At 36.7% G+C, this 144,179-nt stretch overlaps 3 protein-coding genes across 10 annotated transcripts; 1 reads left to right on the top strand and 2 right to left on the bottom strand.

Annotated features, from left to right (window-relative positions):
• Window positions 1–32,701: 32,701 nt before the first annotated feature.
• Window positions 32,702–131,751, bottom strand: TNFSF13B (TNF superfamily member 13b). Of its 3 annotated transcripts, none has more exons than XM_054529215.2 (8): window positions 131,591–131,751; window positions 98,931–99,007; window positions 71,948–75,525; window positions 71,758–71,842; window positions 54,127–54,183; window positions 37,545–37,657; window positions 37,306–37,456; window positions 32,702–34,218 (listed from the first exon to the last, which is right to left on the bottom strand). In XM_054529215.2, the coding sequence occupies exons 3-8, from the start codon at window positions 72,284–72,286 to the stop codon at window positions 34,106–34,108; spliced, it is 858 nt and encodes a 285-aa protein (XP_054385190.2). In that variant the 5' UTR covers window positions 72,287–75,525; window positions 98,931–99,007; window positions 131,591–131,751; the 3' UTR covers window positions 32,702–34,105. The 3 variants fall into 3 exon arrangements, with proteins under 3 accessions (XP_054385190.2, XP_054385189.2, XP_054385191.2); XM_054529214.2 differs by lacking the exon at window positions 131,591–131,751 and adding an exon at window positions 106,120–114,656; XM_054529216.2 differs by lacking the exons at window positions 54,127–54,183; window positions 131,591–131,751 and adding an exon at window positions 106,120–114,656.
• ABHD13 (abhydrolase domain containing 13) lies at window positions 115,974–121,019 on the bottom strand. Its single transcript, XM_024230901.3, has one exon. The coding sequence runs from the start codon at window positions 121,017–121,019 to the stop codon at window positions 120,006–120,008; it is 1,014 nt and encodes a 337-aa protein (XP_024086669.1). The 3' UTR covers window positions 115,974–120,005.
• A 2,496-nt stretch (window positions 131,752–134,247) lies between the features above and the next one.
• LIG4 (DNA ligase 4) lies at window positions 134,248–142,802 on the top strand. Of its 6 annotated transcripts, none has more exons than XM_024257631.3 (3): window positions 134,248–134,789; window positions 135,643–135,691; window positions 138,941–142,802. In XM_024257631.3, exon 3 carries the CDS (start codon window positions 138,969–138,971, stop codon window positions 141,702–141,704), a length of 2,736 nt encoding a protein of 911 aa, XP_024113399.2. In that variant the 5' UTR covers window positions 134,248–134,789; window positions 135,643–135,691; window positions 138,941–138,968; the 3' UTR covers window positions 141,705–142,802.
• Window positions 142,803–144,179: the final 1,377 nt, after the last annotated feature.

Here is a 144,179-nt window from a genome sequence, read left to right as displayed (position 1 = left end):
CTGGTGATGCATGGCTACTCCAGTTCAAACAAGAGTAAGTGAAATTTAAAAAGGCTGCCTCTAGGGCTCAGGGCCTATTAAACTTAATTCATTATTAAACTCAAAATCTAATTAGAAATGGAAAGAAAGAAAAAGAAATGTAGATGCATTTTCCACTCTGAGTTAAAGCAATTGGTTTAGGAAACAATGTGAAGGCCATAATAATTTAAGCTTAAACGGAGCTTCTCATCCAAAAACTTCAATGAGATGAGGCTCGCAAGTATTCAATTTAAAGAAAATGCTTTTTCGCCATTCAAAGGGCAGAAAATGAGGCTCTGAAAATCTATCTCTCAAACTCTCGTACTGGCTCACAGGCAACAGAGTGAGGGTTTTCAAGTGGTGGGGCGGGGGTGTTGGAGAGAGGTAGGGAAGGACCAACCTACCATTTCATAATTTCTGCAGCTCATGTTCAATAGTACGGCAAACAGTTCACTAAATCATTAATTACCTGCAATCTCATTCATTGTGGTCTTTATTAAACTGCTTAAAATATAGAACTACCAAGGGCTTTACCGAAGAAGGCCACTGGGACTCTGTGGATTTCCACATTGATTTGATGGGAGAAGAGGATTGACCGACAAAGCAAAAGAATCCAAATCCTCCGTTTGCTCAGCACACATTAGCTCACATAACCATCTTCACATTATACCAACCAAAAGAGGACTAATCACGCCCATTTTCTTGGCCAGTCTGTATCTGGCAACCAGACTATTTCCTGAGGCACAACCAACATTCAGTGATGGATAAACGAGTGTGGGCTTCTCCACTGAGCCCTGGCCAGACTGCACATCACAGTGTAACTGACTGGTGTTTTCTGGAGGCTGTGAGCCACTCACTTGTGACAGGAGAGTTTGCAGACAGGGATGGATCAGGTAGGAGGACCTGCTCAGCCCCTGGGCTGCCTGTGATGCTGGAAAATGGGTGGAGAGAGAGGGGAGAAGGGACTCACTGCTGGCAACAGAAATCAAACTGCACATGGCATAAGTTATTCCTGGACAGCAACACAGAGATCTGAGGCAAATTTCCATGAGGAGGAAGAAGCTGAAAGAGGATGAAAGCATTTAGCCCTGAATCCAGCACACTCTGTGCAGTCAGTAAACTTATCTAGCACACCTTACAAAGGAAATAGTCTCAGGCATCATTGCACTTTTCTTCACTACATTTGACCTCTGCGCCATCTTGAGATTTTTCCAGCCTGCCTCAGCTAGAGCAGTCCTCACACTGCCTGTCCACACCCTTCCAGCCCTCCAGGACCCCACGTTGCCTCCCTCTTCTCCATCTTCAAACCCCTTCTCAGGCTCCTGATTTCAGCCTGTTAATGTGCCAGAGATGCCCCTTCAGCTAATGCTCCCGCTTCCTTCATCATCAAATCAGTTGAAAAATGTTACCTTCTGCCATCAAACCACTTGAAATCATGTGCCTTACCTCTGTTTTCTCCAGCTCTCACCCATGACTCAGCCCATCACAGGGAAAAATCTTCTAAATCCACATTCACAAATGTCTACTTCCCACAAACGTCCTCCTTCAAGCTTTGTGCACTTGATGGTGGCTGTCTTCCCCAGGCCTCACTCCTCTCCTCATTGCTGGGTGTTAATGTTGAGAAGGTAGATAGGGCTCTGCAGCATATTTAGTGAGGGAAATGCTGATGTCACCAGAATGCTCTGACTAATGGTAAGGTAGCCAGTTACACTTCATCTATACTTCCTAGAAAAACATCCCCTTTGTGAAAAAAAAAAAAAAAAAAAAAATGCCTCAACTTGAGCTTGGTAGATACAGAACAGAAAAAGCTAATGCTGCTTCTTAAAGACAGCACTTCAAATATTCAAGATAACTCCCATGCCTCCTCCACCAACCACCAAACCCATTTCCCAAGGCTTTTCTCTCTCTTTCCTTCTTTGTTGGTGGCGATTCCTTAAATTAGTGAGCATCTAAGTCCAGCATCAAGGTCTATATCCTCCAATGTTAAGCTTATCATGTTTGGAAGAAAACAACCTGTCAAACGTATTTTTTTCTCTAAATAAAACATAGTTTATTTTATTTTTTATTTCCGTAGGTTTTTGGGTGGTGTTTGTTCACATGAATAAGTTCTTCAGTGCTGACTTCTGAAATTTTGGTGCACGCATCACCCGAGCAGTATACACTGTACCCAATTTGTACTTTTATATCCCTCACTCTCCCTCCCACCCTTTTCCTCAAGTCCTCAAAGTTCATTGTATCATTCTATGCCTTTGCATCCTCACAGCTTAGCTCCCACTTATGAGTGAGAACATATAATGTTTGGTTTTCCATGCCTGAGTTACTTCACTTAGAATAATGGTCTCCAATTCCATTCAGGTTTCTGTGAATGTCATTATTTTATTTTCATGGCTAAGTAGTATTCCATGGTATATATATACCACAATTTCTTTATCCACTCATCGATTGATGGGCATTTGAGCTGGTTCTGTATTTTTGCAGTTGTGAATTGTGCTGCTATAAACATGCCTGTGCCAGTATCTTTCTCATATAATGACTTCTTTTCCTCTGGATGCTCGTGGTGGGATGGCTGGATCAAATAGTTCTACTTTTAGTTCTTTAAGGAATCTCCACATTCTTTTCTATAGTGGTTGTCCCACCAACAGTGTAAAAGTGTTCCCTTTTCACCACATCTATGCCAACATCTATTTATTTTTATTTTTATTTTTGGATTATGGCTATTCTTGTAGGAATAAAGTGGCATCATATTGTGGTTTGATTTGCATTTCCCTGATCATTAGTTATGTTGCACATTTTTTCAAATGTTTGTTGGCTGTTTTTATATCTTCTTTTGAGAACTGTCTATTCATGTCCTTAGCCCACTTTTTGATGGGATTGTTTGTTTTTTTCTTGCTTATTCCTTTTAGTTCATTGTAGATTCTGGATATTATTCCTTTTTCAGATATATAGATTGCAAAGATTTTCTCCCCCTCTGTAGGTTTTCTGTTTACTCTGCTGATTGTTTCTTTTGCTGTGCAGAAGCTTTTTAGTTTAAGTCCCAGCTATTTATCTTTGTTTTTGTTGCATTTGCTTTTTGGATTCTTGGTCATGAAGTATTTGCCTAAGCCAATGTCTGGAAGGATTTTTCTGATGTTATATTCTAAAATTTTTATGGTTTCAGGTCTTAGGTTTAAGACCATCCATCTTGAGTTGATTTTTGTATAAGGTGAGCTATGAGGATCCAGTTTCATTCTTCCACATGTGGCTTGCCAGTTATCCCAGTACCATTTGTTGAAGGTGTCTTCTCCTCACTTTATGTTTTTGTTTGCTTTGTCGAAGATCAGTTAGCTGTAAGTATTTGGCTCTATTTCTGAGTTCTCTATTGTGTTCCATTGGTCTATGTGCCTATTTTTATACTAGTACTATGCTGTTTTGGTGACCATGGCCGTATAGTATAGTTTGAAGACAGGTAGTGTGATGCTTCCAGATTTGTTCTTTTTGCTTAGTCTTGCTTTGGCTATGTGGGCTCTTTTTTGGTTCCATATGAATTTTAGGATTGTTTTTTCTAGTTCTGTGAAGAATGCTTGTGGTATTTTGATGGAAATTGCATTGAATTTGTAGATTGCTTTTGGCAGTACGGTCTTTTTCACAATATTGATTCTATCCATCCATGAGCATGGAAAGTATTTCCATTTATTTGTGTCATCTACAATTTCTTTCTGCAGTGTTTTGTAGTTTTCCTTGTAGAGGCCTTTCACCTCCTTGGTTAGTTATACTACTAAGTATTTTATTTTATTTTATTACTCTTTTTTTGCAGCCATTGTAAAAGGAGTTGAGTTCTTGATTTGATTCTCAGCTTGGTCACTGTTGATGCATAGTAGAGCTATTGATTGTCGTACATTTTGTTTTATTGAAAATTTGCTGAATTCACTTATCAGTTCTAGAAGCTTTTTGGATGAGTCTTTAGGGTTTTCTAGGTACACAATCACATCATCAGCAAACAGCAACAGTTTGACTTCCTCTTTCTCTTGTCTGATTTTTCTGGCTAGGACTTCCAGTGCTGTGTTGAATAGAAGTTGTGACAGTGGGCATCCTTGTCTTGTTCCAGTTCTCAGGGGGAATGCTTTCAACTTTTCCCTGTTCAGTATGATGTTGGCTGGGGTTTGTCATAGATGGCTTTTATTACATTAAGCTATGTCGCTTCTATGCCAATTTTGCTGAGGGTTTTAATCATAAAGTGATGCTGGATCTTGTCAGATGCTTTGCATCTACTGAGATAATCATGTGATTTGAGTTTTTAATTATGTTTATGTGGTGTATCACATTTATTGAGTTGTGTATGTTAAACCATCCCTGCATCCCTTGTATGAAACCCATTTGATCATAGTGGATTATCTTTTTGATATACTGTTGGATTCAGTTAGCTAGTAATTTGTTAAGGATTTTTACATCTATTTTCATCAGGGATGTTGGTCTGTAGTTTTCTTTTTTTATTATATCCTCTCCTGGTTTTGGTATTGGGGTGATACTGGCTTCATAGAATGATTTAGGGAGGATTTCCTCTTTTTCTATCTTGGGAATAGTGTCAATAGAATTGGCACCAATTAATCTTTGAATGTCTGATAGAATTCAGCTGTGAATCTATCTGGCCTTGGACATTTTTTGTTGGCAATTTTTAAAATTACCATTTCAATCTCGCTGCTTGCTGTTGGTCTGTTCAGACTTTTGTTTCTTCCTGGTTTAATCTAGGAGGGTAGTATATGTCCAGGAATTTATTCATCTCCTCTAGGTTTCCTAGTTTATGCACACAAAGGTGTTCATAATAGCCCTGAATAATCTTTTGTATTTCTGTGGTATTGGTTGCAGTATCTCCCATTTCATTTCTAATCGAGCTTATTTGGATTTCCTCTCTTCTTTACTTGTTAATCTCACTAATGGTCTATCAATTTCATTCACAAAGAGAACCAGCCTTTTGTTTCATGTATCTTTGGTATTTTTTGTTTTGTTTTGTTTTAATTTCATTCAGTTCTGCTCTGATCTTTGTTATCTATTTTCTTCTGCTGGGTTTGGGTTTGGTTTGTTCTTATTTCTCTAGTTCCTCAGGGTGTGACCTTATATTGTCTATTTGTGCTTTTTTTGATGTAGGCATTTAAGGCTATAAGCTTTACTCTTAACACCATTTTTGCTGTATCCCACGGGTTTTACTAGGTTGTGTTACTATTATCATTTAGTTCAAAGAATTTTTTAATCTTTATCTTGATTTTATTTTCGACCCAATGGTCATTCAGGAGCAGGTTAATTTCCATTTATTTGCATGGTTTTGAAGGTTACTTTGGGAGTTATTTCCAATTTTATTCCACTGTGTTCTGAGAGAGTACTTGATGCAGTTTTAATTTTCTTAAATGTATTGAGACTTATTTTGTGGCCTATTTTATGATCTGTCTTGGAGAATGTTCCATGTGCTGATGAACAGAATGTATATTCTGTAGTTGTTGAATAGAATGTTCTGTAAATATCTGTTAAGTCCATTTGTTCTTGGGTATGGTATAAATACATTGTTTCTTTGTTGACTTTCTGTCTTGATGGCCTGTGTAGTTCTGTCAGTGGAGTATTGGAGTCCCCCACTATTATTGCATTGTTGTCTATCTCATTTCTTAGGTCTAGTAGTAATTGTTTTATAAATTTGGGAGCTCCAGTGTTAGGTGCATATATTTAGGATTGTGATATTTTCCTGTTGGACTAGTTCTTTTATCATTGTATTATCTCCCTCTTTGTCTTTTTTAAATGCTGTTGCTTTAAAGTTTGTTTTTTTGTGATACAAGAGTGGCTACTCCTGCTCGCTTTTGGTGTCCATTTGCATGGAATATCGTTTTTCACCCCTTTACCTTAAGTTTATATGAGTTCATATGTGTCAGGTGACAGCAGATACTGAAGACAGCGGATACTTGGTGAGTTCTTATCCATTCTGCTATTCTGTATCTCTTAAATGGAGCATTTAGACCATTTACATTCAATGTTGGTATTGAGATGTGAGGTACTATTCTATTCATTGTGCTATTTGTTGCCTGAACACCTTGGGGTATTTTTATTATTTTTTATTGTGTTTTTTTAATAGGTCCTGTGAGATTAATGCTTTAAGGAGGTTCTATTTTCATGTATTTTGAGGATTTGCTTCAAGATTTAGAACTCCTTTTAGTAGTTCTTGATGTGTTGGCTTGGTAGTGGTGAATTCTCTCAGCATTTTTTTGTCTGAAAAAGACTATCTTTCCTTAATCTATGAAGTTTAGTTTTCCTGGATACAAAATTCTTGGCTGATAATTGTTTTGTTTGAGGAGGCTGAAGATAGGGCCCCAATCCCTTCTAACCTGTAAGGTTACTGCTGATAAATCCACTGTTAATCTGATAGGTTTTCCTTTATAGGTTACCTGGTGCTTTTGTCTCACAGCTCTTAACATTCTTTCCTTCATCTTGACTTTAGATAACCTGACGAATATGTACCTAGGCAGTGATCTTTTTGCAATAAATTTACCAGGTATTCTTTGAGCTTATTGTATTTGGATGTCTAGATCTCTATCCAAGCTGACAAAGTTTTCCTCGATTATTCAAGGAAAATACGTTTTTCAAACTTTTACATTTCTCTTCTTCCTCAGGAACACCAATTATTCTTAGGTCTGGTTGTTTTACATAATCTCAAACTTCTTGGAGGCTTTGTTAATGTTTTAAAATTCTTTTTTGTCTTTGTCGGATTGGGTTAATTTGAAAACCTTGTCTTCGAGTTCTGCAGTTCTTTATTCTGTTTGTTTGATTCTATTGCTGAGTGCTTCCAGTGCATTTTGCATTTCTCTAAGCATGCCCTTTATTCCCAGAAGTTGTGATTCCTTTTATTTATGCTCTCAATTTCACTGAAGAGTTTTCCCTTCACATCTTGTATCCTTTCTTTGATTTCATTAAGTTGGACTTCACCTTTCTCTGGTGCCTTTTTGATTAGCTTAATACTCGATCTTCTGAATTCTTTTCCTGACAATTCAGCGATTTCTTCTTGGTTTGGATCCAATGCTGATGAGCTAGTGTGATCTTTTGGGGGTGGTAAAGAACTTGTTTCATCATATTCCCAGAATTGTTTTTCTGGTTTCGTCTCATTTGGGTAGACTACGTCAGAGGGAAGATCTGGAGCTCAAGAGCTACTGTTCAGATTTCTTTCTCCAACAGGGTGCTCCCTTCTTCTCTTTTTTTTTCCTTTTTTTTTTTTTTTTTTTTTTTTTTGAGATAGAGTCTTGCTCCATCACCCAGGCTGGAGTGCAGTGGCGTGATCTTGCTCACTGCCAGCTCCACCTCCCAGGTTCATGCCATTCTCCTGCCTCAGCCTCCTGAGTAGCTGGGACTACAGGTGCCCCCCACCACACCCGGCTAATTTTTTGTATTTTTTTTTTTTTTTAGTAGAGACGGGGTTTCACCGTGTTAGCCAGGATGGTCTTGATCTCCTGACCTCATGATCCACCCACCTCAGCCTCCCAAAGTGCTGGGATTACAGGCATGAGCCACCATGCTCAGCCAGGGTGCTCCCTTGATGTAGTGCTCTCCCCCTTTCCTAGGGATGTGGCTTCCTGCGTGTTGAACTGTAGTAATTGATATGCTTCTTTTTGGTCTAACCACCCAGAGGAGCTATCGGGCTCTAGGCTGGTACTAGGGGGTGTCTGCACAGAGTCCTGTAATGTGAACTGTCTTCATGTCTCTCAGCTGGGAATAGCAGTGCCTGCTCTGGTGGAGGTGGCAGGGGAATGAAATGGACACTGTGAGTTGTAGATTTGTTTATTGCACTATTTTTATGCTGGTTGGCCTCTTGCCAGGAGGTGTTGCCTTCAAGAGAGCATCAGCTGTGATAGTATAGGGTGGATCAGGCAGTGGGTGGGACCCTAGAGCTCCCAAGAGAATAAGTCTTTTGTCTTTGGTTACCAGGGCAGGTAGAGAAAGACCAACAGGTGGGAGCAGGGTTAGGCCTGCCTGAGCTCAGACTCTCCTTGCTGTGGCTGCTGTGGGGGATGGGGGCGTGGTTCCTCAGGCCAATGGAGTTATGCTCCCAGGGGGATTCTGCCTGCCTCTTCTATGTCACGCAGGTTGTCGGGGAACTGGGGAAAGTTGGCAATTACACCCTTCACCCAGCTCCCCATGCAGCTCAAAAGGCCAGTCTCATTTCTACTGTGCTCCCCTCAGCAGCACGGAGTTTGTTTCCAGACAGTGGGTGAGCGGGGCTAAGAACTTGCCTCAGGCTACCAGCCTCCTGGCTGTGAAAGCAAGCATGGCTTTCAGGTCTTGTGCCTCCCCACCTACCTCAGCTTCTGTGCTTTGTCTGCACTCCTGATTCACCCCCTTCCCTGAGTTCTGTCCAGGAAACTTTGCGTTCCATCGAAATTGTTACAAAATTCAGCTGGAAATTTCCTTCTCCTTGTGGTCTTTTCCCAGTTCTTCTTGCAGCCCTCCCCAAAGACCTCTGTGAGAAAAAGTCAGAAATGGCTTCCCTGGGGACCGAGAGAGCCCACAGGGTGCTTTCTGCTGATTCTTCTACCTTTGTATTTCACTCAGCTCTCTAAATTGTCTCAGCTTTAGGTAAGGTCAAATCCTTCTTCCGTGATCTGTACCATCAGGATCCCCAGTGAGGGGCATGTTTGGGGATGGACGGGCCCCCTTGTATACTTTCACACTTTGGGTACTCACAGTTTGGGGGCTGCCTCCTGGAGCCTGCGGGAGCAATCTGCTTCCTTCAAAGGGTCTGTGGATTCTCTCGGCTTTCTTGCTATTTTCCTGTGGTAGTTCTTGGAGCAAAAGTTCGCGATGTGAGAATCCACATGCTGCTTTTTCCATCCAAGTGGAAGTTTCAATTTAGTCCTGCCTCCTAGCCACCATTTTCCTCTAGAAAAAAACAACATGTCAAACTTATTACCCAAGAGGAAACACTAGTTGACAGTATAAAGAGCTTCAAAGAATTTAAGAATTAATGGATAGTAGATCCATAATAGATCACTAAATAAAACCACAGTGGTGGCTGCAAACTCCTGATATTCAAGGTTGACATCAGGAGCCAGGAAATAAATCCCTGGAGGTTGTAAGCAGAAGCAGAACCCCGGAGTATATGCAGCAGGAACCTGCATGGATGGATATATTGCTGTGGGCTAAATCGTGCCCCCATCCGTATTTGAAGCTGTAAACCTCAATATGATAATATTTGGTGCCACAACCTTTAAAGAGGTAATTTAGGTTAAAGGTGAAAAGATTGGGCACTAAGCTAATAGGATTAATGTCGAGAAAGAGACAGCAGAGACGCAGCACAGAGAAAAAGCCTTTTGTGGACACAGCAGGAGGAGAGCAATCTGCAAGCCAAGGAGAGAGGTCTCAGAAAAAACAAACCCTGGTGACTCCTTGCGTTCAGATATCTGGCTTCCAGAACCACGAGAAAATAAGTCTCTGGCTGAGCATGTGGCTCACACCTGTAATCCCAGCACTTTGGGAGGCTGAGGCAGGTGGATCACTTGAGGCTAAGAGTTTGAGACAAGGCTGGCCAACACGGTGAAACCCCGTCTCTACTAAAAATACAAAACTCAGCCAGGCGTGGTGGCAGGTGCCTATAATTCCAGCTACTCAGGAGGCTGAGGCATGAGAATTGCTTGAACCTGGGAGATGGAGGTTGCATTGAACCAAGATCTTGCCACTGCACTCCAGCCTGGGAAACAGAGTGAGACTCTGTTTCAAGAAAAAGAAAAAAAAGAAAAGAAAAAGAAAATAGGTCTCTTTTAGTTAAGCCATCCAGTTTGTGGTATTTTGTTATGGCAGTCTTAGCAGATGAATACATATACCATTCAATACAGTATAAACACAACACACTCTTATTAGCTGATTTTACAAGCAACACGACAATGAGGGCAATCAAGAAAACAAGGAGTGGCATTAAGGCAAGCATTTTTTCTTCCTATTTAAATTATTGTGAATGCTATCGTTGATGTAAAACATAGGTAATTCCCTATAATGGAGCTCACAAAGCCAATTCGCCAGCAAGCTGCCAATGAATGAATATTTCTGCAGTTAAAGGATCATCAGTTTCTGGCCCCAAATTTCTCCTAATTGGTGTGAATAATAATAGGAGGATAAAGACAGCAGGGTATGGCCTGCACTTCCAAAGAGGTGAGAAGAGAGGTGATGGACTTGAAGTGAGAAAGACTCAGTTCAAATTGCCTGGAAGTGGGGACCTTGTCCTCACCATCTTTGTATCCCCAACTCAAAGACTTTACTGAACATAGCTATTCTAAAATTAATTTGATGAGTGGCTAAGGAATTAGATTAACTGGTACTAAGTGTTAATCTTCAGAGCACACTGTGAAACTTGGCAGAGTGGTGAGGGCCCACCACCAAGATCCAGTCAGGAGGCTCACCAAAGGCCGACACACAGAGGCTGCCACTGCAGTGTCCTTGTTTTGTCTTCTTAGGTAAATATGTATTTGCTTCTCACCCTCCACCCCCTTGCTATAGCCCTATGCGGAAAATACTTCCTGTTTTAAATAACTCACAGCCACAGCAGAACAAAAATGATTAACAATCTCTGAGTGCCTAGAAGTGTTTCATATGGTATAATATGTGAAAGTGAAAAATTTTAAAGCACTTTTAGAATTGGGAGCTGTTTTCTTCATTTGAATATGTTATATAATCATAATTTCATATATTTAATTCATTTTTGAGAACAAATATAAGAATTTATGTTTGCTTAGCATTTGACAGTTTTAAAACACTGCAGACTTTTTTTTGGATCTCTATGTAGTTCTGTAAGGAACAAAGATAGGAATTTCATTCAGATTTATGGATAAGAAAACTCAGGGGGAAAAGAATAAGGGAAGAGCAGCCCAAGGCCACTTAGCGAGATTTGCACCCAGAGCTTCAGCACAGACTCCTGGGCAAGACCAGGAAACTATTTAAGGAAAGCAAAGCTTATTTAGATGTCAATTTACATATTTTCTGTTTTTCTTCCTGTAAGAGAAATAATAGCTCTCAGGATGTAAATGTCCCACTTCAAGGCAAAATAGGGTAGCCATAAGTGATAAACTCTCTAATACATCAAATTCATGGTGAGGTGAAAGTGTGAACAATGATATTTGCTTACTGGAGTGTGTGTGTGTGTGTTTGTGTAAGTATGAATATTTTCCTCCCAGAACTACTGCTAGAAACACAAAAATATTTTGGTGGGAAAAAAAATTTAAGTAAATGTTGGCTGGTGAGACTCAGAGAGGGCAGGATATGGTGAAAAGCATGTCCTGCAAAGCAGAAGACCAGTGATTGCCTTGATACCCTGGAGACTACGGAGGCAATGGGAAAAGAAGAGAGGTAAAGTGAGGAAAGAAGCCAGGGAGATGTGGGCCACAAGTCTGTACAGGTGATTGTCATCTGGGAATGTCATGAACCCTCATGATACTCTGAATTTTCAAAAAAAAAAAAAAAAACAAGAAATCACAAAATGCTTAAGAATGGTGGATTTGAAATATAACTTGATGAGTGAGATTAAGCCCTGCATCTAGGCTACAATAGGAGAAGGAGAGAGTGTTACGACAAGGAAAAATAGAAGCAAAAGGAAGCATGATCAGGAAGAGCGCTGGGATGTTAGGGACCATGGAATTAGATTCCGGAAAAGCTACGCAATTTCTGAAAGGCAGGGAGGCTCCAGATGGCATACAGATGGATGGATTGGTTGGTGGACAGATGGAAAGATGAGTTGATGAGAGGCAGACAGATCAATAGTTAAATGGTTATCACTATATTAGACCTAGATGTATTGGAAATTAATGTATACCTAAGAATAGTAAGAAGATTCTGAACATCATGAAAAGTTTCAGAATTTAAGCTAGGGAAGGCCTGAAAGAAGTCATTCAGTTTGATAGTTTGATAATAGAAGGTGTTGGTGATCTCAGCACATTTTGAGAAAGATTGGCTCCGTTGGTAAGGCACCCACAATGTCACCCATACACCTTTTCTTCTGTGGGTGTCCTTTGATTAAGCATACCACAAAACACTATTTCTCCTTGAAACGTATCTAGGCCAAAGTGATTAAAATGAGGATAGTTGCACACTAGATCTCACTCCTGAAGTTTCATTTTCCCTTCCACAAAAGAAAAGGCTAAAATTCTTTTCTATGTGAAAGTTACAGCAGATTTTAAAATGTGATTCTTTAAGAAACCATCTCATTATTCACTGACAGTAAAAAATCACCTCCTGTTGGTCTCAATCAAACATTTTAAAGGTTATATCTGAGTTTACAGTATTTAAAATCTGTTCTTAAGTATTTACTATTGCTAGCCCATGGCCCTTCTTTTTCCTTGCATTTCTAAGTAAGCATTAGTGTCCAGAGTAACACAAATGGAAAATAGACCAATATCAGGGGCTCATGATCATAATTGGTCCCAGCTGAGTATGAGCGGCCTGTGATGCAAAGCTAATGAGTGCTTAGGACAAGGGTGATGAAGCAGAAAGCTTAACAAACTGCACTCAGATTGCCTGGCTCTGCATTCTAGATACACTTCACACTAGTTTTTGAGACTTTGGGCAAGATATATAACTTCTCTATGGCACTATGTCCTCATCTGTAAAATACAGTTAATAATAGCATCTGCCCCATGAGTTGTTACAAAAATCAAATTAGATTTAAACAATAAAAAGTCATGGATGAGGAGAAAATGTCTGCAAAACTCATATCTGACAAAGAACTTGCCTCCAAAATATACGAAGAATTCTTAAAACTTAACAACAAGAAAACAACTCAATGAAAAAGTGGGTAAAAGATCTAAACCGGTATCTCACCAAAGAAGATATACAGATGGCAAAAAAGCATATGAAAGATGCTAACATCATATGTCATTAGAGAATTGCAAATTAAAACAACAATAAAACACTTCTCTTCACCTGTTAGAATGTCTTATATCTGAAACACCAAAATTAAAGGCCGGTGAACATGTGGAGCAATGGGAACTCTCATTCCTTGCTTGTGGGAAAGCAAAATGATACAGCTACTTTAGAAGGCAAGTTGGCAGTTTCTTGCAAAGCTAACCGTAGTCTGGCCATCTGATCCAGCAGTCATGCTACACAGTATGAGGTATTTGTCCAAATAAGTCAAAAACTTACATCCACACAAAATCCTACCTTTACAGCAGCTTTATTCATAATTGCTGAAAATTACAAGCAACCAAGATGTCCTTCAACAGGTGAATGGATAAACAAATTGTGGATTATCCACACAATGGAATACTACTTGGCAATAAAAAGAAATGAGATATCAAACCATGAAAAGACATGGAGGAACATTAAGTGAAGATTGCTAAGTGAAAGAAGACAATCTGAAAAGGCTACATATGATTATTGCAACTGTATGACATCCTGAAAAAAGCACAATGATGGAGGCGGTAACGTATCAGCGATTGCCGTGGGTTTGAATGCGAGGAGAGAGGATGATAAGGTGGAGCTCAGGGGTTATCTAGGGCAGCGATAATATTCTGTATTACTGTAATGGTGGATGCAGAAACTTATGCACTTGTCAAATCTCATAGAACTGTACAACACAAAGTGATTCTTAATGCAAACTATGGACTTGAGTTAACACATCAATGTTTTTCAATAAACATAAAAATGTTCATTTATTGTAGCAAATGTACCAAACTAATGCAAGATTTCATCAATAGGGGAAATGGTGGGGTTAGGAAACAGGGAGTATGTGGGAACCCTGTGCTTTCTGCTCAATTTTTCTATAAACCCCAAACTTCTCTAAAAAACTAAAGTTGACTTATTTTAAGAAATTAATTTTTAAAAATTAAATTAGATAATAGATGAAATTGTGTTAGAGCAGTGACTGACACATAAATAGCCCGAAAACATAAACAGAAGGAGACAAGTATGTGCTAGGTGTAGGTGTCAGGATATATCAATAAAAACAATAGTCAAAGGGCAGGTATGTATCTCATTGTACATCAGTCAAGGATGTGCATATTTTGGGCTGAAGATAAAAAAAGTGTTCATAATCTAGAAAAGGATTAGGAAGTCAAGACATTGAAGAACCAGAAAAAATTATGTCAGACCAAGGAAAAATCCCAGTAACCGTTTCCTGGGAAATCCAGGCTAATTTGAGGAGGAGCTGTTTAAAGTCAAAAATGGTAAGAAATTCTTAGAAAGACTGAACCAATTTAGGGTAGGCCTTTTCCTCTAACCTCCCTCTCTACAGCCGCTATCTGCCATCATTTCTCCTCTTTGCCCCCAAGGTCTGGAGATTGTAAGTGTGTCAAAGTCCTCAGGTACACAACTGATTTGGAACTGAATTGGAACCATGGGTTCCAACAAATAGGAAAAAAGTAGAAGCTGCCATGTCGTAAACTTTCATTAGGCACGGAATATGGTTTGAAGAAACCCTACAAGTATCTGTTTGGTCACTTAATATTCTTTCAGTTCATGGTTTTATAAATTTTGGTGTTTGTCTATCATCAATTTAATTGCGTTTAAGAATAACCCAGACTGTACACTTTAGTTGTTCAAGTGCTTCCCTCTAGTGGTGATACACATGTATATCAATGTAAAGGAAGTAATAGGCTACATTGTCTAACCTGAACATTTTGTGGGTTTGTTCCCAAATTAATGTAGCATGTACAGTTAAATAGTTTCATGACTAAAGAAAAAAAATCTAAACTTCAAAGTTATCTCTTGGGAATTTTGCAAATACTATCTGGCCAGGTGTTCATGTACCCTGATTTGATGAAATATGTAAGATATTATTTTCCAAAAGACATATAACTCCCTTCTAACCATAAGAAAAACACCAGATAAACCCAAACTGAGAGTCACTCTACAAAACACCCAATACTCCCTAAGGGTGTCAAGGTCATGAAAACAAGGAAAGACTAGAAACTGTCAGAGACCAGGGGATGTTAAGGAGACACGTCAGCTAATGCAATGAGGTACAGGTGACTAGACTCAGGACCAGAAAAAGAACATAAGTGGAAAAACTATTAAAATCCAAATAGAGTATGGAATTTAGTTAATAATAATGTATCATTGTTGGTTTCTTAGCTGTGACAAATATTTTGTGAGTAATGTATTAAAAATAGGAGAAACTCGGTGAGGAATTATAGGTACTATCTCTACAATTTTGTAAATTTGTAAATCTAAATATATTCTAAGATTGAAAAGATATTAAAATTGACATGTTCTCTCAAAGGGCGCATCAAGACTTTTCTCAATCTTCCTTTCTTTCTTTTCTTTTCTTTCTCTCTCCCTCTCTCCCTCTCTCTTTCTCTCTTTCTCTCTTTCTTTATTTCTTTTGTATATTCCTTTAAGTTCTGTCTTCCCAGGATTCTAATTTCAAGTTTCTAATATTTTTAACTAAATTCTGTAACTTCTTGCACAACTTTGTAAACATATTAAAATCATTTAATTTTACATTTAAAATAGGTAAATTTTACAGTATGTGTATTGTATCTCAAGAAAGTCTTAAAATCTGCACGTTCTATCAATTGATTCTAATTTCATCCTCTCATGTTACTGCTCTTTAAATATCAAAGCTATTCCCTTCCTTCTTTTTTCTCTTTTTTTTTGCATTCTTTATTTGAGAGGGGGATGTCCTTCCTTTTGTAGAGAAATTTTTAAGTCTTTACATTTCATTATTTGAACAGTTTCTGTATTTTTCACTGTCAGGTCATTATCTCGTAGACATGTCCCAGAGTCTGAAAACACTTCTACATTTGTGACCCATTCTAAATGCAATATATCAATTGGTTCTAAAGTGAAAGTCTTATTTTCAGTTTCAAATGTTATTTCTAACATAAGAGAACAACATTTTCCCTTCTTAATAATACAGTGCTAGAAATTGAAGGAGAAACATAATACAATAGGTTGAGCCTAACCTTTAGGCTCAAAGTCAAAACATTTACTTGCTATATTCTTTCAGAAAAAGTAAGAGTCTTGATATGGTTTGGATCTGTGTCCTCACCAAATCTTATGTCAAATTTGAACCTCTAATATTGGACGTGGAGCATGGTAGGAGGTGACTGGATCAGGAGATGTTTCTCATAAATGTTTCAGCACCATCCCCTTGATGCTGTGCTCATGATAGTAAGTTTTCAGAAGAGATCTGGTTGTTTAAAAGTGTGTAGCACCACCGCCCCTTCCCACCACTTGCTTCTGCCATGGAAGATGCCTGCTCCTTATTTACCTTCTGCTTTGAGTAAAAGTGCCCTGAGGCCCTCTCAGAAGCAGACGCCACCATGCTTCCTGTACAGCCTGCAGAACGATGAGCCAATTAAACCTCTTTTCTTTACAAATTACCTAGTATCACGTATGTCTTTTTTTTTTTTTTTTTTTTTTAATGACAGAGTCTCGCTTTGTCCCCCAGGCTGGAGGGCAGTGGTGCAATCTCAGCTCACTGCAAGCCCCGCCTCCCGGGTTCACACCATTCTCCTGCCTCAGCCTCCTGAGTAGCTGGGACTACAGGCCCCTGCCACCACGCCCAGCTAAGTTTTTGTATTTTTAGTAGAGATGGGGTTTCACCATGTTAGCCAGGATGGTCTCAATCTCCTGACCTTGTGATCCACCTGCCTTGGCCTCCCAAAGTGCTGGGATTACAGGCGTGAGACACTGCGCCCAGCCTCATGTATTTCTCCATAGCAATGCAAGAATGGACTAATACAAGTTTAGATCAAGTTTACCTTTGAAAATAACTTAGAAAAAAAAAGCTGGGTTCTAGGTTTTGAAATCACGTGTTCTTTTTAATCAGAATTTTATATACTACTATCTACTATTGGTCATGTCTTCTATTCATGTACCTTAAATGATTATTTACCTTTTCAGATAAATAAATGCTAAGGGAATTCATTACCACCAGACCTGCCTTACAAGTGGCCCTTGCAGGAGTGCTAACCATGGAAATAAAGACCAATAGGAGCCATCATAAAAACACACTTAAGTACATCGACACTATAAAGCAACTACACAATCAATTCTACATACCAATCAGCTGACAACACAATGACAGGATCAAATGCACACACACCAATATTCACTGTGAATGTAAACATACTAAACACCTCATTTAAAAGGCACAGAGTGGCAATTGGATAAAGAAGCAAGACCTAACTGTATGCTGTCTTCAAGATGCCCATTCCACATGCAATGACACCCATAGGCTCAAAGTATGGGATAGGGAAAGATCTATCAAGCAAATGGAAAACAACAACAGCAGCAACAAAAAAGAGCAGGGGTTGCTATTCTTATTTCAGACCAAAAAGGCTTCAAACCAACAACTATCAAAAAGGACAAAGAGGGGCATTACATAATGATAAAGAGTTCAATTCAAGAAGAAGATTTAACTATCCTAAATATATATGCATCCAACACTGGAGCACCCAGATTCACAAAACAATTCACAGAGACATATGAAGAAACTTAAATTACCACACAATAATAGTGGGAAATTTCAACACCACACTGATAATGTTAGGTGGATGTTCAAGGCAGAAAATTAATAAAAATATTCAGGATCTAAACATTTGAGCAAATTGTCCTAGTGGACATCTACAGAGCACTACACCCAACAAAACAGAATATACATTCTTCTTATCTGCACATGGCACATACTCTAAAGTTGACCTCATGCTCTACCATAAAGCAATCCTCAACAAATTAAAAACAAAAAATCAAATCATACCGGCCACACTTACAAACCACAGTGCAACATAAATAGATACTTCTCAAAAGAAGACATATATGCGGCCAAAAGGCATATGAAAAAAAGCTGGACATCACTGATGGAGAAATACAAATCAAAACAACAATGGGATACCATCTCACACCAGTCAGAATGGCTAACATTAAAAAGTCAAGAAATAACAGATGCTGATGAGGTTGTGGAGAAAAAAAGAAACACTTTTACACTGTTGGTAGGGGTGTAAATTAGTTCAATTACTGTGGAGACAGTGTGACAATTCCTCAAAGGCATAAAGACAGAGTTACCATTTGACCCAGCAGTCCCATTACTGGGTATAGGGTATAACTAAAGGAATACAAACCATTCTATTATAAAGACACATGCATGCATATGTTCCTTGCAACACTATTCACAATAGTAAAGACATGGAACCTAAATGCCCATCAATGATAGACTGGATAAAAAAAAATGTGGTACATACACACCGTGGAATACTATGCAGCCATAAAAAAGAATGAAACCATGTCCTTTGCAGAGATATGAATGCAGCTAGAGGCCATTATCCTTAGCAAACTATCACAGGAACAGAACACCAAATACCATATGTTCTCACTTATAAGTGGGAGCTAAATGATGGGAACACATGGACACATAGAGGGGAACTAGACACACCGGGACCTATTGAAGGGTAGAGGATGGGAGGAAGGAGAGGATCAAGAAAAATAACTAATGGATACTAGACTTAATACCTGGGTGATGAAATAATCTGTACAACAAACCCCCAAAACATACATTCATTTATGTAACAAACACGCACATCCTGCACATGTACCCCTAAACTTAAAATAAAAGTTAAAAAAAGAAATTAATACCAAGAAGATAATTCAAAACCATGAAACTACATAGAAATTTAAACAATCTGCTCTTGAATGACTTTTGGGGAAACAATGAAATTAAGGTAGGAATCAAGAAATTCTTCAAAACTAGTGAAATCAAAGATACAATACACCAGAATCTCTGGGACACAGCTAAAGCAGTGTTAAGAGGGAAGTTTGTAATGCTAAATGCCCACATCAGAAAGTTAGAGAGATTTCAAATTAACAATCTAACATCACACTTAGAGGAGCCAGAAAAATAAGAGTAAGCCAACCCCAAACCTAGTAGAAGAACAGAAATAACCAAAATCAGAGCTAAATTGAATGAAATGGAAACAAGAAAAACCATACAAAAGATCAACAAAATCAAAAGTTGGTTTCTTGAAAGAATAAAGAAGATTAATAGATGGCTAGCTAGACTGCTAAAGAAAAAGAAGATCGAAATGAACATAATCAGAAATGACAAAGGAGACATTACCACCAACCTCCCAGGAATACAAAAAAAAAAAAAAAAAAAAAAAAAAACTTTCACAGACTATTATGAACAACTCTATGCACACAAACTAGGAAATGTATAAGAAATGGATAAATTTCTGGAAACATATGACCTCCCAAGATTCAACCAGGAGAAAATGGAAGCCATAAACAGACCAATATGGAGCTCCAAAATTGAATAAGTTACAAAAAGCCCACCAACTAGAAAAAGCCCAGGACCACAGAGGGTCATACTCAAATTCCACCAGATGTATAAATAAGAACTGGTACCAATCTTACTGAAATTGTTCTAGAAAATCTAGGATGAGGGACTCCTCTCTAACTCATTCTTTTTTTTTTAGACAAAGTCTCGCTCTTGTCGCCCCAGCTGGAGTGCAGTGGCTCGATCTTGGCTCACTGCAACCTCTGCCTCCCAGGTTCAAGCAATTCTCCTGCCTCAGCCTCCCGAGTAGCTGGGATTACAGGCACCTGCCACCATGCCTGGCTAATTTTTGTATTTTTAGTAGAGATGGGGTTTTACCACATTGGCCAGGCTGGTCTTGAACTCCTGACCTCATGATCCGCTCGTCTCGTCCTCCCAAAGTGCTGGGATTACAGGTGCCCACCACCACACCCAGCTAATTTTTGTGTTTTTAGTAGGCTGATCTTGAACTCCTGACCTCGTGATCCACCCACCTCGGCCCCCCAAGGTGCCGGGATTACAAGCATGAGCCACCACTCCTGGCCTCTCTAACTCATACTTTGAGGCCAGCATTATTCTGATACCAAATTCTGGCAGAGTTACAATAAAAAAAAAAAAAAAGAAAACTTCAGGCCAATATCCCTGATGAACATAGATGCAAAAATCCTCAACAAAATACTAGCAATCCATATCCAGCAGCACATCAAAAAGCTAATCTAACATTATCGATTAGGCTTTATCCCTGGGATGCAAGGTTGGTTCAACACATGCAAATAAATAAATGTGATTCATCACATAAGCAAAACTAAAAACAAAATCACAACATTATCTCAATAGAGGCAGAAAAGGCTTTTTTGAAATTCAACATCTCTTCATGTTAAAAACCTTCAGCAAACTAGGCTTCAAAGGAACATACTGCAAAATTACAAGAGCCATCTATGATAAATCCACAGCCTATCCACAGGCAAAAACTGGAAAGATTTTCCTTGTGAATTGGAACAAGAAAAGGATTCCCAGTCTCACCACTACTATTCAATATAGTAATGCAAATGCTAGCCCGAGCAATCAGGCAAGAGAAAGAAATGAAAGGCATCCAAATAGGAAGAGAGGAAGTCACCTATTTCTTTTTGCAGATTTTACAATTCTATACCTAGAAAACCCCATAGTCTCTGCCCAAGGGCTCCTAGATCTGATAAACAACTTCAGCAAAGTTTCAGGATAAAAAATCAATGTACAAAAATCAATAGCATTTCTATACACCAATAACATCCAAGCTAAGAGCCAAATCAAGAATGTCATTCCACTCACAATAGCCAGAGATAAAAAAAACACCTAAGAGTACAGCTAACCAGGTAGGTGAAAGATCTCTATAATGAGAATTATAAAACAATGCTGAAAGAAATCAGAGATTACACAAACAAATTGAAAAACTTATGCTCATGGATAGGAATAATCAGTATTGTTAAAATGGCCATACTAACCAAAGCAATTTACAGATTCAATGCTATTCCTATCAAACTACCAATGACATTTTTCGCAGAATTAGCAGGAACTCTTATGGAATTCATATGGAAGCACAAAAAAAAAAAGCCCAAATAGCCAAAACAATCCTAGGCAAAAAGAACAATTCTGGAGACATCACATTAGCTGACTTCAAAATATACTACAAGGCTACAGTAACCAAAATAACATTGATACTGGTACAAAAACGGACACATAGACCAAAGCAACAAATAAGAGAACCCAGAAATAAAGCCACAGACCTTTAGCCATCGGATCTTTGACAAAGCTGACAACAACAAGCAATGGGAAAAGGAGTTCCTACTCAATAAATGGTGCTGGGTGCTGTGAATATGCAGAAGATTAAAACTGGGCTCCTTTCTTTCACCATACGAAAAAGAAAAAAACTGGGCTCCTTTCTTTCACCAAATACAAGAAGATGAATTAAAGACTTAAATATAAAGCCTAAAACTGTAAAAATCCTAGAAGAAAAACTAAGGAATATCATTCTGGACATGTCCCTGGCATAGATTTCCTGACAAATACTCCAAAAACAATTGCAATGAAAACAAAAGTTGTCAAGTAGGACCTAGTTAAACTATAGATCTTCTGCACAACAAAAGACATCATCAACAGAGTAAACAGACAACCTACAGAATGGGAGAAAATATTTGCAAACTATGCATCTGACAGAGGTCTAATATCCAGAATCTACAAGTAACTTAAACAAGTCCACAATCAAAAAAACAAACAACCCCATTTAAAAGTGGGCAAAGACATAAACAGACACTTCTCAAAAGAAGACATACATGCGCTCAACAAGCAAATGAAAAAATGTGCCTCATCACTAATTATTAGAGAAAAGCAAATCAAAACACAATGAGATACTAAGGGAGGAGACCACCTCTCATATTGTCTTATGCCCAATTTCTGCCTCCAAATAAAGAAGAAGTAAAAACTAAAAGGCAGAAATGAAATCCACAAGCAGACAGCCCGGCATCACACCCTGGGCCTGCTAGTTAAAGATCGACCCCTGACCTAATCAGTTATGTTATCTATAGATTACAGACATCGTATAGAAAAGCACTGTGAAAATCCCTGCCCTGTTCTGTTCTGATCTGATTACCAGTGCATGCAGCTCCCAGTCACGTACCCTCTGCTTGCTCAATTGATCACGACCCTCTCACGTGGATCCCCTTAGAGTTGTGAGCCCTTAAAAGAGACAGGAATTGCTCACTCGGGGAGCTCAGTTGTTGGAGACGTGAGTCTTGCCAAAGCTCCTGGCTGAATAAAGCCCTTCCTTCTTTAACTTGCTGTCTGAGGGGTTTTGTCTGTGGCTTGTCCTGCTACAATACCATCTCATACCAGTCAGAATGGCTATTACTAAAAAGTCAAAAAACAATAGATGCTGGTGAGATTGAGGAGAAAAGGGATGCTTATACACTGCTAGTAAGAATGCAAATTAATTCAGCTACTGTGTATAGCAGTTTGGAGATTTCTCAAAGAACTTAACACAGAACTACCATTCCACCCAGCGATTCCATCACTAGATATACACCCAAAGGAATATAAATCATTCTAACATAAAAGACACATGCATACATATGTTCATTACAGCACTATTCACGATAGCAAAGACATGAAATCAACCTAGATGACCATCCGCAGGAGATTAAATAAAGAAAATATGGGGGCCGGGCATGGTGGCTCATGCATGTAATGCCAACACTTTGGGAAGCTGAGACGGGTGCATCATGAGGTCAGAAGCTTGAGACCAGCCTGGCCAACATGGTGAAACCCCATCTCTACTAAAAATACAAAAAAATAGCCGGGCATGGTGGCAGGCACCTGTAATCCCACCTACTCAGTAGGCTGAGGCAGGTGAATTGCTTGAACCCGGGAGGCAGAAATTGTAGTGAGCCAAGATTGTGCCACTGCACTCCAGCCCTGGCGACAGTGTGAGACTCCATTTCAAAAATAACAAAAAAATAAGAAAAGAGAAAAAAAAGGAAATATGGTGCATATACACCATAGAATACTACACAGCCATAAAAAATGAAATCATGTCCTTTGCAGCAACATAGATGAAGCTTGAGGCCATTATCCTAAGCAAACTAATGCAAGAACAAAAAACTATATATTACATGTTCTCACTTATTTGTGGGAGCTAAACATTGAATACACACGGACACAAAGAAGGGAACAATAGACATTAGGGCTTACTTGAGCATGGATGGAGAGAGGAGGGTAAGGATTGAAAAAATACGTATTGGGTACTATGCTCATTACCTGGGTGATGAAATAATCCATACCCCAAATCTGTGTGACATGAAATTTCCCCATGCAATAAACGTGCATATGTAGCCACTGAACCTAAAAGTCGGAAAGAAAAAAACAGATAACCATTATCTGCAATATATTCAACAAAAGTGCCATAAATTTTTTAAAAGTTAATGATGTAAAAAAAAAACTTCTGAAAAATAGATTATTCTGTCATTCATTAAATTATTTAGATATTGCAGAATTTGTCACTGATTTGATGAAAATTTATAAATTTTTTTTTAAAAAGACCACTTAACAGAAAGTCCGGGACCCTGATCTCAAACATGCAACCTGTTTTCCATCGATGTAATCAATAAACCACTCTGCTCATTGTCTTCTTATAAACTAAAATTTACTGCCTATCTATAAAGAATTGTTTACAACATATTGCCTTAATTTGTAGTTATAATAGGTGGACAAAATTAGCATAAACTATCAATATGTAAAGTCCTTATGCCTGCATTGTTTTTCTAATTCTTTAATTTGTAAAAATAACAAGAACAGTCTACTTTGGAAACACAAGTGGTGGCATTTGCTGAGGCATTTAGTAATGGGCATGAGATTATTTAGGATGGCTTGCAAACATGGCTTAACAAATGGGTGATGCAACTTTTTGAAGGCAAGAGGCTTCTTTTGTTTATCACTGCACCAACTGTGGTTATTGAAATAGAATGTGTTGGCAATGGAGCAGGTAATCAGCAGTGTTTGTTGGCCCCTCTTCCTGCAGAAAAGTCATCAAGTGTAATTCAGGTTAAGAAATGTAGGGTCCCTTTCACCACACTTTTGCAGAGGTGAGCTATCAAGTACGGTCCTGGAGTTAACACTCAAGCAATCACTACAATTCCAATTAGTCAGTGTCATAAATGAAAATGACTACAGCCTCTCAAACTCATGAGTGGTTGGAACTTACCTCTTTGTCTTGCATCCACTCAGATAATGTAGGTTAAATGGAACTTACTTTGAACTAGATTTCCTTTCCTAGAATGTGGTGAGATGGGGCTTTGAGTGTACAAACCACATCTTAGTTATGTACATGAGACACAGATTTTAAACACGAAGATAGGTTGTCACCTCTGGCGATGTCCACTCTGAAACTGGGTGATGACATTCCAGAAGGGTAGAGGGGATTCCTCATTAGGCGGTTTGTTGTTTTAGAAATGTCTTATTCACTTTCACTGTGATTTTTGGACTCTTATCTAGAAGCATTGTCAATTCTGGGGCTTATGCTTGAGAAAAAATTAAAACAATTTATCTTAATTTCCAAGACAGTCAGATTGCCATGTATTATGCAATAGTCTTATCTGAAATGCAAATACAATCGTGGCTGTGTTTTTATTCTCACAAACTCTCCACACCATCCCTCCTTATGCGGTGCTTTCCATACAGCGTCTCCTGTTCCATGGGCAAGCGGGAGCCTCCACCATATACTCCTTCCCTCGGAAAAGCCCCTGTGAGGGTTCACCAGCTTCTTATCATTGTAAAGGGAGGCTGTGGGGTGGGGGTGTGAGCGTCCTGAGGGGTGAATAACAAACAGGCCTGTCTTCCCTACTAGTCCCCAGCTAACACCTCCAGGGTGGTCCCATATGGACATGCCCAGGCCCCAGAAATGATCTTCCTCCTGCACATTTTCTTCCTCATCCATCTCCCTTTTATTCTGTTTTCTTGCTGGTGCCACCCGATTCCTGAATCCTGGCTCCCTTTCACTCCTGCAAGGTTAAATTTAGGGCGGCCTTCTGCTCTCATGCTGAAGTCTTTGCCCCAGTTGTCTACATCCTGGAAATATGTAGCCTCTGGGGTGGGATATAGTCAGAGCTGTTTTGTTTCTCATTCACACTGCTGGGTGTCATTCTGGGACCTGATGGATGGGGCAGAGCAGTGTTCTAAATTCCAGGGTGCTGCTCTGCCTTCTCTCTCTCTCTCATTTTTTTTCCTGTCTACCCAAGATATCTTAAAACAAAACAACAATACAAGATAACAAAACCAGATATTCCTCAGTTTCCGGCCAATTTAGCTTCCACATTGGTTTTCATTGCTAAAATGAAACCAGACAGTACACTTCTCTTTCTTTCTTTGGAATTCAAATTCAAATTCCTCTTGTTATGTCTGTGTATGTGGGTATAGGCATGTGTATCTTTTAAGCAAAAGCATTTAGCACATATAATATGCAAGGTACTATTCTGAGTGTTTTTACATGTGCATTTTTTTCACAAATTCAGTGTTACTAATGTTATAAAATTAGGAAACAAATTAGGATTTGAATGCTAGGCCTCTGGCACAAGACGTGAGGCTCTTAACTTATCCTCTACTCCTTCTCTCTAATATCTTCTAATAGAACTGCTACCTAATTTTCAGGGCCCAGCACTAAATGAAAGTGTAGGTGCCCGTATTAGTCTGTTTTCACACTTCTGATGAAGACATACCTGAGACTGGGCAATTTACAAAAGAAAGAAGTTTAATACACTCACAGTTCCGTGTGGCTGGGGAGGCCTCACAATCATGACGGAAGGTGAAAGGCATGTCTCACATGCGGCAGACAAGAGAAGAGAGCTCATGCGGGGAAACTCCCCTTTTTAAAACCACCAGATCTCATGAGATTCATTAACTATCAGGAGAACATCCTGGGAGAGACCTGCCTCCATAATTCAATCACCTCCCCCTGGGTTCCTCCCACAAAATGTGGGAATTGTGGAAGTTACATTTCAAGATGAAATTTGGGTGGGGACACAGCCAAGCCATATCAGCACCCTTGCTCAAAAATGATTAAGATTTCCAAGATGGCAACAGTGGAGCATTAAAGTAAGCACACAGCCTTTCTGAGTGTGGGTCCTTGGGCACAGGTGGCATGCCAAGAAGCCAGCTGTTTCTTCAAACATTCCTTTCTAATTGTACATTTTGTTTGTATGTGTGTGGCTACAGTGGAAGTCAGGGAATTATTACACCTAAGACAGGATGAGTTTCACTGTAATTTGGCTCATTCAGGCAGCAGGGCATGGGCAGATAAAGCTGTCCCTGAGGAGGAGGGGTATAGTCTGGCCAGAAGAACACAGTGCCCAAGGGCACTGAGAACAAAGCTCAGATCAGCAGTATCTGATATGGAAGATAATGTCAAGGTTGTCAAAGAAGAGCATGGCAATGGGCCATCTAAGGAGAATTTAATACATGGGCTCTATGCCCTGGCTGTGTTTGTTTTATGGGAGTCATAGGAGGTTGAATGAGTATGGCATGATAAAATTAATTCTGGAAAGTATCAGTCAAGATGGGCTCAATTACACTGCAGAAACAAACATGCCTATTATGTCAGTGACTTTGGACAACAGAAATTTATTTGTTGTTCACATTACCTTTCCATCATGAATCTCACAGAGCAAGTGGCCGGGTGAGGGAGTTCTCTGCTCAATATAATTTCTGAGGGATCTAGGCTGATGGAACAACATACACTGTTTTGAAATTTTTTGATCATGGATCAGAGAGAAAGAAGTATTCTATAGGGCTCAATTCACAATGGGTTAGTCAGAAATAGTCACATGGCCACATTCAGTGACAAGGCTGTGCCATTCTACTATGTTCCCAGGAGTGATGAGAACCGGAATGAATTAAATATTCACACGGGGACACAAGTACAAGAATGAGTATAGGAGTATTGATTGTAAAAGGAAAAAAGAAACAATCCCAGTATCCATGGCCAAATACTGTTTGCCCAACATTTCCATCAGATGGCTAACAGGCATCTCCAAATTAAACCTGCTAGAAGAATCTATGTTTTTTTCTTCTCCAATTCTTACCCTCCCTATCTCAGTGAATAATGCCTTTTCAGTTGATGAGTCCAAAAACGTGAGAGTGAATCTCACACCTCATGTTAGAAGATAGCTTCTTTTACCTTCAAAGTGCATACAGAACCTGACCACCTCTCACAACTTATCTCTGTGGCCCTAGTGTAAGGCAGGTCTCTAATGAGGTTGCACTCTCATCCTCAAGTGTATTAGTCTATTCCCAAGCTGCCAGTAAAGACACACCTGAGGCTGGGTAATTTATAAAGGAAAGAGGTTTAATGGATTCAGCATTCAGCATGGCTGAGAAGGCCTCAGGAAACTTATAATCATGGTGGAAGGGGAAGCAAACACATCCTTCTTCACATGGCACCAGCAAGGAGAAGTGCCAAGCAAAAGGGGGAAAGCCCCTTTAAAAACCAACAGATCTCGTGAGAACTCACTCACTATCACGAGAGCAGCATGAGGGTAACCAGCCCCATGATTCAATTACCTCCCACCAAATCTTTCCCATGACACATGGGGATTGTGGGAACTACAGTTCAGGATGAGATTTGGGTGGGGACACAGCCAAATCATGTCACTGAGTATTTGTATATAGGCCACTTTCCCATCTGGGTGTTTCCTGGCCTCATGCAAATTGCAGTCTGCTCCCCGACCACGCCCTCCCCACCATCTTTCACGCAATTTAACAGCACTAACAGGCTGAGTGAAACTTCCCTTATGATTTTTTCTTTTGACTTGGCTTCAGGACTCCTGGTTTTTACTTTCTTAATTGTAATTTATTTTTAGTCTCCCTTGCTTGTTCCTCCTCATCTCATGGACTCCTGAATGATGACATTCAGAATCCATTCTTTCACTGTCTTCTCTGCTCTTTGGACTTATACCCCTGGTGATCTCATACAGGGTTTCTAGTCCTAACTTCGTAGACAGCATCTCCGTTTCGGTGTTCCTTTCAACTAAAATTTAATGTGTTCAAAATTGAACTCCCTTCCTGCCTACTCTGAAGCTGCTTCTTCTAGTCTTCCTCAACCTGTTAGGGGATAGTCATCATTCATGTTGCTCTGGCTAAAACTTGGGAGTTATCCTTCACGCCTCTCTTTTGATCTTCCTGCTCCCATGTTTAGAGAATAAACAAATATTGTGGGCTACACTTTTAAAGATATACAGAATATGACCTTTTTCAATATTCTCATTGTCAACATCTGTGTTAGATCATTAGACCTGCCATAACAAAGTGTCACAAACTGGGTGGTTGAAAACAAGTACTTCTCACTGTTCTGGAAGCTAGAAGTCTGAGGTCAAGGTGTTGGGAGGTCTTTGCTTACTCAGAAAGATCTAGGTGAGAATCTTTCCTTGCCTTTTTTAGCATTTGGTGGTTTCCGGCAGTCCTTGGTGTTTCTTGGCTGGTAAAAGCACCCCTCTCATCTCTGCCTTAATACCCACATGGCCTTCTCCCTGTGTGCATGTCTCTGTTTCTTCTCCTCCTGTTGTGAAGACAACAGCCATTAGATTTAGGGGCCCCCCCTACTCCAGTATGACTTCACTTAAGTTACATCTTAACTACATCTGCAAAGGCCTTATTTCCAAATAAGGTCACCTTTACAGGTATTAGGAGTTGGGACTTGAGCAAATATTTGGGGAAAATGTAGAAGTAGTAATAATCATCCAGTGATAATTGTCTTTTCCTGGTTCCAAATTTTATGAGATTTAAAAAGTTTTCTTTATTCCCGCTTTGTTGAAAGTGTTTACTGTAAGTAAATATTAAATTGTACTTTTTGCCTCCTGGATCTACTGAAGTGATCATGTGATATTATCCTTGAATATTTTATTCAACACAGAACACACAATTTGGCCACCCTAGTCAAAGCTACCATGATTCCTTGCCTGGATTATGGCTACAGACCCCTGTTAGTCTCCTGCTTTCACTCATTCTCCCGTGCAGACTAAACTGTACAGAATCCAAAGTGGTTCTTTTACAAGTAAGTCAGATCACATCACTTCTCTGCTCAGAAATTTCTAGGGTTTCTTTTCTCACTCAGACTAAAAGCAGTTCCCTCCCAATGCACAGCAAGTTCTTGCAGGCTCAGTGCCCTCCCCTCCCTACCTCTCTAGCTTCATCTTCTACTTTCTCCATGGATCTCTGTGGTCCAGGCATCCTGGGACCACTGTCCTCGACAAACACACTGAAGGGATTTTGCTTTCCATTTCCTCTCTCTCAAATACTCTTCCCCATAAATCTTACTGTATTAGTCCGTTTTCACGCTGCTGATAAAGACATACCCATGACTGGGCAATTTACAAAAGAAAGGGATTTAATTAGACTTACAGTACCACATGGCTGAGGAAGCCTCACAATCATGGCAGAAGGCAAAGAGGAGCAAGTTACGTCTTACATGGATGGCAGCAGGCAAAGAGAGAGAGAGTGTGCAGAGGAACTCTTCTTTTTAAAACAATCAGGTCTTGAGAGACTAATTCACTATCACAAGAACAGCATGGGAAAGACCCACCCCCATGATTCAATTATCTCTCATTCAATTATCTACCACAACACATGAGAATTCAAGATGAGATTTGGATGGGGACACAGCAAAACCATATCACTTACATTACCCTCTCCATGCCCTTCTTCAGTGAGGCCTTCCCTGACTGAAGGCTGTATGGCATAGTGCTGAGGTTGAAGGACTTACAAATAAAGGACCTGAGTTCACATCTTGCCTTGCTATTTACAGCAAACAGGCAATTTACGTAGACTCTGAGTTTATGAAATAAGTTTATGAAATAAACTGAGTTTATGAAATAACTCTCATCTATGAAATAAGGAAATTAATAGTGGCTTGATCTTTTGCAGTTGCTGGAAAAATGAAATAAATTAACACCCAGAAGAGTCTCTCACACAATATAAATACCTAATAAATATTCGTGATTGTTATTAAAGTATGCACCACATCTTCTTCCAGTAATGCATGTCTGCTACTTGATTGGACTCCATAGTATTTGTTACCATGTAGCAAACCATATGTTCTGCTTGTTTTTTTGCCCCCTTTCCACTAAATAATTACCAGGAATATTGCCTCATAAATATTAGACATTCAATAAATATTATTTGAATAAATGCTAAAATGTCTAGACCCTTCAGTATAATATAGAAGTGGTAATAATAATCCAGGGATAATTATCTTGTTCTGGTTGCCAAGTTCACAAGATTTTTAAGGTTTTCTTTATTCTCACTTTGCTAAAAGTGTTTACCATAGATAAATATTGAATTGTTCTTTCTTTCTTCGATTTACTGAGGTGATCATATGATATTCTACATCTGTTATTAATATAAATTTTCACATATGGATCAAATCCAACGTGGTTATTATGCATGCTCTTTTTAAATATACTGCTGAGTTCAGTTCGCTAATGTTTTAAGACGTTTGCATCTACATTCATGAGTAAGATTGGCTTGTAATTTTTACTTGTAATTCTGCCCTCAGAATGTTTTGCTATCAAGATTATAGAGGAAAATACAAGTTGAACTTAGGAGTATTCTCTTTTTCTTGTTCTCTAAAATAATTTACGTAATATAGAAGTATTCTGCCCCTTGAATATTTGAGAAAATTTTCCCATCTTGGCCTGACCATTTTTTTGTGTGTAAATTGTAAACTACTTCAACATCTCTAATGGATTCATTTTTGTCTCTTTTATATTGATCAGTTTTGTCAATTTATATTTATCTAGGGATTTGTCTCTCATCTAATTTGCTAAAGTTTATTGACAAAACGTTCTTAGTACTTTTTTTTTCATTTTTCTCTTTGGCATCTATACTTTTGTCCCCATATTCAATTCTAATATTGTTTATGCTGGCTTGCTGTATTTTTGTTTGAAAATATTGGTAATGAAATATTTCAGAAGAAACTTTGAGGTTTAAATATGATAAAATAAAAATACTTTATTTTTATGATAAAAGTATCATTACATTTGTTTATCTCTATATTTATATTTATTTACCTCTATATAAATTTTTTGGTCTTATTGACCTTTTTAATTACCTGTCTTTTCCAGTTTCTGAATTTCTGCTCTTATCTTTAATTGCTTTCTTCTATTCCTTTGGCTTAGGTTTTTTTGTTAATTTTGTTTTTACCTTGCTTTTGTTTTGTCTTCCTTTTGTTTTTTTCTTGCTGTTGGTGCTTAGTTCATAACTTTCAGTCATTTTTCTTATATAATATAAGCATTTAAGTTTATAAACTCTATGTATGCACTGATTTTCCTACATCCCAGGGTTTCTTGTGAAGTATTTTGTCATCTAGTTGTAAACATTTTCTAATTTCCATATGCTTTCTGTTTAAGCCATAAATTATTTAGAAGTAATTTCTCTCCACTTTAATTTCCACGTGCATATTTTCCTTACTTTTTAATCACCAATTTCTTTTACTAATGATGCTGTAGAGGAACCGTAATTGTTATAAAGCCAACTATTTAAAATGTGCTGAATCTTGCTTTATAACTTAGCATGTGGTCAGTCTTCACAGGGTCTGTGCATTAGTTGCTGTATTAATGTTAGTGTCTTGACTTTTACCCTTGTGCTGTAAGATCTTAACACTAGGAATATAAGTGAAGAATATAAGGGGTTTCATTGCACTTTTCTTTCCCATATTTTTAAAAGTCTGAAATTATTTCAAAACAAAAAGTCAAAAAGTTTTTAAAATATGTAAAGTAATTAACTCAATGGTAAAGAGTTTCCTCCCTTCTCTTATATCTATAATCCCACCTGTTGTCTTCATCACCATCATCAAACCTCAAATGGTGAGGATTATGAATTCTCCACTGTACCTTTGATGTGGTTTGGCTGTGTCCCCACCCAAATCCCATCATCTTGAATTGTAGCTCCCATAATTCCCATGTGTTGTGGGAGGGACCTGGTGGGAGATAATTGAATCATGGAGACGGTTTCCCCCATATTGTCCTGTGGTAGTGATAAGTCTCACGAGATCTGATGGTTTTATAAGGGGTTTCCTTCTCCACTTGGCTCTCATTCACTCTTTGCCTGCCACCATGTAAGATGTGCCTTTTGCCTTCTACTGTGATTATGAGGCCTCCCCAGCTATGTGGATCTGTGAGTCCATTAAACCTTTTTTCTTTATAAATTACTCAATCTTGAGTAAGCCTTTATCAGCAGTGTGAAAACAGACTAATACAACCTTCTAATTACAGCAGAGTGGGGGTCGGGCCCAAGATGTAATAAAGGTTGCTGCCAATGAGATTGCCCTCATTGATGCCTTTCGTGATCCCTACAAGATGCTTGTCCTGGTGGAATTTCACCACCTCATAGTCAGCTCCTTAGGAGAAGAATGCTTGGCCTGCTGTTAGCTTTTCTCAGTTATACATCTACTTAATATTATAAGTAATATATAAATACTTGATATTATACCAATAATATATACTTAATATTGTACTAAAAATCTCACAAAATATACTGTACTGTTGGATAAATTCAACTCTAAAGGTAATAACATAACTGATGTCTGCTTTTAAATAGTTTAAAATTAAGTAGTTAGACAGATACAGATGTGAACAGATTCTTTTTCAGATATGGAAAATATTCACATTTCCAAACTATCATATCCTAACACAAATTAATTTATCATGTTTCACCTGATTTTAAAAATAACATTTAATTATACAGCGAGAATTCAAAAGGTGGGTGTTGCTAGACAAACTCAGTCAGACAATGAGGCAAAAGGCAATGAATGTTTTTATTTGTTAATCCACATTAGCAGCAACACCAGAAAAATCATTAACCACCCCGCCTAGCATTGAAGCTCTGACTCCACTTATCGCTTCTTCTTTTTAAATTATAATGTAAAAATGAATTGCAAAATATATTTTATTTGAACTTACTGAAGTCGAAATCACAGGAACCAGATATTTAAATAAAGTTTAAATCTAAAGTTTAGATTTTAAACATAAAATTTAAATCATTTGTTTTGAAAAGTATATCCTTGAAAAGTATTTTGATATAGATGGGAACATTTTCATAGACTGTCATCTATTTTTCCACCTACTGTTTAATGAAGTAAACTGTTGAATGATGTAAACTGTTAAATGAAGTAAACAGTTAAAACTAATGACATAAAAGACAAGCAAAGCAAAGGAAACATGTTATAAAAGATAAGTATTACAGCATTCTTAAGTATGGTACTTTATAAAATGAAAACTGGGATGATGTCTTCTGAGATATCAACATATTTATAAGGAGCACATGGTATGTGACATACTTCAGGATACCAAGAATTTTAATTAAAACTCAACCTCTATAAGGTGAATATAAAGCTAATAGGAGGAATATTTTTAAAGGTTGGGATATGTAAACTACAATAGCAGCAGTTTGAAACAGAAGAGCAAGAAATAAAGGGAAATTACATTACATTAGTATGAATGTATTCAGTAACTTCTGTTGGAGATTATGTGTTATATATGCAAAATTATAGTTATTTTTCAATCAATGCTTTATATGCATAAATTGAAATTACCTGATATTAAAAGTTTCTGAAATTCACTATAGAAAATACACATGAGCATAAACAAATGAGGATATTCTCTCTCTCCTGTGAAAAAATGTGTGGGTAATATATTACATTATAGATAGAAATTGCATACTTGAAATAACCATAAAAGACTTAAATAGTACATGGATACTATTTTCAGCCAAATTGCTTCATATTTAAATTTAAACTTTTAGTTATTTTTTTCATGTCTCTAATGCAAGATTTCTAAAATTTTCATTTCTTACTTTTTATAATGTTAACTGAAAAGCAGGGAGTGCATTTAACATAAAAACAGAAGATGAATCCTGAGATTTCTCATAAATGTCTTAATGTCCTAGAGATGTGGGCACTTGTTCCATAGTAAATTATGGATGCCACATTTTACAAAATCCTTACTGCCCCTTTGAATTGTGTCCTTCCTCCAAGATAAGAAGCTATGACTCAATTGTTCAACATGGAATTATAATGAAAAGCCTTTCTAGTTCTATCTTTCCCTAAATGGGCTCTATTTCTTGTAATTCACATGACACTCTTTGGCTGTGGCTGTCTGTTAAATTTCCTGTTTTGGACTAGTTTCAGCAAACCAAAACAAATAGCTCACAGAAAAGGCAATGGTAACTCCTTTTTTTTTTTTTTTTTCTTTTTTTGGTATTTTCAGTTAGATTCTTTCTTCTTAGAGGTACAGAGAAAGGGAGGAAAATAGCTACAGACATGGTGTAAGTAGGTCACAGCAGTTTCAATGCACCAAAAAATGTGACATCTCCATCCAGTGATATTTGTGCATTTTCTCTTGGTATTGCAAGTTGGAGTTCATCTCCTTCTTCCAGTTTTGCAATGCCTGGGAAAAAATGATTTACAAGAACTATAAGTGGTTATACAACAGAAAAGAAAAGAACCTTAAATAAAACTATTTTGTTCTGTAAAAAAAAAAAAAAATGTCAACATAGGCATTCACACTTCAAAATACAGCAACGGACTAAACTATTACAATTATCTTAGCCTAAAAGAAATTTAGAAGAAATAAGCAAAAGGAGTTACAACTGATACGTATGCATTTATCACCTACTCTTTAAAAAAAGGAGTTCCCCAAAAGAAGCCCAATATCTAACTTTTTAAACAATTAGGTAAATCATGGAACATCCCTTGATAGAATATTAAATGATTAGTGATGAGTTTTGTTTAATTTTGTTGACAAGGAAAGCTTTTATGATAATGTTAAATAAAAATGTGAAAAATTACACACACATATATATACTGGATATTCCTAATTATAGTTTTAAACATAAATATTAAAAACTGAAGAAAACACCATTTCTTAACATACCACATTCATTAATATAGTTTTTCTTGAGAGTCCAGACTATGGATTTAAGCATTATCTGGATTACTTTTCACAACCTCTTATATTTTGTTTTCTTAGATGACCACGTTTGTCTTTATAATCAAAAACAACAATGTAATTAACTCTTCAAAAATGACCAATAAATCTGTGTGCAACTAATTTACAAGGACAAATGCATCTGTGAATTAGCAGTACAAAATACATTCAAGGACTACACTCAATGTATCAGGTAATTCTTTACCCCACTTCAAAAGAAAAATATGAAGGAGAAGAAAGAGGAGGAATAGGGGAAGAGAAGAAATAAAGAAACTAACAAACAACGAAACTGTTATCTGAATCATCAATACTTGTGGCTATTTTTAGAATAGTTGCATTGTTTCAGTAGCATAGTGAAAATGTACCTACATAAACACATGCATGTTCATGTGTATTCTAACGTAAAGCCCAAAGCATGCAAATTTGCTCAGGCAGCAGCAGGGAGACTTTATTTATTGAACATAGTAGTACCAGGCACCCTTCTAGACAAACATACAGTAGTGATCAAGGATGACAAAATTTCCATCCCTACTGGGCATGCTTTTTTGTAATGGGCAAAGACAGAATACAAGCAAAAGAAAGATTTTTAGGACTTATTAAAGGTTATGTGTACACTTTCTAGAATTGACAAAGCATTTGAGGACTACCTTAAGTAGTAAGAATAAAAAGATTGAGATTTATTTGTTGAACAGACTTGTCATTTTCATAGAGATTGGAAATGACCTAACATTTTGACAAAGACCATAGCTCACAAAGCATTAAGTAATACTAACTCTAAAGATTAGGTGGGTGTGAACAACTATAGAGTCCATTTAACATTTTAACACTAAGTTATTGGCTATTTCAATTCTTCCAGATTACAGCAATCAGGTATAATTTTTCTAATAAACATTTTATTAATACAATAAATAATAAGATTCAGCTTTAGGTATATAAGTGGTTCTTTGGTATTATGTTGGGTTTCTTAAGTTGGCCATTTACATCTTTTCAGGTTACTATGGAAACCTTTTATGTACTTATATATACTCTAATGTGTGGTTTTAAATGGCTTTAAATAAATTTGCCCTAAAACAGATTAAAATTGCAAACCTGAAACTTACTAGAGGATGGCACTCATATACAACAGTAAGCTACTAGTAACGAAAAATATTTTTAAAGTCCGGTGAATTATTCTTAAAAAGTAAGACACCTTAAGAAATCTAGCAGAGTCCTCTAATAGCAAGTAAGTGTTAGAGGAGCAGATGATTAGAAAAATGTTTTAAAGAGTTACTTGTAAAATTTTTAGTACTAATAAGTATAAATAAATAACAGATTGGAGTAGTCTCACCATTTATAAATATTTTGCAACTCCAAACTACTAGTCAGCACTGGGTGAAGGGAAACATCTCTTTATGAAAATTAGGGAATTCTAATTTTATAAACTTCCTCATCTCTGCACCAATGCTATCTGTGGCTGCAGATCCAGAATGACATCATTTCCATTATGAGAAACTATTTTCCTTAGTTTCTAACTGACTTATTGGGCATTTGTTTGTAAACACCTTTGAAATACAGTTTTTCAAAATGCATAGCCAGCCTCCGTTCCTGTGTGTCACACGGTCATTCATGGTAACCATCTGGAACTGAAGCCATTCCTCAGGGTTCTGGATTTTTACAAAATCAACAGAGAAAATAAATGTGTTTAAGGTAAATATTTTTCTCCAAAACCGGCCTGGATTAATTTTAAATCACCCTTGAAAAATAAAATGAAGGAAATGTTGACAATTACAGCTGAAACAGACCTAAGGTTTACAAGACCTGCTGTGCTCTCTGCCTCTCACTGCTCCTGGGTGCAAAGGTAGGTTTGCGCCTACACTTTCACATTCTTAAGTCACCTGTCTGGTGTCCATTGACACAAGATGTCACCTGTATTTAGAAAGACACCATTGTACAACTTTCCCTTACCCTCAAACCCAGCCAGGGGCATTTCTTCCACAGCATGCAAGAAGAGTTTTTGTTGCTCCCAGTGTGGAGCCAGACTGGCTGGTTTAAACCAAGTCTAAAAATTAGTAGCTGTGTAACCTGGGACAAGTTATGTTACTTCTCTGTGTCTAGATCCTAACTCCCTTAAATGCAAAGATTAAATAAGCAAGCATATATAACATGCAGAAAAGAGTGCCTGGCAAGTGGTAATCACTCTATCCTTGTCAGATATTATTATTGTTGTTATTAAGTGTTGAAGAAAATACATTAGAATTTTTCTTAATGTAGAAGTTACTATGTAGAAGTACTATGTACCATGTACTATGTACAATGTAGAAGTTGCTATGAAATGACTACCCTTTCTAAATGTATCTAAAAATGGTGAAACTATTAGTAATAATTCCATCTTTCTCAATTAGACTAGTTTATCATTCAAGATTTAAAAAACACAATATATTGAGGAATGTCTTTCTGTCTATTTGTATTTTAGGGCACCATCCTTTCATTTTTGCATTTTGCAGCTCAGATTTTTCGTCAAACTCTCTTCATTTCACAATTAGCAGGGTGTGAGAACTATTTATTTACCAGCTGAATAGCAGGAATTATTGGGTAGTGTTTCAGGCATATTTTGAATACATCGAAACAAAGTCACCAGACTCAATTCATCCCCAAAGACATGGACCTTTTTCCTCTGAATTAGATGTCCCATGGCATAGGTCTTATCAGTATATAAAACCTGAGAAACAAACCAAAAAACATTGTCAGAAATGAACACAAAATGGGAGGCTTTGAACAGTAAAACCAGAATTAGGGTTTGAACCTACCTGACCATATATAAAAAAGTAACCAGTTTCTTTGACCAATATTTTATTCTCTTTTTCTTCTAGGGCACTTCCCCTTTTAAAGCTGAGAAGCCATGGAACAAATGTGTAAGATCCTGCAATGAAGAGAATCATTTATAAGGAAAGAAACCAAGAAAAGCAGTTTTCACCTCCATTTAGTTGTTAAGCTACCTCTGAAACTTAGAAGATAATTCCATCCTTAAAAAAAAAAAAGGAAAAAGGAATACAAGTCACATTACTGCACTGGATTCTTTGCCATCACTTATATGCTAACCTCGGTTAATACATCAGATACAAGAACCTGAGAGCTAACCCTTTATATGAATGTCTGGGTTTTCCCTTTATTGGTCTATATTTCAGCTATTTCATAATAAAGGCTGATCTGGATAAGACAGTTTGAAGCAAAGAGTGGACAAAATTTCTCTGAATAACACACTAGTAGAGATTTTCCTTTGATTCCCAGAGAGGAAAGAGTATCTGAAGAGTTCGGCAAAAGGTTTCCAGAGGAAGAAATGTCTCCATTCCTTGGCCCAAATGTGGCAACAGAAGGGAGCCTACGGAAGAAAGAAGAAAGTGACTAAGACACAACCCTTACTAAGAACAGTCAAGGAACTTTGTAACAACCATCTATGATATTTGAGTTTCAATGGCTTCTGTTCAGTTCAGTGATAATTCTCCTCCATTACCCATCAAAAGTCACTTGGGGAGTGACAAGGGGGCCACTGTGCTCAAGGGTGAGATGAAAGGGACAGAGAGAGCCATCAGTGAGTAGGCACATGGGGGACTACATTGCTGAGCCAGAATCTGTAGGTGCGTTCAGACATCAAAACCCATTAAGAGAGCAGAGACACTCCTTTCCTGTGAATTCATACTTTACATTCCCTGGATTTCTCATGGGTGTGTCGAGTAAAGGGTGAGCCCTAAGGCTGGAGATTGGGAAATTTGGGGAGTATAAATTAAATGATGTAAAATGAATAAAAAGAAGATTGGGGGACTGTAATATAAGGATAAAATAGTAAAATAGAGCTATGGAAGTTAGTCTAAAATCATACTTTAAATGTCCCTATATAATTGCTAATGGTGGACCATACCTGTGTCCAAATTTCATCCTGATCATAGCAAAAATGAAAACAAAATTGATAATAAAATTCAGAGTCCACAACAGACAGTAGGCTAGAAGCCCAAGAAGATAACAATCTTTCTAGAATTGAGATTAAAGAACATTTTTTTCTGTGGGTTTTCATGAGGGGCACAGGATGATGTGGTAGCTAACAATGTGTTCACATTCTGTAAATACAACTGCCAAGTGTACATGCCTTCTTCACATAGTGTTTCCAAGGCAAACCAAACATATTTAAACTTTTTCCAAATAAAATTCTTTTTTGATCTTATGTTTTAACTGACAGATAAAATTGTACATATTTGTCATGTACAACATGATGTCTTGAAATATATAGGCATTGTGCAACGACTGAGTCAAGTAAATTAAAATATATGTTACCTCGTATAGTTGTCATTTTTGTGGTGAGAACACAATATCTACTCATTTAGCATTTTTCAAAAATACATTTTCATTAACTGTAGTCACCATGTTGTACACGAGATCTCTTGAACGTATTCCTCCAGTCTAACTGAAATTTCGTAACCTTTGACCAACATCTTTTCACCCCCACCCCCACCACCCCAGCCACTGGTCAACACCATTCTACTCTCTACTTCTTTGAATTTGACTTTTTTTAGATTCCACGTATATGTCAGATCATGTAGTGTTTGTCTTTCTGTGCTTATTTCACTTGTTATAATGTCCTCCAAGTTCATCCATGTTACTGCAAACAACAGGGTTTCCTTCTTTTTATGCTGAATAGTATTCCACTGTGTATATATCGCACATTTTCCCCATCCATTCATCTGCAGATGGACACTTAGGTTGATTTAATATCTTGGCTATTGTGAATAATTCTGCAATAAACATTGAAGTACAGTTATCTCTTCTATGGTCACACCACTCCGAATGCACCCTATCTTGTCTGACCTCAGGAGCTAAGCAGAGTTGGGCATGGTTAGTACTTGGATGAGAGATATCTCTTTGACACACTGATTTCATTTTCTTTGGATATATACTTGGTAGTGGGATTGCTGGATCATATGGTATTTTATTTTTAATTTTTAAAGAAACTTTTATACTATTTTTCATAATGGCTACACTAATTTATATTCCCATTCCAAATAAGATTATTGAGGGAAGAATATAAAATAAGAACCACATATTTCTGATTGTTTCTAAGGAGTAAGAATCCTAGGTGATAACAAAGCAAATTACATTGTAAATTCAAGTTGAAATAAGTAACATTTCCTTAGTCAGATCCTTGAGTTCCTATTACCATAGACAGAGGGAGGAAAGATGTCAGAGAGAGTGGGGAGGAAGGATGGAGGATCTATGGGTGGATCAAGAAACTTCCCAGGTCTTCTTCAGCACATGTTCTTGTCGGCCTGTGCTTCTTGCTCACTCCCAGGAGCCACCTCTGTCACCGTCTCTCACTAAGGGTGAATGTGCCTTGATATGGGCAGGTCTAATTGGCTTTTCCCAAAGAAGGGAACATTTTCCTTAAAAGAAAAGCCCTCTTGTATAGTAATAGTTAACACAAGATCACCTCAATGACAAATTACAAATGCAAAATCATCATCGCCTCTTTTACGATATAATTTCAGTGAAAAGATTATAATAAAATAGTTGTTAATTTTGTTTAAATGACATAATGTATGCAAAGCACTTTTTGGAGTGCTGAAAAATGAGGAAGAGTTAATACAGTTACTGTCATTATTGTAAAACACAAACTGATGACTTCACCAAGGCAGTTGCTTTCATAGTTTAATGATATTCATTTGATACTTGGAGTGAAGAGAGCTTTTAAAAAAATAATACACTTGAGAGATACTAAATTTTCTGAGCTAAAGGGCCATTTATGTTTGGTTCCCTGTCATTTTCCCAGAGCTTAACATCATGACTGACCCACAGTAGACATGCAGCAAATATTTATTAAATTAATGAATTCAAATTTAAACATAACATAATTCACCATAGCAATGTACTGTAAAAATTAATCACAGATATTCAATTTTTTTTAAAAGCATTTTACTACCAAGTTACTGAAATTCTTGGTAATGAAATGCCCTCCATCATAGAGCTAGTATATTCTCTTAAATTTAAGTAAAATACAAATTTCTAAAACATTGTTTTACATTCTGGCTAGAGATATTTGTTTACTAAAATTTTATGATAATTTAGATTGATTTGTTAGATTTTTTACATTAAATTTATATCTATAAAATTAAAGACCCACTTCTTAGTAAATGTCACTGGTATATTGTCAGCCTAGAAAATAAAACAAATACGTAGTAGGTCTCTATTCTTACTGTCTCTTAATATTTTATTTAGGCATTTTATCATCCCTTTCTGGCAATAATCTTATCAAAGTGATAGAGAACATGTTTACTTATTTTTATATATTGTCTTTATTCCTCCAACATCCACACACACACATATGCACATCCACATACCTACCTGGGCTCTCTGCAAACAGGAGGTAAAGACTAAGTTTAACTGCAGACAGCCTAGTGAAAGGTTGAAGAAATACCCCAGTTCAGAGGCTGTTTGTAAACACCAAGAGAGATTTTTATTTTTATTTTTTGACTTCTAATGTTTAACGAAATCTCTGTCAGGATGAGGATTAGCGATAAAATCATCTGTATCAGGCCAACAAAAGAGATAACAGAAGAAGGACTCCTGTGTCCACACAGGACAAGGAATAGACTCTAGGCAAAAAAACAACAAAAAAAGTATTTTGGAAAAATTACTAAACAAGTGAACAACTGCAGTCCACATCCATTAACAGAAAACCGTGAGGATGAGAGTAGTTTTGATTTCCAGATTTTGCTACATTGTAACATCCTAACTGCCTAACTGTTCACTTTTCAAGAAGAAACTTCAAGGCATACAAAGAAAGAGAAAATTATGAACTACTCAGCGGACCGAAAGAATAAAGTCATTACTACAAGATTAATACTCAATAGCGAATCACTTTTCTACCAGTGATCTAACACTTTTCTACCAGTAATAAACAAGTGGAATTTGAAACTAAAAACATAATGGCGTTGAGATGATTACCTCAAAAAATGAAATACTGAGGAATAATCCAACAAAACATGTAAAAGATTTAAATAACTAAATAAGTGGAGAGCTATTCCATGTTTATGAATAGGAAGACTCAATATTGTCAAGATGTCAGTTCTTCCTGTAGATTCAATGCAATGTTTTGTTTATTTGTTTGTTTTTTGTTTGTTTGTTTGTTTTTCCCAAGTCTTGTTCTGTTGCCCAGGCTGGAGACAGGGGCGCCATCTTGGCTTACTGCAACCTCTGCCTCCTGGGTTCAAGTGATTCTCCTGCCTCAGCCTCCCGAGTAGCTGGGACTACAGGCACGTGCCACTACACCGGGCTAATTTTTGTATTTTTAGTAGAGAGGGGTTTCACCATATTGGCCAGGCTGGTCTCAAATTCCCGACCTCGTGATCCTGCCTTGGCCTCCCAAAGTGCTGGGATTACAGGCATGAGCCACTGTGCCCAGGTGACTCAATGCAATCTTAATCAAAATCAAAGCAAGTTGAATATCAACAAACTGAGTCTAAAGAATATATAGAGAAGCAAAAGACACAGAAATGCCAACATAATATTAAAGGATAAGAACAAAGTGGTAGAACTAACACTACTCTACTTCAAGACTTACTGTAATTGATTTTAATAAGATTTGGAATCTTTTTGTCTTTACCCTCCTTGAAGTTTACTGAACTTTTTAGATGTGTAAATTTATGACTTTCTTCAACATTGGAAAGAGTTTGGCCATTATTTCTCCAAATATTCTTTAATCAGATTTTAACTCTCTTCTCCTTCTGTGACTCTCATAATGCATATGTTCATCAGTTTAATGTATCCTGGGGGGATCTCTTATAATCTGTTCACTTTTTGTTATTCTTTTTTAACTTCATTTTTAGAGTCATTTAGATTCACAGAAAAACTGAGAGGAAGGTACAGTGATATCTGATAGACCTCATACTCCCTACAGATGCATATCCTCTCCCATTATCAAAATCCCCCACCAGAGTGATACATTTGTTACAATTGATAAACCTACACTGATATATCATGGAGGAAACTTAAATTGCTATTACTAAAAAAAAGAAGTGAAAATAAAAATGTTACATACTGTGCAATTCCAACTACATGGCACTCTGGAACAAAGTTAAAACTATAGAGACATTTAAAAAATGCCATTTCCAGGGGATAAGCAGCGGAAAGGGAAAGGTAGTTGGAGTGAAACACACAGAATTTTTAGGACAGTGAAAATACTCTAATACTACAATGGTGGATACATGCCATTATACATTTGTGCTAACCTATAGAAAGTAAAACATTAAGGTGAACCCTAATGTAAACTGTGGACTCTGGATGATAATGATATATTAGTGTAGGTTTATCAGTTGTAACAAATGTATCACTCTGGTGGGGGATAATGGGGGAGGATATGCATCAGTAGGGAATATGAGGTCTATGAGATATCTCTGTACCTTCCTCTCAATTTTTCTGTGAATCTAAAATGGCTCTAAAAATAAAGTTAAAATAAAAAAGAAAAAAGAAAAGTGAACAGATTATAAGAGACCTCCAGGATACATTAAGCAGATGAACATATGCATTATGAGAGTTACAGAAGGAGAAGAGAGAGAAAATTTTGAAAAAAGAATATTTGGAGAAATAATGGCTAAACTCTTTCCAATGTTGAAGAAAGTCATAAACGTACACAACTAAAAAAATTCAGTAAACTCCAAGAAGGGTAAACACAAAAGATTCCTACCAAGACTTATTAAAATCAAGCTATTAAAAGATAATGACAAGGAGGAGACCTTGAAAGCAGAAAGAGAGGCAATTCATCAAATATAAAATATGCTCAATAAGATTAATAGCTGATTTGTCATCAAAAACCATGGAGGCCAGAAGGCAGGGGAATTACATATTTAAAGTACTGAATGAAAAACACTGTCTACCATGTATTCTATACGTGGGAAAATATCCTTAAAATGTGAAGAAAAATCAAGGTGTTCTCAAATAAAGAAAAACTGACGGAGTTCATTGGTAGCAGACTTACCCTGTAAGAAATAAAAAAGGAGATAGAAATAAAAAAAATAACACTAAGTGAGAACTGAAAGACATATGAAGAAATAAAGAATACAAGTAAAGGTACATACATAGGTAAATATAAAAGCCATCGTACGTGTATTTTTAGTTTTTAGCTTCTCTTTTCGTTTCCTATACTATTTAAAAGACAAATACATAAAATAATAATTACTAATTTATGTTAAGGGCTTACAATGTATAAGTGTATATTTTGTGACAATAACAACATAAGAGAGAAGCTAAGTTGTTATCAATTCAAACTACATTGTTATAAATTTAGGATGTTTATTGTAATCACCAGAATAACAACTATGATAATAACTTTTAAAAATGCACAAAAAGAAATTAAGAGAAAAACAAAATGGTGAACTTATAAAAGTCTATTAAAAACAAAATAAAGAGGTAATAAAAGAAATGAGGATCAAAACTTATAAAAGAACAAACAGCAACATAAGTAATTCTTTCCTTATCAGTAATCACTTTAAATATAAATGAGCTAAATTTAAATTTGGCAACTAAAATACAGAGATTGGCAAAATAAATTTTTTAAAAGCCCAAATGCATGATCTAATTATATTCTGCCTACTAGAGACTCACTTCAGATTCAAAAGCACAAACAGGTTTTTGTGTTTCAAGGTTTCAAGATCAAAGGATGACAAATATGCCTCCTTGCAAATAGCAGCCAAAGAGAACAGGGATGGCTAATACTGATATCAGAATAAATACATGTTAAGCCAAAAATTTTTATGAGACAAAGAGAGTATTAAATATTGATAATAGGGTCAATTTATCAAGAATACCTAATAATTATAATCATCACTCAACAGGACCTCAAGATATAAGCAGATATTGGCTGAACTGAAAGGAGAAACAGACATTTCTATAGTAACAGCTGAAGATTTCAGTATCTCACCTGAAATAATAGCTAGACCATCTAGGTAAGAGATCAATAAGGCAATAGTGAACTTGAACAACACTGTAAACTAACTGAACCTAACAGACATATAGAAAACACTCCACCTAAAATCAGGAGAATAAATATTTTCAAATGCACGTGAACATTCACCAAGATAGACCATGTTATGCAACAAAATAATTCTCATTAAATTTTAAAATATTTGAATTCTACAAATATCTTGTATTTTAAAAAGATATGTTTTTCATCCTTTGACCTTGAAACCTGTTTATGTTTTTCAATCTGAAATGAATCTCTAGTAAGCATTCATTCTAGCTACCTTCAATAACATAAGGAAAATTGGAAAACTCACAAATAAGTGAAAATTGAACAAATTCTTAAACAACAAATTGATCTATGAACAAATCCTAGAAGAAAATAGAAAATGCTTTGAGATGATTGAAAATAAAAACACAACATAGCAATATTCATAAGAAGCAGTGAAAGTAGCACTCAGAAAGAAATGTACAACTGTAAATGCCTATGCTAAAAAATATCTCAACTCAATATTCTAAGTTCAGCTTAAGGAAATAGAAATAGAAGAAGAAACTAAGCCCAAAATTGACAGAAGGAAGAAAATAATAAAGATCACATAATACAATAAAGAAGGTAATAATAAAGAAGGTAGATGGAATAAAGAATAGAAAAAGGGCTGGGTGCGGTGGCTCACAGCTGTAATCCCAGCACTTTGAGAGGCCAAGGCGGGTGAATCATTTGAGGTAAGGAGTTGGAGACCAGTCTGACCAACATGGTGAAATCCAGCCTCTACTAAAAATACAAAAAATAATTTAAAAAAATTAGCTAGGCATGGTGGCACATGCCTGTAGTCCCAGCTACTTGGGAGGCTGAGGCAAGAGAATTGCCTGAACCTGGGAGGCAAAGGTTGCAGTGAGCCGAGATTGCACCACTGCACTCCAGCCTGGGTGACAGAGACTCCACCTCAAAAAAAAAAAAGAACAGAAAAAGACGAAATAATAACACTGAAAATTGGTTTTTTGAAAAATATGAACAAAAATGACAATCATTGAGCTACATTGACCAATAAAAGAGAAAATACTCCAATTAATAAAATCATTAAAGAAAATGGAGGTATTATTAATGGTCTATCAGAAATTAAATGTTTATACCTTTTTATTATTTATAATAATTGTACTCCAACAAATTAGATAATGTAGATGAAAGGGACAAATTCCTAGAAACACACAAACTACCAAAACTGACTCAAAAATAAATAAAAAACCTAAACAGACCTATAACCAGTATACAGTTTGAATTAATCCAAGTCTTCCCTCAAAATTCATAACTAGATGGCTTTACTGCTGAATTTTACTAGACACTTAAAGAAAAATTAACATCAATCTTCTCAAACTCTTCCAAAAAACAATAAAAGAGAAGGGAACCATTCCTACCTTGTTCTGTATGTCTAGAATTACACAGATACCAATGCCACATAAAGACACCACAAAAAACTACAGGCCAGAATCAACCATGAATATAAACGTAATAATCCTCAAGATTACCCTAACATCAGAAACAAGACTATGCCTGCATTTACCACTGCTATTCAACATATACTGGAAATTTAAAAAAAAATCCAAATGCAAGGAGAGTAGTAAAACCATCTCTATTTGCAGATATCATAATTCTATATACAGAAAATTTCCAGCCAGGTGTGGTGGCTCACGCCTGTAATACCAACACTTTGGGAGGCTGAGGCAGGCAGATCTCTTGAGGTCAGAAGTTCGAGATCAGTCTGGCCAACATGGTGAAACCCTGTTTCTACTGAAAATACAAAAATTAGCTGGATGTGGTGGCAGGCGCCTGTAATCCCAGCAACTCGGGAGGCTGAGGTGCGAGAATCATTTGAACCCAGGAGGCCGATGTTGCTGTGAGTCGAGATCGTGCCATTACATTCCAGCCTGGGCAACAGAGTGAAACTCTGTCTCAAAAAAAAAAAAAAAAATCCATTAATTTACAAAAAAATCTACTAAAACTAATCAATGAATTCAGTTAAGTTGCAGGGTACAAGATCAACACTCAAAAATCTGTTGTGTTTCAATATACCAGGAATGAATAATCTAAAAATGAAATATTAGAGAAGATTCCCATTTACAGTAGCATCTGTTATGGACTGAATATTTCTGTCACCCAAAATTGATATGTTGAAATTCTAACTTCCAATGTGATGGTATTAGGGGGTGGTGCCTTTGGGAAATAATTAGGTTGTGGCGGCACAGCCTTCATGATGGGTTAATGTCCTTATAAGAAAAGACACAAGAACTTGCTTTTGTCTCTGTTCTCAGCCATGTGAAAACACAATGAAAAGGCCACCATTCACAAACCAAATCTGTTGGCACCTTAATCTTGAATTTTCCAGCCTCCAGAAGTGTGAGAAATACATTTCTATTGTTTAAGCCACTCAGTCTACTGTAATTTGTTATAGCAAACTGAACTGACTAAACAGCATTCAAAATAACACCTAGAAGTAAATTTACCCAAGGACATAAAACACTTTAACACTGAACACTACAAAAGATTGCTATAAGAAATGATAGGACATATAAATAAAAGAGAAGATATCTTGTGTTCATGGATTGATAGATTTAGTTTAAGATGGCAGTAATACTGTGTTATGTACAGATTCAGTCTAATCCATATACAAATTTCAGTGACCTTTTGTTTTCCAAAATGAAAAAGCCAGGCTTACAATTCATTTGTTATTGCAAAAGAGTATCAAATAGCCAAAACAATCTTAAAAATAAATAACAAGATTGAAGGATTCATATCCTAAATTTCAAAATTTACTATAACATAACAGTAATCCAGATAGTATGGTGGTCCAGCATAAGGCGAGGTGTATAAACAAACAAAATAAATTTGAAAGTACAGAAATAAACCCATACATCTATGTCCAACTGATTTTTAAGAAGTGTGCCAAGACCATTCAATGTGGAAGAAATCATCTTCTTCAACAAATGATGTTGGGACAACTAGATATCCTCATGCTAAAAGATGATTTTGGACCTCTGCTTCACACCATATACAAAAATGAATTAAAATAGATCAATTACCCAAATATAAGACATAAAACTACAAGACTCTTAGAAGAAAACATATGGGTGAATCATGATGTTGAATTTGGCAATGAGTTCTTCAATGATGACACTAAAATCACAAGAAACAAAAAAAAAAAGATAAATTTTACTTCATTTATCTGATGCACATTACTCTTGTGCCTCAAATGACATTCTCAAGAAAGTAAAAAGATAATCCACAAAATAGGAGAAAATACTTGCAAATCAGATATTTGATAAGGGTCTTACGTCCATAATATATAAGGAAGTTTTACAACTCAACAACAAAAAGACAAACAACCCAATCAAAAAAAATGGACAAGGTACTTGAATAGACATTTTTCCAAAGAAGACACCAAAAAGGAAATGAAAAGATGCTCAACATCATCAGTCATAAGGAAAATGCAAATAAATAACAGAGATATGGCTTCACACCCAATAGGAAGGCAATAACAATAAAAACATTGAAAATAAGATGTGTCGGTGAGGATGTGGAAAAATTAGAACACTCGTACATTGCTGGGGGGAATGCAAAATTGTGCAGCACTGTAGAGAACAGGCTGACATTTTCTCAGCAATTCTACTCATCGATTCATCGATGTATACTCCAAATAATTGAAAAGAGGAACTCAGGAAGTACTTTATGCAAATGTTCAAAGGATCACTACTCACAATAGCCAAAAGGTGGAAAAAACCCAAATGCCCATTAATGAAATTATGGCTTACTTATAATAGAATGATATACATTCATACAGAGGAATGAAGTATGAATACATGCTAGAATGTGGGTGAACCTCAAAACATTATGCTAAATGAAAGAAGCCAGGCACTAAAAGTCACGTATTGTGTGACTGCATTTATATAAACCATCTAAAATAGGTGAATCCACAGAGACATAAAGCAGATTGCTGGTACAGGGGCATGGGGAGACAGAGAAATGATAACTGATTGCTTAATGGATACAGGATTTTCTCTGGGGCTGAAGAAAATATTTTGGAGTTATAGAGAGTTGGTGGTTGTAAAATATTGTGAATACTACGTTACAATGAATTGTGCATTTCATTTTATGTTATATGAATTTAATTTCAATAAAAAGATATAACTGAAAAGGTAGCTACCCCTAGTATTTAGCATTTAGAAGTCTACGCTAACAGAAAAAGCAAAGCAAATAGCCTACATAGTAAGCAATCTCTTTAAAACTATAAAATAGAAACTCTTTTGTTAATGTAAAAAACAATACACAGTATAGCACAATATGATGAATAAAAGCCAAATACATTTCTGAAATAAGTAAATGTAAATTGATTTATATCACCCAATAAATGAAAATTATTTTAAGATGAGATCAAAAAACAAAGAGCAACTCTGTTTTGCATACATGGGAAACACAGAAAAATTATTTCAGAGAAGTTAAAAGTAAAATTTTGGGCAAAGTCATGCTAGGGAAATGCAATCCAAAAACAAAAGAAAACATTTCAACCTTAATATTGAAAAGATATATCATGGAATTCAAGGCTTTTATACACAAAAAGAACAACCAGCTGGAAAATATAATGAAAGAAAATGTTTCTATTTATCATAGCATTTGAAAAGGTAAAACACCTTGTAATGATATTAATAAGAAAAATGCACGAACTTCTTGAAGAAAATTTCAATACATACTAAAAGAAACAAAAGGAGACTAAACAAATATAAATATATATCATGTTCTTGGATTTGATTTGTACATCTGTTATCATGAGGGTATTTTTCTTAATTTATAAATATGAGATTCAACAAAAATATCAGCAGGTATTTTTCTTTTTCTTTTTAACTAAGTAAGCTGATTCTACAGTTCCTATATTTAATAGAAAAAAAAAGAAAAATTCTAGAGGTAAAAAGAAAGAATGAGTGAATTAAATTTACCAGAAAATAATACAAAGCCCTAGTAACCAAAATGCCATTTTATTGGGGTGCATAAATAGACGTTAAGTCAATAGGGTATAACAGAAAAGTATTTAAAAAGTGAAAAAAACATAGACTAAACACGGGAATTTAATAAAAGTTAAAGTTAATGTCTTCAAGCAGTGTGGAAAAGATGGGCGATTAAAAAAAAATTGTGATGCCCTCACGGGGGTAAATTAAATTGCTTTCATACCTTACATCTTATACCAGGATAAATTGCAAATAGATAAATTATTTAAAGGTAGAAAATAACTATAAAGGTTTCAGAAGGAACACGAGATCTTTCCTTAATACATTTAAGTGTAAAAGGCCTTTCTAATCACAACCCAAATCCAGAATCCGTTAAAAAAATTGACAAATTTGACAGAAAAAAAACTATGCAAAATTAAGACAAATGACAGCATGGGAGGAAATGCTTGCAATTAGTCATAAAAAAAATTAATCTGCTTGAGATATAAGGTACTCACAAAAATCAGTTTAAAAATGACCAAGTCCAATGAAAAAATGGAAAAAAATATGAACAGATGGCTCACAGAAAAAAATAAAAATAGACGTGAAAAATTGGAAGAATGTAAAGACAGAAATACAAATGGTTCTTAAAACATACAAAAGAATGGCTTGAAAGAAAGCAAATTAAGAGATGCTCTTTTTCACCTGATGTTCTCTTGCTGCAAGTGATAGCATAACACTTTACAACCCCTATAGGACCACTTAGCAATAACTGTCAATATTCAAAATCTGTCCCACACATAGGCTGACATATGAGAAGTTACGGATGCACACAATTATTTTTTGAAGCACCTGCATTGCAAAAGATGGACACCAAGAAGTCTATTGGTAGACTGGTTAAATACATTCAATTCGTACAGTGGAATACTATGCTGCTTTTTTTTTTAATATGAGGAACTCTGTACACAGGCATCAAAATGTCTGCAATATACATTGTTAAGTAAAGAATGCAGGTTATAATCTCATTTTCAAATCATATGTATTGAAAATATGGTTTTTAAGTGTTTACTATAAGAAAGGAGGAAAGCAGAGCTACATTTGCATTTGTTTGCGTTAACATAGAGGGAGTCTGAAGTCTATATAGGAAACTAAAAGTGAGGCGACTGTGGGCAGGAACAGATGGGAAAAGGAGCAATCCACACTCTTTGTGCTTTTTTATTTTTTGCAACATGTGAATGCAATACCTATTAAAAATCTAGATTAAAACTCAAAAAAACAAATGAACAGAAAAGACACAAGACTACACTCTGATAAACCCCTCTTGTCTTTTTCTCTTTTGTGAAGTTTACCTCTGCCCTCACTGTCTGGACAAAGGTATGGGGCAGAGTAAGCACAGGAACTCAAAATATCAGATGGACGTAGCCCCGCTCCTTTGAACCTCCATGTCTCCGGAATACATAACATGATTTCATCTCAAGACCTGATGTTATGTATAATACAATAAGATAATATATACAATATGCTAATAATATTATCATCATATTATATATATATCATATCATATTATATATTATATATATAAAATATATATACACAAAATATATATCATATCATATTATATATAAAATATATAAATGATACATATGTCATATCATATTATATATATATTTTCTTTCCCCAGAAGATAATAATACATTATTATATATAATTATTATAATACATTATATATTATATAATACATAATTACATATAATATGCTAATAATATTAATATTATTATATTTTCACAGAAGTATTCTTATGGACCTGTGCAAGTGAAATGCTTCATTGAGTACAATCTTTTTTAACAAAATGCAACCTACCTCTATCTGCCTGCTAAATGCCCATGCACACTAACATTTATATACTGGTCAAGGGTTTGCTGACATCACAAGGGCAACCTGTTCATCCTAAAGGTTGGAGCACTGCAAGCAAGCATCCCAGGTAATCATCCCAGTTCAGCACCCCTGAATCTGTGGGAAGCAGTCACCACTCCAGGAAGATCACAGCACACTCTCCAGTTCACACACACATTGGAGTACAGCAGCTGCATAATTTGGTGCAATTTATAGCATTTTGGGGGGTGGGAGAGAGATGTGTAAAGTAAACCTTTTCCAAGGAATTTTTAAAAACTGTAACTTTGGCCCTTAAGGTCTTCTTCTGGCTTTCTTTTACTTCTTAGGAAACAGTGTGCTGCTTATTAAAAGTTGCAAACATGATTTAGGAAAATGTTGAGCAATAAATAATAGATTTACAAGTAGTTTAGTACTTCTGTTGCATTTAGGACAATTAAAGTCACACAGAAAAAAACAGATGAAAAGAGCATGCCAGGGAATCATTACCACTGCCAACTCACATTCATCATCTGTGCTAGTTTTGTTTTGCCCATTCCTCATCGCCTAGCTTAATCTCCAGATACTCCTGAACTCGTAGTTCGTTCACAACACAAAACTTCCTCCTGCCCCCGCCTGCTTTGCTGCCCTCCACAGCATTTCGTCTCATCTACATTTTACTTGCTCATTTGTGGGTTGTTGGGTCTTTCATCTGTTTTCTCCTCATCAAGAGGTAAGCTCTTTCAAAGTAGAAAACCACCCATATGGACTTGCGACGGTTTGGCTTAGACTCTTCAACTTTACAAAGATGTGAAAGCCACATACATTCAGGAGAAATCATACTTCAGTCCAGTATTCAAAACATAATATGAGCTACTCAATACTTTACTATAAAATGGGCTTCATGTTAGATAATTTTGCCCAATTGTAGACTAAAGTAAGTGTTCTGAGCACATTTATGGTAGGCTAGACTAAGCTATGGTGTTTGGTAAGTTAGATGTCCTAACTGCTTTTTTCAATGTATGTTATTTTCAGCTTAGGATGGGTTTATCAGGACATAACTCCATTGTAAGCCAAGGAGCATTTGTACATATTTTAGTCACTGATACACCCAGTAAACATACAGTAATTAAAATATTGTATATTCTTAATTAATAAATGTAAAATAAATGAATCAACGAATGTGTGAGTGAACGAATGGTTCTTTTAGTACATTTTTGTTCACTAGTTATCTTATACAAACAAACGCTACTATAGAGCAGCAATTCCCATTTGCTTTCAGAGAGAGGTCGATACATGATAAAGCAGCATAGTCACAAAACTTTGTGAAAAACTGGATGAAACAAAGTTAAACAAATATTTTTTAAAGTAGGACTACTTAGATTCAGTAACTTGCTAATGTGCCTTGTGACTCAAACAAAAATATGTAAGATGCTGTGTTTCCAAACTTATTCTACACTGTAACTCTTATTTCAAGGACCATTTCTCTGGACTAATATTCTGGGTGATACATATTGGGAAATGACATTAAAAGTTGTTTCTTTGTGAACCTGGTTTCAGGCCATTATTACAGAAAACACTTACTTGTCTAAAATTAAAACTAAAAAAAGCTTCAAATAACTGAAAAATGTAAAACATTCTACGTCTGTGAGAAAACGGTAAATTATCAAGCAATAATTTGACATTGGAAATTTATTTTAAAAATACAGTTTTTAAATAATCTGTTCAGTTTTATTTTCCTCTATGATTTTTACAATTGAATATAACAGGAGAATTCATATTTGTGAAGATGGTCTTGAGTCATTCTAAAAGATAAAATGCTGTCTAAATGATAAAAATGAAATTTGATTTATTATTGGTTTTTATTTTATTTTAGTTTAATTATTTAACATTTCTAAGTATTAGTGCCTCTAAGGTCATTCTCCTTATTAGATTATTACTTTGGCCTTAATTATTATTTATTCCCAAGTCATTTTGAATAAATGTAAGTTTATTATTTTTTACCTGATTATAAGAAGTTTTGAGATGGATGATTGATTTTAGATGCAATTCAAATACAGTCTTTAGACTTGAAACTTAGAAATATTTGGAGTGGACTGAATTCTAAGTGGAAAAAGTACTGGGGATTTTTTTTTATTATTACACTTCAAGTTTTAGGGTACATGGGCACAAAGTGCAGGTTAGTTACATATGTATACATGTACCATATTGGTGTGCTGCACCCATTAACTCGTCATTTAACAGTAGGTATATCTCCTAATGCTATCCTTCCCCCCTCCCCCAACCCCACAACAGGCCCCGGTGTGTGATGTTCCCCTTCCTGTGTCCATGTGTTCTCATTGTTCAGTTCCCACCTATGAGTGAGAACATGCGATAGTTTGCTAAGAATGATAGTTTCCAGTTTCATCCATGTCCCTACAAAGGACATGAACTCATCATTTTTTATGGCTGCATAGTATTCCATGGTGTATATGTGCCACATTTTCTTAATCCAGTCTATCATTGATGGACATTTGGCTTGGTTCCAAGTCTTTGCTATATTTTATTACCTTTTTGTATAGTTGGTGTTTCACTGTCTGCAATCAGTTGCAAGCAGTCTTGAGTGACTAAAAAGCAAAAATTTATCATTTTAGTTACTTGAGTAGAAATAATAAAGAAACTAACTGAGAACACAAAGCTAGAAACCCACTCTTCCAGAAACACTAAATCAATTATACTTTTTACATTGATTGCATGACATTATTCTTAAAGTTACTTTATATTTGCCCATTGATTTATATATATGATATATATATGAAATTCATGACATTTCAGAAAAGCTCTATGTGCTGTTAAAATATAATATCACCCATACAGTTTAACCTAATTTGCTCTGAGAAATGGCTGAAAAGAAAGCAAGTTTAATCATTTGTTTTGCAAGTCTACCAAATACATGAAACAGCTAACCTTATAAGATCATTCTAAACAATCTTTGGTTTTAAAAAATCTAACACTAAATAATGACTTACTACTACAGAAAATACTATTTCTGAAACTTCTGAAAGTAAAAAAAAAAAAAAAAAATGCTAATACGTATTGAACAGATTTAAGTGCAGACAGTGTACCAAGACAGTATATATCACTTCCTTTTACCCTCACAAGAATCCTAAAAATTAGATATTGGAAACTAAGGCTTGGAAAGTGTAAACAGCTTGTTCAGGAATCAGAGACAGAAAGTGATGGGACCAGAATTTCAATTCCACCTGCTTCACTCTGGATCCAAAGTCAAGCTTTTGGTAAAATATATTGGACCGAAGAGAGAAAGAGAGATAGAACATCTTTTACAAATAAAATGGAAGACTTTCATGAGAGTGCATATAGTCAGTAAAGCTTCTTGAAAACATCAATTCACATCACATATTACATGTAGAATATTCCAGTCAATATTTAAGAAACTAAATAGCATTGCGTTAAATAAGGAGAAATGCCTTTAGGCAAAAGCAAATTAAGTACACCTGCTAGATCTGTAGGGAAGATACAATAAAGCAGTAAATGTCTGTGAAAAATATGAAACATAAATCTAAGCTTGCATGTTTTAGATTAAGAAAATATTAGTTTAGTTTTTTATCTACCAAATATTTTACTCAGAGTTAAAGTAATACTTTATAAAGGTGCTTCTCAATGTATACATTTTATGAACTTGACACAGTAGGGAACTTCTATTGTGATTAGTTGGTGATTGTATGGAGATTAGCTGAAAAATTTCTAATACAGTCATGCACTGCACAATATTTAGGTCAATGAGAAACTGCATATCTGATGGTGGTTCCATAGGATTATTTATAATACCAAATTTTTACTGTACCTTTTCTATGTTTAGATACGTAAATACTTACCATTGCATTATTATACGATTGCCTACAATATTCAATACAGTAACATGCTGTACAAGTTGGTAGCCTAGGAGCAATGGTCTGTACTGCAGAGCCTAGTTGTGTAGAAGGCTACACCACCTAGGTTTGTGTAAGTATGCTCTGATGTTTGCACAATGATGAAATTGCCCAGGGATGCAGAATGTATCCCTGAGACGGTATCCCTGTTATTAAGCAATACATGAATGTATTTAAAACTTGAAATAACATAGTAGTAACTAAATAAGTTTGAGTTTGTATAAATACATACTATTAAAGGGTGTGGTCACATAAGAAAATCTGTTAAGAAATTCCCCTTGGTATTTAAAGATGAAAATATATTGTTAAAAACTATAATTCCTTTATAACTATAAAGCTTTTCTAACACATTTTTATGTTAATTTTCAGATATTTTGATAGGAGCAGAGCATTTTGGTCCACTCTGAGGATTCTTTTATTGATCTTATACAAGAAAGGTAGCCATGCCTGTGCCCCAGGAAAAACATGATTCGTTAGTCACTATGGCAGACTCTCTTCTGCTGGAAGTATGGAAAAGCATCCTAACAGGAAGAATGGTAGTGAAAGAGGACAGAATGAAAGAAAGGAATAACAATGCCTCCGGGACAGCTAAAGCCCCAAGCGCACAGTCTCTACAGTAGTACAGTAGTAGCCACATTCAACCTATTTTAAAAGAGTTTTTATTTTTCCAACAAATCCTTCTGAAGTAATTATTATTCACAAGGCACCCTGACAGGTTTCTGTGAGTAGCACTAGGGTCAATCAGAGCATACAAAGCTCTCATCTTTCCTCCACATCAAAAACAAGGGAAGATGTTGATGAAAGTCAAAGTCAGATTTTTAAACTTTGCATCTTTCCTTTGTTATACGTATGTTGTAAAGAGTAAATGACACAATGCATGGGAAGCACTTTTCGCTATACTCAGTGCATAACACCTGCAAAATAAATAAATCTTGACTATTTGTATCAGTAATGGTGTTAGCATTATTGTTCTTAATAACATCAAGGCAAATAACTTAGAAAACATCATGGAAGGACACCGTGGAAACATGCCGCCCAACTGCAGCTGACAAAGGCTAAAGAAATACCAGAATGTATGACCTCCTATTTCTTTTGTCTTTTATTTATTTATTTATTTATTTGAGGTGGAGTCTTGCTCTGTCGCCCAGGCTGGAGCGCAGTGCCGTGATCTCAGCTCACTGCAAGCTCCGGCTCCCGGGTTCACGCCATTCTCCTGCCTCAGCCTCCCGAGTAGCTGGGACTACAGGCGCCCGCCACCACGCCCGGCTAATTTTTTGTATTTTTAGTAGAGACGGGCTTTCATCGTGTTAGCCAGGATGGTCTGGATCTCCTGACCTCGTGATCCTCCCGCCTCGGCCTCCCAAAGTGCTGGGATTACAGACGTGAGCCACCGCACCTGGCCATGACTTCCTATTTCAAGTCACCCTTTCTCTTTTTCCCAAAAACTTCAGTAGGAGACGGCTATGGTTTGAATGTCTGTGTTGCCCCCAAATTCCTATGTTGAAACCTAACTGCTGAGGTGATGCTATTAGGAAGTAAGGCTTTGGGGAGGTGATTATGCCATGAGGGCAGAGCACTCATGAATGGAATTAGTATCCTTATAAAAGAGATCCCAGAGAGCTAGCTTGCCCTATTTTCCCCACGTGAGAACCCAGTGAGGAGGTATCATCTACAAGCCAGGAAGCAAGTCCTCTTCAGATACCGAAATCTTCAGGCATCTTGGTCTTGGATTTCCGATCCCCTGAACTGGGAGAAATAAATCTCTATTGTTTATAAGCCACTCAGTCTGTGGTATTTTGTTATAACAGCCTTGAATGAACTAAGGCAGAGTTAGATGTTCTATGTAGTCAGAGAGAAGTTTACCTAGTAAGTAATGACTTGACACTATGAATATGTCTCCATTTTAGTCTCCACAGCCCAATTAAAACTTAGTCACAACCTACACATTGAAAAACAGTGGTCTATTCTCTCATGTAGTAGCAGAAATCTAACATTTAGCAGAAAATGTGCTTTAAAGAGAAAAGTTTCTTTCAAGAACTGTTCTTCAGAAAAGAAAATAAGATATAAAATTGAGGTTTCAATAATGAGGTTTAAATTACAGCCACTGAACTTGTGTAAGTATGCTCTGATGTTTGCACAATGGTGAAATTGCCTAGGGATGCAGAATGTATGCAGAATGAACAATTGTCCTTGTTCCAGACAAAGTTACTCGGCTTTTCCAAGACAATTCGCTTTAGGAAATTTGATAGCTATTATCGAATTTCAACTATTTCAGCTATTTCAACTTATCTCCTATTCAGTCTTTTAAGACTTTCTTTCTTATTCAACATAGATCTGGTCTTAGGCTGGAGATTAGTGCTCAGCTAAAGATTTGCCTCACAAAGAGAGGAGCAAAAATGGCAATATTATTTTTAATATCTTCCAGTAACATAGATATCTAACGGCAAGAGTTTTGAAAATGCGTAGTCTAATATAAGAAACACAGTTTGATAGCAATTATCATATTAATTGATTATTGTTTGGTTCTCAAATGCCTTTCACACATCTCTCCCTCTACTACAATTGAAACGAATTACACAAGGGGTTAAGAATAGTTTTTTTTATGTTTGTTATTGTTTTTTCTTTTAACTAAGCAAGGCAATAATATACATTAAAACCTTTCTGAGCCTATGGAGACACATTTCTGAATATACATTTCTGGGGATTATGATGTAATAATGTGTAAAATACATAATCTTATAAAATGCCATTTTACAGCATAAGAGAATTTACTCATCATGATAAACTTCACATAAAATATTTCTAAAAACAAAATGTTATAATGATGACAAAATGTTTACAAAATAAAATTACCAAAATAAGAACTTTAAGGACAAAAATAATTTGCTATTGATCAATATTTCACACAATAAAATTCAATACTTCACAATTAGAGGGTAATTTAAATACTAACCATATGGGAAATATTTTTACAGTTTGAAAGGCCACCTTTTGAAGTATAATGTCTAAATACCATTTAATCAGAAAAAGTGATTTGAAAGTTTAGAGAATTGTTAATATCTGTTATACTATTTTCTGTACTGGAACTGAATCCATTAAAACTTGAAACTGGTTTATTATACATTATTTCAACAAAGCCTAAATCTAATATGAACTACCATAAATAATGCAATTATTGCAGATTATGTGTGTCTCCCATGAAAAACATTACACACAAAGCGTTCCGATTACGTTTATCCCATCCATACCACCTGCACCCACAGATTCTTCATAGTGCTTCTCACTCATCTCATTCAAGAAGCCTCCTCCAGATGAGATGTACGTCCTGCTTCTTCCCTTATCTCTTTGTGTGTTTTTTTTTCCTGTCATCTTATTTATTGCACCGTATGTTTTTAAAGAAGGAGGATCTTAGACGGCAATGCCTCACTTTCATTTCTGCAAAACTTATCATTTGGTAAACGTAAGTTATGACAAACGTAGCTGTTTAATTTTTCTTGAACTAGCTTTGAATAAATAATCAGTGGCAGAAAAATGTTAACTAGAAAAAAAACACTTAAAGATCTCAATATTGACCTAATATTTGACATAGACTTATGAAGAAAATGGGGAAAGCATGGTATTGAATTAACATTTTCACTGAAATTAAAATACATGAATTTAGAGGAGGGAAGCTAGTTTATAAGGTGTTATTTGACCAACGATAAGCAGTTTGCTTTGGTTGCTTACTTAAAAAAGTAATAAAAGTTGAGAACTTTGAATTTTGAGAGAACTAGATTGAGAAGTACATATTGGCCTACTAGAAATTCTTATAAGTAGAGTTCCCAATCTTGGGAGGGGTCTGCCTGACAGACCTTGTGCTTGAGGAAAATCATGCTCCTGTCTGTGTGTGAAGCAAGCTCCTGTGAAGGGAGGGTGGCAGCAAAGGTCTCAGTGATCTACTGGGAAAAGACATAGGATGAGGATGGTTTGGTCTCAAATGCAGTTATGTAAATGCAGCATCTAAGATACATTGTGAAGAAAAATTGAAGTCGTGGCCAATAGTTTTTAATTTTGGAGAATTCAGAAAGATAATAGCACTATAGTGTTCCTGAGAAAGTAAGAAAGGGGTGCTGGGTATTTTTTGGAAGGGGGTGTTGGAAAGGAGTTGATAGAATAGAAATAACCACAGCTGACGGAATGATGACAAATACTTCAAATGATAATTTTCTTTTCTTTCTTTCTTTTTTTTTTTTTTTTGAGACAGAGTTCTACTCTTGTTGCCCAGGCTGGAGTGCAATGGCACAATCTTGGCTCATTGCAAACTCCATCTCCCAGGTTCACATGATTCTCCCAGCCTTCTGAGTAGCTGGGATTACAGGCATGCGCCACCACACCTGGCTAATTTTGTATTTTTAGTAGAGACAGGGTTTCTCTGTGTTGGTCAGGCTGGTCTCGATCTCCTGACCTCAGGTGATCCACCTACCTCAGCCTCCTGAAGTGCTGGCATTAGAGGTGTGAGCTACCACGCCCGGCCTCAAATGATAATTTTCTATAACTTGCGTTTGTGTGTGTGCGTGTGTTTGTATAGACATAATCTTAAGCACTAATTGATTATTGTCACATATCCACTCATATTTTAACTATGTTTTGTGCTTAAAGCAATATTGGAGATGTAAAATTGCAAGGCTTTTGCATTGCCTCATAGGCACTAAGAGTAAAAAAAAAAAAAGCATTATCATCGCTTAATGTTGCTTCAATTTACTATTCATCTAATATTTTAATTTTAAATTGATAATTTTATACTTGAATCATCATCTGTTTCTCCATGACTTCACTGAATTATGTTAGAATATTTCAATTTATTAATAATATATTCTCGGAATGCACTGAATATCAGGAGCTTGCCAGTAGCTTCACGATATCACATGTAAACCAACCTGATGTCAAGGAAGATAAAGCCAAAAATAGAAAAACAGTTGAATGTCTGTATGAAGTTACTAATGAATTGCCCAATCAGCAATTAAATCTTCACCTTCCCCTTGGACCTTTCCATTTGGATGCCTTAGTGATACTCCAAATTCAACATGTCTCAAATATAATGCTTTATCTTTCTCATGCATACTTATTTTCTCTCTGAGTGGATATATAACTTTCCTCCGAGTTGCCCAAGCTACAAACTTTATAAACATTCCTGATTTCTGCCTTCTCAATCTTGGAGTTCAACTAATAATCAAGTTCGAATGGTTTAAATTTTTAACTTTTGTTCAATTTAGATTCCATCTCTCATCCATTTCATTTTAACAAATTTACTAAGGACGTAATCTATGTCAGGTGTTGTGCTAAGTACAGCAAAAAAAAAAAAAAAAAAAAAACAAAAAAAAAGCAGACGCCATCCCTGCCCCCAGGGAGTTTACAATCCAGTGGAAGAAATGGGTATTACTCAACATCACACAGACAGAATTAAAGTTTCAACTTTAATTCTTGGTGCCCAGGCCGGGCATTTGATCCAATCAGGAAGGCTTCTCTGGGAGGTGACACTTCAACTAAAATCAGAAAAAGAGGAGCAATATGAGCGTCACGGACAAAATTAACAGTTCATGAATCTATGCAGATGGTGATATTGGGAGGGACACAGAGAGAGAGGGAGGAAGATGAGGAGCATAGCAGCCTAAATTCGGATCCCTACCTCACCATTCTTGACAATTTCATTAGCCTACCAAGTTGTGTCTCTCTTTTTCACAATAACTAGTCCATCATTTGCATTTCCTCCTGAATTATCTTTCTAAGTGCAAATTTGTTCTTCTCATTCTAATGCTTATAATTCACTCACTGCATCTCCCTGGAATACAAACCAGTTCCTCCATGCCCTGGCCCAGCCAACATTCAGTCTCATGCGTGTCACCCACCCAAACCCAGTTGTACTTAAACACACCTCAGAACGAGAGGTCATCTTCCATGCTTCCATGACTGTATGTCTGCTGTTCCCTCCTACAAAATATACTTTACCTTCTAGCCAGTGGAACTCCATTCATCCTTCAGTACTCAAATCAAATACAAACTTTTTCTACAATCCTTCTAGCAAAATATTTGATCCCACTATACTTTGCATATCATTTATTGAAATACATGTTACTATACACACAGTTGTTTCTGTAACTGTTTCTCTCCCTAGATTGTCAATCACTTGATACTAAGGACAATCATTCACAAATTTTCAGTGTCTGATTTACAGCAGACTTAAAAAAAATCCATGGAATAATATATGAAACAAAATTTACATAAAAAATAGCACTCAACTTTTCCAAACAATTCTTAAAAACCAGTCACTAAATCCAGCTTTATGAAACGTGTTAAATCAAATTAAGTCAATGCTTGAGGGAAAAGGGGTTCCATAAAACAAAACAATTTCCATGAATTGTGGACTCTCTCATAATAGGCTTTGAAACCTCAGTTATATAGGAAACATTTTCCTCAAGAGAAAACCTTAATAATACATTTTTGAATCTCTATCCACAGAAGTGTAGCACTCTATAATATTTTTAAAGTAAGTAGTTGTGCACCATTTTCCTAAAATGTCTTATTTTGTAATTTCCAGAGGCTCCAGTGGGGCAGATAGAAGACAAAAAGGCCTGAAAGTGAGACTTCATAGCTGCTGTCAGGAGCTGTCACAGCACAGTTATTCCCCTTTCTCTTACCCTTCCCTGTCTCAAATAACCTGATCAGGAGGAGGAGGAGGAGGAAGAGAAGGGGAGGAGGAGGAAGAGGAGGAGGAGAGGAGAGGAGGGGAGGAGGAGGAGAAAGAGAAGTGGAGGAGGAGGAAGGGGAGGAGGAGGAAGAGAAGGGGAAGAGGAGGAAGAGAAGGGGAGGAGGAGGAAGAGAAGGGGAGGAGGAGGAAGAGAAGGGGGGAGGAGGAAGAGAAGGGGAGGAGGAGGAAGAGAAGGGGAGGAGGAGGAAGAGAAGGGGAAGAGGAGGAAGAGAAGGGGAAGAGGAGGAAGAGAAGGGGAGGAGGAGGAAGGGGAGGAGGAGGAGAAGGGGAAGAGGAGGAAGAGAAGGGGAAGAGGAGGAAGAGAAAGGGAAGAGGAGGAAGAGAAGGGGAAGAGGAGGAAGAGAAGGGGAAGAGGAGGAAGGGGAGGAGGAGGAAGAGAAGGGGAGGAGGAGGAAGAGAAGGGGAGGAGGAGGAAGGGGAAGAGGAGGAAGAGAAGGGGAGGAGGAGGAAGAGAAGGGGAAGAGGAGGAAGGGGAGGAGGGGGAGGAGGAGGAAGAGAAGGGGAGGAGGAGGAAGAGAAGGGGAAGAGGAGGAAGAGAAGGGGAAGAGGAGGAAGAGAAGGGGAGGAGGAGGAAGAAGAGAAGGGGGAGGAGGAAGAGAAGGGGAGGAGGAGGAAGGGGAGGAGGAGGAAGAGAAGGGGAGGAGGAGGAAGAAAAAGGGAAGAGGAGGAAGAGAAGGGGAGGAGGAGGAAGAGAAGGGGAGGAGGAGGAAGAGAAGGGGAGGAGGAGGAAGAGAAGGGGAAGAGGAGGAAGAGAAGGGGAAGAGGAGGAAGAGAAGGGGAGGAGGAGGAAGAGAAGGGGAGGAGGAGGAATAGAAGGGGAGGAGGAGGAAGAGAAGGGGAGGAGGAGGAAGAGAAAGGGAGGACGAGGAAGGGGAGGAGGAGAGGAGGGGAGAGGAGGAAGAGGAGGAGGAGAAGGAAGAGGAGGAGGAGAACGAGGAGGAGGAGGAAGAGAAAGGGAGGAGGAGGGATAAGAGGAGGAGAAGGGAGAGGAGGAGGAGGAGGGAGAGAAGGGGAGGAGGAGGAAGAAGAGAAGGGGGAGGAGGAAGAGAAGGGGAGGAGGAGGAAGAGGAGGAGGAAAGGAGGGGAGAGGAGGAAGAAGAGGAGGAGGAAGAGGAGGAGCAGAGCAGAGGAGGAGGAGAGGAGGGGAGGAGGAGGAAGAGGAGGAAGAGGAAAAGAAGGGGAGGAGGAGGAAGAAGAGAAGGGGGAGGAGGAAGAGAAGGGGGAGGAGGAGGAGGAAGAGGAGGAGGAAAGGAGGGGAGAGGAGGAAGAAAAGGAGGAGGAAGAAGAGGAGCAGAGCAGAGGAGGAGGAGAGGAAGGGAAGAGGAGGAAGAGGAGGAAGAGGAAAAGAAGGGGAGGAGGAGGAAGAAGAGGAGGACAGCAGCAGAGGAGGAGGAAGAGGAGGAGGAGAGGAGGGGGTAGGAAGAAAGCTTGCATTTGCAAAAACACTTCAACAGATCAGCACTTGCAAAAATTTACAAATTTAGAAGAGGAAAGGGATAATATAAAGATGTCTGTATGGGATAAGCCTCTGTGCCTACTAAAACAAGGCCTTTTCTTGAATTATTTCTGTTTCCTATTTCTACCTTGTCCCCATAACCTCAGATATTCTGTCCTCTTACCCAAGTCTGCTCCATCTTCAAACCCACTTCAGCTCACTTGACCACTGTCTAGATAATCTCGCAGTCTGCAATCTCTACCACTAACAGCATTCTCTGATTCCTTAACTTGATGTCTCTCTCACTGGCAATAATCATAATACCCTGGGCCTTATCAGACCCAATATTTTTTTCTCAAATCTGGTGGCACACTTGAAAATTAAGTATGTACTGCTATTATCACTGAAAAAAATCAGAATTTATAATCAATAGATAATGAATTCAAACCTTACCTCTCCTATCAATTAGTTGTCAAACCATGAGTTTGACACTTAATTTTGAAGCATTTTAAATCTGTATAATGATGTCAGAGGCAGGTGAACCAGAGCAACTCCATCTTGAATAGGAGCTGGGTAAAATAACTGAGACCTACTGGGCTGTATTCCCAGATGATGAAGGCATTCTAAGTCAGAGGATGGGATAGGAGATCAGCACAAAATACAGGTCACAAAGGTGTTGCTGACAAAACAGACTGCAGCAAAGAAGCCAGCCAAAACCCGCCAAAACCCACCAAAACCAAGATGGCGAGGAGTGACCTCTGTTGGTTCTCACTGCTACACTCCCGCCAGCGTCATGATGCCATGGCAATGTCAGGAAGTTACACTATATGGTCTAAAAAGGGGAGGCATGAATAATCCACCCCTTGTTTAGCATATCATCAAGAAATAGCCATAAAAATGGGCAACCAGCAGCCCTCAGGGCTGCTCTGTCTATGGTTTAGGCATTCTTTTAGTCCTTTACTTTCCTAATAAACTTGCTTTCACTTTACCCTGTGGATTTGCCCTGAATTTTTTCTGGCATGAGATCCAAGAACCCTCTCTGGGGGTCTGGATCGGGACTCCTTTCCTGTAACATTTCTCTGGTGACCACAGAAGGGAATATAGTACAGAAACCCCCCCACCCAAAGGTTAACTTTGGGTAAGTGTTGGGTCCTGTAACAATGGGAATAGCAATATCCATTTCATACTGCTGCGAAAACAGATTGAAGTCATAATTTAGATGTGTTTTATGAATTGTAAATAACTTATCTATTTTATTGTTCTTTTAAATTTTGCATCAATTTGGCTTAACTTCTCCAACTATTAAATAATTAGCTTGCTGAGAGAGACATTTGATTCTCCGGGTTGCAGTTTTCTCATCTAAAATGAAAACAATAATGCCCAGCTAACAGAGTTGTTGAGAAAGTAAATGATACACATTCCCAGAGCCCAACACAGTGTTTGCACATGAAACACGCCTAATAATTGTTAGCTTTGCTGCCCTCTTCTCTGTATATTATGGAGTGCCTACCTCAGATATTTGCAGAAACAGTGGGTGATAAATCTATTTGAAGAGAAACCTTCTGTTTCTCTAACTCTTCAGAAATGGGAACGTCTTTTAAAAAAAATATCACCACAACAAAAATGCAGCTGCTCAATGCAGTTCTGTTAAGTAGGAGTTGATCTATAAAAAGAATAAGCATTAAAACTAACATTTTCCATTCACATGGAATTACTAATAAAAACAACACAGGTATAAACATTTTGAATTTATTTTAAAAATCACCTACCCATATCTGCAATGTTAAAAAAAAAGTCAAAAGTATAAAGTATAAAGAATTATTGAGCTTTCAAGAAAAGATAAAAGGGCTTAATGAACCTGGCCTCTCCATTCAAAATGAAAACGCATTTCTTTCCTTTCCTCACCCTTCACATTCCTGATACTCATTCCCCTGCCCTAACCTTTTCACTTTTTCAACATATTTACCATTTTTTTTGAATTTTAATTTGCTAATTAACTATATGTACTATCATTTTTCTGTTTCTCTTCAACTCACGATAATGTAAGATTGTGTAAAAGAGACACAATATCACATTTGGCTGTGTTGACTGATTTGTTTCCTAGCTCTTCCGTTTCCCAACATCTCAAGCTTAACAAGAACAGGTCAAAGATTTGGTTTGAAGGTCAATGTTTTCAATTTTAAATACTTTTCCAGAAGTTGAACAGAAGCCAGTTCTTGCAACACTGAAAAAAAGTCTCACTATTGAAGCAGGGGGAAAAAAAATTACTCTCAGGGAAAGCTCTGGTCAAAGATCGCCTAAGCAGCAGCCAGCTGGTTCTGTTCCATGAAGGAACACACCCTTGCTGGGTAAAAGGCTCAAGTTAGCCTAATTTTGATAAGGGCTGGATGGTCAAGTTCTACACTGCATGCTTCCAACACTCATGTTACAGTCTGGAACTCACAGCTAAGCCAGAAATGCCAACCGGGCAAAGACTGGACATTACAGACTTGTCAAACACCTCATCTTTCCTTGCAAAGGAGTTGGACTTTGGATTTCAAAAAAGAAGACTCAAAAATAGTATTGATATCTTTACTTTTAGCAATTAGAAAGGTTTATCCTATAGAAAACTTAAGGTATAGTATTGGGTGTTTATATATGCTACATTCAAAATTTTAATTTAAAAAATATTAAATACAATGTGATATCCTGATGGATCCTAAAACATAAAATCATTAGTAGAAAAACTCGTGAAATTCAAATTAAGTCTAGAATTTAGCTAATAGTTAAGTCTCAATGTTGGTTTCCTTTTTGTAATGAAATACCATGGTCATATAAGATGTTAGGATTAGGGAAGCTGGATGGGGTACATGCGAACACACTGTATTCTTTGCAAGCTGTGTGTAATTCTTAAACAATCCCAAGCTCACTTAAAAATGAAGAAAAATATAACTTAAAGTAGATTGACCAAAAATCTCACGATAATTATTTGGAAGGTGAAATATGGACAATTTTTTCTATTCTTGCTTTACATTACTTTGAATTGTTCATATTTTTACCATTATTTTATTATTATAATTGAGACAATTATAATAAACATTATCAATAAAAATAATTGTCTTTCTGTAACCTAAAACACATAAATTTCTAATAGTTATTAATTAACAGGAAAGAAAATACAAAGGTTACCTAATTTTAACAATGAATCTTTTTAGGTCAGTGATAACCCATTTGAAAGAATTCACTTTCTTGATAGACTCTAAAGACATTTATCTTTAGGTTCTTAAAATTAATAAAATTACAGTTAAGTGATGTTCAAAATGTGGATCTTCATGATTCCATTTGTAAATACATTTTATTATGTAATATTTTCAAAGCCATATTGTTTTAGTTAATTTTTAAATTGGGAATATCTCCAAACACAGTTACGGGCTTAAAAGTGAATTTTTGGCTAATATGAGCTATTTGGCAATTTTTTAATCCTGGATTTCCCCACATTTCTGTTTATTGTACTACAATCAAAAATGATATTATGAAATACATTAAGCTTAATGAGATTTTGGTTTGAAACACAAAGTAATTAAGAAAAACAAAACTAAAGCCAAAGTACTAAATTCTAAAATTAAAAAATTAAGTAAAACCACTGTTTACCCATGGGATGCCTGGAAGAGAGTATCATTGGGACATGTTGGCTGATGGTAATTCCCCTCCCTTCTTCTACAGTTTGTGTGAAGTTCCAATAAAAATACTTGGTTCTAAAACTTGTAGACAATTAATAAATATGAACATAAATAAACACTTTAAAAGTAAAAAGGACAACTTAAGGTTTTGAGTCCTACTGAAAATAAATCAGAACTTGAATGAAAACAAAAATCAAAGAAAGCTGCATAGAATTTTCTCAATGCCAAAAAATTCCTACTAAAAAAACTCCTTGTGTTACAGACAACTTTTTTGGGAATATAAACATTAATTTTGGAGTATGCTAAATAAAATAAACTTTCCCTCCACCAAAGAATAGTATCTAGAACAACATTCAAATGAATTTCCTAATTTTATTAACAAGGAATAGTAGACATCACCTGTCATTAAGATTCTTATCTTCAAACCTTCCACCTTGGATTTATGAATGTTATGAGTGTGTATACTATGTCCTATTTGAGTATATACACATAACACATATGCACACTATATATATGTATATATATATTTGTATGTATATATATTTGTACATATATTTGTATAAATATATATATCTGTTCATATATATATATGAACAAGTACAGTTGATCCTTGAACAACACAGGAATTAGGGTCACTGATCCCATTCAGTCAAAAATTTGTGCTTAACTTTTGACTCCCAAATCTTAATTACTAACAGCCCACTGTTGACCAGAAGCCTTTCTGATAACAAAAACTCAATCAATACGTATTTCATAAATTAAATGTATTATGTAGTGTATTCTTACAATAAAGTAAGCTACAGAAAAGAAAATGTTATCTAAAAAAATCATAAGGAAGAGAAAATGCATTTACTATTCATTAAGTGGAAGTGGATCATTATAGAGTTCTTCATTCTTCACATTGAGTAAGCTAAGGGGGAGGAGGGAAAGGAGGCATCGGTCTTGCTATCTCAAGGGTGGAAAGTGGAAGAAAATCCACATACAAGTGGACCCTCGCGGTTCAAACGTGTGTTGTTCAAGGGTCAACTATAATGTCATGACTCTTCTTTGCTTCTTGGGAGCATTTCCAGCATCATTATCGCACTTTCTATAGGTCTCATGGTGTTATTCAAGGTTTATGATATTGTATTACACAAGATGAAAAATACACACAAATCATGAGAAATCATTTTTACTGCAATACCCAATTGATTGGAGATACAACTGGCTCATGCAGAGATGATTAGCATCACATGGTGTTTTAAGCAGATACTCACAGCACTTGAGCTCACTGCAGTAGCAACAGGAGGTGGCTATGAAATTATTACAGTAGTACAGTATGTACCACAGTTAATTTTATGCAGTGATGACTTAATACTGCATGTTTATGTTTGTTTCCATTTCTCTAGACTACAAAGGGCGCTATGTACAGTCTGTTTGTATGCATATGTTTTGAGAATTTTTAACTTTTGTGTATATTTTATGATAGTAATAAGAAAATAGACCAGTATCTACATATATTTTATACATTCATGACATGGCTAATTAATCTTAATATTTTCAACATTTCAAGGATACACAGTCCTTCTATGAGTTTTTTCAAATTATCACAAATCTACAAACAATTTTCCAATAGGTTTATTGAAAAAAAATCCACCTGTAAGTGTACCCGTGCTGTTAAAACTTGTGTTGTTCAAGGCTCAACTGTGTGCAATATATACCTATATGCACATTGTATTAAGGTTTATTAAAAAGTCTAGGACAAGCCATGAAATAATAATAGTAGCTACTTCTAGGCTGTGGAAATCTGGGCAAATTTTTCTTCACTTTGTTAGAATCTACAAATTGCAAATTATTTGGTGAAAGAGTCTCATCAGTATACTATTCCTGGATGCCATTAAAACACAAATACATAAAAGTATTAATAGGAGAATTTTGGGAAAATGTGACCCAAGAATTATTTCTTTCCTACTCTATTATTCTTTTCTTCTTAAATCTGCTGAAATGAGTCTACATCTTTTTTTTAATTGTAAAGTTAAAGTTTATTTTTAAAACTAATATTTAGAAACAGGGGGATAGTAGCAGTGAAGGTTAAGGAGATTGAAGGATCCTGACCCTACTAGTTATTGAAGCCTCTTATAATACAAATTACCTTAAAAATATTCTTTAAAGCATATAAATAGAATAATTAATCAATTAAAAAAAAAGAGTCTCAAATAGATTCAACTCTTATGAGGAACTTAATAAAACACCATAAGCTTTTCAATACCAAGGAGTTAAAAAGAACTATTTAATACATTTGGTTGAGATAGCAGTTTGAAAGGAAAAAAGAGAGAGGGGGAAGTTAAAGCCAATGTGAGATGATTCATCAAAATAAACAACAGAAGGACTAATGAATTAAAACAAAACACTCAACTATGAAAAAGTCAAAGTGGCAGGGAGTCAACTACTTAAGAAAACATGAACAAATGTATTTTTAGCTTTAATATTAGGGAAAATTTTTTAAAGATTATCACTTTACTATAGAGAAATGCAAAATGTTCAAGTAAAAAAAGCAGCAAAACTGTTAAAATATTTACATCAAAATTTTGATCAATAATCAATATGTCTAATTAGGAAGAGCTTATCCAAAATTATAAAAACATGGGACAGACAAGTGGAGACAGTTATAAATAAAAATTAGCAAAAGATAAAATTATAAATAATCAAAATATGCAGAAAGTTTATTCATATTAGTAAACAAGCAACACACCAAAATAAATGTGAGATATTGTTTTGTAACTACTAAACTAATCAAAATACACTTTAAAAATAATATGCAAGCAAGAATGTGGAGGACCGGCACACCACATTTTTGATTGCATGTATAACTCATTTTGAAAACAATATGGCAATCGGAAACAAGGGTGATGAAGATGTTTCTTCTCCCTAGCTCAGATATTTCACTATATGAATTTTATATTGAATATATAATTTCACAGAAATAAAAGAGTTCTGTGCAAAACTTTTGAATGTTGTATTATAGCAAAGAGAATGGAAATAACCATTTAAAACAATTGTTAGATAAATTAATACAGATATATGAAAAATACTTAGAAATAGGAAAAATCCTTATTGTATAAGTCAAAACAAAAAATATGTCATAGTATATATTCTGTATTATTTTCAATTAGGAAATATAGATTATAAAATGCAAACGATAAAAAAATTGATGTGTTAAAATAATAAAAATGTGCACGTTTCCTAATTTAAAAATGTTTAAGCCCAGTTATTCCTCATAACTGGTACAAAGATACAATAACCAGATACCAAAAATTACGGTTTTATAAAATGAGAAACAATTTTTTATGAATAAAGCATATAGTCAAAAAACAAGTTTATAGTCAGGGTACCTCATGCGTGTGTGTGTGATAGAAGGGTCCCTGGTGTATCTCTCACTATGTTTCTTATTCAATTCTCTTCAGAAGTGAAAATATACATAAATTATTGCATGTATTTTGTGGACTTCATAGAGTCACTGTGAAGGTTAAATGAAATAGTATGTTTGAAAATGCCTATTCTGGTCTATAGCTGTACGATACGTTCCAGGTGCTCAAAAAATATTCTTTCAATATATTTAATAAAAGGACAATAATATTAAGAATTTGTTATATTATAACTTTAATAAATGTATATAAAGATTCTTTTTTTCACCTTCAAATGAAAGAACTAGAATTGATCATTTTGGTAGGCCCCACCAACTCTGTAAAGTTCTGTGGAATGAGCAAAACATGAAGAAAGTCAGAAATCACTAAAGGACAATGATAAGAAGATGATAAATGCATGGATCTCCTGGAAAAGCATACCTTAAAGAAAAGCTAAAATCTGTGTGTGTGTGTGTGTGTGTGTGTGTGTGTGTGTGTGTGTGTAAAATAACCTTTTTAACAAATAAACAAAATTAAAGCACAACATACAGGGTCTTTCATTACAACATTTACCTGGTTTCACAACACGTAATGCACATTCAGAAAATAGATGTCTTTAACTTTCTATGACCCAGGTAGTAAGCAAAGTCTAATTCTAACATGTAATGCTTTTTTTGATTTTTCTGGAGTGATGAATAATGCTTCTCACATGGGAGGGCATTATCTACCTGAAGAAACACATATGGCCCTTTTATCTCCTCTATGCTTAATGCACAGATAAATACTTACACATGCACAGAGAAATGCTTCCACTCACACCATCTGCTCATTGGAGGAAAAAGCACACCCATGAAGCCTGTTACATTTGCCAGCGCTGGGGCTTTGCTCTAAAGCAATGTCTGCTTTGGATGGCAAATTTCATAGTCTTATTTAATCGGTTCATAGAGGGGATACTCACCTCCAGCTCCCCCAGACTGGATGTTATTCTCTAATCCCTGACTGCTAAAAGTGTGTGTGCCCAAAACATACCTGTTTCTTCTGGACCCTGAACGGCACGCTTATTTCTGCTGCTCTGACTGGAGTTGCCTTCTCCTGGAGCTGGTGGTTCAAAGATCTATGAACAGAAAAACTTCAAGTTACTAGAAAGACAGCTGAGGCGAGGGAGAGGCGGCAGTGTAGGCAGGATCTTGCCTGTGTCTTGCAGCTGCTGCAAACTCACTTTCAGTCCCGAGGTGACAGCTGGAGCTTCCTCCAGGCCGGCCTTGGGGGCTCCTGCTCCTGCTGGCAGCTTCTCCGCGTGGTGGCCCTGCAGCTCTGCCCGGAGGCTGGCCAGGTCCCCTTGCAGGGCGGCCACCTGGTAGAAAGACACCACCGTGAGGCAGCAAGACAGCAGTGCCAGCAGCAAGGTTGCAGCCAGCAGCTTTCCGTCTTTGGAGGATCGGACAGAGGGGCTTTCCTTCCGTGGGAGGATGGAAACATACTCCTTCAGTTTCATTTCTTCTCTTTTCTTAAGGCAAGAAGTAAGGCGTGACTGCTCCCTTTCTGTGGAGTCATCCATATCACTACTTGAACTTTGAAGGTTGGGGCCTTTAGAATAAGTGACCACAGGGAATGGATCATTTCCTGTTATCTGTGTTTGTTGATGTCCTGCGTGCACTACATGGCAGGGCTTGGCTCACCCCTCAGGAGAGTTCTCCTGAATTTTCTTCTTTCTGCCTTTCTGCATCTCTACCCCTACTGTACAGTAGGTTTGCTGGCATTTACCCTCCGATTGGATTGCTCAATCTGTCTTCCTCATTTCACTTTCAGTTTTTGTAAGAATTTCAAAGTCATCTCTTAACACTCACGCTCAAGTAGATTTAAAGCCCCTTAAATCTGCTGAGGAAACTTGGAGTTTGGATTGGCACATTCAAGGGAAGGCTTTTAAGATATGCACAGGTCTAAGAAGCCCACCCTTAAGCGTAGTAAGGGAACTGTGTCTGCTTGGGGCCACATGGCTTCATAAGGAAGGGGGAAAAGCAGCTGAAAGTTCCTGCTGCTGTCATAAAAATAATTAACGTGAAGGTCAGATAAGCTAAGTGCTTTAGCATTGAATTGTTCTTAGCTAGAGAGTGATTTATTAACAGTCTTCAAGTATGAAATAAAATGGAGAATCCTTGAAGGAAGTGTGGAAGTAAGTCCATTGGGAATTATTCATATTATTATACTAATAATGTCATAAAAAGAATGAGACTAAATTTTACAAATGTATCTAGGTTAGATATCTGAAGGATTCTCTAAATATAAGTGAATATATTTTTAAGGAAAACATGCATAAACTTTTTCCTTCTGAGACTCATCACTGAAACTCAATCATGCATATGAACAGCCTGTCCCAAGTAGCCTGGTCTCAGCTTTTCTGCTCAGACTTCTGAAGCTTTAAGTCCCCGCTCAATACGATACTAGTTGAGGAGAATCAGCCTTGTCTCTAGCTCCAAATGCCTGACTGCCGCCATTAACCACTCTCAAGTAGCTTGTCTACAACTCCCATGTTGACTGTGCCACAGCCTAACAGGTCAGTGGACAAGAAGTCCTTGATCAAACAAGAGCCACCTTAGTTTTGGATTTTTCTGTTGTTGACTTGGTATTCTAGTCCTGCCTCATCCTGATGGCTGGTTCCTGGACACTCCCCAGTTTCTTACTGCTTTGCTCCAGCATTGAAATATTGATTCATCTTTCAACAAACGTTACTGAGCACTTACCAAGCCCTGGGTAGTCACTACTCCCCATGGACTAAGACTAGTGAGCTTTAGTTCTGTCTCACTCTACATTTCCATACAGTCTTAAGTAAGAAGTTTACAGAAATGATATAGTGCAAAGCGGAGAACTCCAGACCCAGGCTTCTAGACTGCAAATCCTGCCTCATCCTCACTCTCCTTACGCAAAGTACATAAACTCTCTGTGATTCCATTTCCTCGCCTGTGAATTGGTATGATGATATTAACTGTCCCTGAGATACGTAATGAGGCTTACAAGAATGTGGAAACAAATTAACATTTTGGATGCTTCCATTTAAAAAAAAAATTATTTCCACAGGTTTTTGGGGAATAGGTGGTATCTGATTACATGATTAAGTTATTTAGTGGTGATTTGTGAGATTTTGGTGCACCCATCACCTGAGCAGTGTACACATTGAGCCCAATTTTTAGTCTTTTATTCCTCACCCCCCTCCCACCCTTTCCCGTGAGTCCCTAAAGTCCATTATATCATTCCTATGTCTTTGCATCCTTGTAATTTAGCTCCCACTATGAGTTAGAACATACAATGTTTGGTTTTCCATTCCTGAGTTACTTCACTTAGAATAGTAGTCTCCAATCCCATCCAGGCTGATGCGAACATCATTAATTCATTCTTTTTATGGGTGAGTAGTATTCCATCGTATATATGTATCACAGTTTCTTTATCCACTCATTGATTGATGGGCATTTGGGCTGGTTCTATATTTTTGCAATTGTGAATTGTGCTGCCATAAACATGTGTGTGCAAGTATATTTTTCGTATAACAACTTCTTTTCTTCTGGGTAGATACCCAGTAGTGGGATTGCTGGATCAAATGGTAGTTCTACTTTTAGTTCTTTAAGGAATCTCCACACTGATTTCCATGGTGGTTGTACTAAATGATCAGGGAAATGTAAATCAAAAGCACGGTGCGATGCTTCCATTTTTTCATTCAGTTTTATTCTTTACATTCAAAGTATAAATGAAACATTTTTCAGTTACAAATAGTGCTCTAATAGATATTTTCTACAACTGTGCTTGTAACATCTGCAAGGGTTTCCCAGCAAATGCCTGCTGAGGGAGAAGCACATCTTCACTTTTACAGGCACCACCCAGTTACCCTCTGATGAGTTCCCATTTCCTCATTGTCTTACTACAAAATGACGCAGTCAGACTTACTTGTTTTTACCATTAGGATTGTTCTTTTTTTTTCCCTTTGTGTCTGCAAGTTTCCAAGACTTTTTAAAATAACGTGTTATTATCCTGGCCCCCAAAATAAGCTGCTAATTTTTCTTACCTATAACTCCCACAATAAGGTGAGTGTGCCCCAGTCTAACAGGTACGTAGACAAGAGGTCCTCCATCAACCTTCTCAGGTGGAAGTCTTCTTTTATAAGGATGCTTGTAAACCCTTTTGCATCAGGAATGACACAGTACAATTCTTTTCTGTCAGTTCTTGTTCCAGATCAATTAGGGTGAGTCATACGGAGTAACCTTGCCATAAAAAATGGAATTCGTATGGGGATTGTATGAAGGCCTTCTTACTGAAAGTAATTGAGATCCTTTAGATTATGTGTTTGTGTATTCTTATGACTTAAATACACGCAGAAATGAAAGGATGCAAGGCAGTGCTAGAAAGCATTTTCTCTCTGTGTTTCACTCAGGGTTTCCTGTAGCCACTGCTTCTCTCCGTCCGTGGACATTCTCCCACTTCTGGTGAGTCATTCCCCTCCATATTCCTCAGAGAAAATTCTGAAGACAGGGAATGATTTGACTGCTTTAGGGAATTCCCTCTGCCTTCGTCACTCTGTTGGGCAGAGACTTTCATGCCTGACCATCTCAAAAGAGAGTCACTGGCCAGCCTACACTCAGCCATTTTTAAACCAGTGGCCGATGTTTGTTGCGGCAATGAGCCGTGCCATGCATAAAATGGGCAAGTTCTTCCACGAAGGGCAGCCATCGTGTCCCTCTGGCTAAAGGGACAGCAAGCAGGGATGGCAATGTGCACGTCCTCCACAGGGATCTGAGAGCTGCATTTTCTCTAAAGACAGGTAGAAAACGAAGTTACATTCATGACTCTTAAATCTCTTATTAGATGAACAAAAGGAAGTTATTACTCCATAAATCAAGAATCTGTTTCCTGAAGAGGAAATGGTTTGGCAATAATTTAACAGAAATTCTGTTAAACAAGAAGCATGTTCACGTTCATTGAATAATACACCACATCACAAGTTTATTCAGGGACAAAAGGCCACTGTATCTGAGCCACAGATTGTGCAGCGATCTTACTATACATTCAGTGTTTACTGACAGTATTTAGCTGCTTTTTACACACATCTTTTTCTCAATGTAAGTGTAAAGCATTCTTCTGTCATTCAATAAACAAACTGAGATACTAGGACTTTGTGATTGATGAAACTGTTCTATCCACTCAGAAATAGGCACATAGGATTGAAAAGAATATAACTTGTGAGTTTGTCCGGGAGTCAGAAACAGCAGAAAATAAACATTCACTCTCTGACTATGTTCTTACATTGACAAACTCAAAAATATTTTTAAAAATGAATTATAAATTTCTGGCTAAATAGTGTTATAAAGAATTACAGGTTTGAGGAATCTCTCCTTTGCCCCTTTTCTTTGAGGAAAAGCGTGTTTTCCTCAAAATCCTTTGAGGAAAAGGATTTAGACCAGTCAAGCATGGCGACAACAGCTCTTCTAGATCTGTGAATGTACTTGATCTGTAAATGTACCTAAAATTATATCTAGATAAAATTGGTATCCTAAAGCACTCAGAATATGGAAAATTGTATGATATAGGTTAAGTATTACATTTCAGGAAAATATGCTGTTTTCCAGTAGAAATATTATATATATATATATAAAATATTTATATATTATCTATTTATATATATTTTATATTATATATATTATATATAATGGAGAGAGAGAGTATGTACAGTAAGTTATTATATAGTTAAATTTGACTTGAAAGGCTAAATGTTAATCATTGTATATAATTTTTAATTTAAAAAATTTTTAATTGACATATGTATTTATGAGATACAGTGTCATGTTTTGATATACGTATACAATGTGTAATGATCAAATTAGGAAAATTAGCATATCCATCACCTTAGACATTTATCATTTCTATCTGGTGAAAACATCGAAAATCCTGTTTTCTAGCTCTATTGAAATATATAATATATTATTGTTAACTATAGCCACCGTACTGTACAATGGAACACTGGAAATCGTTCTATCTAACCCTGACTTTGTACCAGGTGACAAACCTCCACATCAATACCTCCAGTAACCACTCTCCTACTCTCTACTTCTATAAAATCAACTTTTTAAGATTGCACATATAAGTGAGATTACACAGTATTTGTCTCTCTGTGCCTAGCTTATTTCACTTAATATAATGTCCTCCAGGCTCATCCAGGTGGCTACAAATGACAGGATTTTATTTTTTATGGCTGAATAGTAGGCCTGTGTTATACCACATTTTTAAAATTCATTCATCTATTGATGGGCACTTAGGTTGAGTCCCTATTTTGCCTATTGTGAATAGTGCTGAATCAGCATGGGGATATTTCTTGGATACATTGACTGCTTTCTTTTGGATATAGACCTAGTGATAGAATTGCTCAAGTATGGTAGTTCTATTTTTAGTTTTTTGAGGAACCTCCATACTGTTTTCCATAGTGGCTGTACTCATTGACATTCTCACTAACAGTGCACCAGCGTTCCCTTTCTCCACATTCTCACCAGCTAGAGGTCATTATGCTAAATGAAATAAGCCAAGCATAAAAAGACAAATATCACATGTTCTCATTCATATGTGGGAGCTAAAAAGGTAGGTCTTATGAATATAGAGAGTAGATAGGTGGTTACCAGAGGCCAGGAAGAGTAGGAAGAAGGGTGGAGGCATGAAGAGAGGTTGATTAATGTTAGAAAAAATAAAACCTAACGCTTGATAGATTAATAGGGCAACTATAGTTAGCACTAATCTGCTGTACATTTCAAAATAGCTAGAAGAGAATCATTTTAATGTTCCCACAAAACAAAAGGATAAATATTCAAGGTGATTAACTTCCCAGTTACTCTGAATTGTTCTTTTCATATTATATGATGTATCAAATTATCACATATACTCTGAAAATATGTGCATCTGTTTTGTATCAATAAAACAAATAAATTAAAATTGAATAAATGGACTGAAAATATTTTAATGATTTATTTGAAATCTTGCTTATTAAATTTTGAGAAGAGGATGGGGTTAGGAGTGTAGGCTCTGAAGCCAGAAGCGTCTGTATGTCCAATTTTGCTTCACCATCTTAACAGAATCTTTCTTGCCCCAAATCTAGAAGCTGACTTTGTTTAGACATCTATCTCTGTAGGATGCTGACATAATCTCACACTTTGGGGAAGTCCTAATCATGAAATCTACTCACGATGACTCCATCTACATCACCACTGATTGCTAAGGGTAGACAAATGAGAGAGGCTTTTTACAGTTGGTTGTGAGGTGGTCTCCTGGGGGGACTGCTAAGAAAGAGTTCCTCATTCTTAAAGAGATTGACAAGAAAGAGATGTTCTTCTTCCACTAGACATGACAAGCCTGTCCGTGATCACCGAGAACTGCCATCCTGCAACTGCCGTCAGGCCCAGACTGAAACACTGACGGTGAGAACAAGATTCTGGAGGGAACCTGGCACTGTAAGGACATAATTGTCCTGCTGGATTACTCAACTCTTCGTGCTTGTTATTTGGATCATACTATTTCCTGTTTACGCCAATGTGAGACAAGATTAGGTGTTAATTCATCCAAAGACATCCTAAATCTGCTAGTTAGATTAGCAGTTGATTAGGATCCAAAGACATACTAATTCTGCTAGTTGTAAGAATTGTATTCTTACAACCAAAGAACTTTGTATAAGAGAGTTTTAAATGTTCTTTCAGAATTTTTCCAAATGTCCACTTTTTGGAACTACGGTGTAAAGAGAAAAGGTCAACACCCACAAGCTAGAAAAACTAATTCATTTGTTAAGAAGAGTCTTGGCCGGGCACGGTGGCTCATGCCTGTAATCCCAGCACTTTGGGAGGCCGAGGCAGGCGGATCATGAGGTCAGGAGATCGAGACCATCCTGGCTAACATGGTGAAACCCCGTCTAAAAAGTACTATTATGTGAAGATGTGTTTAATGAATCTGTCTTTTCTATGTGGAACCAAAATAAACGTAGTCACCTCTTTCCGAAAAAAAAATGCAAAATTAGAATTTGTGCATCTCAGTGTAAGAAGGGAATAATTTCAAACTAAGAAAAAGTAAGAGAGATATAGTGTATTCTGAGAAAACTGCAACCTGAATGCATCTTTCTTCTCCTTTACTAACAACTGTAAATTATCTTTCTTCTCTGAGCCAAATTGCAGTAGAACTTAGAGGTAATTGAGTGTTAGCGAGGGGCTTTTTGCTCTAATCGGCCCTAGATAGAGAAAAATAACTTTTGAGGTTTATTTCTCGAGAGTATTTGCAGTACTATATCTGAGACCCAAGTCTCAATGGGTCTTAGATAGAATGGTTGAGCAGAAATCTGTGGGCCCCAGGCAGTGGCTAACATCAGCCTCACAGAATACGCCATGTTTCCTGGGCCTCTGAGCACCCACAAAGGGAGTAAGTGCTTAGGGTTAGTCCTCCCTGTCCCTAAAGCTGAGAGACTATCAGGGGATCACAAGAAACAAAAGCCTCCCCCAAATGCCTCAGAGTAGACTAGAAGTTTCCCTGCTAGTCCAATCCTGGCTCACAGGGTTAGACAGGACTTGATTTCCCACCTCCTGAGGCTAGACTGCCCCAGTTGAGCCATCAAATCAAACATAGGAGGTGTTTAAGAGAGAAAGCTTGAAATTGGGATATCGGGAGAGATCCAAGAAGTGGCTGGACGTATAAGTAGTAGCTAGACTGTAGTGTTTTTGCATGCACAGCTATGGTGGTGTGAAATGTGAAAATGAAGCCATTTATATATATATTTTTAAAAAGATTATGGCAGAGGGTAGGGTGGAAGTAGGGAAGATATGTACAGAAAGAAATGATAAACTAAGAGAGTTCAGCTCCATGAGTGCAGAAATGTGTGGTTTCTAGCCTATTGTATCTCTAGTGCCTGGAACACTTGTCCTTCATGGATTCTGTTATCCTCTGTTAAACGCTGACTAAATAAACGTCTTCCAATGAAAATTAAAAAAAAAAAAAGAGAGATAAGCCATCAAAGGAGAGCACAGAACATCCCAGCATACACACAACACAAAGGGATGGAGACAATTTGAATTTTAAAAACTAATAGAGGACTTAACATTCAACTGAAGAAATTTTTTAGGAACTAAAAAATATCTCTATAGTTTTCAATTAAATAATTTAATACATGCATTGAAGAAAAGGATGGTCACTTTTGAGCACTGAGTTACTGGCCTGCAGGCTCAAATAGAAGAAAAATCTCAAAACTCAAGAGTGTTTTGCAACTCACATGCAAGAAAAATGGGAACATAAAAGGAGGGACAGGATACAGATTAAACAGAGGCAATGACATAAAAACTTCCAGGAGAAAAGGATAATGCTTCTTAATCTATGAAAGACCTGAAACTACAGTTTGAATTAGCTTATCAAGTCCTAGGTTAAAATGCTGAGAAAATCTGTATGGGTAGCTTTTTGGAAAAGAAAAATAAGAAAGTAGGTGTGGCGCGGTGGCTCACGCCTGTAATCCCAGCACTTTGGGAGGCCAAGGTGGGCGGATCACGAGGTCAGGAGATCAAGACCATCCTGGCTAACATGGTGAAACCCCATCTCTATTAAAAAAGTACAAAAAATTAGCCGGGCGTGGTGGCTGGCGCATGTAGTCCCAGCTACTCAGGAGGCTGAGGCAGGAGAATGGCGTGAACGCGGGAGGCGGAGCTTGCAGTGAGCCCAGATCGCGCCGCTGCACTCTAGCCTGGGCTACAGAGCGAGACTCCGAGAAAGAAAAGAAAGGAAGGAAGGGAGGAAGGGAGGAAGGAAGGAAACGATGCTGAGAAAAATCGACCCAGGTAAGGTCTGATGGTATTACTGAATATAGAAAGAGTTGTTGGGATATGATGAAAATAAAGTATATAAAATCTTGTAAAATGCATTTAAAGCTATTTTTATGAGAAAAATGATATCTTTGATGGCATGTTTTAAAAAGAAGAATGGAAAGAAATAAGCTGAGCATACAGTTCACAAAGCCCTAACAAGTTAAAAGGTGAAAACAAATTAAGCTTAAAGATAGGAGTAAAAAATATAAAAGAGATTAATGAAATAAATAATTATACAATAAAGAGAATTAAAAATTGGTTATTTTAAATAACAAATAAAATTAATAATTTGTAGTAAGACACAGTACAAAGAGAGAAAGTATGAAATTTCAATAACAGAAATTTTAAAAGCGGGACATTTTAGAGCTATTACAGATCCTAAACAGGTAAGAGGATATTATGAATAAATTTGTGTGTAAAATTAAGGGGAAATTGGAGTATACATGCATTTCTCTTGAATACAAAAAAAAAAAAATGAAATAACAAAGTAGCTAAACCAATTGCAAAGGAAGGATATTCACCATCCACTCTTTCAGTATTGTTCTAGGTACTAGGCATATAAAAATTAAAACAGAGAGAAAAAAAAGAAAGAAAAAAGAAAACTCCTGTGTCATGGAGTTAAATTCTATTGTATAAGATCATTTTAAACGATTTCAATTTTTACTTGATAAATTTATACAAAATAGTTTCTCATCTGGTATTCCATTTCTTTTGTATCTGTGGTTAAGCATTTTTTAAAAAAATTGTCTGCATACCATTTCTCCTTTTATTCTTGAAAGAATAGCTAAAACTTGTCTGTTTTGTTAGTGTCAAATAAGTAATCAGCAGATAGTTCTATTTATTATCATTATGACTTGTCTCATTCTACTTAAGTTTGTTTTGTTGTTTTCTTTAGTCTGACTTCTTCAGTTGAGTGTTCAAACATTCATTTCCTTTCTTATTTGTTGATAGGCTATTAAATTTCCCAAGAACATTGCTTAGTAAAATTCAATGATATCAGGTATGTATTGTGTTTTATTATTATTGTGTTTTTTATATATTGTGCTTATTATTTTCTAGAAACGATTAATAATATAAATTAATCTAAAACTTTTGTTTGGATTTCCAATTTGACTTAAAAGTTATTTAAGAGGTATTTGTTAATTTGTTTTAATTTCCAGAAATTTTTTCATTTTTCTCACTAACTTCTATTTTATCGTATTGCATTCAGATAATTTTCTCTCACAATTTCTACTTATAAAGCTTAATCAGAGTTTCTTTAGGGATTAATAATATTGTCATTTGTGTGAATATAACATAGCTACTTGAAAAGAAGGGATATCCTTAATAATTTTATTATTTTAGTCTACAATATCTGCATTTTTGTTTATATGATGTCATAGAATAATAGAGATGAGTAAAATTTCTCATGTTTTTTCCTGTGTATTTCCAGTTGTTTTTCTTGTAGTTTTAGCTTTATGGTTATTGATGCTATATTATTTAGCATTATAACATTTAGTGCAAAGATATTCAAAAATGAGAGGGAGATAATGAATTATGTCTATCAAAAAGATAACTTTTTCCCCAAATGTACAAGTGATACTTAAAATTTTAGTCAAAATGGACAACTTTAAAAAGTAGTCTTTTACAGGCTACCATGATGGATAGTTTGCAAAGACTGGAAGAAATACTCTCTGGTGGCATGCCTATTTGCAATGTGACTGATAATAAGATTGGTCTGTCTCCTTATCCCCTAAATCTGAACTGACCTTGTGAATTGCTTGCTTTGACCAGTAGAACACAGAGGACTGCCACCCTGAGACCTGCATGCAAGAAAGTCAGTCTAGCTTACTGGAGGATGAGAAGATACATTGAAAACCACTAAAGTGCCTGAACCACCTGCCAGCACTTACTGCCAAATGTGTGGGTGAGGCTATCTTGAACCTCCAGCCAGCCTGGCTGTCAGAGGCATGCAGCCACACACATGAACTCAGGTGGAGCTGGCATAAGAGCCACCTGAAAAACTCACAGAATTACAAAAATAATAAAGGGGAGCTGTTACAGGGCACTAAAGTAGGGTGGTTTATTACTTAGTAATACCTAAATGATATATCCCATTCATTGATTATAATCTCATAAAAATAGAAATCATTACAAAAAGGTGATCAAAGAGTTGCTTACTTGAAAATGTAAAAATACATTCACAGGTCAAGTTTGTATCAAAGAAGTATGCAAAACTGAGATTAGAAATTACCTAGAAAGTCACAAAAGGGAAAACAACTTATACCAAACATATGAGCCAAAGCAGTACTCATTAAAAAATTATAGCATTGAAAACAAAGCTATAATATAAACACAATGATATTCAAAAGAATTAATACTTATCCAAAGAAATTTAAAAAGGAATAAGCCAAAATAATCCAGGTAATGAAATTAAATAAAGATAGCTAACACCGATGATTAATTATATATTGTTAGTTAAAATGTGAGCAAAAGTTATTCTTTATATATATATAAAGTATATATATATAAAGTATATATATATAAAGTATATATATATAAAGTATATATATAAAGTATATATATATAAAGTATATATATAAAGTATATATATAAAGTATATATATAAAGTATATATATATAAAGTATATATATATAAAGTATATATATATATAAAGCATATATATATAAAGTATATATATATATATACTTTAAGTTCTGGTTTACAGGTACAGAACGTGCAGTTTTGTTACATAGGTATACACGTGCCATGGTGGTTTGCTTGAAAATGTAAAATAAAAAGGTTGTTTTGGAAGCCAATCTAACGATACTAGAAATATTATAAACATATCTACACTGCAATTCAACAGTCTCACTACTGAGAATTTATCCAAGGTATCCATGGTGGAAAAAAAACAATAGAAAAAGTGTGTGTGCGTGTGTATGTGTGTGAGTGTGTGTGTGTGTACATGTCAAGTAAAATTAAATTCTCTTTCGTTTAGTTCTCTATCAGGGATCAAAGATTTCTCTTGTGTTTTTCTGCTACTCAAATATAAAGACTCTTGTCCTCAAATTGTTTTATTACCACGACTGATTGCTAAAACAGAAATATAATTTTATATGAAAACTCATAAAATCTGTTTTAGATACTTTCAGACAGTCATAAAACATGTCTAGTAGTGGAGACAGTATGAGTTCATAATTGTACTTGTCATTGGTTACTTCTAAATTTACTAAATTTAAAATGCACTTGCTAATTTTTTGTCTATTTTAAATATAAGCCTCTGGTTATTAAAAAGTAAACAAAAACGGGTGGGTGATTCCCAGAATTTTAACCAAAAGCATAATCTGTTATCTCACGGCAACAGCTGTTTACATACTTTAAATTGAATAATGAGCTTTCAACAATTTCAAAATTTAAACACAATCCAGACCAATGTTGATATTTCCACACTCAGGACAAGTGGTGCAGTGTAAAATTCATGTGAAAATCTCATCACTGTCAACCACCAACACTAGCAACAATTAACCAAGGATAACAAGTCAAATCAAATAAGTATAAACTGCACTCTACTAGTGACTATTAAAAATTCAGCATTTCAGAACGCTAATCTTCAATCCTTTATCAAAAGCATTTTTTGACTTTAAAAAATGTGGTAAAATACACATATATTATACAATTTACCATCTTCATTATTTTTAAAGTCACTCTGCAATTTCTCTTTAATATCACTGACTTGTGAATTTATAATTCTCACTCTGTCCCAAACAAGGGAACCTATTTCATTTTGTAAACTTCTGCAGGTCATGAATTTTGCACCTCAAAGAGGATCTGTGTGTTGTTGAAGGCTTAAGAGGACAGCAGTGTATGAAACAAAGTACCGGACTAGCACTCAGAAAAAAATGTGTTCTGGTTCAGTTGTTCAACTACATTTAGTCTTGAACTCTTGAGTTTTATCTCTGTATTCTTTGTGAAAAGATGTTATCTTTTCTTTAAGGTCTTTTCCACTCTAACTGGTGGCAGAGAAAAGTGTTTGGATTCCCAGGACTGTCTTCTTTGCTTACAATGTCTCTTTCGGCCCTAAATTTTTTTAATGTGATTTAAAAACACAAAACTTTAAAAGTTACCATCTAAACCATTTTAAGTGTACAGTTCAGTCACATAAAGTATATTCACATTTTGTGCAGTCAATCTCCAGAACCTTTTTAGCTTGCAAGAATGAAACTCTATGCCCATTGAACTAGCAACTCCCCAAATGTATAGTAAATATATATATACCATATATATATTTATTTAGTAATACCTAACTGATATATCCCATATCTCCAGCTTTTTCTTTTTCTCTGGAAAACTCTGACTGATCAAAATATTTTGTACATCCATGCATCAATGTTCACTTGGGCGGCCTCCACCTTTTGGCTATTGTGAATAATGCTGTTATGGACATGAGTATGCAAATATCTCTTTAAGGTTCTGCTTTCAATTCTTTTGGATATATACCCAGAGGTATAATTGCTGAAACATATGGTAATTCTATTTTTAATATTTTGAGAAACTGCTATATTGTCTTTCATAGTGGCTACATCATTTAGCACTCCCACCAAAAATTCACAAGAGTTTCAATTTCTTCCACATTCTTACTAACATTTGTTATTTGTTTTCTTATGTTTACCATCCTAATGGTTTTGAGGTGATATTGCATTGTGGTTTTGATTTGTATTTTCCCTAATAATTAGTGATTAATCATGACATTTAAAGAAAAGATCTTTAAAATTGTTCTTTAAGTATAATACAAATGCTACTTTATCTACAATGTAAAATAAAGCTGAAGACTTTATAGACAACAAGTTCGTGTTCACTGATCAGCAAATTTTCTCAAATATGCTGATGTATGGGCAAATATACTAGTGGGGTAAAATTAGAAGTACAAGGTTGCTGAGTTGACCAGGGGATTTAGTTGGATTAATTTCATAGTTATCATCAACCAAGCTAGCCTGATAAACCTACTTCCTCCACAAGGACATGGTAAAATAGTCTGTCAATTGGATTTTTGTTTACTAAGCCACTTTTACTGACCAATCCCCATTCTAATTAAAACATGATCTTTTCTTTGGATTTGCTATTCTTGTTTCATGAACTATTCTACTTTTTAAGGTGATTTAGCGTAGATATAAACTATTATAACTAGTATTATAAAATAAAATATAAAACTGAAATGCAATGTACAAACCAGATGAATATCCTGTTTCCAAAAAATGCATATTGAAACTACATGGATTTCAAATTTCTTTTGTATCAAAATAAAGTTATACTAACTTATTATAGTATGTCTAAACAAGATCCAGTTTGAGGCACTAAGAAGAATAAGACATCAGTTTGAAAAGAGCTCAATCAGAGCAAAATGAATTCTATAAATTAAAGTAAGAACAAACATCAAATTTGTGGTGAAGCTTGGGTGGAAGAATGGTGAAATCACTGATGTTTTGGAAGAATGGTGAAATCATTGATGATGTTTTATGAAAAGTTTATGGGAACAATGCCTGATACGATTTGGCTGCGTCCCTAACCAAATCTCATCTTGAACTACAGTTTCCATAATCCCCACGTGTCACAGGAGGGACCCTCTGGGAGGTAATTGAATCATGGGGGCAGTTACTTCCACATTGTTCTCATGATAGTGAGTGAGTTCTCATGAGATCTGATAGTTCTATAAGGGGTGTTGATCCCCCCTTTGCTCTGCACTTCTCCTTGCTGCTGCCATGTGAAGAAGGATGTGTTTGCTTCCCCTTCCACCATGATTGTAAGTTTCCTGAGGTCTCCTCAGCCCTGCTGAACTGTGAGTCAATTAAACCTCTTTCCTTTATAAATTACCCAGTCCTGGGTATGTCTTTATTAGCAGCATGAGAACACTAAATTGGTGCCACAGAGAGGGGGCACTACTGTAAAGATACCCCAAAAATGCAGAAGTGACTTTGGAACTGGGTAACAGGCAGAGGTTGGAACAGGTTGGAGGGCTCAGAAGAAGACAGGAAGATGTGGGAATGTTTGGAACTTCCTAGAGACTTGGAGGGCTCAGAAGACAGGAAGATGTGGGAAAGTTTGGAACTTCCTAGAGACTTGTTGAATGGCTTTGACCAACATACTGATAGTGATACGGACAAAGAAGTCCAGGATGATGTGGTCTCAGATAGAGTTGAGAAAATTGTTGGAAAACAGAATAAAGGTGACTCTTGTTGTGTTTTAGCAAAGAGACTGGTGGCATTTTTCCCCTGCCCTAGAGATCTGTGGAAATTTGAACTTGAGAGAGATAATTTAGCTTATCTGGTGGAAGAACTTTCTAAGCAGCAAAGCATTCAAGAGGTGACTTGAGTGCCATTAAAAGCATATAGTTTTATCTATTTACAAAGATATGGTTTGGAATTGGAACTTATCTTTAAAAGGGAAGCAAAACATAAAGGTTGGGAAAATGTGCAGCCTGATGACGCAATAAAAAAGAAGAAAAAACATTTTCTGAGAAGAAATTCAAGCCTGCTACAGAAATTTGCATAAGTAACAAGGAGATGAATGTTAATCACCAAGACAATGGGGAAAATGTCTCCAGGGCATATCAGAGACCTTCATGGCAGCCTCTCCCATCATAGGCCCAGAAACCTAGGAGGAAAAAATAGTTTTCTGGGCTGGGCCCAGGACCCCCATGCTGTGTGCAGCCTAGAGACTTGGTGCGCTGCCTAGGGACTTGGTGGCCTGCATCCCAGCTGCTCTAGCCATGGGTAAAAGGAGCTAAAGTACAGAGACCATGGCTTCAGAGGGTGCAAGCCCCAAGCCTTGGCAACTTCCATGTGGTGTTGAGCCTGAATGTGTACAAAAGTCAAGAACTGAGGTTTGGAAACCTCTGCCTAGATTTCAGAGGATGTATGGAAATGCCTGGATGTCCAGGCAGAAGTTTGCTGCAGGGGCGGGGCCCTCATGGAGAACCTCTCCAAGGGCAGTGCAGAAGAGAAATGTGGGGTTGGGGCCTCCACACACAGTCCCCACTATAGCACTGCCTAGTGGAACTGTGAAAAGAGCTCCAAACCCCAAAACAGTAGACCTACCAGCAGCTTGCACCATGTACCTAGAAAAGCAGCAGACACTCAACACCAGTCATGAAGGCAGCCAGGTGGGGGGCTATATGCTGCAACGCCACAGGTGTGGAGCTTCTCAAGGCCATGGGAGTCCACTTCTTGTATCAGCATGAGCTGGATGTGAGACACGGAGTCAAAGGAGATCATTTTGTAACATTAAGGTTTAATGACTGCCCTATTTGATTTTGGACTTGCATGGGGCCTGGAGCCCCTTTGTTTTGGTCAATTTCCCCCATTTTGAATGGGTGTATTTAACCCATACCTGTATCCTCACTGTATCTAAGAAGTAACTAACTTGCTTTTGATTTTACAGACTTATAGGTACAAGGGACTAGCCTTGTTTCAGATGAGACTTTGGACTTGGACTTTTGAGTTAATGCTGAAATGAGTTAAGAGTTTGGGGAAACTGTTGGGAAGGCATGATTGTGTTTTGAAATGTGAGGATATGAGATTTGAGAGGGGCCAGGGGTGGGATTATATGGTTTGGCTGTGTCACCACCCAAATGTCATCTTGAATTGTAGTTCCCATAATCCCCATGTGTTGTGGGAGGGACCCAGTGGGAGGTAGTTGAATAATGGGGGTGGTCACCTCCATGCTGTTCTTGTGATAGTGAGTGAGTTCTCATGAGATCTGATGGTTTTTTAAGGGCCTTTCTTCCACTTCAGCCTGCACTTCTCCTTGTTGCTACCATGTGAAGAAGGGCATGTTTGCTTCCCCTTCTACCATGATTGTAAATTTCCTGAGGCCTTCCAAGCCCTGCTGAAATGTGAGTCAATCAAACCTTTTTCCAGCTGGGTGAAGTGGCTCACACCTGTAATCACAGCACTTTGAGAGGCTGAGGCAAGCAGATCACCTGAGGTCAGGAGTTCAAGACCAGCCTGGCTAAAATGGTGAAATCCCATCTCTACTAAAAATACCAAAATTAGCCAGGCTTGGTGCAGACACCTATAATCCCAGCTACTCAGGAGGCTGAGGCAGGGGAATCACTTGAACCCAGGAGGTGGGGATTGCAGTGAGCCAAGATCACGCCACTCTACTCCAGCCTGGCTGACAGAGCAAGACTCTATCTCAAATAAAAACAACAACAACAACAACAACAACAAAGAAAACACCTCTTTCCTTTATAAATTACCCAGTCTTGGGTGTGTGTTCAGTAGCAGTGTGAGAATGGACTAATACAATGCCCCAAATAAATCAGCAGTTTACAAACAGATAACTCACTTTAAGAACGGACAAGATGATGTTGAAGATGAAGCCTGCTATGGCAGACTATTTACAACAATGTGTGAGAATAAAAACAATTTGTTTATGCTCTAATTGAAGAGAACTGATGATTACAGCAGAAATAGTAACCAACACCATAGACATTTTAATGGGTTCAGTTTACAAAATTCTAAGTAAAAAATTAAAGTTGAGCAAACTTTCCACTTGATGGGTACTCAAACCGTTATTCCCAGATCAGGTGCAGACAACAGCAGAGCTTACAATGAAAATTTTAAGCAAGCAGGATCAAGATCCTAAAGCACTCCTCTGAAGAATTGTAAAAGCATTGCTTTGCCAGTAAAATCCTGAAGACAAAACGCAATCAAAGCAATGGTTATCAAGAGGTAGAAGTGGTCCACTCAGAGCAAAAGGAGACCAATAAAGAGCAAAAGTCATGGCAACAGTTTTGATGGGTACTCAAGACATTTTGCTTGCTTACTTTCTGAAGGACCAAAAAAACAATAGCATTTGGTTATTATGAGAGTTTTTGAAAAAGTTAGCCAAAGCTTTAGCATAAAATCACCTCCACTACAGCAATGCTTCTGTTCGTTCCTCTCATCAAACAAGGGCTGTTTTGCAAGAGTTTCAATGGAGTATCATCAGCATTCACTTTACAGTCCTGATTTGGCACTTTTTGGCTTCCTTTTTGTTTTCTAATCTAAAAAATTCTGGAAATAGCACCTATGTTTCTTCTTAATAATGTAAAAAAGATTGTATTGAAATGGTTAAATTCCAAGGACCTTCAGCTTTTTAGGAATGGACTAAATGACTGGTAATCATAGCTTACAAAAATGTTCTTGATGGAACTTATGTTTAAAAATATAGTTTACAGTTTTTACATTTTTATCTTTAAATTCCATTTTCCATGAACTTCTTGAAGTTCCCTCATGTTTTTGTCTGCGTCTATGTGTATAATATATAAATATACACACTATGTACTCTATATGCTATATTATATATAATGTATATAATATATAATGTATATATATCCTATATAATATATAATAGTATATGTTCCATATATACTATATAGTCTATGTATATATAATATGTATACACTATAGAGTCTATGTATGTATAGTATATATACTATATGTAATATATAATATATGGTATATAACATAACTATATAACACATACCATAGTATATATGATATATACATATATACATGGTGCATATGTATTATATATAATATATAAATACTATTGGATATATAGTGTATATATAATATACAGTATATTTTATTATACTGTATATGCACTATATTATGCTATATATTACATATAAAATATCAATATATAGTATATATACACTATATATTATACATAAACTATATATAACAGTACACATAGTATATATATGACTTTATGTATATGACATTTTAGACTATTCTGTCACAATTAGTGATTGTAATTCCAAGTCTAAAAAAATTAAAAGTAACAGAAAGTCTAACTATAAATGCCATAATCCCTCTCTAGCTTAATCTTTATCTTTATCATAAATGTGTTCACCTCTGCCACTTCTAAGGATCAAGCTAAGGTAAAGAAAAAAACATAAAGATTAAGTCTATTGCTATTTTTATTTTGAACCTAGTGGAGTTGACATTATTAAGTAAACAAAGGTGAAGAAATCCAATAGTAATAAAGGTTGTTGATAATACCTGTCAACAAACATGACCAAAATCCATCATCCAAAATAACAAATCTTACTTGAAAGAAAAAAAATTGAATTAAATTGTATGTTAACAGATGTATGTTAACAGAAGTGTTTCAGAAAGTAGTCAATTGCTTTTGGTTGCATGTAAAGTAAATATGTACTGAGAATCTCCCCTTCCCTCCATTTTTTCCTGCGGATTCTGCACTGTAATAAAAGAAGTCTGTTCTTTGCAGTAGCACTGATTTGCTAACCTTTTTCACCATGCTTCCATATAACTAATTTTATAAGCCATGTGTAATTACATGAGCAATTAACACTCAACAAGCTCAGGAAGCTCTCTATTTGAGCATTTAGCTCATTCATTCATTCAAATTTTGAGCAACATTACAAGGCTTGATCCACACTATCAAGTGCCAATTACTGTGTGAAGAGTTGAATATAATGTGTTATTCTCATTCCCCTTTAGGAACATCTTCTTCTGTTCTTTTACCCTTTAAGGTTCAAATGCTTAGGTTATTTCTTATATTATCCTTTCCTTTCATACTGTTGGCTTCAATATTCCTATGCATTATTTTCCCCATGATTGTGGAAATACACACACACACACACACAGACACACACACACACACCAGAGTATTTACCGTTTTAACCACTTTTCAAAATATGTCAGTAGTATTAAGAACATTCATATTGTTATGAACCCATCCATTCTTGTGGTATCATTGATAACCACTGAAAACCAATCTTTAGCCTACATCTCTCTCCCAAAATCTATTAGTCTATTCAGCATCTCCTATTGGATATTGTATCATTCAGCTTTCTCATAAGTGAAAGCAACACAAACTATCTCTACCTCACTTAAATAGAAAAATATTTTATTAAAGGGATTTGGGTGATGCCCAGAAACTCTTGGAAGGACTGGAGATGCATGCTCCAAGATGACATAATTATTACAAAGAAATCTTTCCCAATCATAGTGCAAAGGTGAGCCTATAAAAATACCACAGCTGTTATCACTAGGCACAGATCCTTCAGTTTGTACCACCATTTGCATTCAAACCTCTGGAGACCTATTGCTGAACTTTCAGGAGCCAGAGGCTCTGTAATCCAGATACAACTTCTGCTGTTGCTCATGGCTACTGCTTGCCTCAACATAGACTTTATGTAGCCTTCCTTCTGCATGTCACCAGTTTCCTTCTCAAATTCCAGAGCAAGTGTCTCTGATTGATAAAATCTAGGTAATGCACAAATGGCCCACCCCCTTGCCCCACACCACCACCACTGCCACTGTGAATGCATGCACAGAGGCCACCAGCCCCACACTGGCCAGCTCCCCAATGCTGCACCAACACTGCCACCAGTGCAAACATGAACATGGACACCAGGTGCCTGCCCTCAACAGCCCCCTGATAGGCTACAACTGCTGGTGCTGTGAAAAACCTCACAGCCACCAGAAGTCCTGTGCTTGCCAGCAGCCCAGACCCAGCCTATGAGCATGTACCACACTGTGCTGCTGCAACTGCTGGCACAAGTGAACAAGCATAAGTCCCGCTACCACCACCCAACAAAGCACTTTGTTTGGCAACACCCATTGTCACGGTGTGGACAGTGGTCCAGAAACACTTCACTTCCTCCAGTGTAGCAGGTTTCTAACCTCAAGGGGCCAGAGAACAAAGCTGGGGGCCTGATACCAGCCCCCAAGATTTAGAGGACACTGCCAAGCAGTGTTGAGCTTAGCCTTGGCCCCCTAAAATCTTCAAGAAATGAAGCCAGTCTATTAAACCCACCTTATATCACAATCAAATCCCCAAGGATGTCGAAGAAGATAAAAGAAAAAAAATACATCCAAAGGCCAGCAACTTCAAGAACTGAAGGAACATCTACTCATGGATGAGACAGAGCCAGTGCAATAACTTTGGCAACTCAAAAAGTCAGAGTGTCTTCTTATCTTCAAATAACCACACTAGTTCCCAGACATGGTTCTTAACCAGGCTGAAATGGCTGAAATGACAGAAATACAATTTAGAATATTAATAGGAATGAAGATCATTGAGATTCAGGAGAAAGTTGAAATCCAATCCAATGATTCTAAGAAATACAATAAAAATACAGGAGATGAAAGACGAAATGGCCATTTTAAGAAAGAACCAAACTGATCTTATAGAGCTGAAAAATTAATTGCAAGAATTTCAGAATACATTCACAAGTATTAAGAGCAAAATTAACCAAGCTGAGGAAAGAATCTCAGAGCCAAGAAGCCAGTTCTCTGAAATAATTCACTCAAACAAAAATAAAAAAATAAATAATGAACAAAATCTCTGAGAAAGATGAGACTGTATAAAGAGATAAAATCTATGACTCATTGGAATTCGTGAAAGACAGGGAGAAAGCAAGCAACTTGGAACAAGTATTTCAGGCTATCATCCATGAAAATTCCCCCAACCTCACTAGAGAGGCCAACATTTAAATTGAGGAAATGCACTGAACCTCTGTAAAATACTAAACAAGATTTCATGCCCAAGACAAATAGTCATCAGATTCTCTAAGGTCGAAATGAAAGAAAAAATGTTAAAGACAGCTAGAAAGAAGAGGCAGGTAACCTACAAAGGGAACTCCATCAGGCTAACAGTGGACTTTTTAGCAGATACCCTATAAGCCAGGAGAGATTAGGGATCTATATTCAGCATTGTTAAAGAAAGAATTTCCAAATGAGAATTTCATATCCAGCCAAACTAAGTTTCATAATGAAGGAGAAATAAGATCCTTTAAAGACAAGCAAATGCTAAGGGAATTTGTTAATACCAGACCTGCCTTACAAATGGTCCTAAATGGAGTGCTAAATATGGAAAGGAAGCACAACTACCAGCTACTTGAAAACACAGTTAAGTACATAGACTAGTGACACTACAAAGCAAACACACAAACAAGTCTGCATAGTAGTCAGCTAACATGACAGAATCAAATCGTCACTTATCAATACTAACCTTGAATGTAAACAGGCTAAATGGCCCAATTAAAAAGCACAGGGTGGCAAGTTGGATAAAGAAGCAAGACATATGCTGTCTTTAAGAGACCCATGTCACCTGTATGACACTCTTAGCCTCAAAGTAAAAGGATAGAGAAAATCCTACCAAGCATATGGAACACAGAAAAAGTAGCGGTTGCTATTCTAATTCCAGACAAAACAGACTCTAAACAAAGATCAAAAAAGAAAAAGAAGGGTATGATATAATGGTAAAGAGCTTAATTCAACAAGACCTAACTATCGTAAATATATATGCAGCCAGCACTGACGCACTCGGATTTATAAAACAAGTTCTTAGAGACCTACGAAGAAACTTACGTAACCACACAACAATAGTGGGAGACTTCAACACCCTACTGACATTATTAGACAGATCATGGAGGCAGAAAACTAACAGATATTCAGAACCTGAGCTCGACACTTGACCTATTGGACCTAATAAATACCTACAGAACTCTCCACGCCAAAACAACAGAATAAACGTTATTCTCATCTGCACATCCGCATACTTTAAAACTCACCACACGACTGGACATAAAATACTCTTTAGCAAAGTTTAAAAAAAACTAAAACCATACCATGCACACTCTCAGACCATAGTATAATACTACTAATAGTACTGATTTTGATACCATACAATTATATTTGCATTTAAACAAATGCAAAACCATACTATTAAATGGAAATTAAACAACATGCTTGTGAATGACTTCTGGGTAAATAATAAAATTAAGGCACAAATAAAGAAATTATTTGAAATTAATGAGAACAAATATACAACATACTAGAAAATCTGAGACACAACTAACACATTGTAGGAGGGAAGTTTATAACGCTAAATGTCTACATCAAAAAGTTAGAAAGATTTCAAATTAATAACCTAACATCACAACTAGAGGAACTAGAGAAACAAGAGGAAGCCAACCCCAAAGCTAGCAGAAGAAAAGAGCCCGCATTGCCAAGTCAATCCGAAGCCAAAAGAACAAAGCTGGAGGCATCATGCTACCTGACTTCAAACTACACTTCAAGGCTACAGTAACCAAAACAGCATGGTACTGGTCCCAAAACAGAGATATAGACCAATGGAACAGAACAGAGCCCTCAGAAATAATGCCGCATATCTGCAACTATCTAATCTTTGACAAACCTGACAAAAACAAGCCATGGGGAAAGGATTCCCTATTTAATAAACGGTGCTGGGAAAACTGGTTAGCCATATGTAGAAAGCTGAAACTGCATCCCTTCCTTACACTTTATACAAAAATTAATTCAAGATGGATTAAAGACTTACATGTTAGTCCTAAAACCATAAAAACCCTAGAAGAAAACCTAGGCATTACCATTCAGGACATAGGCATGGGCAAGGACTTCGTGTCTAAAACACCAAAAGCAATGGCAACAAAAGCCAAAATTGACAAATGGGATCTAATTAAACTAAAGAGCTTCTGCACAGCCAAAGAAACTACCATCAGAGTGAACAGGCAACCTACAGAATGGGAGAAAATTTTTGCAACCTACTCATCTGACAAAGGGCTAATATCCAGAATCTACAATGAACTCAGACAAATTTACAAGAAAAAACAAACAACCCCATCAAAAAGTGGACGAAGGATATGAACAGACACTTCTCAAAGGAAGACATTTATGCAGCCAAAAAACACATGAAAAAATGCTCATCATCACTGGCCATCAGAGAAATGCAAATCAAAACCACAATGAGATACCATCTCACACCAGTTAGAATGGCAATCATTAAAAAGTCAGGAAATGACAGGTGCTGGAGAGGATGTGGAGAAATAGAAACACTTTTACACTGTTGGTAGGACTGTAAACTAGTTCAATCATTGTGGAAGTCAGTGTGGCGATTCCTCAGGAATCTAGAACTAGAAATACCATTTAACCCAGCCATCCCATTACTGGGTATATACCCAAAGGATTTATAAATCATGCTGCTATAAAGACACATGCACATGTATGTTTATTGCGGCACTATTCACAATAGCAAAGACTTGGAACCAACCCAAATGTCCAACAATGATAGACTGGATTAAGAAAATGTGGCACATATACACCATGGAATACTATGCAGCCGTAAAAAATGATGAGTTCATGTCCTCTGTAGGGACATGGATGAAGCTGGAAACCATCATTCTCAGCAAACTATCGCAAGGACAAAAAACCAAACACTGCATGTTCTCACTCATAGGTGGGAATTGAACAATGAGAACACATGGACACAGGAAGGGGAACATCATACACCGGGGACGGTTGTGCTGTGGGGGGAGGAGGGAGGGATAGCATTAGGAGATATACCTAATGCTAAATGACAAGTTAATGGGTGCAGCACACCAACATGGCACATGTATACATATGTAACAAACCTGCACGTTGTGCACATGTACCCTAAAACTTAAAGTATAATAAAATAAAATTTAAAAAAATCAGAGCTAAACTGAAGGAAATTGAGATGTGAAAAAAAATACACAAAAGACAAATTAATCCAGGAATTTGTTCTTTGAAAGAATTAATGAATAAGATAGACCATTAGCTAGATTAATAAAGAAAAAAGAGAGAAAAACCAAATAAACACAATCAGAAATGACAAAGCACATGTTACCACTGACCACAAAGAAATACAAAAACCCCTTGAGGTGTACTATGAACACCTCTATGCACAAACTAGAAAACCTAGAAGAAATCAGTAAACTTTTGGAAATACACCACCTCCCGAGGTTGAACCAGGATGAATGAAACGCTGAGCGTACCAATAACAAGTTCTGAAATTCAATCAGTAATAAGTCTGCCAATCGGGAAAGCCCTGGACTAGGCAGATTTAGAGCCAAATACTATCAGATGTATAAACAAGAGCTGGAACCATACCTATTGAAAGTATTCCAAAAATTTGAGGAGGAGAGACTCCTTTCTAACTCATTCTGTGAGGCCAGAATCATACTGTCACCAAATCTGGCAGAGACAGGATGGAAAACAGAAAACTTCAGGTAATAGAAATTAAATAGAAAAGAGAAAACTTGATGAACATAAATGCAACAATCTTCAACAAAATACTAGCAATCCATGTCCAGCAGCACATCAAAAAGCTAATCCATCACAATCAAGTAGGCTTTGTTCCCTGGGATGCAATGTTGGTTCAGCCTATGCAAATCAGTAAATGTGATTAATGACATAAAAAGAACTAAAAACAAAAGCCATATAATTATCTCAATAGGTGCAGAAAAGGTTTCTGATAAAATTCAACATCCCTTCAGGTTAAAAATTCTCAATAAACTAGGTACTAAAGGACTATACCTCAAATAATAAGGGCCATCTATGACGACCCCACAGCCAACATTATGCTGAATGAACAAAACCTAGAAGCATTCTCCTTAAAAATCGGAACAAGACAAAGATACTCTCTGTCACCACTCCTATTTGATACAGTACTGAAAGTCCTGGCCAGAACAATCAGGCAAGAGAAAAAAAAAAAAAAGGCATCCAAATAAGAAGAGAGGAAATCAAACTATCCCTGTTTTCAGACAATATGATTCTATACCTAGAAAAACCCACAGTCTCTGTGCGAAAGCTCTGAGATCTGATAAACCGCTTCCATGAAGTTTCAGGATACAAAATCAATGTAAAAAAATCAATTGCATTCCTATACACCAACAACATCTAAGCTGAGAGCTAAATCAAGAATGTAATCTGATTCACTTTACCCACAAAAAGAAATACCTAGGAATACAGCTAACCAGGGAGGAAAAAAAATCTCTACAATGAGAAATACAAAACACTGCACAAAAAATCAAAGATGACACAAACAAATAAAAAAAAACTCCATGCTCATGGATAGGAAGAATCAATATTTTTTAAATGGCCATACTGCCCAAAGCAATTGCAGATTCAATGACATTCTTATCAAATTACCAATGAAATTATTCACAGAATTAGAAAAAAATTATTTTAAAATTCATATGGAACCAAAAAAAAGCCTGAATAGCCAAGGCAATCCTAAGCAAAAAGAACAAAGCAGGAGGCATCACATTACCTGACTTCAAACTACAGTACAAGGCTACAGTAACCAAAACAGCATGGTACTGGTGCAAAAACAGACACATAAACTAATGGAACACAATGGAGAGGCCAGAAATAATGCCCCACACTTAAAATCACCTGATTTTTGACAGTCAACAAAAACAATCAACGGGAAAAAGGCCTCCCTAGTCAATGAATGGTGCTGGGATAACTGACTAGACATATGCAGAATATTGAAACTGGACCACTTCCTTACACTATAACCCAAAATTAATTCAAGATGGATTAAAGGCTTAAACGAACAACCTAAAATTTAAAAAACCCTGGAAGAGAAGACAGATACATAGCCAACAAGCATATGAAAAAATGCTCCACATTAGTAATCATTAGCAAAATGCAAGTCAAAACCACAATGAGATATCATCTCATGCTAGTCAGAATGGCTATCATTAAAAAGTCAAAAAATAACAGATGCTAGTGAAGTTATGGGAAAAAAGGGAACACTTATACACTGCTGGTAGGAATTCAAATTAGCTCAGCAAATGTGGAAAACAGTTTGTTAATTTCTCAAAGAATTCAAAGCAGAATTACCATTCTACCCAGCAATTCTATTACTCAGTATATACCCAAAGAAATATAAATCATCCTACCATAAAGAGACATGCACATGCATATTATTCACAATAGCAAAGACATGGAATCAACCTAAATGCCCATCAACTGTAGACTGGATAAAGAAAATGTGGTACATATACACCATGAAATACTATGCAGTCATAAAAAAGCATGAGATGATATCCTTTGTAGCAACATGGATAGAGCTGAAGGCCATTATCCTAAGCCAACTAGAACAGGAAGAGAAAGCCAAATACCACATGTTCTTACTTATAAATGGGAGCTAAAAACTGAGTACATGTGGACACAAAGAAGGGAACAACAGGTGCTTGGGCCTATTTGAGGGTAAAGGGGGGGAGATGGGTGAGGATCAAAAAACTACCTATTGGGTACTACACTTATTACCCAGGTAGCAAAATAATCTGTAAATCAAACCCCTGTGACATGCAATTTGCCTATATAACAAACCTGCACATTTACCCCGAACCTGAAATGAAAGTTAATAAAAAATCTAGGTCACATATGGAACCTGGGCCTTATCTGTGAGAGGGGCATCCCATAGTGGGAGATGGGCTCTGACCCATTATGTGGAATAATTGCCAAAGCAGAGGACAAGAATTGACCATTTTAAATAATAAAAAAGTTCATTACCTTGTTTTATAGGCACTTCAAATTCATCATAAACCTGATTTGAACTTCTCATCTTTCTCCCAAATCCTTGTGTTCTCCTAGGCAGAATTATAGAAGTATTAATTTTATACTTTCCTGCACCACTCCCAATCGGTTACATTCCAAGTATATCTTGAATCTTTCTACACCTCTCCAGATCCACTACTATCATTTGAATTCAACATTTTTTAACCTAGAATATCCCTAAATGGTCTCATTCATTATAACAGCTTTATTGAGATAGAGTTTACATGCAATACTATTTAATCTTTCCAAGGTACAATTCAATATTTGGTATTTTCAGAGAGTTGTGCAACCATCACAACAGTTCATTTTAGAACATTCTCATCACCCCAAAAAGAAACCTTTTGTCCATTAACAGTCATTCCTCATTTCTCCCGATGCCCCTAGTTCTAAGTAACCACTGATCTACTTTCTGTCTCAGTAGAGTCACCTATTATGGACATTTTGAATCATTGGTATCACACAGTATGGGTCTTTTGGGACTGGCTTCTTTCACTTGGCATAATGTTTTGAACGTTTATGCATGTTGCAGCATCTATCATTACTCCATTTTCATTGCTAAATAACATTACATCATATGACTCTACCATATTTAATTTATCCTATTATCAGTTAATGGGCATTTGGGTTGTTTCTACTTTTTACTATTACAAATACTGCTGCTATGAATATTCAGGTATAAGTTTTTGTGTGGACATATCTTTCAATTCTCCTGGAGTATAAATCCTGAGTCATGCACTAACTGCATATTTAAGATTTTATGAATTGCTAAACTGTTTTCCAAAGTGGCTGTTCCATTTTACACTTTTACCAGCAGTGCATGAGTGTTCAAATTTTGTCCACATCTTCACTGACAGTTGCTATTTGCTAATCTTTTTTTTATTATGGCCATCCTAATAGGTATAAAAATAGCATCTCATTGTTTTGATTCACACTTCCTTATGACTGATGACATTGTACATCTTCTGTGTGTTTATTGGTCCACTGTAGATCTTGTTTGGATAATGTGTATTCAAATCCTTGGCCCATTTTTAAATTGGTTTGTTTGTCTTTATATTATTGAGCTGTAGGTGTTCTTTATATATTCTACAAACAAGTCTCTTATCAGATATATGATTTGCACAAATTTTCTCCTAAACTGTAGGTTGTCTTTTCACACTCTTGATAGTGTCCTTTGGAGAATAATTTTTAAATCAAGCCCAATTTCTGTTTTTCTTGTTTGTTTTGTTTTTGTCACTTATGTTTTTGTCCCTTATGTTTTTGTCATGATATCAAAGAAACCATTGTCTAATCCAAGGTCACAAAGTGATGCCTATGTTATCCTCAAAGAGTTTCATCATTTTGCCTCTTAAATTTAGGTCTTTGCTCCATTTTAATTCAATCTTTTGGATGGCGTGATGTAGAAATCCAGATTCATTCTTTTGCATGAATATTAACATTACCACTATTTATTGCAAAGACTTTCCTTTCCCCATTGAAGTGTCCTGGAACTCTTGCCAAAATATCAATTGAATGTAAATATATGTTTGCTTATAGAATTTCAACCCTAGTCCATTGATTTATGTCTATTCTTATGCCTGTATGTCTTGATTATTGTAGCTTTGCAGTAGGTTTTAAAATAAGCATAGATAAGATCTCTAATTTTGTTCTTCTTTTCTAAGATCATTCTGGCTATTCTGGGTCCCTTGCATTCACGTATAAATTTTAGGATCAGCTTGTCTATTTCTAGAAAAATAAACAAAGCACCAGCTTAGATTTTGATAGGGGAACATATTGATCTATCTTTGGAGAGTATAGCAGTCTTCCCTTATCTGTATTAGGGCTGCCATAATAACCAAAAACTGAGAGACTTAAAACCACAGAAATTTATTCTCTCACAGTCCTAAATGAGAGAAGTCTGAAATAAAGGTGTAAACAGGGCCATACTTTCACTGGTAGTTTCTAAATGATTCGTGGGAATGTTTGGAGTTCCTGGGCTTGAAGCTGCACAACTCCAGTGTCTGCCTCGATTGTCACATGGCAATCGTGTGTGGGTATGTGTGTGTGTGCATGTCTATGTGACTCCCTGTGGTGTTCCGCTCTTTATGTGTATATGCATCCATTTCTCTTCTACTCTTATTCATAAGGACATCAGTTATATCAAATTAAGAGCTCATCCTTCTTCAGCAGGATCTCAACTTACGTTTTAATTATATTTTCAAAGACCCTAGTTCCATATATGGTCACATGCATAGGTTCCAGAAATTAGAATTTCAGTACATCATTTTTGGCATAAACAAATCAATCCTCAATACTTCCCATCATATTAGATTTTTTATCAATAATATATAGAAATAAAATTAATGTTCCATCTTGATCTTCAACTCTGCATCCTTATTGAATATGTATAATAGTTCCAATGTTTTTTAGTGGATTTCTTTATGGTTTTCTATGTACAAGATCATATGGTCTGCTAATATAGTTTTACTTCCTCCTTTCTTGTCTATATGCTTTGTTATTTTATTTTTCCTAATTGTCCTGAATAGAACCTCTAGTAAAATGTCGAATTAGAAGTGACAAGAGTATATATTCTTGTCTTGTTCCTGATCTTAGGGGGAAGATTTCAGTCTTTCATCATTGGGTCTGATGTTGGCTGTATTTTGTAAATGCTTATTATGATATTGAGCCAGTTCCTGTCTATTCCTAGTTTTTTAACTGTTTTTTGTTTTGTTTTGTTTTGTTTTAAGGAGATAGAGCCTTTAAGGAGGTAATTAAGGTTAAATGAAGGCATAAGGGTGGGCTGTAAACCCACAGTACTGGTGTGCTTCAAAGAAGAAGAGACAATATCTCTCTCTCTGTCTCTCTCTCTCTCTCTCCACAGAGGAAAAGCCATGTTAGAATACAGTGAGAAGGTGATCAACTACAAGTCAGGAGGAGGACCCTCACCAGAAACTGAATTTGTTGGCAACTTGATCATGGACTTTTAGCTTTCAGAACTGTGAGAAAATTAATGTCTATTTTTTAAGCTAATCAGTCTGTGGTATTTTGTCATGTGAGCCCGAGTGGACTAAAACATATGGTGTATTTCATTAGTTAATGCTTAGATTTTAAACCATCTTTGCATTCCTGTGATAAATGCCACTTGGTCATGGCAATTGATTCTTTTATATATTGCTGGATTCAGTTGGCTGGTATGTTATGAGGATTTTGTACCTATATTTATATGAGTAGCTTGATCTTTAGTTTTCTGTCTTGTAATTTCTTTGTCTGGGTTTGGTATCAGAGTAACACTAACCTCATAGAATAATTTGGAATATGTTCACTCATCTTTTATTTTTTGGAAGAGTTTGTGTAGGAGTGCTGTTAATTCTTCTTTAAAGGTTTGGAGCAATTCACTAATGAAGGATCTGGAATTAGAATTTTCTTTGTTGGATGGATTTTGATTATTTATTCAGTCTCTTTACTTGTTTCAGGTCTGTTCTGATTTTTTATTTCTTCTTCAGTCAGTTTTGAGAGCTTGTATCTTTCTATAAATTTTGTCCCATTTGATCTAAATTATCTAATTTGTTGATTGTTGATACAGCAGTCCTGCCCTTATTTGTCATTTCACTTTCCATAGTTCCAGTTACCTGCAGTAAACTGCAGTCCAAAAATATTAAATAGAAAATACCAGAAATAAACAATTCATAAGTTTTAAATTGCACACCATTCTAAGTAGTGTGACAAAATCTCATGTCATCCTGCCTCACTTTTTTTTTTTTTAATAGAGACAGGGTCTCACTGGAGTGCAGTAGTGCAATCATAACTCACTGCAGCCTTGAACTATTGGGCTCAAGTGATCCTCCAACCTTAGCCTCCCCAGTAGCTGGGACTACAAATGTGTGTTATCACCCCTAGTCGATCCCGCTTCATCTTGCCCAGGACATAAATCATCCCCTGTGCTGCATATTATACCCATATTATACTAATTGACATTATAATTAGTATAATGCATATTATACTAATTGACATTAGTCAATTAGTAGCTGTCTTGCCTATCAGATCATCCTGACATCCAACCATTGATATTGTTGTGGCTCAATGATCTGAGATAACCCAAAGCACATGGTCCTTCTAGCATTACCAGAGGAGCAGTAGTAGCCTAACACTATGCCACAATACACAAGTCATTCACCTCATTTTCTCTCAGTGGGTAGGCAGCTCATCATCTTGCATTATCACAAGAATAAAGGCAAGTACAGTACAATAAGATATTTTGAGAGAGAGAGAGAAACAGACTATATTTGCATTTTGTTACAGTATATTTCTATAATTATTCTGTTTTTATTAGTTATTGTTAATCTCGTGCTGAGCCAAATTGATAAATCTATCACAGGTATGTATGATAAGGAAAAAATATAGTATATGAAGAGGTCAATATTATCTGTGGTTTCAAGCATCCACTTGGGATTTTGGAACATATCTCCCACAGATAAGTCATTACTACTACATTTCTTTAAATCTTTTAATTTCAGCAGTAATGTCCCCTCCATTCCTGATGTTATTAACATAATTCTCTCTCTCTCTCTTTTGTTTCATCAGTCTAGTAAAAGGCTCTTCAACCTTATTGGTCTTTTTCAAAGAACCAACTTTTTGTTTCACTGATTTTTATCTATTGTTTTACTATTCTTTATTTCATTAATTTCAACACTAATATTGATTATTTTTAATCTGCTTGCTTTTTGTTCAATTTGCTCTTCTTTTAGTGTCTCAAGATGGAATATTGGTCCATCAATTTAAGAACTTTTAAAAAATACAGTATTTTACACTTATAAATTTCCCACTAAGCTGTATGCCTGTTTTTAGCTACATATTAAGTTTTGGTGTGTTGTATATTTATTTTCATTTATCTTAAAGCATTTTCTAATTCTCTTTGTGATTTCTTCTTTTACCCACTGGTTATTTAGCAGTGTGTTCTTGAATTTCAACATATTTGCAAGTTTCTCAAATTTCTTTCTGTCATTGAATTCTAGTTTCAGCCCATTCTGCTTGGTGAATATGCTTTGTTATTTCTATCCTTTTAAATTTTCTAAGATTGGTTTTACAACTTAGCCTATGGAATCCTGAAAGATCTTCCATGTGCGCTTGAAAAGAATATGTATTCTGCTGCTTTTGTGTAGAGTATTTTATCTGTGTATGTGAAGTCTATTCAGTTTATAGTTTGTATAAGTTTTATATTTTCTTGTTGGTCTTCTGCTGATTTGTTCTATCCATTATTGAATGTGTAGTACTGAAGTCTATGACATGTTGAATTGTCTATTTTTTTCTTTCACTTTTGTCAGTTTTTCTAGTGTGTATTATAGGGCTCTATGGTTAGGTGTACATACGTTTACAATTGTTATATCTTTCTGATGGATTGACCCTTTATCAATATAAAATAACCCTCCTTATCTTTGGTAATATTTTATTTTTACGATCTATCCTGCCTGTCTTAATTTTATATTGGTACTATAACAAATTTTTTAAGATTTTGTGGCTTAAAATATCAATTCCTTCTCTTACTTCTCTTACTCGTCTGAAGTCAGAAATCAAAAATCAGTTTCATGAGCTAAATTCAAGATGTTCGTAGGCTGTTTCCCCTGCAAACTCTGAGAGAATTAGTTTACTTGCCTTTTTTAAGCTTCTAGTAACTGCCTGCATTTCTTGGTTTGTAATCCCTTCCTCATATCTCTACAATCTCTTGCTTCTGTTGTCATATCTCTAGCTTATCACTTTGACATCCTGATACCCTCATAATGACTCTTGTTACTACATGAAGCTCACTTGATAATCCAGCATAATCTCCCCACCTCATCTGGGGAATATTCAGTCATCCTACCACAGTGTCTGATAGAAGTATAGCCACTTAAGTTTTCTTATAGTTACTGTTTGCATTTGTTATATCATTTACCATTATTCTACTTTAAACCTATTTGTATCTTTCAATATAAAGTATGTCCTCTAGAGAGTACATTGCTGAATCCGACTGCCCACCCTAATTGATTGTCAGCAATCTCTGACTTTAAATTGGACTATGTAATCCATTTGCATTTAATGTTATCATTTGGTATAGTTATATTTATATCTGCCATTATAGTTTTTGTTTTCTATATGTCTCATATCTTTTCTCTATTTCTCCTTTACTGCTTTACTTTGCATTAATGTTTTTGAGTATAGCATTATTTAATTCCTTTAATAATTTTTTCACTATGTATATATTTTTTCACTATATTTACTGTATTAATATACACATATATTTCTTTTAAACCGGGTTGACCAAGCTGGAGGGCAGTGGCACAATCATTGCTCACTGCAGCCTTAAATTCCTGAGCGCAAGCCATCCTCTTGCTTCAGCCTCCTGAGTAGCTTGGACTACAGGTGTACACCACCACACCCAGCAATTTTTAATTTTTTTTTTTTTTGTAGAAAATGGGGACTTGCTATTGCCCAGGTTTTTCTCAAACTCCTGGCCTCAATTCACCATCTTGCCTTAGCCTCTCAAAGGGCTAGAGGAGCTACCACACCTGGCCTCACAATATATTTTTAAGTGATTTCCTTATTGGTTTCTCTAAGACTTACCATACTTATCATAGCTTATCAGAATCTACTTCAAATTAATACTAACTTAATTCCAGTGAGATACAGAAATGTAACTTCTACATAGCTCTCTTCCCTCTTTCCTTTTTTGATGATATTGTTATACATGTAAACATCTATGCGTATTATAAAACCCAAACCAACATAAATTCTTATAATTTTATTTATACAATTTTATATTTACTAAGGAGACTTAGGGATAAAAGCAAAGCAAGTATATTTATAGAGTTTGTTATGATGGTCTTCTTACTTACCATTTTAGGTCCATTTTTTTTTCCCTGTGGATTCAAGTTACTATCTGACGTCATTTCATTATTCCATGGCAGCTTTGCTCCTACCCACTTCCTTTGTTTTTATCATCAAATTACATATTTATTTGTTGTAGACTGAATAATACAATTATGCATATATATTTTATGCAAGTTATTTACATAATTTAAGAAAAGGAGAAGAAATATGCATGTATACTGTCTTTTCTAATTACATAATTATCTTTACCAGTGCTTTTTGTTTTTTTGTGTGTGGATTCAAATTACCATATATGATTACTTACTTTCAGTGTGAATGACATCCTTTAGTATTTCTCGCAAGGTGGGTCTTCTCACAAAAATTATGTTCTTGTTTCTAGGAATATTTTGTTTCATGTTCATTTCTGAAAGTTTTGTTGAATATAAGATCTTGTTTGACAGTTCTCTTAATACCACTACTTTCTGTCTTCTGCTAATCAGTTCTGAAGATTGGTCAGCTGTTAATCTTATTGGGGATTTCCTTATACATGATGAGTTGTTCTACTCTTGCTGCGTTCAATATTTTCTCTCTTGTTTTTCAGCATTTTTCCTTTGTTGTGTCTAGGTATGGATCACTTTGTGCTCATCCTACTTGGAGTTCCTTGATCTTGGGTGTATATATGGATGCTTTTTATCAAATTTGGGGAATTTTTGGTCATTAATTCTTTGGATATTTTTTCCACTCTTTTCTCTCCTCTCTTTCTGGCACTACCATTATGTGCAGTTCTTTCAGGCTCTGCTCATTTTTCTTCATTCTTCTTTGCTCTCTGTGTTTCAGATTGCCTAGTCTTGATCAAGTTTATATAAACTTTATGAAGTCAATATTCAAGTTTGCTGATTACTTCTGCCAGTTTGATTCTGCTGTTAAGCCTGTTTAGTGAATTTTTCATTTCTGTGATTGTGCCTTTCAACATCAGAATTTCCAGTTAGTTCATTATTTAAAATAATTTCTATCTCTTTTGATACTTCTCTGATGAGACAGAGACAGTTTGATGTAAAACCGTTTGATGTAAAAACTGTTTTTACAAAAAGGAAATTATCCCATGCCATAGCCATCTTCCAAGTGTTTACTTTGCTCTAGAATATGACTGTAAAACCAGAGTATCTACAGCATTTAAATTGATCCAAGACACATACATTTAAACATTGCTGACAAATTGTCTTTTTTTTCCTTATGACTGGATAAAGAACCAGGTAAACAAAAGTTGAATTTGCATTTATCCATAATGTACTACAATGAGCATTCTTATTCAAAGTAAATTCATGTATTTTAAAGAAGACATCCTATACTTTTGACCAACCTTATGGGAATCTAAAATAGCTTTTGATTTCTATATACTCGGAATCATAGAAAGCCCTTGCTAGGCCGGGCATGGTGGCTCATGCCTGTAATCCCAACACTTTGGGAGGCCGAGGTGGGCAGATCATGAGGTCAGGAGATCGAGACCATCCTGGCTAACATAGTGAAACCCCGTCTGTACTAAAATACAAAAAATTAGCTGGGCAAGGTGGCAGGCGCCTGTAGTCCCAGCTACTAGGGAGGCTGAGGCAGGAGAATGACGTGAACCCGGGAGGCGGAGCTTGCAGTGAGCTGAGATTGCGCCACTGCACTCCAGCCTGGGGGACAGAGCGAGACTCCGCCTCAAAAAAAAAAAAAAAAAAGAAAGTCCTTGCTAGACGCAGCCACTGGAACCAACTGAGCCAAACACCCACTTTTCACAAGGCCCTGAAAGGTGAAATATCATCCCAAGGTCACACAACTTCTTAAATTATAGAAGAAAGAATCACTTTCAATAGCAGTTCAATCATATTTACAAGCTCATTAAATAAAATGAGACTTTTTATGAGAAAACTGTGACATTTGATAGAAATATAAATCACATTTGTAGGCAAAAAATAAACATTTTATATAGTTTGACTTTAAATTGTTAACCGCGTCACTATTTTGACAATCCGAAAAGGAGGAGGAAAATATAAGCCTCCTTCACCACATATTCTATTTAAATTTCTCATTTTATATGTGGAACAGTGAAGATTAGATTGCAGGCTCTTTAATTTCAGGGTTCCTCTGTGTAAAGTATACTTGTTGACATCTTACAAGGTAATTCTAATCTAATCTAATATTCAGCTTGTCTTCCTCTTACTGGACCTAAGAAGCGCAGCACCTTTGGTGAAAGAGTCCAGTGACATTCAAAGGAACCATGTAATGTTACCGGACGGACTATAGGCCTCAGCTTTCTCCAAAATGCTGATGATCGAGGCACTCCTACCATGTCCCTTACTTCTTTCTGAATCCATACCAGAAGCCCAGTTAATGTCCACATTTCTACCAACAGTCTCTTTAAGGCAATCTACACTTTTCGTAGTACATTTCTCAAAATTCTTCTAGCTCTATTCACTGACTCCGAAGCTATTTCCCCATTTCCTCTACCAAAGTCTGTATTATCTCCCTATGAAAGCCGTAATAAATTACCACAATCTTGGAAGATTAAAACAATGGGGATTCATTCTCTGGTCATTCTGGAGGCCACAAGTCTGAAATTAAGCACCAGCAGGACCCCCCCTTCCAAAGGCTTCTGGGGAGGAGTCTTTCCTTGCTTCTAGTTTCTGTGGCTGCTGGTGTTCCTCGGCTTCCTTGTCTCATGGTCTCACCACTGCAGTCTCCACCTCCATCTTCACATATCCTTCTCCTCTCTGTGTCAGATCTCCCTCTGCCTCTCTCTTATGGCAGTTATGGTTGGATTAAGAGCCTACCCAGATAGTCCAGGATAATCTTCCCAAGTCAAGAACCTTAATTTAATCACATCTGCAAAATCTTTTTCCTTACAAGGTAACATACAGATTCCAGGGATTAGAACCAGCTAACTTTGGAGCCATTATACAGCCAATATAGAAACTAAAGAGATTTCATAACTAAATGCAACTTGTGGTTTGAAACTCAATCCTTTTAATATAAAGGACATTATAGAGATAATTAGCAAGACTTGAAAGGGATCTTAGAAAGGGATCAAGAAATTATTTGTTAATTTCTTGATTGTAATGGTTGCATTGTGAATGTGTAGAATATTTTTAGTAAATACACATGGAAATATTCACAGGTGATGGTGCATTAGTTCAGGAACTTATTTTCAAAATGATTTAAAAATAATTCTTTTACTGTACTTCCAACTTTCTGTAAGTTTGTGATTATTAAAAACAGTAACAACAATAAAAAATGTGAATGGAGAAAAAAATAAATAGGGACCAGATTGAAGGACTACTAATATCTCCAGAGGAAGAAGTGAGAGGTTCAAGCAGAAAGGGAAATTTAACAAAATGCTATAGTACTGTTTAATCCCAAGGCAGATCAAAAAGTGTGCTGTTTTCTGAGCTACATTGTAATCTAAGCCTACATTTTTCTCACATTCCAGTATTCCCACTCCCTTGCATTTTCTCCATCTCTGAGTAGGAGATAGCACATTTCGCTACATGACCTTCTTCTGAAAAATTCTCCATGATTTGCCTTTTCTCTCTTCCAGTTTTACTCACATAAATAAGAATTAGAAGGCAATGAATTATTCATTAATATGTTTTGTTGAATTTGAGGCTCTAAGCATAAATAATGATTCTAATAAGGGAAATAAATTGCACTATTAGAACAAAAATGGTTTATGTTTTAGATTAGCGACTCCCCTTATAAAATGGAACACAAATCATTGTTATTAAACATATATATTCCAAATATAAGGTAAAATTTGCACATGGAAAAATTTAAATTCTCCTTCCCTTCAAAAAAGGCTTCTATTGTTTTTCTTTTAAGTGAGAAACAGCATAAAACATTATTTTGGCCACCTACCCCAACTACCTTGTATTCCAATAAACAAAATGTCATGTAAACCAACCTTTAATGATTGCATTTTAATTATTAACATGATTGTTTTAATTACGTTTGTGTTTTAATGATAAGTGTAACCATCACCTTGTACTGCGTTATCACCTTTACGATTACCTTGAGTTTAATACCCAGATTAATCCAACTGCATACTGCAGCCTTTACAAGCTTGTGGGGTGCACAGCGATGCAAATGGAGACTACTGAAAGTTCTAGAGCTTTCCACTCGTGCAGAAAGTGACTTTGGAGTGCAAATGTATTTAAATATTTATATATTTCCATCAATATCATTATGTAGTGAAATATTTTCTGTATGCCAGGAATTTTTTCATTCATTAAATGTTTATTGAATGTCAGCTATGCGTCAAAGGCATTGGTCTTTCCATGGAGGAGAGAGTATTGTGCCCACCTTCACAAAATTGGTAATCCATTGGGTGAAACTCTATACTTGGTGTCTGTGTGTCTATAACTCAAGGTGTTAATGACTAGTTAATGACTAATGGCAGGATATCCAAATACAGGTAATGGTGAAATACAGTAATAGACTGGAGAGATGGCAGGTTTGAAAAACTATTAAATCATATAAACAGAACCAAAGACAAGAACCACATGATTATCTCAATAGATGCAGAAAAGGCCTTTGACAAAATTCAACAACTCTTCATGCTAAAAACTCTCAAGAAATTAGGTATTGATGGGACGTATCTCAAAATAATAAGAGCTATCTATGACAAACCCACAGCTAATATCATACTGAATGGGCAAAAACTGGAAGCATTCCCTTTGAAAACTGGCACAAGACAGGGATGCCCTCTCTCACCACTCCTATTCAACATAGTGTTGGAAGTTCTGGCCAGGGCAATTAGGCAGGAGAAGGAAATAAAGGGTATTCAATTAGGAAAAGAGGAAATCAAATTGTCCCTGTTTGCAGATGACATGATTGCATATCTAGAAAACTCCATTGTCTCAGCCCAAAATCTCCTTAAGCTGATAAGCAACTTCAGCAAAGTCTCAGGATACAAAATCAATGTACAAAAATCACAAGCATTCTTATACACCAATAACAGACAAACAGAGAGCCAAATCATGAGTGAACTCCCATTCACAATTGCTTCAAAGAGAATAAAATACCTAGGAATCCAACTTACAAGGGACGTGAAGGACCTCTTCAAGGAGAACTACAAACCACTGCTCAATGAAATAAAAGAGGACACAAAGAAATGGAAGAACATTCCATGCTCATGGGTAGGAAGAATCAATATCGTGAAAATGGCCATACTGCCCAAGGTAATTTATACATTCAATGCCATCCCCATCAAGCTACCAATGACTTTCTTCACAGAATTGGAAAAAACTACTTTAAAGTTCACATGGAACCAAAAAAGAGCCTGCATCGCCAAGTCAATCCTAAGCCAAAAGAACAAAGCTGGAGGCATCACGCTACCTGACTTCAAACTATACTTCAAGGCTACAGTAACCAAAACAGCATGGTACTGGTACCAAAACAGAGATATAGACCAATGGAACAGAACAGAGCTCTCAGAAATAATGCCGCATAACTACAAATATCTGATCTTTGACAAACCTGACAAAAACAAGCCATGGGGAAAGGATTCCCTATTTAATAAATGGTGCTGGGAAAACTGGCTAGCCATATGTAGAAAGCTGAAACTGGATCCCTTCCTTACACCTTATACAAAAATTAATTCAAGATGGGTTAAAGACTTAAACGTTAGGCCTAAAACCATAAAAACCCTAGAAGAAAACCTAGGCATTACCATTCAGGACATAGGCATGGGCAAGGACTTCATGTCTAAAACACCAAAAGCAATGGCCACAAAAGCCAAAATGGACAAATGGGATCTAATTAAACTAAAGAGCTTCTGCACAGCAAAAGAAACTACCATCAGAGTGAACAGGCAACCTACAGAATGGGAGAAAATTTTCGTAACCTACTCATCTGACAAAGGGCTAATATCCAGAATCTACAATGAACTCAGACAAATTTACAAGAAAAAAACAAACAACCCCATCAAAAAGTGGGCAAAGGATATGAACAGACACTTCTCAAAAGAAGACATTTATGCAGCCAAAAAACACATGAAAAAATGCTCACCATCACTGGCCATTAGAGAAATGCAAATCAAAACCACAATGAGATACCATCTCACACCAGTTAGAATGGCAATCATTCAAAAGTCAGGAAACAACAGGTGCTGGAGAGATGTGGAGAAATAGGAACACTTTTCCACTGTTGGTGGGACTGTAAACTAGTTCAATCATGTGGAAGTCAGTGTGGCGATTCCTCAGGGATCTAGAACTAGAAATACCATTTGACCCAGCCATCCCATTACTGGGTATATACCCAAAGGACTATAAATCATGCTGCTATAAAGACACATGCACACGTATGTTTATTGTGGCTCTATTCACAATAGCAAAGACTTGGAACCAACCCAAATGTCCAACAATGATAGACTGGATTAAGAAAATGTGGCACATATACACCACGGAATACTATGCAGCCATAAAAAATGATGAGTTCATGTCCTTTGTAGGGACATGGATGAAATTGGAAATCATCATTCTCAGTAAACTATCGCAAGAACAAAAAACCAAACACCGCATATTTTCACTCATAGGTGGGAATTGAACAATGAGAACACATGGACACAGGAAGGGGAACATCACACTCTGGGGACTCTTGTGGGGTGGGAGGAGGGGGGAGGGATAGCATTAGGAGATATACCTAATGTTAAATGACGAGTTGATGGGTGCAGCACACCAGCATGGCACATGTATACATATGTAACTAAGCTGCACATTGTGCACATGTACCCTAAAACTTAAAGTATAATAATAATAAAATAAAATAAAAAGAAGAAAAACTATTAAATCAGCTCTCATTCATCTCCAGGGCCACTTTTAAGAAAGAATTAGAATTGTTTCTTGTCTTACTCACTTTGGGCTGCTGTAACAAGTATCACAGACTAAATGGCTTAAACAGAAATTTATTTCTCACATTTCTGGAAGCTAGAAAGTCCCAGATCAAGGTGCTGGCAGACCCCACATCTGGTAAGGGCTCTCTTCCTGGTTGGTAGACAGCTATCTCCTTGTATCCTCACATGGCAGAGAGAGGTAGGAGTAGCTCTCTTCCTTTCATGAGGGCCCTCATCCCTCCACACTCATAAGGTCACTGCCCCACAAATCCCCACCTCCTAATAACCATTGCTTTGGGGATTAGGTTCTCACACATGAATTTTGGGAGAGCATAAATAGTCCATAACATTTACTGTCTCCAGAGATTTTGCCCTTCCCACACCCTCCCTAATGCAGTCTGTCCTGTTTTGAGACATGCATGCTCTTTGCATAGAGGAGCCTGGAACTCACTTATACCTCAAGAAATATGCTCTGGAACAAAAGGCTAAGAAAAATGCCAGTGTCACATTAATTCAAGTGTCTGTGTCATTTGTTTAAAAAATAATGGTGATGATAATTTTTAACAAAGGAACCATGGGTACAGGGTTAAAAGAGGCCGGGCGTGGTGGCTCATGCCTGTAATCCTAGCACTTTGAGAGGCCGAGACGGGCGATCACGAGGTCAGGAGATCGAGCCATCCTGGCTAACATGGTGAAACCGCGTCTCTACTAAAAATACAAAAAATTAGCCTGTCCCAGCTACTGGGAAGGCTGAGGCAGAATGGCGTGAACCCGGAAGGCGGAGCTTGCAGTGAGTGGAGATCCCGCCACTGCACTCCAGCCTGGGCCACAGAGTGAGACTCCCTCTCAAAAAAAAAAAAAAAAAAGGACAGAAAGAAATAAAAACTGGGACAGTAGTCACTATCTCCCCAACTGGATGTCCCATGACAAGGGCTTCTTTGCCCTTCCACTAAAGTGCCCACCTGACTTTCTGGTTCTTCCTGTCTCATCCAACACCAGATCTACTTGATACTGCCACACTTGTTGATCTCCACTGATCTCTGTTTCACATCCACCATCTGTACTCTTTGCTCCTCTCCTCCCTGAGCTTACTGTTACCAGGCTCTTCTGCTCTGCTTAAGAAGGAGCCCTCAAGGAACATACAACCTGCACAACTATTGCCCCCATTATTTTCTGCAGACTGATGTAATTACACGGGTAACTTCCAATGTTTCCACTTTAATTATTGCTTTAGGGTGTGTGTAACTTCCAGGTTTGTTGCTATTTTAGGTCTAAACTTTTAAGAAATGTAAAGTATTAAAGTAATGGCCTTCGTGCTTTTCTTCTTAAAGAGGGAGGTTTGGACAAACTTTATACTCAGTGTGCACATTCTATACAGAAAATGTATTTAGTACTACAACACGCTCAGCACTGTGCCACGTGCCATGTAAGACAGGAATCACATGACATTCCTGTCAGATCAAAAGACAATATATTATAAAGAAATGAATTGAATATAATCAAGTATCAAAATACAAAATGCTTTGAGTGCAATGGGTGTTCAGAAAAAGAAAACAAAAAAAGCTATTGGTAGAGCTACCATAAATTTGGTCAGGGACTCAGGGGCCTAGAGAGGTGGGAGGGAGGCACTGGATCTAGAGGTTAAAGCACCAGATATAAATAAATGCACAGAAGAGGAGTAAGTTTGATTCAAGAAAGAGAAAGAACAGATACCTTTTACAAGGTTTAGTTTGTAAAGGACCCTATAGAATGAGACCCTGACTTTGATCTACTGAGAAATGCAGCCACTGAAAACCACTGGATAAGGAATGATAAGGAGTTTTTCTGGTAAGTTAGAAAGAATGGGGCAATGATCCAGTTCATATTCAGTTATTAAGAATAAACGACATAAAGGAGTCAGAACAATACTTTGAACACAAAAATCACCCAATAAAAATGTTGACTACTATGAAATAATGTCAGGGACTAGTATGGTAGTAGTGGAAATGTTGGGAAAATAAATCTTATTGGAAAAACAGCAAGATGTGTTTCAAAATATCAGGAATAAAAAGATGACTCCAAGGTTTTTTGAGAGGGTAACTCTTATGAGACTAACATCTAGACTTTCCTACAGAAACACGCATTTAATGACTTTGAAAACATGTACTTTACTGTATAATACTTATTTCAGTTCACAGCCAATTCTTTCGGATTCCTGAATAACTGATCAACTTGTAACCCATTTCAACATTTCTAATCTATTCCAACATGAACAAAATTTTCAAATTGTTTGGGTAAATTGGCAAATGAATAGCTGTCCTCGATTTAGAATTAGAGACCTGGATTGACATCTTGGTTCACTCTAGGTAACCTTGAGCATGTTACTGAACCACTCCGAGCCTATTTCTTACAAAATGGGACTACAAATCACTCTAAGATTTGTTGTGAAGATTCAATGACATTAACACATTCAACACCTGGGCCTTATATTTGAAGATACTCAAAAAATTTCTTTACCTTCCTCTCCCCTTAGTAAGATAGGAGTTATAGTCTCTAGCCAGATCTAATTGTTCATGCTTTTTAGTATGTAACAGAATGTAATGAAAGAGTTGGAGAGTGAAATGGGAATGTGAAAAAACTTATCTTTCAAATGTAAGAAACAGTAATCTAAAAACGACTTCACCCTGGGATTCAAGTTGGCGATCTTTCAGGGTAGTACATGAGAGACCCTAGCTCCCACCAGATCTGCCCATACAAAGATGGACTTCAATACGTGAATTCTTCATCTTCCCTTTCAGGGGACCATTTAAGATTCATCATACACTTCCTATTATCCAACTCATTCTGACATACTCAAGCATGCACATTTCTTGTTAGGAAAAGCAAGGTACAGGCCCCTAAAGGCTGAGTTAGTATCAGGCCATTTTTTTATCATTAAAAACCATTAACTAAAATACAAACAAGAGGGGAAAAAAAGCAGAATTTTTTAAAAAAAGCATTTTATGAAATCTGAAGGCAACATAATTATGAAGTTAAAATGTATTCATTCCTAGATTCAATTAACTAAAGAAATGCATTAGGGATTAGTCATTCACCAATGGTTTATGTATAGTTTTAATATTAGCCTAAATTAAATGTATGTAAGAGGATAATACTCTCCGGGGAAGGAAATATAAATCTAACTTCTATTTTTTATCCACACCATTACTAGAATAAATTCATTAATTTCAGTGCAAATTCAGGAATTTTACATAACCATTGAGGAAACTTTAATGTCCTACCATAAAATTCTAGATTAACAATTTTTAAAAAAAGACTGAATACAAACTATCTGAAGACATTAATCAAATTTTTAATGTACCAATTTATTGCATATGTCAGTACAGAAAAATAGAAAGTATATTTTAAAAGAAATTTATTGTAAAAAACAAATGTAAATGTTTGCTTGCCATGGTTAGCACACAATGTACTATGACATTCAAATTGGAGTTATAAAATTTTATCACTTCAAATAAAATATGGCAAATAACAAAAATATGATTTACATTATGAAATGGGATTAACTTATTTCATACTGAACATACTTGAATATGTTAAAAACAACTTGAATTTTCCATATACGCTGTACTGACGGAAATCATTATAAATTATGTTAAACACACACTCACCTGTTACATATGTATATATGGCACTTTTTGTAAAAAAGTGTCTCATACATAGTCCTATTTTTAAACTACATTTTAAGATACAAAATATAAATGGAGGTATATTTGCGCCATTTGGCAAAAATGTATAGACTAGTATTAAGATGACTGCATTTATCTTGCCATACAAATGAATATATTATTTCCAATTTGCTAAAACGATGTGTGTATATATATATATATACATAGTATTAAGAATAAACAGAAGTACATTTCATTTTCTACCCTATCAATTTAAAAAATAAATGTCTGTGCTCTGTCATTTCCATCTTTACCTGAGTAATATGAAAATACATAAATTTAAGTGGATAATCCAAAAGGGTTATTTATGACTAATTTTTCCTCTCACAGTTTTTAAAAATACATATAATTATCAAACATAATAGAAAAATGGGAGAGAAGAATAAGTGGAAGATTTCAGTATCTCAATCATGACTTAATTAAAAAGTGACTTGTGACATTCTTTTTACAAGTTTACCTTACCTATCCCTATCCTCAAGGAGAAAAGGGTCTCCTTAATATAAACTGCTCTTAAGCTATCTGAGCTTGAAAGGTAATTTATAAAAAATGAAACATGGCCTTCACCCTTTAATTTCCCCACACCTATTCCCACAAAGCCAAATCTTACAAACATAAGAAATTAATATATAAGCATCAGATGGTATGAATTCTCAACAGGTATTACAGCGTAATTACTCCAGTGACATATTACCAAAGCTGTAATCTATGTAATTATCAAGTGTCTACAGGTAATCATAAATTTAAGCAGCCCTGTAGCAAAATTCAGAACACCATTTTTATGAAAATATCCATTTTAACAGTCAAAAACATAACTGCAAAAACAGGGTAGTTGCAATGGCAAGTGCTCCAGTCACTTTTTGTTAGAAATGCTTTGCATTCAAATGTTTTGCACGATTTCCTTTCACCAATCTCATTAATTCATTATTTTCTATATCTAAATTTAAAAACTGTGTCACACTTTCCTTTCTTCTTGTTTCTATCCTAATGGTATTATATTACCTGTCACAAATTATTTCTTCTCTTATTTTGCAGAGTTCTTTTTAGGGTCCTTTTTATATTTTTCACCAGTTTTTCCCCCCAATCATTCCTTTTAAAATAATGGATGTGAGATTTTATTCTAAATGAGCTGTATCTTGCCATATTTAAGATCACTCTAGGATCGCCAAATTTATAGTAACTTAATAACTTAAAGTTCTTTTGTAAACTCCTATAGCTGCTCTTGTATAAATAAGTCAGAAGTTAATACACAAGATAGATACATATACTTCCATTCCCACTAAGCAATGGGTCCACAGTGAAGGAGTGACTCCTGTAGAAGTCTCATTTTACTAAAACCAATTGCTTTGGCTACAAAACTAGAAATATTTTCAAAAATGATGCCATGGTCTTCATGGACCCCTGACACTAAGTTTGTTCTCCACCTCTTACCCATCTAAGGAAACAGTCTCAAATACAGATGCTAGTGGTGGTATAGCCCTAGGCACAGCCTGTGCCCTTAGCTGCAGAAAGAAAGGCTCCTTAACCCTAAGAGAATGAAAGAAGGGGACGGAAAACAAGTTCTCTACAATTTTTGAAGTCCTAGCTTAAAATTTAAAAAGATAGTTTATAAACCTGGAGTATCAAAAAGAAAAAGCAGCATAAAAGCAAAATACTGATGAAGAAATAGCTTTTATACTTCATCAGCATATTTAGAACTAAAGCTGATAAATTTCTCCATAGTGTAATGACTGATTACATAAAAACATAAGGTGTTTTTTTGTAAACTTTAAAGAATGATACAAATATAAGGTATGCCATGTAAGCTCGTGTCTAAATATACATTTTGTTGTATTTTCTTTTTAATACATTAATATTTAGAATAGTCATTCTACATAGCAAGGACTGACAAGAATAGTCTTTAATTGTGGTGAATTTATACATACAAAATATGCCTTCCATGATATGCATTACCAACTTGTTTTAAAAAGCAAGACTTTTTACAATCAGTAATTTATAGAAAAACATTATTCTTAGAAATCATACTTGCTATAATTTATTTTTTCTAAATACTGGCATAAAGTGAATAAGAATGCTATTTGGCAAAAGTATTTCTAGCCCTATCTCCACTGAAAGTTTTAAATTGAGGTCAAGATTATTGACCCATTATTTCTCTGTTCTAGTTGCTTGCAGAAAGCCACTAAATATAGCTAAAATATTCAAAATATTATATGTTAAAGCTGACATAATATTACACAAAGCTCAATTACATCTAATTTTTGAGGACTGCATGAAACAACTTGGCACAATTATGACTCATAGTGTGTATTTTTATTAAGGTAAATCCTGCAAGTTTCAAGGGGCTTTTTTCTAAGTAAGATTTTCTTACTTTTCTATACATCTAAATCCTACTTCCCACCTATAGCCATTTAATTGCTAAATGTGGTAAGAGGTTTTGTGTCAAAAAGCTCCAGAATTCCTTCATTCCCACACTCCTACATGTAAAACTTTTAAAATCAATAAATAAGACTTCCTAAAACTGTCTTTTGATTGTAGGAGTTCTATTTCACAGCAACTGGAACATTAAAACCAAGAACATTGGTTTTTTGTTGTTGTTGTTGGATTTTGTAACTTTTATTTTCAAGAAGTCCAATAAATGATATCTTGCCTTTGATAAGTTAGATATAACTAGGTACTGGGATTTAAAATCAAATGTGAGAATTTTTATAAAGTAGTATGTACAATCCTGTAATGATAAAAGACTTCCTAATTTAATTCTAAGTAGTGCTAATCTTCACTATGACTGCTATTAGTGGTTCAGCTGAAGACTTACAAAATCGATAGAAGCTAAAATTCTCTTTGCCACCAAAGTTACAAATGTTAAAAAGTTCAAATATGCACATCGAAGCTGCAGTAAAATTCTAAATTTCTATTTCTACATGCCATGATCCAGACTGTACCTAACAAAAACATGGTACATTTATATTGGAAAACAGGGTCCCATTTATTTGTAAGAAAAAGCTGGATCTCAGCATTCACCAGAGCAAAATTCAATGGCAACCTGCACATAAGTCTCAATTTCACTTCTTGCCAAAAACAAAATAGAGTTTACATAAAAATAGATATAACCCAGATAACCATATACATCAGTATATGACCAGTGCTATTTACATGTAAAATGTTGCATTGCATAATTCAAGGAATAAAATACCATCATGCATTTCATTTAACTTTTAAGGTGAAAAATGCAGTTACAGAACTAAGTTTGCTTACCATGATTGTCCCAATATTTACTTAAGAAATAATACCCAAAGGTTTCTTGTTTACATCTCTTTCCACATCTAGCTATTCATCTGTGTAACAGATTACACCACTTTAGCAACAAGAAACTTTTGAACAATATCTATTATACTGACATATTAAACTAAAGATATGAATACATAATCGCACTGAAAGTTTTGATGAAAATGTATGAAAGAATCCCAAGAATTATAGTTTTTCCAATGTAAAAAACTATTTGGAATATCATAAAGGAGCAGTGAAGTCCTTTCAAAGTTTAATGTCACTCTTCAGACAGGTACAGACAGAAAATACTTCTAAAAGGAACATTCTTTATCATTCTGCACAAATTAAAATACAATGCAATAATCAAAAAGGGAAACATTATATAATTGTTACATTAGATGAAGTTTTTGCCATTTCTTCAGGAGAATGGCTCTTTACGACTTCTTTGATGAACTGTTCAAGTGCAGTGAAATAGCCTTGGCACTGCCATGTGTCATTGTGAGTCCCATCTGGAAAAATGGCTAATCTCTTAGTCCGAGATGGGGAGAGTTCATAAAGTTGTTTCATCATTACTGGTGGAATTAATTGATCTGAGAGTCCAGAGATGAAAAGAGAAGGCATTCTGCACTGAGAGATTTTTCTGTAGGACAAAAATTTATTTTTGTAGCACCATAAAGGAAGGTAACGCATCGGAAAGAATGAAAATAAAGTGCTGGCCATATGTGGTATGCTTAAAAATGTGTTCTCCACCATAATGGCTGAAATCCTATGTGAATTTTCAGAAGCCAAATGAATAGCCACTGCTCCACCCAAGGAACGGCCAAAAAGAAAAATTTTTGTTTTATCAAGGTCAGGTCTAGTCATCACGTAGTCTAACACAGCTTCAGAATCTAAGTAGAGTCCTTCTTCACTTGCTTCTCCTTCACTTTTTCCATATCCTCGATAATCAACCAGCAAAAGGTTAACTTTGAGGTTAACCAACATAAGTAATGCATTTGGCAATCTGTGACCTATGTTGCCTGCATTGCCATGAAAATAAATTATAGTTGGGGAATAGGGTGAATTGTCTCCAGTGTATCGTATCAAAATAAGATTCAGACGTATTCCATCTTTGGTTCTGATGAAAATGTTTTCATGTGGAATGCCAGTGGGCATGGGAACATAAAGACGTGAAGAGGATGGCTGTTCTGGAAAATAAAGCAATACATCCTGGAATTTATACAGAATACCTGCTATTGATATGAATATTAACAAAAGTAAAATAATGCCTCCATACAGATGAAAAGTCACTATTAAAGGTAAAAGAGAAATACGGCAGAGAGCCCAAGACCATGAAGCCAAGGCTATTAGCCATCTTTCAACAAAGTTCCACAGCATCCAGGACTTTTCCATTGTAGCTCTCTGTAAGTATCCTAGAGAGAGAGAGGGAGAATATCAATAATTCAACATCTATCTATTTTTTAAAAAATCCATAATATAATAAACTATGGTACTAGGCCACATGTAATTGTTAAATATGGTAATAGGTACAGTCCATCCACAAAAGTAGCTGCTATAATTTCCCTTGTCCTTTCTGTTCTCAACAGTTTCCTTTCTACCATATCCCTCCACTGTCATATTTATGAAACAGTAATATTCTTCAAATTAATTGATTTTTAAAGTGCTTATTTACTGTCAGCTATCTTCATATAAATGTTCTCACTGATTTGACCCCAAAAAAATTTGATGCAATAGTGTCTTTTTTTTTAATGAGAAAACAGAAGCTCAGGGGCATAAGTAGACTGGCTATCATCTGGTTCTCAATGTAGATGAGCTGGGAGGCAAACAACCATGATTCTAGAGATCGTGGTACATCTGCTGTTAGGTTATGTATGTCCAGGGCAAACTGTACTGAAAAGGCAGTTCAGAAATTCTAACACAGCAAGACCAATCTAATATACTTTGTCAATCTTTTTCATATACGGTAGCAAAAACTAAAGAAACTAGGGTAAGGAGTTGGGCAAAACAAAGCAAAATAAAAAAACAACTAGGGAAAGAAAGAATAAAAGTATCCCCCCTCTACCTCGAAGTTTTAATACTAAACTTAAATAATTTGCTTAAACAATAGATTCTAATATTGTATTAGTTTTAAGAAAATGATTAATGATTTATCTTTCATATGTAATTAAAAATAAATATCATATTGCTAGTGTCATGAGATTGGCAGTATCTTTTATATACTCTTTATTGAAGTTTCACGTTCTGGGGTCAATAGATTGCTAAAATGTATTGATAATGCAATAAATACTTGAGAGTTCAGTGTGAAACAAATACATAGAAGTTCTCTGAGAAACAGAGATAAATAAAGTAAAATGACTCACTGGAGAACAATTCTTAAAAAGATTACTAAAATATGTACCTGATATAAAGAAAGTAAAAACTATTAAAAGAGAATTTTTTGTTATCAAAAGGTTTATACATGTTGTCTTAAAACGGCAAAAGAATTGAGATATGTTACAAATTTTCTTATGTACTATTCGTCTACTTATGCTTATTTACTGAACTTTTAAAAATACTACATTTCCTTCTTTCCCACTAACCAAACTGCTATAAAGAGGTTATAGATTGATTATACAAATAATGAGTTGGATTTAACAAATTTGATTTTTTATTATTATTTTACTAAACATAGACTTTTACATTTGAATTATTATTCAAATGAACTGAACCTTTTTGAACATAAACCAACATTTTTCTCTGATTTCCCAGAAATCAACACTGCCACCCAGTGGTAGCAAGTTTTATTACAGTATCACATCCTCCCTGAATAACTATTTATCACCTATTTCCAGTCTCAATTGCCTTTTTAAGTAGAATGAGAGTTTTTAAAATGCTTACCTATGAGGCTGGTCATTAGTATCAAGTAAGATTAATAATGAGATCATTCATAAATGTTACAGACATGTTAACTTTATTTGCTTTTGTGACTGGTATTTCTGGCTCTACTACTTTCTTACTGTGTTCTGCTCTAATTAGTTCTTATTTAAAAAATTATTATAAAACCAGATAAAATAGCTCCAAATACATGAATAAAGCATATTTTAAAATTTGAATCTTATATTTACATTTATATAAATTTACATAGTTAAATTTTCAACTAATGAACTTTGAAAAGTTATTTTCGTTTTAGTAGCCTCTAACATCTAATTTTAGCAAACAATACTGAATTAAAATTTATAAGGCTAGGAATTGTATTTCTCTTTTTCACTATTGCATCTCTAATGTATAGTACAGCACTTTATATATACTTACGACTAAAGTATTTTTAAAATAATCTAATTACATATACGAATTATTCAATTTATTTTAAAAAAAGTATTCTGAGCAGTGGGCATATATGTTTAAAACAACATCAGAAAAATGGGCATATTTGTTTGGGTCTATAACTGGCTAGGAATAATAAGGGATAAACTTAAGAGTTTTCCACAAAACATTCCTGAAAAGTCACATTAACTAAACTGTTTTGTGATAAACAATCATAATCTTACAATGAGTTGTTGCACTATGGAAGTCGGAATAAAAGTCCATTCATCTTGAGTAATATCAAATGGAAATCATTTTTAAGAACAGGTTAATAAAAATTGCTCTGGGGTGGTGGAATGTGTGGGTATGGGCGTGTTTTCTCCTTAAGATATTCTTATATTGCTGGTTTAGAGTAAGAACTCCATTCACAGATTGCCTTATTTTTACCTAACCCCACTTGCTAATAATCTCTGTTCCCTAGTCTGTATGATATATATTTCCATCACAAAGATGATCTTAAAGGAACCAGGACAAGTGAACAATATCAGGAAGGATTTTTAATTTACTGAATTTGCTGAAAGTATCAGCAAAGCATAATTACCATGCACCATCTGCTGAGATGTAAAAACAACTTCATACCCAGATGTTATGACAGTCAATAGAATCAAACACTGCCTCTAATAAAGTCGACTGCATGGATCCTACAGCCAGCATTATGTTTTCTATTGATTTTGTCAATAAATTAGTGTGAGTAAATGGTTAACAAAACCTTTCTCCCTCTTCAGATAAAAAATGACCACTCCTTAACCTTCCTGCACTGTTTCCCTGGAAACCTGATAAAGGTGGGCTATCAGCTGTGTTTCTAAGCAACAGTGTAGTAAAAATGGCTCCTACTGATGAGCTACATCTGGACTGAGAGGACAGTGAGCAGGGCTAAACATGCCCAGTGGGAAGTATAAACAGGGGCTTTTCTGAATCAAATATGACTTGTAATTGGCTTATCATTTGCTTAGTCCTGGATGCTATACTCATGTGCTGTCACAAAAAGACACTGTTTCCTGTGGAGCATGAAGCAGCTAAGCCAGGGTGGCGCTCACTCCCACCCTTGTGTCATTTTCCGCTAGACCTGAGCTATCATCTGGGAACAATATACCTAACACTGACATGTTGGGTTTTCAAAAAAGCAGAGAGGCTGATGCAGAGTACGGTCCACTACGGTCTACTGGGTCTTGTGAGTATCCATGTCCAGTTGACCCCAAGACCACTGCTACTAGTCATGAAGAATGAGTGAAGCAATCAAGTATGTCCTATGTGGTAAAACACCTATAAAACGTGTCTTCAGAGGAGATGTATTATTTGTCGGGTTCTTCTGCATGTGAAATCCATTTGCTGATAACATCTTAGCATCATAAAAATCAGGAAAAAGGATGCATTTAATACACTCAAACTTATACCAACTAGAAGGGCTGCTGAGTGGGAGAGCCGATTAGACCTGTTCTATGTAGAATATAGAAATGTAGATAATCAATAACTTCTCATCTTCCCGTCTTCTTTTACATCATTATTGTATGTATTTTTAACCTTATGTCTACATCTTAAATGAATACCTGACAGTCCCATTTCTCAATTTTCTGTTTGCTATGTTATCAGATCTGGTATTACATGTCAAACATTTCTAAAACCCACCAATCTGTGGTTTTAACCACCCCCAGTAACTCCTTAACCGTTTACTATCTGAGAACTTGCTGACTGACTTCTCATAATGATCTCTCATAAAATGTAAACTTCACTTTAAAATAAATCTAGTGGATTTTTCTCAATCCACACTGCACCACTGCACCACCAGACCCCCAAAGTGTCATTTGCTGTTGGCTTTTCCTCTGTACTCAAATTGCTGTTTCTCTCTGCCCTGTACCCCGAAAAGCAGGCATTTTCCAAGGTCTTCTCCACTCATTTAGGTTATGATGTTGTTTCCCTCAGTGATTTCATTCCTTCTCACGGCTCCAGTGATCACACCTGTGTAGGAATTATTCCCCACCTACAAGTCTACTCTTCACCTACAATCTCAATTTACCTGGTCCTCACGTACCTGATGCTTCACTGATATTTCAAACTTACCCAAAACTAAACACATCCTGCTCCCTTCTCAACGTTTTGCAGGCTTTATGCTAATTATACACAAAAAAAGCATGATGTGTAAACAAATACATTTTTTAAAAACCCAGGATATGTAGCTAAGATTTAAGTATTACAGTTTATTATAACCTGTACCAGTCTTGCATTTGAATAAAAAAAAATCAACCTTAGAAACAACTTTCGTGCTTTCTAAATGAAGTGGTTTGAGGTGTCACATTGATATTAGTGTGTCTCAAAAAATAATCTACTGAAAACATGACTAATCTTTATTATCATGTACTGTATAAATTAGATATGATTGTTTTCCTTTTACAAGAATAGTTTTGCAGTATTAATGACATCCTGCTATACTACGTAAGTAGTTTGATCATCTGATGCAATTTAATATATGGTGCTCATCTTGAGGATTTATGGTCCTAATTGGCTTGTTGTAGTCACCTCTAGTGCTCCCTACTTACTGTCTCTAAATTTAAGTCCATTACGGGTATACAATAAACAATTTGAGACTAAAAATAAGAGCAGTCTAGAACTGTAAAGCTCTCAGACCACCTTGCTGGCTAACAGTGTTAGCTGAATGGTAAGTCAGCTAATGGCATGAGTGATGGCCATGCTTATCTGATGTCTACTAATCATCTCCTGTGTTCATATAGGATCACAAATGGTTCCATTTTTAAGGAAAAGTATTTCATTTAAATAACTATTTTATAAACTGATGCTTTAAAAAAAAGAGATCAGTATTGAAGTCATGCCCACTACGAATGGTATGAGTCCTCAGAATATCACTGCAGGCTCCCAAGGGAGCTGTGAAACCCAGCGTGGACCACTGAAGCAGGCTACAGTTGATTTCCCAGCCTCTTCCGGAAGAGATGGCCATCAGATTCCAATGCATCCTAGTATACTATACAGTCCTTGCTCTCAAGTAGCTTGGGATCTACTCAGTAATGTTCAAGCAACTCTTGAGGTACTCGGGAGACAGATATGGATATAAATAACTACATATCTAACATAAGTTCATTTAATATAGAGCAGACAAAGAAAAATCAAAGAAAGATGACAATTGTCATCACATATAGCAAAGGAAAATCAAAACCTTAGCTATATCCTTCCTTCACAACATAATTTTAGTAGTCTCTGGATTTCATCAAGGTTGATTACGTAGAGATACCAAGTGGAAACTTATGCAATGTTTTAAAAGCAGGACAAAACATAACTCCAGGATTAAGAATCTCTATTACTTTCCATCAAACAGCTGTCTGTGACACTTATTTTTATTCATTTAGCACGATTATTCACAGAAACTGCAAGTATTCAGCATAATCTAAATAAATACTTGGCAAGGATAGCATAGAGGAATTTAGAGCTGTTAAACTGGATGAACTTTGAGGGCTCTAGTAAATCTGAGATCTTTCTATGCTAGTGGTTCTCAAAAGGTGGTCAGAAACCTGAGGGTCCCCAAGACCCTCTAATGGGGTCCACAAGATAAATATTATGCTCATAATAATACTAAAATATCATTTACTTTTTTCACTGTTTGACATTTGCACTAATGATGCATAAGCAATGATGGGTAAAACTGCTGGTGCCTTTACAAGAATCAAGGTAGTGGCCTCACGTGTTGGAGTCACTGTATTCTTTATCACCATGAGCTCACAGTAAATGAGGGAATAATCCAGTTTTACTTAAGAATGTCAAAGAAGAAGTAGCAAAAATTATTTTATCTCAACTAACAAGTACACATCTTTTTAACACATTGTGTGACAAATGTGTGACAACACTCGAAGTGCACATAAAGCATTTTGTGCTGTGTATTGAAATACATTTGAATTGTGAGCTGAACTAGCTGCTTTGTTCAGGTGACAACATTTTTATTTAAAAAGACAACTGACAAACTATGGTTGTTCAGACTTAGAGGTTTGGCAGATATATACTAGAAAATGAATGAGGTGGCCGATAGCTCCTAGACACTTAAGAGACCTTTTTGATGGCACTGTGGTAATCTATTAATATTAAACGTGTCACCATTTGGAAGAATCTGCGTTAACTCCATAAACCAATATATTCCAAATGACCAATGAATGGTGTCACAAAATCAAGCAAACATGAGTAAAAAATTCATTACAAACCAACAGATTTTGATGTAACAAGAGACAACAATTTCTCTGATGTAGGTTTCAGATGGCACGATATAACTGACCTTTAAGGAAGTGCCTCCTGTTGGGTGATGGAGTCGTACCAACGAGTATCCACAATTCTCTATTACAATACTCTTCCTTTTACAACTACAAATTTGTGTGAGCCTGACTTTCTTCATGTTTCACTTAAAGAGCCTAATAATCCGCCTGTTTTCTATGAGGCAGACATTAAAGATAATTACAAAAACATAATCCCACATCTCTATTTTTTGTAATTACAATTGTTTTATATAAAATTTTATATATGTGAGTATGTAATGAACTTACTACTGCTATTTTTGAATGAATTAAAACTTCCAGTTTTAATTTATACACTTTATAAACTTCCAGTTTTAATTTCTAACACAATAAATATCTATCTAATCCACATACATACAAAAAAATCTTTGGGATCTTTACATTTCTAAAATATAAAGGGGTCTGAGACCAAGAAGCTTGAGAACCACGGTTCCATACTATTTAACCATATAACTGTATTGCCTTATGCCCCAGAGACTTGCCTTCTTCAAATTAAGAAAGACATATTAGATTTATTTAAATCCTTTCTGCATTATAACATATATAAATATATTTAAGGTTTTTACCCAGTAATATTTTCTCCAAAAATTAAAAATACATAAAAACTTATATATCAAGTACTGAAACTCAAAAGTATAGGAGTAAACACATTTAAATTATTGCCGTAAGGTTAGTAAGAGAGTAAATTAGACAAATCTATTATATCATAGATAAAATTTTACAATAAAAATTGTATTTTAATGAAGGTCAGAACTGCCCTACAAATTAAATTCTAGTTATTCTAATTATTTTTAATTAAAAAGTGTACATTGGGCCAGGCGTGGTGGCTCATGCGTGTAATCCTAGCGCTTTAGGAAGCCAAGACAGGTGGATTGCCTGAGCTCAGGAGTTTGAGACTAGTCCAGGCAACATGGTAAAACACCGTCTTTACTAAAAATTACAAAAAATCAGCCGGGCATGGTGGCGCGTGCCTGTAATCCCAGCTACTAGGGAGACTGAGGCACGAGAATCACTTGAACCCAGGAGTCGAGGTTTCAGCGAGCTGAGATCGTGCCACTGCACTCCAACCTGAGTGACACAGTGAGACTACGTCTCAAACAAAAAAAAAGTGTACATTGTATTGCACATTGTATATCGAGTTACTGATTCTGCCACCAGCAAATGGTCTTTTAAAAATACAAAAAAATGCATCACCCATAGGTGAATTACAACGAATTTCCCAAAAACAATTTGGCAAAAGGCTAAACAATTTCAAATACAATTAAAAAGTCCTAAGTCATAAATGCACTATTATTTCTTTAAAGATCTTTAAGTCCATCCTAAATTGGTAATTTTGGGAACAGCTTGTTTAAAAACAAAAACTGTTCATACATTTAAAAAAAAAGATGCCTACAAGTGGAAAGAACAATGTGCAGGTTCAAGTGAAGACGGTAAAAAGTGGAAAGCGAGTTCATGTGTCAATGTCGACATCCACATCCCAGCAGAGAATGAGGACCCCACACTCCATGGTGCTCATTAATTACTCTGGGTGAATCACAGCTTCTAATCACATGTGAGGTAATGTGGAACTCAGATTCAGTATTCTTATGTCAATCTCTCTCCTCTTCTGTTAAGCACTGGGAAGCTAAGAAACCATGCCAGCTGCACAGCTGAAATGGAAACACAAACAGCTGCATCAAGGTGTTGGAGACACTACAGAATGAATCATCTATTTCCCTAATGGTTACCCACGTGCCATCAATAATGAAAACGTGTGTATTAATAGTCCTATGGGACAAATGAACAGTAACTGCCTATGGAGATGCTGGATAATAACTGGATAGTTCAGACAGCATTTTTAACTAGGATTTAAATCTGTATGAGCAGATAGCTCAAAAATTATACCAGACAGCAACTTAGTAGCTTTTTCGTGCTTGAAAATCTTGGCAAATAGAGTCAACTCTGGCAGAAGTAAAATGAGAGATTATTGTTACTATGGAAGCCAACCACAATTTGTTCTGAGATTATAAATATCTGAAATGTTTAAAAAAAAATCCACAAACCTAAAACTGTAGTGATGTTAGACTGATAATGAAATTCACAAAGTTTCCAATTTATAAATGGGCAATGTTCTAAAACTTTACCTATAAACTAGATGGATGAAACTTAGAATATTTGTTTTGTATAAAACCAGTGTTATATAACATTGAGTATGGGAAAGTAAGTACAACTAGAAGCCTTACTAGAAGTATCTAGATTCTCAGGCTAGCTCATAAATGCATGTAGTCCATGTACTGGAAATACTACATCTTTGCAAGTGATTTCAGCAGAATATACTGTTGTAGGAGTTCACACCATGTGAAACAGAAACATAAAATGTTATAATGTATTACAAAATCTGTCATTTGAGGAAAAATATCTTACTTAGAAGAACTAGAGCATCTTTTAAGTCTACATGAAAAAAGGCTATTTAAAGGTCTTAAGACTTTCCTGGGGCAACTAAACCAGGATTAGAAAGATTTCAGAATCTGGGTAATACATTAAACAGAGAAACAGAAATAGATTCCCCTGAGGTAAGTTATGAGGAGAGATGACGGGAAAATGCTAGATCCAACAGTTTCCTGTGCCTATCACTAAGTTATATGGTTAACCCAGGGCAATTTGCTTAGTAAACCCTCTTATTCACACGCCAAGAGGTCTTTGATGTGCCCAAGAAGAGGACAGTGTGCCAAGAGCTACCTGTAGGTACCTGGCTTGCTTTCATCATTCCAAGTTAACTATCAATGGGAGGCAGTGTGGTGCAATGGAAAGGAGACAGTGGTTTGGGTCATGGTCTGTTAATAGATAGGTAGCTTTTGCCAACTCACTTAGCCTCTCTAAATATATATTTCCTCATATGTAAAAGGAGGATGAAAGATTAAATTGAACTACTGTTGAGATAAAATGTAATAGTGTGTTAAGTGCAGCTACTTCTATGAGACAAAATTTAAATTACTTAATTATGTACTATAGCAGAGTATGTGAAAGTAAGGACAACTAGAAGCCCTATTAGTCCTGGAATAAATAATGGATATGATTCCCTACGGGTACCGTATCTGAACACAGGAAGTAATCAGAGCAATGCACTCTTTCTCTGTTAAAACCAAACTCAGGTAGTAGATCCTCTAGAAAGCTTTCCTTGGACCCCTATTCCCTCCTGCCATCCATTCCATATTCTGTAGTTTGTGCAAACTTACGTGGCAGAAGTTACTATTACAGCGTAATTAACCTGCTTATACAGGCTGTGAGTTCCTCGATGACAGAGACCTCATCCTATTCAACTCTACATTTTCTGTACGCAGCAGTGCCTGATGCATAGTGGGCCTCTATTAACAATTATTTAATTGAGCAGCTGATGTCTTAGGTAGGATATCATGACATTAACACTAAATGGGCAATCATGAAATCTTACACAGTAAAATAAAATTTGATATTTTAGTCAAAGACGAGTGATTTCCCTAAGCATGCATACAAATAAGTACTGATCCACGAACCCTCTCCCGTCAAAAGAGATCAGTGAAAAATCCAACATCGACACACAAAGCCAATATACTCATCTCTTTCTATCCAGTTACTATCACATAGTAAACATAAATAAGAGTTGTTAAATGGGGACGGACTTTTTTTTGGTTTCGATACCTTGGGTAGTAATACTAGTAATTCATTTTACTCAAATGTTGACTAAAATCTACAGCAAAATTGACTTTGATTGTGTGGGGTGCTTTTTTGATGTTTCCTGAATACCCCAGAACTTCCTGCCATGACATTCACAGGTCTAAACCTGTTACCGACGTGATTAGATAGGCGCTCTCTCTCTCTCCAACCTAGTAGCTGGAATTATTCTATTTTACTTTTCATGTCTGTGTGGGAAGGTGGGGGAGCGGAGGGCTGGATTTTAAGGATCGTAGGTTTGTACACATTACTGGAAAAACAATTGACATAGAACATTAAGATACGTTTTAGGTTCCAATTACAAAACGACACCCGGCGAGCCTCTGGCAATACGCGCACCTTAGTTTCCAAAACAGGTATGTGGCTTCAGTTTGCTGCCCCTGGTGAGGGGTGAGCGGAGTCGGGGCGGCCGGCAGGGCTGCAGCCCGGACAGACACGGCGCCCCGGGCTGGTCCTCCACAACCCCCGGCGCTCGGCCCCCGCACGGCCCCGCGGGGAAGCCGCACTGGCCCCAGGGCTCCCCCCACGGCCTCCCGGAAGGGTTTCGCGCCCGCCTGGAGGAGCCGGCGGCTCCCCGCGGCCCTCCTAGAAGGCGCGGACCGGCGCTCGGGCCCCGCGGGCTCGGGGTCCCCGAGCCGCACTTACTCAGACTCGCGGACAGGCTGCGCAGTCGGCCGCGGGCACGAAACCGGGCGCCGCGCAGCAGCGTACCCCCGCGTCGCTTCCGTCGCTCCTCATCATCCTCCTCCAGCCCAGGGGCCGCTGCCGTCGCCACGGTCTAGCCCGGAGCTCCTGCGGCGAGCTGTGGCCCCACTTCCGGCTCCCGCTCGGGTGTCGCCGGCAAATGCCCCCGCCGGCTCCCACATAACCTGTTCTCCGTCTCCGCTCCCGGAGTGGGAACCCTGCCCGCTCTCCCGAGCATGCGCAGAAGCGGCTGCCCGGGAGCCCCCGCGACGGTGGCCCGGACGGAAAAGATACCTCGGCGGCGTAGGCCCCGCTCCCTGCTCCAGGACCTGGGGATCTTGGCCTTCCACCCTCCTCCGAGCACCAGGACTCCCTCCAGTTCCGTACCCTAGGCCTCCGGGGTGAAGAGGTGCCGGACCCGATGAGCTCGGGAGTCCACCATCGCTCTGCAAGCCGCAGGTTTGCGGAGGAGTTTGTTCTGCCTGATAGGGCTGTTAGGGGTGTCGCAATGAGGTCCACGATTTAAAGCGCTTCCATAACTATTTTTGTCCTTTTACCTCTACCAGAGTGGACTGTCAAGGGCGAATGCAGGTTTTGTGAGGCCTGAACCTTGTGCCATTCGGAGAGCCCTTTTAAAGAAAAATAATGTAAAATTATCTTATTTTTGCAAATTTTACCGAGGTACACGACCATGGGAACACCTCGTTAGGGCCCCTCTCAAGGCGTTGGAAGTGTTCACAAAAATGGGCCCTTAAAACTTGGGCTTCTTTAGCTTCACTGTCAACCCCCCTGTGCACTGAAGTGTACACACTTGTTTACAGATGTGTGCCTCCCCTCCCTTGGGCTTTCCTTATTCTGTGTCCCCTATTTTATATATACAGAGGATATTTCATAAATTTGTGGGGTTTTTTTCCTTTTGAGACGGAGCCTCGCTCTTGTCGCCGAGGCTGGAGTGCAATGGCGTGATCTCGGCTCACTGCAACCTCCGCCTCCCTGGTTCAAGCGATTCTCTCGCCTCAGCCTCTGAAGTAGCTGGGATTACAGGTGCCCGCCACCACGCCCCGCTACTTTTTGTTTTTGTTTTGTTGTTGTTTTGAGACAGAGTTTCGCTCTTGTTTCCCAGGCTGGAGTGCAATGGCAAGATCTCGGCTCACCGCAACCTCCCGCCTCCCAGGTTCAAGCGATTCTCCTGCCTCAGCCTCCCGAGTAGCTGGGATTACAGGCATGCGCCACCACGCCCGGCTAATTTTGTATTTTTCTTTAGTAGAGACCGGGTTTCACCATGTTGGCCAGGCTGGTCTCAAACTCCCCACCTCTGGTGATCCGCCCACCTCGGCCTCCCAAAGTGCTGGGATTACAGGCGTGAGCCACCGCGCCCGGCCTAATTTTTGTATTTTTCAGTAGAGACGGGGGTTCACCATGTTGACCAGGCTGGTGTCAAACTCCTGACCTCAAGTGATCCGCTCACCTCCGCCTCTTAAAGTGCTGGAATTACAGGCATTAGCCACCGGCCTAGCCTGTGGTGGTGGTGGTGTTGTTGAACGTACGTGTCTTGCTACCAGATCGAGAGCTCCAGGTCAAAGCTAGGTTCTTGAATCATAGCTTCCTAATGTTGATCACGGAATAAGTGCCAAGCATATATAAAGTAGACCATTTACATAAATAAATTAATAATCATGGCAACTCTAGAAGATACTTAGTGAAAAAAACCCTTGATTGTCTTTGAACCAAGCAACTAAAATAACATGATAAAATGGAGACTGGGCTTTGAATCAATTTGGAGTTTGCCTGGTTTCACAATTCATGGTTCCTCTCATGTAACTAATACAAAGTCCAGCTTCTGACATTGTAGGAGCTCAGTAGAGGTTGAGCAAGCCACAAATGCACACGGATAGGTACCCTCTCATAAGATGGGTAAGTGGAGGCTCCTCTACCTTAACACTATTCATTTCTCCTCCAAAATAAATTGATAACTAAATTGAAGAGTAGATACAAAACAATATCATGAGACTTTACAACATCACAGATGATTTTAGATATTCAGGCATCTTAGATCAATTAAACATACAAAGTAAATAACTGAATGTTCTTGGGCTAAACGGAACCCTAAGTTCTAGCTCCACTACAAACTAGCACTGAATTAAATGTGTCAGTTTTGAAAAACGAGGTTTTTATACATTACCCAACCTCTAAGGGCACTTAACAGCTCTAATATGTTTTATCAGGACCCATTGCAGCAAAATTTGTTTTATTGTAAAGCAATATTTTATGCTAAAATAGTTCTAAAAGTTGTTTCCACCCCGCTTTAAATAACTTCTCACTTCTCCATGGCGAAAGAGGACTGACCACAGCAAAAATTCGGTGGAAACCAACAGCTCCTGGAACATAAAAACTGGGGTTGTTTATAATCTCCCCACCCTGAATATCTAGCACCATTACTATATAATAATAGGTGCTCAATAAAGGTTTGTTAAATAACTTTAATTTTAAACCTTAAACAGATACTAGAAGAGTCTATAGTTGATTTCTGGTCATGCAACGGTTTATTTCTGTATTGTAAGTTATGTATTGTTATGTATTATTTCTGCATTAAGAGAACTCAGACCACAGTAGCAAACATCATGCAAAAAAAAAAAAAAAAAAAAAAAAAAAAAAACCAGCTCTATATAGTTTGCAAAAGCCCATTTTTTTAAAACTTTAAGTGAAACAACCAACGTTTTGAGTTGGGGGGGATGCCCTGTTCTCTCTTGGGAGTTTTCACAACCAGCGAAATCAGTATAGTTACCACTATTTTACGTACAGAGAACAAGAATTAGAGGCTATCACTAGCCAGGGCACAAAGTGATCTTAGGTCTCCCTCAAGACAAAATCCACTGGCGTGTGGATCAACTGCTTGCAGAGAGCATCTGCTGCCGAGGCCAATAGGAGCCGTGTGTACTCAAGACCCTAACCAGGATCCTCCAGGTCCCGCCTCCGCAGCCCCACTGGGCTGCCGGCCCACCCACCTCCCATCGCGAGCCTGGCTGCGCAGGCGTGCTTGAGCCCGGTGACTGTAAGGCCCCCGGGTCTCCCCTGCGCCTGCGCGGCGAGCAGCTGGCGGAACCGGCATCTTCTGGCGCCAGCTTCCGGCTTAGCGGCTGAGCTTCAGGCTTGACGTCAGGTGGGAAGGATGTGGGGTGGCAGGTCGGGGGAGTTGGGAGGTGGTGGGGGTTGGCAGGTGGGAGTGGGAGGGTGGGGCGTGGCATATGGAGGGTGTGGGGGGAGTCAAGTGGGAGGTGTGGTCCAGCAGGCGGCGGGAAGTCTGTGGGGCAGCAGACCGGGGGAAGGTCTGTGGGGCGTCAGGCGGGGTATCTGTGGGACGTCAGGTTGGGGTCTGTAGGGCGTCACGTTGGGGGTCTGTGGGGCGTCAGGCGGGGAAATCTGTGGGGCGGCAAGTGGGGGGTGTTCGGGGCGGGGTTTGGGGGATGTGTGGCGGCAGGAGGCGGGGGAGGTCTGTGGGGCGGCAGGTTGGAGTCTGTGAGGCGTCAGGCGGGGGTTATGTGGGGTGGCAGGTGTGGAGTGTGTGGGGAGGCAAGTGGGGGATGTGGGGCGTCAGGTTGGGGGTCTGGGGGATCAGGTGGGTGGTGTCTGGGACGTCAGGCGGGGGTCGGGGGGTCGTCAAGCAGGGGATGTGTGGGGAGTCAAGTAGGGGAAGTGGGGCGTCAGATTGGGGGTCTGGGGGATCAGGTGGTGGGGGTGTCTGGGACGTCAGGCGGGGGTCTGAGGGGCGTCAGGCGGGGGTCGTTCTGTGGGGCGGCAAGCAGGGTGTTTGTGCAGCGGCAGGTGGTGGGAGTTGCCGAGTTCACAGCGCTGTACACTGCGCCGCATTAGAAGCCTGGCCTCCTGATGCTGTGCTCTTCATCTAGACCCAAGCCCCAGGTCGTGGGACGATTTCTCCCATTTTTGACTCCCTGGAACTGTGTTGCCTGCTTTACCTGCGTACATGCTGATTCTTTCTCATGGCAACCCCGCAGGAAACCGTCAAGATCTTACTTTACAGCTGGGATTCTCTGGTTCACAGAGGTAACGGAGCTTGCCCGTGGCCAGGTATTCACTGGGAATCCTTTAAGGGTTGGGGGAGAGTAGGGGGAACGGGCAGAGGAATGATGTAGACTCCTTCAGGATTTTCCATTTTCCGAGAGGGTACAGGGGGCATTGGAGCGGCAGAGACTTTAGGCTTGGAGGGAATTACTTTATTTCTCTTCTTACACTTGGTCTTTCATTAACTTTTGGGATCCCAGAGCCCTTCTAGCCTTTTTGTCCGCTCATTTCTTTCTGCTGAGATTGTCCCAAATTGTCACTAAGTGCTGTGGAAGATAGGCAACTGTAAACCCTTTGTTTCCTAGGGAAACACAGCTTGTCAAGGGTTGCATGAAGGATACTTCAGTTGCATTAGTCACTTTCTCCTTTTTTTCCCCTCTCTTTTTTAAGTGCAATAACATAGCACTTAATCACCTTCCATAGTCACTGAATAAAACTTGCCGGTTTATTTTCATGTGTCACTTCGGGACAATTTAGTCAGCAACTGAATGAATGATGAATCGTTATTGTGTACTAATTGCTTGCATTCATTCTCCTGAAAGCTTTGCTTATTGTTAAAGAGTGAAGCTTCTTCCCACCTTTTTATCTCGTTAGTATTTTGCAATATTTATATTTTAAATGTTGCTTGGATCAGCAAGCATTATAGTATTAAAATTATCAAGACTTACTACTATTTAAAGCACATTTTGTAGATTATCTGATTCTATCTTCATTCTAATTTCTACATAGTTTTTAACCCCATTTTATACTTTAGGAAACTGAAGCTTGGAGAAATTAAGTAACTGCCCAATATCACACAGCTGTTAAATGTTACCATCCACATTTGAACTCGGATTTATTAGAGTCTAAAACCTGAGCCCTAACCAGGAACCTCCTCATTTGTCTTACTGCAAATGGAATGAATCAGCTAAAATCCTCAGAATCCAAAAAATAAAATTAGCATGTAAAAATGAATGAAAGTCCTAATCTTTGACTTTTTATGCCGTTGTAATGAGCAAAAATACTTATGCCTAGTTTATGGCAATTTTGGAATCCTTGTTATCTGCATAGCCATTTTAGGATACATGTGTATCCACACCATTACCTACATTTTGTCATTATAAAGTAATTTAAGTCCTTGCCTGGGATTTGTTGAGTGAAACTTTAACTTTGAGACCATATAGAATCTATAGATATATCTGTAGAAACTATATATCAATATTTGAATATTAAAGAAATATTAGTTAACCTACTTCATTTTACATAGTTTATATAGAAATTGTAGATATAGCATTGTGTACCGTGATGTACTCCCCTGAGGGAGCATATTTTGAGAGATAGGGCAGTGAACATGCATAACCAGGTGTTACAGTCAGTTATGCAAACCAGATTCAGAGAGAGGAAACAACTATATTCAAAGATAAAAGTTTCAGGAAAGTGGTCTCTCATGCGTTTGTCCCTCGATCTAACCCACAGTAGAAGTTGGGTTTCCTTTGTCAGAAATTAGACTGAGAAGTGCAGCTTTTTTCTCTATAGGCCACCAAATGGCTGTTGTAAACCATTGCCAGGGCAGTCAGAGCTACTGAATATTTTTAACCAAACTGAATCTCACCCACTGTGCGTCTGCGCGCGTGTGTGAGTGTGTGGTATGTAACCAGACCATAGGTTTCCCTAGTGTGCTTATGCAGGAGTCAACTCTAGGTGCTCAGTAATTCATTCAGCAAACCTCCTACATGTCTGCCACGAGAGCACAAATTACAGCACAATTTCTGGCCTCTAGAGACTGACAGTATAGTAAATGTAGTATTGTAATTAGCCATTTGATTTATTTTACTGGATAGTAGATAATGTAGCCTTGTGCATGTGTGTGTTGCTCATTTGTTTGCTGTGATGGAGAATTGGAAGATGGGGAGTCACATGTTTTCTGCACTGTAATAGATCTCCCCCCTCCCAGCAAAACTTCTCTGACTCTACTGCCTGGGATACATGGTGGTGTCTGAAACCACAGGATAAAACATAGTTTCTATTCATGGAGCATACATTGTACTTGAAATCTTTCTTTGGAAAAGTTATTTTAACATTACATAGTTTAAACCATATTAGAATTAATATATTCTCTTCTAGTAGAACTTGTATGAATATTTAAAACTAAAAAAATTTACACTTGTGAAATTTTAGGGAATATTCTTGCCCTAGCTCAGCAAGGTACCCATTATTTCTTCTCTGACTTTAGCAGATACTTCAGGGAAAAGCTCTCCGCTCAGGACATTTTACGTTTGTTTTATTTTGTTAAAGCACTTGGCATTTTATTATACTCAGTTTCCATTACACTCCCCCCTTCTTTCTTTTCTTTTTTTTTTTTGCAGAATATATTTTCTTTTAAAGCAGAAACATGCAGTATTTTCCCCTAGCACAGTGTATGTAGCACATCTCATATGTAGTCATTAAATACTTAGGGAATAACTGGCATGGAAATATGAAAAAAAGAAGCATACTAATACATTTATACTTATAAGACAGTAAGTAACTATGGTAAAATAGATAAAGTGAGGATTTTTTGAGTAGGGCATTTTGAGTTGGGATTGAATGCTGGTGTGATTTGGCATAGCTAGCAGTGAAGAAGTGAAAGGAAACATAGACATAGGCTTTGTTTGGCTGGAAGAAGAGGGTACCTGTTTTTTCCTTTGTTTTTTGGTCAAGGGCCCTGCCTATGATTAGGATTTCTAGGAAGTCAAATTTCAGTTCAGCAAATGAGTGATTTGTTAAAAACATCTGTTTGAAGATCAAGTTCATTTCTGGTGCTATGTGGTAGTCTGACAGGGAAAGAAGAGACATACATGAAAGGCCTTCCCTCAGAAGTTCAGAAGTGAAGTGAATTAAGCCTGATGAGGTTTTTTTTTTTTTTTGTCACCATTATTAGCAATATTTGTTTGTATTATGTGCTAAATAATTAATATATAGAATAACTGGAATTTAAGGAGAAAATTAAAATGATTTCTGTATTATAAATATAGGAAACACAGCTATACAGCAGATGATGCTTTTCATAATAACTTCAAATTAGGGTTGGAGCAAAATAGTTATTAAATGTAGAGGTTGAAAAGATACATCATTTAGAGCATTGATCTATTTTATTTAGCAAACATTAATAAACATTTATTATGATCTCAGTGATCTTTGTAAGATCTTTACATTAAATATTTAGTTGAATCTTATCTTTTACTTAAAGTTATTCTCTTTTTGCTTTACTAGTTAAACGAGAAGATTCGTCACCGCTTTGATGGCTGCCTCACAAACTTCACAAACTGTTGCATCTCACGTTCCTTTTGCAGATTTGTGTTCAACTTTAGAACGAATACAGAAAAGTAAAGGACGTGCAGAAAAAATCAGACACTTCAGGGAATTTTTAGATTCTTGGAGAAAATTTCATGATGCTTTTCATAAGAACCAAAAAGATGTCACAGACTCTTTTTATCCAGCAATGAGACTAATTCTTCCTCAGCTAGAAAGAGAGAGAATGGCCTATGGAATTAAAGAAACTATGCTTGCTAAGCTTTATATCGAGTTGCTTAATTTACCTAGAGACGGAAAAGATGCCCTCAAACTTTTAAACTACAGAACACCCACTGGAACTCATGGAGATGCTGGAGACTTTGCAATGATTGCATATTTTGTGTTGAAGCCAAGATGTTTACAGAAAGGAAGTTTAACCATACAGCAAGTAAATGACCTTTTAGACTCAATTGCCAGCAATAATTCTGCTAAAAGAAAAGACCTAATAAAAAAGAGCCTTCTTCAACTTATAACTCAGAGTTCAGCACTTGAGCAAAAGTGGCTTATACGGATGATCATAAAGGATTTAAAGCTTGGTGTTAGTCAGCAAACTATCTTTTCTGTTTTTCATAGTGATGCTGTTGAGTTGCATAATGTCACTACAGATCTGGAAAAAGTCTGTAGGCAACTGCATGATCCTTCTGTAGGACTCAGTGATATTTCTATCACTTTATTTTCTGCCTTTAAACCAATGCTAGCTGCTATTGCAGATATTGAGCACATTGAGAAGGATATGAAACATCAGAGTTTCTACATAGAAACCAAGCTAGATGGTGAACGTATGCAAATGCACAAAGATGGAGATGTATATAAATACTTCTCTCGAAATGGATATAACTACACTGATCAGTTTGGTGCTTCTCCTACTGAAGGTTCTCTTACCCCATTCATTCATAATGCATTCAAAACAGATATACAAATCTGTATTCTTGATGGTGAGATGATGGCCTATAATCCTAATACACAAACTTTCATGCAAAAGGGAACTAAGTTTGATATTAAAAGAATGGTAGAGGATTCTGATCTGCAAACTTGTTATTGTGTTTTTGATGTGTTGATGGTTAATAATAAAAAGCTAGGGCATGAGACTCTGAGAAAGAGGTATGAGATTCTTAGTAGTATTTTTACACCAATTCCAGGTAGAATAGAAATAGTGCAGAAAACACAAGCTCATACTAAGAATGAAGTAATTGATGCATTGAATGAAGCAATAGATAAAAGAGAAGAGGGAATTATGATAAAACAACCTCTATCCATCTACAAGCCAGACAAAAGAGGTGAAGGATGGTTAAAAATTAAACCAGAGTATGTCAGTGGACTAATGGATGAATTGGACATTTTAATTGTTGGAGGATATTGGGGTAAAGGATCACGGGGTGGAATGATGTCTCATTTTTTGTGTGCAGTAGCAGAGAAGCCCCCTCCTGGTGAGAAGCCATCTGTGTTTCATACTCTCTCTCGTGTTGGCTCTGGCTGTACCATGAAAGAACTGTATGATCTGGGTTTGAAATTGGCCAAGTATTGGAAGCCTTTTCATAAAAAAGCTCCACCAAGTAGCATTTTATGTGGAACAGAGAAGCCAGAAGTGTACATTGAACCTTGTAATTCTGTCATTGTTCAGATTAAGGCAGCAGAGATCGTACCCAGTGATATGTATAAAACTGGCTGCACCTTGCGTTTTCCACGAATTGAAAAGATAAGAGATGACAAAGAGTGGCATGAGTGCATGACCCTGGATGACCTAGAACAACTTAGGGGGAAAGCATCTGGTAAGCTCGCATCTAAACACTTTTATGTAGGTGGTGATGATGAACCACAAGAAAAAAAGCGGAAAGCTGCCCCAAAGATGAAGAAAGTTATTGGAATTATTGAGCACTTAAAAGCACCTAACCTTACTAACGTTAACAAAATTTCTAATATATTTGAAGATGTAGAGTTTTGTGTTATGAGTGGAACAGATAGCCAGCCAAAGCCTGACCTGGAGAACAGAATTGCAGAATTTGGTGGTTATATAGTACAAAATCCAGGCCCAGACACGTACTGTGTAATTGCAGGGTCTAAGAACATCAGAGTGAAAAACATAATTTTGTCAAATAAACATGATGTTGTCAAGCCTGCATGGCTTTTAGAATGTTTTAAGACCAAAAGCTTTGTGCCATGGCAGCCTCATTTTATGATTCATATGTGCCCCTCAACCAAAGAACATTTTGCCCGTGAATATGATTGCTATGGTGATAGTTATTTCGTTGATACAGACTTGAACCAACTGAAGGAAGTATTCTCAGGAATTAAAAATTCTAACGAGCAGACTCCTGAAGAAATGGCTTCTCTGATTGCTGATTTAGAATATCGGTATTCCTGGGATTGCTCTCCTCTCAGTATGTTTCGACGCCACACCGTTTATTTGGACTTGTATGCTGTTATTAATGACCTGAGTACCAAAAATGAGGGGACAAGGTTAGCTATTAAAGCCTTGGAGCTTCGGTTTCATGGAGCAAAAGTAGTTTCTTGTTTAGCTGAGGGAGTGTCTCATGTAATCATTGGGGAAGATCATAGTCGTATTGCAGATTTTAAAGCTTTTAGAAGAACTTTTAAGAGAAAGTTTAAAATCCTAAAAGAAAGTTGGATAACTGATTCAATAGACAAGTGTGAATTACAAGAAGAAAACCAGTATTTGATTTAAAGCTAGGTTTCCTAGTGAGGAAAGCCTCTGATCTGGCAGACTCATTGCAGCAGGTGGTAATGATAAAATACTAAACTACATTTTATTTTTGTATCTTAAAAATCTATGCCTAAAAAGTATCATTACATATAGGAAAGCAATAATTTTAACTTTTAAGGTTGAAAAGACAATAGCCCAAAGCCAAGAAAGAAAAATTATCTTAAGAGTGTAGTATTCAATGATTTTTTATGATTAAGGTGAAATAATTAAACAGTCTAAAGAAGAGGTGTTTTTATAATATCCATATAGAAATCTAGAATTTTTACTTAGATACTAATAAAATACATTTAGAAACTTTTAAAGTCATGAAAAGCATTAACCTTCTAAACAGCATATTCTAAAAAATCAAAACTTTAATAATAGTTTTTATCTAATAAAAGCATTGCAAGAAAATAGGGTAGAATTGTTACAGTTGGACTTGTAAAAATATGTCTTTTTACTCCAGGTTTAAAATGTCCCTTTTAAATGTAAAATGTAAACAAATTTGCTTTTTAAGGTTAAGGCCAAATGTAACAATAAAACCCTGTCAATGATGAGCTAAATTAGAGGAAGTTGTATGAGACTTAATGATCTAAAAACTTAAAATTGAATTGGTTTGATTAAAAATAAAGCTTGCAATTTTAAAAGTAGCTCACATTTAATTTCTTGCATGAAATAGAACATGCTTTAAAGGAAGTATTTTTATGTGAATTTGGATTCCAGTATAAATAGTATTCACAAAAAAGATTTTCCTAGATTTTATCAATTGAATAGGTGTCAATATCGCATGCATATTGTAACTTTCATTAGAAATAAATTGCTTGGACGTTTAAAAATGATTTTTATAGTTAGATTATTTAAAGTCAATGTAGATAGTATATATTATGTATGGATTTATATACCGAATTTTGGAATACAGCCTATCTCATAACCATATTGAAATGTATGGAATTTGATCCGTGAGATACTATGTGTGCATTATTTGAAAGTTATTGGAAATTTTATCCAGACCGTGGAACAAATGTATGTGATTTTGTTATACTTCTTAATTTAAATAAAATATTTAATGTACTATTAAAATAATTTCTTATGTTCTATTCTTTTTTTTTTTTTTTTTTGAGACAGAGTCTCCCTCTGTTGCCCAGGCTGGAGTGCAGTGGCGCAATCTCGGCTCACTGCAAGCTCCGCCTCCTGGGTTCACGCCATTCTCCTGCCTCAGCCTCCCGAGTAGCTGGGACTACAGGCGCCCGCCACCGTGCCCGGCTAATTTTTTTTTTTTATTTTTAGTGGAGACGGGGTGTCACTGTGGTCTCGATCTCCTGACCTCGTGATCCACCCGCCTCGGCCTCCCAAAGTGCTGGGATTACAGGTGTGAGCCACAACGCCCAGCCATGTCCGGCTAATTTTTTGTATTTTTTAGTAGAGACAGGGTTTCACTATATTAGCCAGGATGGTCTTGATCTCCTGACCTCGTGTTCCACCCGCCTCGGCCTCCCAAAGTACTGGGATTACAGGCGTGAGCCACCGTGCCTGGCCCATTGTCAGTAAAATTTTTGACTGGTGCCAATCTATTTCCTCTTTAAGAGCCTTTGTATTTCACATTACCCATGAGCTGTATTTAAAATTTTAAACTTAAGAAAAGTACAAAATAAATATTTAGTGTAACACATATGTATAAAGCAAAGTATATGCTTCATTTAATCAGCTTTTCTCAATGAATTTTGAAAATATTTACAATTCACTAAAATACAGCTCCATCATTTTAAATGTTGTGCAATATTTCATTGAATGCCCTGTTATGTAGCCCATTATTGTTCAAATTTTAGACTGTTTCACCATGCCACCCCCACCTTTTTTTTTCCTTTTCCTTTTTTTTTTTTCTGACAGAGTCTCACTCTGTCGCCCAGGCAGGAGTGCAGTGGTGCGATCTCGGCTCACTGCAACCTCCACCTCCTAAGTTCAAGCTATTCTCCCACCTCAGCCTCCCGAATAGCTGGGATTACAGGCGCCACTGGAATAAAGTACATGAATAAAGGCACTAGGTCAACTATTTACAGGATAAATATTCTGAAGCCAACTGAAAAACACACTTGGTTCTTAATTCTCCAAGGCTATGGTTTCTTGCCAGAAAACAGGACAGCAGATTTACCAAGAACTGTTCCACCCTATTCCATACATCTGATGACTTAGAAGTGTCCTCAAGGAGTTCATTTCAGGCTGATGGCAACTTCTTTGAAAGTCAGGTGGCTAGAGTAGCTGCCTTATACTCATGTGCTTGACCTGGGATCTACGTGAACAGGGCTCCTTTGGCCCCTTGGAATTCTCACTTTTGGGAAAATACATTGTGTTTAAAATGTCTAACATGGAATTATTTGAGCCCTAGAATTTATCCTGTAAACAACACTACAATTCACTTTCATTCAGTAGAATAAGTTCTTACTCTCATTAGTAGCCCTT

The sequence above is a fragment of the Pongo abelii genome, chromosome 14 (assembly GCF_028885655.2).
Source record: "Pongo abelii isolate AG06213 chromosome 14, NHGRI_mPonAbe1-v2.0_pri, whole genome shotgun sequence".
NCBI classification, from domain to species: Eukaryota; Metazoa; Chordata; class Mammalia; order Primates; family Hominidae; genus Pongo; species Pongo abelii.
The sequence above is the reverse complement of the archived record's forward strand: the minus strand, read 5'-3'. Positions and strand labels throughout refer to the sequence as shown.

What these genes read in the sequence shown, in the direction of transcription:
- ABHD13 (XM_024230901.3), bottom strand. Translation starts at nt 121,019, where the DNA reads ATGGAAAAGTCCTGGATGCTGTGGAACTTTGTTGAAAGATGGCTAATA.
- LIG4 (XM_024257632.3), top strand. Translation starts at nt 135,628, where the DNA reads ATGGCAACCCCGCAGGAAACCGTCAAGATCTTACTTTACAGCTGGGAT. An exon ending in CGGAGCTTGCCCGTGGCCAG is followed by an intron (nt 135,716 to 139,020) that starts GTATTCACTGGG and finishes TTCCTTTTGCAG; the next exon opens with ATTTGTGTTCAACTTTAGAA.
- TNFSF13B (XM_054529215.2), bottom strand. Translation starts at nt 72,286, where the DNA reads ATGGATGACTCCACAGAAAGGGAGCAGTCACGCCTTACTTCTTGCCTT. An exon ending in CTGTCACCTCGGGACTGAAA is followed by an intron (nt 71,843 to 71,947) that starts GTGAGTTTGCAG and finishes TTCTGTTCATAG; the next exon opens with ATCTTTGAACCACCAGCTCC. An exon ending in TAATTCCTGCTATTCAGCTG is followed by an intron (nt 34,219 to 37,305) that starts GTAAATAAATAG and finishes ATTTTTTCCCAG; the next exon opens with GCATTGCAAAACTGGAAGAA.